At 48.9% G+C, this 141098-nt stretch overlaps 5 protein-coding genes, 3 long non-coding RNA genes and 1 pseudogene across 9 annotated transcripts in view; 2 read left to right on the plus strand and 7 right to left on the minus strand.

Annotated features, from left to right (window-relative positions):
- Positions 1-1083: 1083 nt before the first annotated feature.
- LOC120394878 lies at positions 1084-29076 on the minus strand (annotated as a pseudogene).
- A 10520-nt stretch (positions 29077-39596) lies between these two features.
- On the minus strand, positions 39597-42408 carry LOC120394869. Its single transcript, XR_005592418.1, has 4 exons — positions 42119-42408; positions 41816-41918; positions 40657-40722; positions 39597-39832 (listed from the first exon to the last, which is right to left on the minus strand). It is a non-coding gene; the product is annotated as an uncharacterized LOC120394869 (long non-coding RNA).
- Positions 42409-45319: 2911 nt separating this feature from the next.
- Positions 45320-54463, minus strand: LOC120394870 (gametocyte-specific factor 1-like). The gene is made up of 4 exons (XM_039519041.1): positions 54343-54463; positions 50175-50272; positions 47900-48026; positions 45320-45468 (listed from the first exon to the last, which is right to left on the minus strand). Exons 2-4 carry the CDS (start codon positions 50265-50267, stop codon positions 45458-45460), a joined length of 231 nt encoding a protein of 76 aa, XP_039374975.1. The 5' UTR covers positions 50268-50272; positions 54343-54463; the 3' UTR covers positions 45320-45457.
- An 8360-nt stretch (positions 54464-62823) lies between these two features.
- LOC120394866 (syntaxin-binding protein 2-like) lies at positions 62824-69538 on the plus strand. Its single transcript, XM_039519039.1, has 7 exons — positions 62824-62896; positions 63495-63571; positions 65749-65827; positions 66500-66603; positions 67755-67903; positions 68655-68739; positions 69503-69538. Exons 1-7 carry the CDS (start codon positions 62824-62826, stop codon positions 69536-69538), a joined length of 603 nt encoding a protein of 200 aa, XP_039374973.1.
- Positions 69539-73349: 3811 nt separating this feature from the next.
- On the minus strand, positions 73350-87365 carry LOC120394874 (peroxiredoxin-2-like). The gene is made up of 5 exons (XM_039519050.1): positions 86414-87365; positions 76137-76290; positions 74814-74936; positions 74066-74196; positions 73350-73540 (listed from the first exon to the last, which is right to left on the minus strand). The coding sequence occupies exons 1-5, from the start codon at positions 86481-86483 to the stop codon at positions 73455-73457; spliced, it is 564 nt and encodes a 187-aa protein (XP_039374984.1). The 5' UTR covers positions 86484-87365; the 3' UTR covers positions 73350-73454.
- Positions 87138-100223, plus strand: LOC120394875. 2 transcript variants are annotated; one of them, XR_005592421.1, is made up of 5 exons: positions 87138-87366; positions 87483-87620; positions 87831-87942; positions 90353-90613; positions 99649-100223. It is a non-coding gene; the product is annotated as an uncharacterized LOC120394875 (long non-coding RNA). The 2 variants fall into 2 exon arrangements; XR_005592420.1 differs by lacking the exon at positions 99649-100223 and adding an exon at positions 98322-98473 and having other exon boundaries at positions 87139-87366.
- Positions 100224-117742: 17519 nt separating this feature from the next.
- Positions 117743-119575, minus strand: LOC120394873. The gene is made up of 2 exons (XR_005592419.1): positions 119256-119575; positions 117743-117852 (listed from the first exon to the last, which is right to left on the minus strand). It is a non-coding gene; the product is annotated as an uncharacterized LOC120394873 (long non-coding RNA).
- Positions 119576-129237: 9662 nt separating this feature from the next.
- On the minus strand, positions 129238-139864 carry LOC120394867 (maestro heat-like repeat-containing protein family member 2B). Its single transcript, XM_039519040.1, has 7 exons — positions 139832-139864; positions 135017-135154; positions 134697-134808; positions 132841-132987; positions 131487-131669; positions 130105-130411; positions 129238-129344 (listed from the first exon to the last, which is right to left on the minus strand). Exons 3-7 carry the CDS (start codon positions 134736-134738, stop codon positions 129238-129240), a joined length of 786 nt encoding a protein of 261 aa, XP_039374974.1. The 5' UTR covers positions 134739-134808; positions 135017-135154; positions 139832-139864.
- A 10-nt stretch (positions 139865-139874) lies between these two features.
- Positions 139875-141098, minus strand: part of LOC120394865 (maestro heat-like repeat-containing protein family member 2B) — a 7170-nt gene continuing 5946 nt past the window's right edge. Inside the window, exon 5 of the mRNA XM_039519037.1 lies at positions 139875-140024. Within this exon, the coding sequence (XP_039374971.1) occupies positions 139913-140024 (112 nt within the window). The 3' untranslated portion in view covers positions 139875-139912. The remainder of the gene's footprint in view (positions 140025-141098) is intronic.

Raw genomic sequence — 141098 nt, forward strand, 5'->3', positions numbered from 1 at the left:
GCACACCCACCCCCTGTCCCCAGCTCAGAAGCCCGCACTCAGCACCCAAACTCCCTCCCAGAGCCTGCACCCCTCTTGCACCCTAATCCCAGCCCAGGGCCTGCACCTCGTGACCTCCCCCACCCAAACTCTCTCCCCATAGCCAGGCAGGTGGGGGAAGAGCTTGGGAGGCAGTGGGTTGTGGACACCACCAAAATTTCACAAACCTGCCACTCATGAATGGGGGCATAGCAGATAGTTACCCACCCTGCTGATTGAAAGGAGCCACAGCTGTGGCTGGTTTAATAGGCCTGGCTGGCCTCTTATAAGAGGCTGTAAGCTGGTGAAACCAAGACAGACTCTCTCTATTTGAGAGGGAGGATCTGGCTGTAGAGAGCTGAGAGAAGGTACCCAGACTGGAGCAGCACTGGGAAGGCCAGGAGCTGGGCAGTCTTCAGCCTGAAATCCCAGGCTGTGGTCAGTGGAAGGCTAATTAGGCACTGGGGCTGTAGGGGCAGTGAGTAATCCAACCCCCTGCCTATGATGAGTGGCTTTTGCATCGCAGTCTGTCCCAGTGGGAGTGGGGGGCTGATAAGACTGGCAGTAACCCAGGACTGAAGCAAGGTGGCTAGAGGTTGTGGGTTCCCCAGAAAAGTGCAAATAAAGCGTGGAGACTTGAGATTGTGGGGGTATTGCAAGGAGGCAGCACCCTGGCCTGAAAAGGGCACTGGGGTCTAGGGAGGGACTTGGGCCAAGCAGCAGGTGGGACACCAGCCTGCAGAGGAATTGCCTGGGAGGAGCTGGAAACACTAATTCCCTGAGAGAACTGAGCAGGAGGTGCCACAGGGGGTGAGTTGTGCACCGTGACAGGGGCAGATAAATTCTTAGGGTTAGATTTGAATCTTAAACAGTCATCTGATCTTGTCTCATTTCTGGGGCACCTTATGGCCCAAAATCTCATCAGGTTTCTAAGTCCCAGCAGATCCAGACCTTACCCTGATTCAGCCTCAAAGGCAAACTTTACAATCCAAATTTAATTCTGAACCCTGTCTCTGTGCTCTCCTCATGGAAAAGACTCCAGCAGATCCAAATCACAAGATTTACCATAATCCACTCCAGGTTTGCAGTGCTTCCTCCATTCGTCTGTTCTGGGTGATTGGACCCTCTATCTTCTGCTGCATGAAGCAGCTTTCTATGGGGAAGGAAGATGGGTAGAATCACCAAGGAGACCCTGAAGTTTCAAGCTCTGTTATTAGTGACCCATAGGTGCCCACCTGGCCCCATTTGAGATCTGGAGTGAGCCGCGCTAACTTCAGCTTCCAGTGACAGGCTCACCTCCTCTGACAAGGGAGTGGCCATGAAGCCAACCACCCGTCACATTATAGGACATAGGTGCTGATACCATGGGTGCTCCAGGGCTCCAAGCACCCATGGAAAAATAGGGGTGCTCAGCACCTACCAGCCACAGCTGTTTGGCGGCTGGCAGGAGGCATTTGGCGGAGAGCAGGTGGCGGGGCCTCGGGGAGGGGGCAGATCAGGCTGGGAAGTGGCAGAGCGAGGGTGGGGTCTCAGGGAAGGAGGTGGAGTCCAGGGTGGAGCAGCCACCAGGAAAAATAAAAGTCCCAGCGCCCTATGTTATGGGACACAGTAAAAGAAGAAAACAAGGGATGGAGGGTAGGTTGCAGGATCCAAATGATCCTGAGCAGACAGAACTCAGACAGCTCTGCAAAGGAATCGGTAGATGTTGCCCAGAGGAACTCTGCCTGGGTGTATGAAATAACCAAGGACCATAAGTAGGCCTGGCAATCCCAGCTAACTTCCTCTCTGCACTGATGGATCTCTGCCTGGGTCCAGTGCCAGGAGGAGCCTGGTCACTGGACTTAGTGGAGCTCAGATGGGGAATCAAAAGGTGATGGGAAGGACAGATCCGGAGACTGAAAGCGCCTCTCTGTATGCCCGGCAGACAGCAGGGCTACAGCAAGTTCCCCACTGAACAACGGCCCACCAATGGAGTCTCTACCCTCTTCTAGAGGATCCCTTTCTAAAGAGTCAGCGGGAGTGGAGCCTCCATGGCTCACATTCAATATTTGGCCTCGGGGCGGAACCTGACAGTGGGGGGCTGAGGGGTGCCAGCTGTGGGCATCCTGGACTGAGAGAACCCAGATATTGTAAAGAAGTGCCTGACTTTGTGTCACCATGCCCCCCCCCCCAACTGGACTCCATGGATCAGCTGGCAGTTGGTCCAGCCCCCCAAGGCCCTGGAGTGGCCAGAGAGGAGAAACTGATGTTTCCCTAGGACTCGCCTCTCCTCCTGGTGACCCAGCTGGTTAGAGAAATTCTGCTTCTACGTCCTGCTGCCAGCTCTCCTGTGATTGGTGGGTGGGGTTGCCATTGTTGGAGAAGGAGGAACCCAGGTGAGGGGCAGGTAGTCAGGGAGAGTGGAAACCCTCTGTGACTGCAGGGAGGAGGGACCAGAGAGGAGTGAAGGAAGATATTGAGACCTCTGTGGGGGTGAGGGTGGGTTCTGGGGTTACTACCTCCTCGAGGCCCATTCCAGCCCCTCTAGGTTCCGTTCCTGGCCCAATCCCAGGCCCACCACTGCAGTCCCTTCTGGATCTTCTTTTGCCTCCGCTCCCCCAGGCGTGCATGTGAGTTCATGTGGAGGGTGCATCCCTCTCCCATATTCCCACTGAGGTACCCTCATCCCAACCCTCATTCCCCTATTGCTGTATGTGGTGGTGTGTGCAGGGACACAGCCGCCAAGAGTCAGAGTTCCAGGCTGGGGACAGACCCAGGGACCATCCTGTCTCCAGCTGCCATGAGCCTGTCGCACGTGAAAATCGTCACCCAGACACCACAGGAAAGAAGGCCCTGATTGGTTGCTGGGGGCTGGGACTGCATGTTGCTGGTAACGCTGACAGGAGCCTTCACCCGAGATGTAAGCAGAGACAGGACTCTCCTTACCTTCTGCACACCGGCAGATGCCCCTGTGACAGATCATATTGAAGAGCCCGCTCTGGTTAGGCAGTGGTAGAACTTGGTGCACCGGCCATCTAGAGAAAGATCAGAGACATGGATCATTCCCTCCCGTAGAACAACGGCTACAGTTTACAGCACCTAGGAGACAACCCTGAAGCTCCTTACTCAAGCAGAAGCCCCACCGGGTGACCCTGGGGAAGGGAGCAGCAGTCTGTGGGAACGACTTTCTTAGCTATAGGAAACCATCAGCTTGAAATGACGGGCTGGTGCTTGTTGAGACACTCTCAATCATGCTAGCAGCAAATTCACCTCTGGAGGTAAAACAGGAGGAGAGGGCAAGTAGGATAATTATTGCCTGTAGTCAGAGGTTCCCCCTTATTATTTTGTCTACCTTTGCTTGGGTGTGTTAGGTGATGAGTGTGACCATATATTTCCAGCATGGGTAATGTTGGAACAGGAGGAACTGGGAGGTGGGCAGTAAACCAGACTAGATGATCAGGATGGTCCTGTCTGGCCTTAGTCTGAGTCTAAACCCCTGTGTTCTAATCCAGTAGTTCTCAACCAGGGGACACATACCCTAGGGATACCCAGGGGTATGTTAACTTATGTAGATATTTGCCTAGTTTTACAAAGATTCTAGAGCCCTGCAGTGGGACTGGGATCTTAGGCCCATTGCTATAATAGTGGGATAAAAATTCAACAAACAATGCAGGGCAGGTGGGAGTAGATATTGTGGGTCGGGATGGGAGCAGGATTGAAAAAATAGTCCTCATTCGCCGCCAAAAATATGAACCCCAGCCAGCAACCCCTGCTCTCTGGCCTCCCAGCTCTGAAGGCAGCGCTCCTACCAGCAGCAGGTCATGCCACCTTAACTCCTGCCTGCTGCTGGCGGGGTGCTGCCTTGAGAGCTGGAACCTAGCCAGCAGCTGCCGCTCTCAGCCACTGAATGACACGACTCATGAGTGAAAACAGGCTCATGGCTCACTGAAATATAAGTCCAATATTTATATTCTAATTGATTTATTTTATACTTTACATGTTAAAAATGAGGAAGTCTGGCAATTTGCCAGTACTAGTGTGGCTGGGACACTTTTGTATTTTTATGTCTGATTTTGTAAGCAAGTCGTTTTTAAGTGAGGTAAACTTGGGGGATGCACGACAAATCAGACTCCTGAAAGGGGCACAGTAATCTGGAAAAGTTGAAGGGAGAGTGAGCTTGTGTAGAGCAGAAGACTGGGATTCAGGACACCTGGGTTCTATTTCCAGTGCATCCCCTCTGTTACACGGGGCAATAATACCTAAATACTGCAGCAAAGACTGCAAGAGGTAATGATACCAATGTGACCCAGAGCAGAATTTGAAGCCAGGTGCCTTGAATGGTGAGGAGAGCTGCGATCTGTACCTATGCTGTAATGAGTCGTAGACTGTGATGGATGCCGGCTGAATGAGCCCCACTTCAAAACTGGTGAGCTTTAAACTGCAGGCATTCCTCCTCTCTGTGAGAAACCTGAGTGCGGGGGAAATAATAGGATTGCTTAGGTTGAAGGGTGGCTGGATGGAAGAGAGAATGAAAAAGAATAAAAGAAAGGGAGATGTTGGGGAAAGAAAAGTGAGGCAGGTGGGGGAAAGAAGAACTAGAGAAGTGAAAGGAACAAGGAAAGAAGAAGTGAATGGCACAGAGAAGCAAATTCAACCTTAATATCAGATGTTGCATTTCCCATTAAAGTCAATGGACCTACATCCACATACACCAGTTGAGGATCTGGCCCATTCAGTTACTCTAGTGGAAAGACTGAATCTGACCAGTGAATCAAATTTGGCCGTGGGTTGCAGTTTGTCAACCTGCTGACGTCTGTGGGGATGCCAGGGTATATCTGGAGTGCAGTTTGGCTCAGCAGGAGCCCATGAAATTAACACAAGATCAGAGAAGCCGCTTGTTGAGTCTTTACCTTGTCCACATAGATTATGAGGTTGCTTCTGTCGGATGGGCTTTGTTGATTTCAAACTTGGAAATGTATCTGGTGACCCCTTGGGAAAGCTAAATGTGAATAAGAAAAGCAAGAGGCATTGTGGGTAAGGCAGCGTCTCTGAAAGTCCTGCAGCTCATGCTTGTGATCACGTCTCCCATGCAGATTGTATCATGGAAGTTACTGGCCTGCTGCCTCCACACCTAGGGTTGCCAGGAGATTGTTTTTGAGCAGAACACCTGGTTGAAAAGGGACCCTGACAACTCCAGTCAGCAGCACAGCGCAGCTGAGGCAGGCTCCCTGCCTGTCCTGGCTCTGCACAGGTCCCGAAGCGGCCAGTATGTCCAACTCCTAGGCGCAGGAGTGGCCACAGGGCTCTGCGCACTGATCCCACCCCGAGTGACAGCTCCGCAGCTCCCATTGGCCAGGAACTGCAGCCAATGGGAGCTGCATGTGCCTGCGGGCGTGAGCAGCACACAGAGCCCCTGCTCCCTCTCTCTGCCCTAGGAGCCGGAGGGACATGTCACCACTTCTGAGCCACCTGAGATAAGTGCTGCCTGGCTGGAGCCTGCACCATGACCCTCCTGCATCCCAAGCTCCTGCCCCAGGTCAGAACCCCCTCACACAACCTAACTCCCTAACAGAACCCGCACCCCTTACCTCCTGAATGTCAACCTGTAGCCCCAGCCCAGAACTCCTCCTGCACCCCAAAATCCTCATCCCTGGCCCCACCCTAGAGCCCACATCCCCAGCCAGAGCCCTAGCCTGCTCCTGCACCCCAACCTCATGCCCCAGCCTGGAACCTCCTCCTGCACCCTGCAGGCTTCATTTGTGGTCCCACCCCAGATCTGGCACTCCCAGCCAGAGCCCTTGGCCCCAGTTCTCTTTAAACCCTCTTATAGTCCTAGCGTTCACAACCTTCTCAGGCAAGGAGTTCCACAGGTTGACTCAGCGCTGCATGAAGAAGAACTTCCTTTTATTTGTTTTAAACCTGCTGTCCATTAACTTCATTTGGTGGCCCTTAGTTCTTATATTATGGGAACAAGTAAATAACTTTTTCTTATTCACTTTCTCCACACCACTCATGATTTTCTATACCTCTATCATATCCCCTTAGACTCCCTTTTCCAAGCTGAAAAGGCCTAGCCTCTTTAATCTCTCCTCATAGGGGACCCGTTCCAAACCCCTAATCATTTTAGTTGCCCTTCTCTGAACCTTTTCAATGCCAGTATATCTTCTTTTGAGATGAGAGACCACATCTGTACACAGTATTCAAGATGTGGGCATACCATGGATTTATATAAGGGCAATAAGATATTCTCCATCTTATTCTGGATCTCACTTTTAATGATTCCTAACATCCTGTTTGCTTTTTTGACTGCCGCTGCACAGTGTGGACGTCTTCAGAGAACTATCCATGATGACTGCAAGATCTTTCCTGATTAGTTATAGCTAAATTAGCCCCGATCATATTGTATGTATAGTTGGGGTTATTTTTTCCAATGTGCGTTACTTTACATTTTATCCACATTACATTTCATTTGCCAATTTGTTGCCCAATCACTTAGTTTTGTGAGATCCTTTTAAAGTTCTTCACAGTCTGCTTTGGTCTTAACTATCTTGAGCAGTTTAGTATCATCTGCAAACTTTGCCACTTCACTTTTTACCCCTTTCTCCAGATCATTTATAATACCAGTTGAATAGGATTGGTGTCATGAATAGTTAGTAAAGGGTTAAAGCATAGTACCTGGTGGGCACCTGACTGGAGGACCAATCAGGAAGAGATTTTGAAACTCCTAGGAGGGAACTTTTTCTCTCTGTTTGGGGGTCTTTGTCTTTGGCCGTTTGGAGTTCAAGAGACCAGACGAGTTAACCAAGTCCCTACAAGTTCCACCTTTCTGAACTAATTTCTTCTAGTCAAGATAGTGAGTATTAGAAAGATACTTTGTGTCCTTATCTAATAATCCTATGTTTGCAATTCTGTGTGTTTGTTATTGATTATTCTTAATTCTGCTTGTACTGGTTGTACTGAGAAAGAGAGAGGATTCTCTCCAGAACTTAGCAAGGTTATACCCTATGAGTGCCCAGCTTGGATTCATAGAGATTCTGTATTTTCTTTTTGTTCTCTTAATAAATTCTTTTCTTTTCTTTGGACTTGGTTAATTCCTTCCCTTGGGGAAATTCAGGGGAAGGGGAGGGGGAAGTGGGCTGCTTCCCTGTGTGTAGAGATTCAAGGCGTTTGAATCCAGGTATCCCTCTTCAGAGCAGGCTGGAGAGAGGGAAGAGAGGGGAGGGGGAAGGTTCCTCCTCTGTGAATTGATCTGTGTTCCCAAGGGGGGAAACAGGGGTGTCCCGGCCCACGGAATTGACCGGGTGGTGGCAGCCGAAGGGGAGACCTACCCTAGGATTTTGGGGTGGGGGAAGACATGCTGGTCCTCACTTTGAAACCCCCCAGTTTCAAGTGAGGGTGCAGACCAGGACATGGTGGCAGCGGAGTTTCGAACCCATTGTTACAAGGAGTTTTTTTCAGCTGGGCTACGCTGAAGGGAGCTATTCTCTTTTTCTTTCTTGTTGCTTGGACAGGCAGCTTTGTAGCAGTTTCAGGGTTAGAAGATTTTCAGTTTCTTCCAGGGCTTTCTGTTACAAAGCCCCCCTGTGGAGCGGTGTTTTCGTCCATTGTGAGACGAGATACCACTCAGGATTCCTAAGGTGGGGGGAAGTGCTCGCCAAAGTACATTCCCATCCAGCAGGAAAAACAGGTTTGGGGGGGGGGAGACAGAAACCCTCCAGCCAGGTTTTTTTTTCTCCCTGTGTCTTTTGAAAGGATCAGGAGACAGGAGAACAGATCCCTGAGGAAATAGACCAGATTTTTCTCAGGGGTATTGTTAGCAGCAGCCTTTCAGCTGGGCTGCTGAGTACAGCAACTCAGAGCAGAGGGAGACAGAGGAATTTTTTTTACTCTTTCCCTCTTTCTCAGTACAAAACAGTAACATTACACAAACCACAATTTGCTATACAAAGGATTGATTTCTCTTTCTTTACTCAAGTTATCATAGCCAGGGTTAGGGACTGTCAAACACCAGAGACAGTTCACTGACTGCATAGGGGTGTGGCCAGCACCAGAAGGCACACAATCATGAGTACTGGTGAAACAATTAGCAAACTCGACCTGGCCAGGCTGCAGGCTGAAGAAAAACAAAAGAACATCAAAGACAGATGGAACTAATTATTGCAGAAAGGGCCAGGAAGAAGCTAACCACAAGAGGAGCTGGAGAAACAAGAGGCTGAGCACAAGAGACAAATGGAAATCCTGAGGAGACCCACCAGCAGGCTCTGGAATTAGCAAAGACTAAGCAGCAGGAGCCAACCAATCCAACCCCTCTTCAACCTGCTGATCAACCTTCTGGAGAAAATTTCCGCCTACAGGGCAGGGGATGATGTTGAGGCCTTCTTAGAAAACTTTGAGAGGGCCTGTATTGGATACCATCTTCCTGAAGATCAATACATGCTGGAGCTGAGGTCACAGCTCAGCGGACAATTATCCCTGGTGGCAGCTGAAATGCCTAGAGGCCAGATGGATGACTTTCCACTGTTCCTAACCAAGGCCAGACTCAGAATGGGCATCACCCCTGATCACGCCCGTCAGCGTTTCAGAGTCCAGAAATGGAAACCAGAGATGTCATTTCCAGAGCACGCCGCTTACCTGGAAAAACACTATTTCTCCTGGATATCAGGATCCATGGTTAAGGAGCTAGACGACCTACACCTCCTGATATTGATGGAACAGTTCCTAGATGGTGTTCCTGAGAACATTAGACGCTACATCCAAGATGGTAAACCAAAAACTCTCACTGGAGAGACAGTTATCGCAGGAGAGATTGGAGCCAGATGGATGGCATCGGTAGACAACACGAAAGCTACTGCCAAAGGGAGCGAATCACACAAGGTACCCACCGAGACTAAACCTTACCATCGAGGGCCAATCAAGCCCACACCTACAACCCAAGCACAGTCACACCCTACCTCTTCTTCTACCTCACCAGTTTCCAGTAAACCAACACAACCCTGTGACCCATCAAGTGGGCGATGTTTTGGATGCAATGAACTGGGGCACATCAAAGCCAAATGCCCAAAGAACCTGAACCGGGTCCAACTCCTTGCACCTGCACCAAGGAACCCGGAATTAGATATCTCTCAAATACCCGTCTGCTTTAGGGAAACTTTGAGAGTGGACGGAAAGGAAGTTATTGCATGGAGAGACAGTGCAGCACATGTGTCAGCTATCCACCGAACCTTCGTGGACTCCAAATTCATCAACCAGAAAACCAAAGTGACAGTCCGCCCCTTCATGTCAAAACCTGTAACATTGCCTACAGTGCGTTTACCTGTCCAGTACAAGGGCTGGTCAGGGACGTGGACTTTTGCTGTCTATGACAATTATTCTGTCCCCATGATCCTGGGCAACCACTTGGCCCATCACGTTGAGCCGCCAGAAACAGAGGGAGTGGTTACACGCAGCCAAGCCAGACGAGCTGCTGCACCCATCCCTGTTCCTGAGCCATCCACCAGGACCCCGTCTGTGTTACCAGAGACCCAGACAGAGGTGGTGGAACCGGATCCCAGGCCAACACCGACAGCAGCCATAGTACATCCAGTCCCAGAACCGGAACTGGAAGGGCACCCAGCGCCAGCACCGGCGCCAGCTATTACAACTCCACCGCCAGAGGGCGACAACGGGCCTGAACTGGAAAAACCAGCAGACAACCCTACCCAAGAGGCTCAGCCGGAGCCTGAAATGACGCCTTGTGCACCAGCGGAGAGCGGTTCACAGTCAACGGAAACAACCTCATCACCTACATCGCTCCCAGAGGAACTGGTGTCTCCCGCCTCAAGGAAACAGTTCCAAGCAGAGCAGGAAGCCGATGACAGCCTCAAGAAAGCATGAGCGGCGGCACGCAGCAACCCACCGCCTCTCAGCTCTACTAACCGATCCCGGTTCGTTGTGGAGCAAGGACTGTTATACAAGGAATTTCTTTCTGGTGGACACCAGGAGGGCTGGCATCCTCAAAAACGGTTGCTAGTTCCGACCAAGTACCGGGAAAAGCTCTTAAGCTTAGCCCATGATCACCCTAGTGGCCATTCTGGGGTGAAGCGAAGCAAAGACAGGTTGGGAAGGTCCTTTGACTGGGAGGGGATGGGCAAGGCGGTAGCCACGTACGTCCGGTCTTGTAAGGTATGCCAAACAGTAGGAAAACCCCAAGACCAGGTCAAGGCCCCTCTCCAACCACTTCCCATAGTGGAGGTCCCATTTCAGCGAGTAGCTGTAGATATTATGGGTCCTTTCCCAAAGAAGACCCCCAGAGGAAAGCAGTACATACTGACTTTTGTGGACTTTGCTACCAGATGGCCGGAAGCAGCAGCTCTAGGCAACACCAGGGCTAACACTGTGTGCCAGGCCTTAACTGACATTTTTACCAGGGTGGGTTGGCCCTCTGAAATTCTTACAGATTCGGGAACAAATTTCCTATCAGGGACCATGAAAGACCTGTGGGAAACTCATGGGGTGCATCACTTGGTTGCCACCCCGTACCATCACCAAACTAATGGCCTAGTGGAAAGGTTCAATGGAACTTTGGGGGCCATGATCCGTAAATTCGTACATGAACATTCCAATACTTGGGATCTAGTGTTACAGCAGTTGCTGTTTGCCTACAGGGCTGTTCCACATCCCAGTTTAGGTTTCTCACCATTCGAGCTGGTGTATGGCCATGAGGTTAAGGGGCTATTACAGCTGGTGAAACAGCAATGGGAGGGGTTTACGCCTCCTCCAGGAACTAACATCCTGGACTTTGTAAGCAACCTTCAAAACACCCTCAGAGACTCTTGGGCCCTTGCTCGAGAGTACTTAAAGGATGCTCAAGCGGAGCAAAAGGTCTGGTATGATAGACACACCAGAGAGCGTTCCTTCAAGGTTGGAGACCAGGTCATGGTCTTGAAGGCGCAACAGGCCCATAAGATGGAAGCATCCTGGGAAGGACCATACGTGGTCCAGGAGCGCCTGGGAGCTGTTAACTACCTCATAGCATTCCCGGATTCCTCTTTAAAGCCTAAAGTGTTTCATGTTAACTCTCTAAAGCCCTTTTATCCCAGAGAATTACAGGTCTGTCACTTTACAGTTCAGGAAGGAGATGACACCGAGTGGCCTGCAGGTGTCTACTACGAAGGTAAACGAAATGGTGGTGTGGAAGAGGTGACCCTCTCCACAACCCTGCAATGTCAACAGCGGCAACAGATCAAGGAGCTGTACACTCACTTCGACACCTTGTTCTCCAGCCAACCCAGGACGGACTGAGCAAACCTGCCACTCCATTGACACAGGTAATGCTCACCCAATTAGAACACCACCCTACCGGGTGTCACCTCATGCCAAAGTTGCTATTAAAAAGGAGATTGACAACATGTTGGAGATGGGTATCATCCGCCCTTCTACCAGTGCATGGGCATCTCCAGTGGTTCTGGTTCCCAAGCCAGATGGGGAAATACGCTTTTGTGTGGACTACCGTAAGCTAAATGCTGTAACTCGTCCAGACAACTATCCAATGCCATGCACTGATGAGCTATTGGAAAAGTTGGGACATGCCCAGTTCATTTCTACCATTGATTTAACTAGGGATACTGGCAGGTACCACTAGATGAACCCGCCAAGGAAAAATCTGCCTTCATCACCCATGCAGGGGTGTATGAATTTAATGTGCTTCCATTCGGACTGCGGAATGCACCTGCCACCTTCCAAAGGCTGGTGGATGGTCTACTAGCGGGATTGGGAGACTGTGCAGTTGCATACCTCGATGATGTGGCCATTTTTTCTGATTCATGGCCCGAACACCTAGAACATTTGAAAAGGGTTTTGAGCGCATCAAGCAGGCAGGACTTACTGTTAAGGCCAGAAAGTGTCAAATAGGCCAAACAGAGTGACTTACCTAGGACACCAGGTGGGTCAAGGAACCATCAACCCCCTACAGGCCAAGGTGGAGGCTATCCAACAGTGGCCTGTCCCAAGGTCAAAGAAACAGGTCCAATCCTTCTTAGGGTTGGCCGGATATTACAGGCGATTTGTACCACACTACAGCCAAATCGCTGCTCCACTAACTGATCTGACCAGAAAACCCAGCCAAATGCAGTTAAGTGGACTGATGAGTGTCAGGAAGCCTTTATCCAGCTTAAGGCGATGCTCATGTCGGACCCTGTATTAAGGGCCCCAGACTTTGACAAACCCTTCCTAGTTACCACTGATGCATCTGAACGTGGGGTAGGAGCGGTACTAATGCAGGAAGGACCGGATCACAACTTCCATCCTGTCGTGCTTCTCAGCAAGAAACTGTCTGAGAGGAAAGCCACTGGTCCATCAGTGAAAAGAATGTTACGCCATTGTGTATGCCTTGGAAAAGCTACGCCCATACGTTTGGGGCCGGCAGTTCCAGCTACAAACTGACCATGCTGCGCTACAGTGGCTTCACACCAACAAGGGAAACAACAAGAAACTTCTCCGCTGGAGCTTAGCTCTCCAAGACTTTGACTTTGACATTCAACACATTTCAGGAGCTTCCAACAAAGTTGCTGATGCACTCTCTCGTGAAAGTTTCCCAGAATCAAGTGGCTAAACACTGTTCTTAATATGTTTTCATGCTTAGTAGTCGATGTAATAGTGCATGTGTTTTATCACTCTGGTTGTTTTACAGTTCTAGGAAGAAATCGCCGCCAGTGGATCCCACTGTGACGATTTGGGGGGCGTGTCATGAATAGTTAGTAAAGGGTTAAAGCATAGTACCTGGTGGGCACCTGACCGGAGGACCAATCAGGGAAGAGATTTTGAAACTCCTAGGAGGGAACTTTTTCTCTCTGTTTGGGGGGGTCTTTGTCTTTGGCCGTTTGGAGTTCAAGAGACCAGACGAGTTAAGCAAGTCCCTACAAGTTCCACCTTTCTGAACTAATTTCTTCTAGTCAAGATAGTGAGTATTAGAAAGATACTTTGTGTCCTTATCTAATAATCCTATGTTTGCAATTCTGTGTGTTTGTTATTGATTATTCTTAATTCTGCTTGTACTGGTTGTACTGAGAAAGAGAGAGGATTCTCTCCAGAACTTAGCAAGGTTATACCCTATGAGTGCCCAGCTTGGATTCATAGAGATTCTGTATTTTCTTTTTGTTCTCTTAATAAATTCTTTTCTTTTCTTTGGACTTGGTTAATTCCTTCCCTTGGGGAAATTCAGGGGAAGGGGAGGGGGAAGTGGGCTGCTTCCCTGTGTGTAGAGATTCAAGGCGTTTGAATCCAGGTATCCCTCTTCAGAGCAGGCTGGAGAGAGGGAAGAGAGGGGAGGGGGAAGGTTCCTCCTCTGTGAATTGATCTGTGTTCCCAAGGGGGAAACAGGGTGTCCTGCCCACGGAATGGCCCGGGTGGTGGCAGCCGAAGGGGAGACCTACCCTAGGATTTTGGGGTGGGGGAAGACATGCTGGTCCTCACTTTGAAACCGCCCAGTTTCAAGTGAGGGTGCAGACCAGGACAATTGGTCCTAGGACTGACCCTGGAGGAACACCACCAGTTACTCCTCTCCATTCTGAGAATATACCATTAATTCCTACCCTTTCTTCCCTGTTTTTTTAACCAGTTCTCAATCCATGAAAGGATCTTCCATCTAATCCCATGACAACTTATTTATGTAAGAACCTTTGGCGAGGGACGTTGTCAAAGGCTTTGTGGAAATCTAAGTACACTATGTCCACTGGATCTCCCTTGTCAACATGTTTGTTGACCCTTCAAAGAACTCTAATAGATTAGTAAAACAAGATTTCCCTTTACAGAAACCATGTTGACTTTTGCCCAACAAGAATGGCGACTGTACATCACTCCCTTTCCAAACTCCCTCTCAAAACTCCTCTGTTAGCGGCCCCTGTTCACCAGCACCAATGCTGGAAACATCCCTGGGTTTGTTTGCTAAACTTCACCTTCATTTTATACCCGGGCAGCAATTCACTGCAATGAATCCTTCAGGACCTGGATTTTTTTGTGCAGCCTCTTTTTTTTTTTTTTTTTTTGTATCCACAGTTCTTCAGGCCCAAATAACTGCACTATGTAGGTCAGAGGATCAAAAGGGAAATCATTTTTTTTTAAACTGTGGCCCCACTGTACAAGAGACTGTATCAAATGCATTCTGCTCTGGCATGCACAGTCAAATGACAAGTATCAGAGGAGTAGCCGTGTTAGTCTGGTTCTGTAGAAGCAGCAAAGAATCCTGTGGAATCCTGCTTGCATCCGAAGAAGTGGGTATTCACCCACGAAAGCTCATGCTGCAAAACATCTGTTAGTCAAATGACAGCAGCCTCTCAATTTGCTATCCAATAAAGCAGGATTGAACTGACCTGAACTTGTATGGCCAGATTTTCAAAGTAGCCTGCACAACCTGCAAAATTTGCCCAGGGCCCTGTTTGTTTCTGTGAATTTGGACATTGCGCTCATGGCTTATTCATCCCCTGGAATCTCCTCTATGAATGCCCCAAAACTGCCATCCCCGACCTGGAGACAACTGGTTGTGGTTTCCTAAAGCTGTTACCAATCCTTAGAGCTGTCTGGTCTCCCTCCAGGTTTAACTCTGGAGTCTGACTATTCATCTGCTGCATTGGATTTTCTTATCTGAAAGCCCCAGTCGAGCCACTGCATTGTTTATTACGTTCCCTGTTCTCAGATTACACTGACGTACTCTCTTAAGATCCTCCATGTCTGGTGAGAAGCCAGTGAGCATGGAGACATCGATGATAGACATTGTGGCATCAACCACACCGAGGAACCTAACGAGGAGAAGAGAAAATACCCTTTTGATCAGAATTCATCACTTGAACATTGATTTTTGCGATCGCTCCACCAGCTCCTGTTGCTTAATTATAACTTTTTTGCCCATTCCATAGAAAAAAATCATAGCCCAGGATTCTTCAGCTACCCCCTGCATCGGTCCATCTATTTATCATCTATCATTAAAGGGCATTGTTCTCACCTGATGCAGATTTTAATATATAGACTGAACGCATCGCTCCATCCGGCTTCTTAACTGGAAACATTGCAGAAGACAAAAGAAATTAATATCTCAGTGTAAATTTCATGCCAGATAAACCCTCTTTTGTTTTTAGGTGTACTAATATGGCTTAGTAATCAAACAGGTCCTAGAGTAGATGTGAAAAATCCCTCAATAAACCTCCCCTCCCCTCCAGCAATCCATAAAAAATTCTTCCCATCCCTGGCACGCAAACTAAAAAGCCTCTCCCAGCTGAGTGGCACAAATGAAATACAGTCTAGGGCAGGGGTTAGCAACCTTTCAGAAGTGGTGGGCCAAGTATTCATTTATTGTCTCTAATTTAAGGTTTGGCGTGCCAGTCATACATTTTAACATTTTCAGAAGGTCTCTTTCTGTAACATATAACTAAACTATTGTATGTAAAGTAAATAAGGTTTTTAAAATGTTTAAGATGCTTCAATTAAAATTAAATTAAAATGCAGAGCCCCTGGACCAGTGGCCAGGAGGTGGGTGGTGTGAGTGCCACTGAATATCAGCTCATGTGCTGCCTTCGGTCTAGGGTTAGCAGAAAGAGGAGACTGAAACAATGAGAACTCGTGGGTGTGAATTTGGGCAGCTGGGAAAGTTAAGAACAATTTACAGCTGGCTCCTGTTTCTGTAAAAGCAGTGCCAAAATCCTGGATCCTCTATCATATGACCACGCATTAGACCAGCATATCTCCGCTACTGGCCAGCCCTAGCAATTATAACAATCAGCTACTCCCAGGTAAAGGAAGTTGCTCCTTTAGACCAAGCCACAGAGGCTTGTGTTTTGGGTGCTGAAGATCCTGACCTCTGTCCCATGCTGATTTCACACCCATGCTGTCTGGAAATGTGTGCCCTGGAAGTTTGGGTCTGTAACCAGACTTCCTGGCATGGGCTCATCTCTGCTTTAGAGGGAGACAATACCCAGAGTAGCTGGCCTGTGTTCCCATCCACATCCGATGCTCCAACTATGCTGCTAACAAGTGCCAGGATGAGAGAAGGCAGCATCTGCTCCCGCATCTAGAAGGACCCTGCATTGGTTGCAACTTAGAACATGTAGCAGCTGGAAATATTATTTAGTGCCTGCCCTATGGGTATAATTTTTAGGACTTGGGAACTGGGAGAGTTTGTAGAAGCTTCACAAAAATACTTTCCAAAGTTAAGAATGTGATTGCAGAGATGGTGCTTGGTTGGTGTAAATCCACTGCTGTCCATGATCTGAGGATTGACAGCAAGCTTCAGAAGAGAAAAGACAGGTGGTTACTTACCACCCTGGGCTTCTTCAACCGATACCCTCAGGTCAAACTTCTTACACTGAGATTCATCTTCCTTTCGCTTATGCTATAAATTATCGTTACTGTTACTGTTGCTTGTCCAGTTCCTTCTGCCTTCACAGTGAAGTCTTCATTCCATTTGAGCTGTAAAATTAATCCAGGGTTAATTTTCTTTTGTACTTCATTTTTATTATTATTATTATTATTAATTTAAAAGACAGGGCAAATGAAGCTAATGAAGAAAATGAAGCTGGTGAGATTGACAGTCACTCACCCGGAGGGGCTGGGGGGACTCTGCAGAGACAATAGCATGAAGGAGAAAAAAGGTTACTTCCGAGGCAGTAGCTCTTTGATCTTCAGACGTATTGCTTCTCCAGAGCCAAACCTAAACAGCAACCCAAACCCCTCCTACTTCTGGATTCAGCTCAAAACCACACACTCCAGGCCACTGACCCTGGAACAATTTACCTCAGGATGTGTGAGGCAAACCCCACCCAGCCCAGGGCTGCTCACCCAGCTGCGGTGACTCACTCCTGCAACGGAGCCTGCAGTGACTATCCCTGGTCAGGGCTCAGGCCAGATGACCCCCAGGCACAAGTATTTCACTGTCCCCATCAGAGCTGAGAGTGACTCTGCACAACAGCACTAGACGGCCAGGGACCTTCCTCCGGCCTTGCAGTGTTACAGACTCCCCAGGCTTCTGGCCTGCCCTTGATCCAGTTCCTGTTCCTGCCCCAGCCATGCCCGAGTCTTGTTCCAGCCCACTTCAGCTTTCTCTGTGCCCTGCTCTGACCTTGCTCCAGTCCCGCTCCAGCCTGCATCCGCCTCCTGGCCCCCCAGGCCCTTGGACTGATTCCAACCTGACTTTGACCATTGGCCTGCATCCGAACTCTGACTTCAATCCTGATTTGGCTTGTCTGTGGATTCTGACCCACGGCCTGTCCCCAGACCCTGATTTCAGCATTGCCCTTGGCCCAGTCCTGACGCTCCAGCCAGCTCCAACCACCAGGCCTGACTGCCTAGAACCTAGGGCCTGACAGGATGTGGTGGATTCCCCATCACTTCAAGTCTTTAAGTCAAGACTGGATATCTACCTAAGAGACATCTCACAGGTCAGCTAGAAGTTACGGGCTTGATGCCGAAATTAGTAGGTGAGGTTCTCTGGCCTGTGTCATGCCGAAGGTCAGACGAGATGATCATAATGGTCCCTTCTGGTCTTAAAAATCTGAGTCAAAAGTGTGGATGCATTTGGATCTGGTGCCGGGAATATGAATGCCCCTCCCTTTCCCAAAACGGTTTGGATAGGAGGTTCTAGTCAAATCTTCTTTCTCTATAATCAGTGATCTGTACTAATCACATAGAGAAGCACGATACCTCTGCTGTTCTGGCCACTAGAGCATCCTCATTTGAGATTCTGTACTTTATAGGCCTAGAATGATGTGACAGGAAAATAGAAACAATCAAATTCAGCTCCTTGTGTAGGGGGATGTCTATCTGGTACTGCGCAAGAGCCTGGAACACCATGATGGTCGCCTAGAACACCAGGAAAAAGACAAGAGAGTTACACCTTATTGTCCTATTGCACTGAACATCTGACAGCTTTTAAACTGACTCTTAAGGAAGAGGAACCAAAAATACAATGAAAGAAAACACCAAGGGTCCACTGGGTGTCACGCAGGCAAAGGGTTATATAATAATATTACCTGGTTCCTCTGTAATGTGTTTCATCAGTAGATCTCCAAGCACTTTACAAAGCAGTACAAGATCTTTATTCCCATGTTGCAGATGGGGAAACGGAGGCACAGGGCAGGGAAGTAACTTTCCCAGGGTCACCCAGGAAGCCAGTGGCCAAGCCAGGACTAGAACCCATGGTCAATAAATATATTGTGCATGGTTAATTAGCTTCCCTTCGCGCCTAGCTATTAACAGGGGCCAATTGTCAGCTGGACAGAGCACAGCAAGTGGCTCCTTCTATGTATATGTAACCCACACACCTCCACAGGGTGTGGTGCTCTGTCCTCTAGTGGCACTGAGACCACTTAGAGAGTTTAATGAGTTCGATCCCACCCACCGACAACTGAGGTCTATCGGTATTACAAGTGGGGGCTTGTCTGGGACTCAAATGCAGGACCTCTTGCTAAATGCATGAGCCTCTCCTGCATGAGCTAAAAGCCATGTGGCCCTTAGCTAAGTCTGTAGCAGACACATTAATCTCTCTCTAAGTGGTCTCGGTGCCACTACAGGGAACATAGCACCATACCCAGGAGGTGTGTAGGTTACTTATATAGAGACATCTATGCCACACAAAGAACAATGTTAGGGATAGAACACATGGCCTGTGACTCAGAAATACAGACCACTCCCAACCAAGCTTGTAGCATCATTTTAGGTAGAGAAAAGACAAGACTCAGTAGCAAGGAATGTAAAGGGGCCTCTCTACTGAGGCTGCTGGACACAGACAGACCCTATAGTTCCTGGTGGCCCCCGTATTCCAGGGAAGGGAGGGATATCTGAGGACACTCCATCTTTATTTAGCTGTCACTAGCAGTAGGGCTTTTATCCTCTCCAGTGCTTCGTGTAAGCACAGTTTTAAAAAAAGAATCTAAAATACATAAGCTTACAGTTTTACTTAGAGGTGGATAAAGCCCAATTGATTCAGATTAGTCATGATCTACCATGGCTTTGTCATTTGGACTCAGTCCGTTGGTCCTGCACACCTGGTACCCTCTCTCCAGACCAATGGCCAAAAAACAACAAATGCTAGAATGAGTCCAGATGCATGTGTGTTTCTGCCCATGGGAAGAGAAGGCTCATTCACTCCCCAGGACAACTCATTATCTTAAAGAGAAGCATGTGCTCACACCCATCACCTTGGCGGGATGGAGCCTTTAGTGAGACGATTCAGTCATGCCCCTGTGCTGGTCTCTGCCTTAGGTTAACAATGGCAAAGACCTGATAGGTCACGTTGCCCATCTCCCAGGCAATGCAGGACTGTTCTCTACTGGGCATTCCCCAGGGCTTTCTACAATGACTCAAGTGATCGGATCCCATTCCTTCCGATGGGAGACCTGCCCACAAAACACGGTCTTGGAAGGATACCCGGGACTATAAGGATCATACTCACTTGGGTAGATCCATATTCTCCTCCATAGTAGTTCTGCTCTCTCAGCCATCTGACTATGGGACCAGTCAACTCATACTTCTTCATTTTCAGCAAGGCGTACGAGGTGCCCTCAATGTTGAAGGTGTGGGCGTTTGGCTCTTCCCAGCGATTTCCCTCTAGGCAGCAGCAAAGAAGGTGAGCTAAAGGACTCTCCTCAAGGAGATCCACTCATTCTGAGCAGATCTGACTGGACCATACCATCGCCTGACTCCTTCCCCAACTTTCCGCATGGAGGATCAGTAAGTCGAACTGATTGTTGCCCCTTTTAGGGGTGAGCAGCTACCCAATATTTGGGGTCTTGGGAGGATTGTTTCAATTAGGATGAGGAATTGGTGATAGGCCTCTGGTACGTTCTCTGGTGTAAACCTGATTGCTTATGAAAATGCACAGAAAGCCCCGTTTTCCCTGAGCTTGAGAGAAACCAACAGCAGGCAACTTCATTGCTGAGAAATCCCCAACTCTGCCTCTGAAGTGAGTTCTAGGCCCAACAAGCAATGTCTCTCTGCTTGTTTCATAACACTTCTCCAGGCTTTCAGCTGGTTTCTGCCTCTAACGCACAGGGTGCAAAACCAACATGCTAGCCTCTGTGTTTGCCATCAGGGAAACCCCTCAGCCCACATGCCTGAGCTCTTGACCTGCTGTGTGCCTTGGGCAGTCCCTGCATTGTTTTTAGCTGTGTCTACTACAGAAAGAGTCTTGATTGCTCCTTCCACTGAGTCTGAAAGAGTGCCTGGCACACCCATTAACTTGAACAAGGGCCTGGTCTACACTTAAAACTTAGATTGTGATAGCTGTGATACTCAGGGCATGTGAAACATCTGCACACACACACACTTGCTATAGCTATGTCAAACTAACGCCTAGTGCAGACACAGCTAAGTCAATGGAAAAATGCTTCAGTTGATCTAGCTACCGTTGATCATGGTGGTGCAGTTCCTACAGAGATGGAAAACCCCTTCCATCGGTGCAGTCTGCGTCTACAATAGGGGGTGATACCAGGATAGCTGCAGCACCATAGCTTTGCCGCTCTAGTCCCTGCATTGTAGACATGGCCAAGGTCTGTGACTGTTTGGGGATCAAAGACCCACCTGGCACCTTTCAACACAACATTGTTATATCTAGACAGCAGCTTTGTCCTGCCCTGTTTTAACTATCCCAAACAATGGGGCAAACTCCATTTTCTTTGCGGGTAATATTATTCTATATCCTTTGCTCAGTTTCATCCAGTTACATCCTCTTGAGCCACCGTTTTCTCTCTTTTTCTCTTTGGGGTTTACATCTTTTAGATATACGTACAGAGCTCTCAGATTCCTCCTGAGGTCAAGTAATACCATACATCTCTGCCACATCCAGATCTCAGACACATTGGTGTAAATCTGGAGTAACTCCACTCAACCCAGGAGAGTTACTCTGGATTTATACCCAGTCTGATCAATCTCAAATCTGGCTAAAAGGAGCAAATCTATGCCCATTATTCATTCCTCATAAATTAATCCCTCTTCAACCTCCTTTGCTTCTCTTCCCTGAACCCCATCCTGACTTGGCCACATCTTTCCAGTACTTGATAAGACGCACTCATTTACCTGTCGAAGCTCTCATGAGCGTCTTCTCAGTGTCCAGTGTCCCCACCATGGCTAAGGCATAGGATGCAAGAGCCACAGTGTACGGTCTGGTTAGAGACTGGTACCTTTGGGCCAAGTATTCAGTGGCTTTGCTGATGCTGACTTCCAAACTCTAGGAGGTGACAAAGAAAACGGAAGAAAATCAAACTTGTTGGTTAGGCTGAGGTTTTGAGTAGTGTTAATGCCGAGGAGGGGTGCAGGATTGAACATGGGACCTCTGGAGCTAAATGCATGAGCCTCTACTGCATGAACTAAAAGCCTGAAGACTCTAGAGCAGGCTCATTAAGCTCTCTCTACATGGTCTCAGTGCCACTAGATGGGACAGAACACCACACCAGGAGGTGTGTGGGTTACATTAACACATTACGAATTCAAATGGCTTCCAGCTTTATTTAATTTCACAGTGAATTTTGTGCTGGTGAAAGACAGAGGAGGCTGAAGACATGGAAGTGAGATATTTGAGGGCAGCAAAAGGGGACATTTCTGGACCACATGCAGAATGTCAGCAGGAGTGAGACCAATGTCTGTGGCAGGACCGGCCCTAGCCCAAATGGCGCCCTAGAGCATCTTTGGTGTCCCCCCCTCTATTTGTTAAATTTTTGAATACCTTATTTTTATTGCATTTGTAGCTCATTTCGCGATTTCGCTGCATGATTAGCATGTATGATTTATCCCTGTTGTACAAGATGATAAATTTGCACGCTAGGAGCTGTAAGTCTGTATTTATTCATGCCATATATAAGCAAATAAAAGTTTCTAAGCTTATAGAAACAAAGCTTATACATCCAGAACATTCTAGTAGGTTAGTGAAAAATGAATCCACGTACAGAATACCGGAAACATCAATTGTCCTTTTTGTCTCTAACAACAAAAACAGCACCCTGAGCCCAGCACCACCCCCCAAGTCCAGCACCCGAGGCAGTTTCCTGGATTGCCTGCCCCCAAAATCTGGCCCTGGTCTGTGGTATCAGACAGAAGCTGCAAGAGAGGAGGATGAGGTGACGTGGTGGGCACGTACAAAGAGGGGATGAAGAGAGTCATAGGTGCTGACTCCGTGTGTGCTCTGGGGCTCAAGCACCCATGGAAAAAAATAGGGGGTGCTCAGCACCCACCAGCCACAGTGGTTCTGCCCCAGCTGGCCGCCGATCAAGCCCCCAGGGCTGGCCGCTGATTAGCAAGCAGCTGTTGGGAGGCGCTTGGGGGAGGGGACGGAGATGAGGGAGTGGCAGGCTGGTGGGGGGGACTTTGAGAGAGGGGTGGGAGCGGGGCAGGAAGAGGCGGACCAAAGATGGGGCCTCAGGAGGGGGCAGAGTGGGGACAGGGCCTCAGGGCAGAGCAGGGGTGGAGCACCCATTGGGACAAATAAAACGCAGCACTTGTGAAGGGAATTTTGTTAGGGAGGCGTTTGAGAGTAACGTTTACAGGCAGAAAGCAAGAAGACGACCAAGAAAATAGTGGCAAGACAGTGGCCAGGAGGACAAAGTGCATATGGAGAAAATGTAGGACTGGCAAGCCTGAAGAAGAAAGATGGAGGCAATTCTGGAGGATGTCCTCAGTTTAGCCCCACGAATGGTACAGTGGCTGAGCAAGCCTCCCTGGGATGAGAGAAGGTAGTATCGTCCCCATGTGCCACTCATGCTGGTTTGACCGGGATCCAAGATCTAATAATACCAAACTCTTATATCACACTTTTCCTCAGCGCTTTACAAAGGAGGTCAGTCTTTTAGCCCCAAATTACAGAAAAGGAAACTGAGGCACAGAGTAGGAAAGTTATTTGCCTGAGGTCCTCAGCTGTTGTGGGATGAGAACTAAGTCTCCTGAAACCTAGTCCAGTGCTCTGCCCACTAGGCCCTGCTTCCCTCACCCTACAGATGACTGCCTCTGTCCTCATGCTGTACTGCTACAGCCTCAGTCAGCTGGCTCCTCCTCACTATAAAAGAGAGGGAACAGCCCTGGTGGAGTGAGCCATAATAGTAGATGGAGGAACCTTTGCCAAGTCATAACAAGTGTAAATACACGTCATGAAGGCTGCCCTGGCTCCTGGACGGCGCTGCAGTGGCGTGGCTCCAGCGGGACCGGGGCTCGCAGCCCCGCCCCCTTACCATGCGGTTCTGACTCAGTGGGAGGAGCTCAGGCCCTGCCGGAGCCACACCGCTGCAGCGCTGTCCTGGGCCGCTCCTGATGTGGTGCGCTGAGGCGATGGGGGAAGGCAGATGTGGGGCCAGGGGCCCTGCAGGGCCTTGGGCAAATTGCCCCACTTGCCCCATCATCTGGGTGGCTCCTGGTCAGGAGAGGATGAGGAAGACGCTACCGGCAGGAGTGGTTCCATGGCGGCTTCTGGATTTTCCGGGACTGGTTCATCCCGAGCCCCAGGTGTAACCTCCACTGGGGGTGGGGTTGGATCTGGGTTTTGCAAGGGATCCTGAGGTGGAGCAGTGCCGAGATGGGGTGCGGTGCCACGACATAGAGTGGTACTGCTATGTAGAGCAGTGCTGGTCCGTCGAGCGACGACTGGGGAATGCAGTCTGAGGTCGATGCGAGCGCTGCTGCGAGGTCACAGATTGGGATCTGAAACTTGAGCAGGATCCATGACTTGTTAGCTGATGACCACCTCAAACGGAAACAGCTCCAAGGGTCGGGGCTGAGAAACTGGTGCCGCGAGTCAGACCAGTGCCACGAGTCAGACAGGCACGGGGCATATGTACGGCACCGGGACTCGGAGCGGCGCCGGGACTCGGAGCGATGCAGAGATCCTGGTCGGGGGGTAGATGGCCCAAACATAGTGGGTTTGCCTCTTGAAGGTGCTTGGCTTTGGGGTAATGGAGGCCTCGAGACTGGAGACTTGGGAGCCATCATTTCTATAAGCCCCCTAGCGGCCTCAGAAGTGTCTGGTGGAGGGTGGCATCACCTCCTCCACCTGCAGCTGTGGGGAGTCCAGGAGTGCTGGGCTTCCTGGGGAGATGGGAGCCCATGGGGGTTGAGCCTAACCAGAGGGTCTGTCGGCCGTAGGCCCATGCACTGCAGCGTGCCCTGCCGAGGCTACGGTTCCTGAATCAGGCCATTGTGGAGGCTTGTCCTTGGCCTGCTTCTTGTGGGCAATTGGCGAGTGGGAGCGGTGCAGAGCGGAACACTTCTGGGCCCTGGGAGACCGCCGACCCCTGGGAGTGCTGCTGGCGGCACCGCTGGAGGGGTGCTCCGCAACAAAGCACTCGGGGCCGGGTCCTGCTGCAGACAGAGGGCTGACTCCATGAGGAGTTGTTTTAAATGAGTGTTCCTCTCCTTTCTAGCGTGAGGTTTGAAGGCCTTGCAGATCTTGCACTTATCTGCCTGATGGGCTTCTCCCAGACACCAGAGACAGGAGTCATGGGGGTTGCCCGTAGGCATAGGCTTGGCAGGAGCTATAGGGTTTGAAGCCCTGGGACTGCATGCCCTGGAGCCCCAAGGGGCACTCATTGAAGGGGAACCCCCCCCCCACCAACCACTAAAGACTGCAATTAACAACTAGAAGAGAACAATTAACTAACAATGGGTAACTATATACAAAGATAAGCAGAAGAGCCAGGGATTAGTGGACCACTTGCAAGCAAGAAACCACTGTTCGAACAACCATCACAGGCAGTAAGAGGGAACTGAAGGGAGGTTGGGCCAGCAGGGTCATATATAGAGCGCCATACCGGTGCCACTCCAGGGGGCTCCCCAGCTGGTCTGACGGGTAGCTGCTAGGGAAAAGTTTCTGACAGCCGTGCATGCAGCGCATGCGCACACCTAACTGGAATTGATATCAGCAAGCACTCAAAGAAGAATTCATTGATCCCAATGAAGGAAAATCACTATATAAATGGGGTGCCATGAAACTCTGGGTTCGTTCTCCCAAGACTTCCGCGGAGCTGGCCACTAGATTGATCCAGAGTCTGGACTGATAACTATAACATTGACTGGTGGGATAGTGTGTGTGTGGTGTGTGATTGAATGCGTATGTTAATTGTTGTATCTTTAATAAACGTGGCGTACTGCCTTTTCCCTGAAAAGATCTCATGTGCTTCTTATAAGCATAACACCATGGGGCATGGTTCATAGGGGATGGAAAGATGGGAAAACCTGGGTATGAACGTAGAAGTGACTCTACGGTGCAGAGATACTCACGTTGACTTGATCCTTGCAGATGTCCTTGGCCTCTTCCAATGCAATCAGCACAAAAGCCGTTAAAGAGACATCAGGCTCAGCCCCCTTGTACCCTCCCTAAAGGGGAGCAAAGGACAGATTTGGGATAAGAAAGTCGCCCGAGTACCATGAAAAGGAAGAATTAATCCCAGGACATCAGCATAGGATAGTATAGCAGAACACATGCTTCCTAGAAAGCTACCCAAGAATGGACTCTCAGTCATGGCCAGACCTATAGCTGGGCCAGGTTCTGATCTCAGTTACTGTTACTCCTTTATCAGTGTGGAGGAACTCCATCCAAGTCAATAGAGATGCTTCGTATTAAACCAGTGTGAGAGAATTTAGCACACCAGGCCGGTGCTCAGGTCCTGCCACTAGCTCCCAGGCAGCTTCCCGTGCGTTAATGGATCAAGCCCCAGTGACATCAAAAACCAAACTTTGGCCTGTGAAGCACCAAGACAGCTGCGCTCCTCTGAGGCAATGCAAGTCACTAAGCCCAGGACGAAGCACATGAGAGGTGTGGACAAGGCATTCTCAGTTGAGAGGAGCTGGCTGGGGAACCAATGCCCAGGGGAGATCAGGCCAGGCCAGAGTCTAAGCATCTTTAGTAAATGCTGCAAAACTATCCCCTTTGGAGATGTCTTTCAATCATGAGAACAACAGTCATGGCACTAACCCCACCCCCTTCTATCTAATAAACCCTGATATAGACACCTCCTAAACCCAGACATGGACACTGCCTTCTGCCCTAAACCCTAACACTGAGATCCCTAACACAGAGACCCCTTAAACCCAGACACTGACATCCCTAAACCCCAGGGGTGCTGGAACAATTTTTATAGTGGGGATGCTGAGAGCCATTGAACCAAACTGTAACCCTGTATATAATGGAAACCACTTCAAGCCAGGGGTTGTTGCAGCACCCCAGGCACCCCTAGTTCCAGCACCTCTGCTAAACCCTGACACCCCTTCAATCCCTAAACCCTAACACTGAGATCCCTAAACCCCACCCTGAGACCCCTAAAATCTAACACTGATGCCCCCTAAATCCTGACACCAACACCCCCTTCTACACCTTAAACCCTGACACTGAAACCCCCAAGCCTTGACACTGACAACCCCTTCTACCCTAAACCCTAACACTGAGACCCCTAAATCCTGACACTGACACCCTCTTTTACCTAATAAACCCTAACACTGACATGCTCTAAACCCTGGCACCCCTAATCCCAACCCTGACACCCCTAACTCCAACAATGACCCCCCTTTCAGTCCTAAACCCCGAACAACAACAAAACCAAAAATGATCTACCCCCCAGCAGAATGTTTACCCCCAAAAAGGGAGAAGTGCCAAAGACTCCATGAAGTCCACTAAGGACTAAATAGATACATTCTGGTCCATTGGGCCTGAATCTCCATTCACTGCTGCCCATGTAACTGCACCGGGAGAGAAAGAGGAGATCAGGCTGCGTGAGCACAGACTTTGGGATGTAGCCCAGTAAGACGTCCCTTTGAATTATGAACCAACAAGTTGCTGTGATGATTGAAGTGGGTAGTGACTGGTGTGTAAAAGTCAAAGGAAACACGTACAACCATCTCTCCGCGGATTTCGGGGGCATCTTCTTGGAAGACCCCATCCAGTTTCTGCTTTTCCAGGATCAGGATTTTTCTAGGATTCTATCTCCTGACTGATCGTGCTGGGGGCTCTGCCTGTCTTCAGCACTCAGGACCCTGAGCTACCACCATCATCTGGGAACCCTGACCAGTTCAAGCCTCATGGAGTGGGTGAGATCCATCTCTCTCTGTTTTCTTTCCTACCTCAGGTATTAACCTTTAAAATGTAACTGTTATGTTTGTTTAGCCCTCCTGGTGTGGTTATCACTATGATTCAATCAATAACTGTTATGGTTCAGCTGGTTGCTTTTCTCTCTGAATTTTACTCTTTTTAGCTTCCCCCATTTACTCTGCAGCGACGCTTCTTGTACCTAAGCTAAAGATCCCTGTAGTGCCCCAAAATACTGTGGGGTTTGCTCATCAAGTGGGTTACTACCAGTACAATTGTAATGTGAATGTGTGATAGGGATGTGTTCAACTTGGGGAACATTGGTGGGGGGAGAGCAGCTGAAAGTGCGGCTCAATCCAGCCTATTGAGACCAGGAGCACATAAGGGTACCATCTTGAAAGTGCTGCTTAACCCAGCCCATTGAGTACAGGAACACATGAGGGGATCAGCTGGAGAGTGCTGATTGACCTGGTCCTCTCAGACTTGCTCTGCTAGTGTGTGTGTGCACATGTTCATCTAGTTCTAGGGCTGGAGGAACCTAGGTCCTGCAGGAGAGCTCCATTGGGAGGGGACTTGCAGGAGGAAGGAGCAGAGCTCCATGTGAACACACAAGTGACTTTCACAGCACGTTAATTAAATTACAGAAGCCCCTCCCCCAGAAGAGTAACCCTGATAAATGAGCCTACCCCCAAAGTAACGGGCACATCTGGGAACAGTGTGCAAAAAGCCCTTTTCCTTCCTCAGGAAAGTTGGATCCCAGATATGTTGGTTAATGCTGCTGGGAGATTGCTTTAGGTGAAAAACTGCTGTAATAATTGATTTTAGATTCTAAGGAGCATGTTATGATTTTCATTTTATATGTAACCAGTTCTGTTTCCATGATCTTGACTCAGTACCTCTTAAATCTTAATCTTTGATAATGAATTTAAGATTATTCCACTATACATATGTCTCAGTGCTGTGAGGTTATAAAGATCTGATCCTGAGCTGTACCAATCAAGCTGTTTAGATTCTGTTCCCCGGTAATTTCTGTGAGTGTCCTGTGACAGTAACCTGATGCTTCTGGGGGACACTTTCAGAGGGACTTCGTGGCCGCGGTGCAACAACTGTTACCATGCAAGGCAGAGCAAGGGCTGGCAGAGCCCTGTGGAGATTGGTAGGCTGGCTAACAGACCGGTGGTGTTATGCTTGACTAGATATCAGCTCCCTGAGAAAATCTTCCTCTCGCCGGATGAGTAACAAGGTGACTCAGAGCCTGGGCACCCCAAGAAAGCTGCACACATACCCCTGTAACCTGCTTTCTCTCCTCCAGGGGCCTCTTTATCTTAGCCAACCCTCAAATATGTTCAAACCGTGTTCAAATATGTTAAGGACTGTTATAAAGAGGACCCCGCTCAACTGTTCTCCATGTGCACTGGACGTAGGAGAAGTAGGAATCAGCTTAGTCTGCAGCAAGGGAGATTTAGGTTAGATATTAGGAAAAACTTTCTCACTATAAAGATAGTTCAGTTCTGGAATAGGCTTCAAAGGGAGGTTGTGGAATCCCCATCATTGGAGGTTTTTAAGAACCCATTGGACAAAGAGCTGTCAGGGACGGTCTAAGTATAGTGCTGGCTGGGATGATATTTCTAGGACCCTCCCAGCCCTACATTTCTAGGACTCTCTGAACTGTGGAGTTTAACTGGTGAGCCCCTCAGTGAATGCCCCATCAGCCTTCACCCAGCTCTAGTCCAATGTGAATTATTAACAAAAGGAGCTGGCCCTTAAGAAGCCACAAGACCAGTGAGCACAGCAGGACATACCCTGTCAGAGATACCCAATGACAGTCGTTCCCTTGTAGTGCAGTGGGGGAAGCTAGGGAATCCAATGGTTCCTCTCCGATAAAGTCTTGCAGTTCACAAACAGGGACTTGGCGTAGAAAAGCAGAGATGCCTTCCCTCACACACTATTACAGGCACTGAGCCTAAGGCTGTAAGTAAACAGACGCTGTTCACAGATAGCCTTCTGACCTACAAATAGGCTAGACAGGATGGAGGATAACTCACCAGAACACAGTCCATCCCACTTACAACCCAGAATTCATCAGCAACACTGAACTCCCAGAAAAACAAAGATGAGAATATGATTAAGAACCAAACCCCAGGCCACTAACTACAGGGATTAGAGCTAGCTTTGTGGGGACTGCGGAAGAGTGGTTAGAGACCCCAGAGAGGCGCTGAGCTGAGGTCTTCGTCCAGCTCCACGGAGAAAGGGCAAAGGAGGAAGCCCCCACATCATGGTTACAGAGGACATTGAGGAAGCCCCAATTCTCTGAAAGACGAAATCAGGCCTCTGAGCAATTGAAACAGATACTTCAAACAGTTTAATAGGAAATATGTACACAGTATATACAAAATCCAGAGCTGGGTTATTTACATATGATCTTGTTTGTGAGATACATGGCCAGCACCTGAAAAAGAAATGTGAAGAGTCATCAGTATTTGTCCAGTGCCCCTTAATACACATAAACAGAGTGCAGAATACTAGGGAATAACAAAATGAAAACATGGACTGGGAATAAGCTGCTGGATCCGGTATAGAAAACAATCACCAAAACAGGAAACACTACAAGATTAGGGGAACCCATCTTACTTAATATAGTCACTTTTGAATTAGCAGAATGTGTCAATTCAACAGGGCTCTCTATTGATTTCCTTCCAATATTCAGCTGTTACAGGAACGTTGTCTCCCCATTGAGAACTATAAGCAATAACATCCCAGACTCCCTCTGCCTTTCGCCCTCCTATGCTAACTGCTGCCTGGTGAATCCTCACAAGCCCTGCACCCAAGGGGACAGTAAACTGGGGAATGAGGTGGTGATGGAGACTAGAAACCTGACCATTCAGTGACCTTTTGATATGAGGTGAAGGATCATAGTAGCTAACTTTGGAGGATGAGTTATATCTGCTGAGCGCCTTCTCTGAAGGGCAGAGCATCCTTATCTCCCAATAACATCAGTGGGAGTTTGAGAACACTCAGCAACTCATAGGCTTGGGCAAGACAAATACAAAGGCCTTGGGTGACTAAAGTTAAGCACTAAAATCTGCAGGTAGAAGCCTAAATACCCATTATAGCCACCTGCAGAGGTGCTGATTAGGGCACTTAAATCTCTATCAGCTTTGTGGTGTTTCAAATAGATATTTGAAAAACAAGGGGACTGATGTTTAAAGGCATATTTGGCCTTTGGTTGCCATTAGACAACTTTATGCCAGGGGAGTGGGTTTTCCAAACCCGGATACCTGAACACAGACTCCTAACAACCACGGGTAGGTGCATCAATAGGGTGGGGTTAGTTGTAAAGTCACCCTTTTGCTGCCCTATGTTGCAGTGGAGCAGGGCAAAGTAGCCATAAAGCTGCCCTAAGAGGCAGCTAGGAATTCCCCAGCATGTGCAAATCCCTAACACCCAGAGAACCAGCACAGAGAGTTCACAGCCAGTGTAGCTGGCTGTATGTCACCAACTCCTAGCTTCCTACCCAAGTATATGGTGTGTGAGCTGGGAACAGAAGATGGCACACACAGTGTGCGTTGTGCTACAGCTATCTCCAGTGCAGCAATGGCTGTTACAAGACAGCGTAATTTAGAACAGCCCAGAGTCTAGAGCTCAGGTGTATTTGAGGATCTGGGCCAGTACTTGGCTGTTACTATAGCAATGACCCCTGAGCAAGCAGTATAATGTACATGCTTATCAATGAGCTTGTCCAGAGGCTGCATGTCCATCAGAATGACTAGATGTCCTGATGTGTAATAAAAACGCTTTGAGTAATAAAAATCAACCCAGGCTACTTTACAGGGCCTGATCCTTCTCTCACTTACAGCATCTGAGCAGTAGGACAACGGCGAATACTGCCCAGGATTATAGTTGTCTCTGTCTTCTTCCAATTTTGGGTAGCTGAGCGAGGAGTATAAGGGCCCTACTGTCAATCAAAACTTAACCCCACCTATTGACCCAATAAGCCCTGCCCACTGGTCATCAGAAGCCTCACCACATGGGGGTATTACTTCTGGGCGTCAAAGCGGACACATGACCGGAAGCAAGGTGTGTCATGTGACCCCTCTAAGAACTCCTTCCACTATACCAATCAGGATAGATTTTGCCCCGATAGGAACGCCCCGAGAGAAGATTTAACCAACCAGGGGGAGTTCCGGGGTTTGTGTGACCCCTCTAAGAACTTCTCCCACTGCCCTCTACCAATCAGGAGGGGCTTCAGCCACTAGAGAGCACCCTGAGAGGAGATTAGACCAATTGGGGGGAATTCTGGGGCTGGGTGACCATCCAGAAGTGGTTTGTGTGACCCCTCTAGGAACTCCTCCCACCACCCTCTACCCGTCGCGATGGGTTTCGGCTGCAGAGGACTGCCCTGAAAGGAGATTGGACCAAAACAGGGCAGGTTCTGGGATGGGGTGACCACCCAGAAGAGGGTTGTGTGACCCCTCTAAGAACTCCTCCCAATGCCCTCTGCCAATCAGAGTGCCGCACCATCACCGCACAAGTCCCAGAGCTGGACAGAGGAGGCTCTCTCTTACCAAGTCGACATGTTTCAGAAATTGTGGAAAGGCTGAGAGGAAACGTGGACTCCTTTACCACCCCCCTGAGAACTTCAGACTTTGTTTTAGCCCCGCGAACCTTTGGACTTGTGTGGAGAAAGTGCTACAGCAGCAACAGTTCCGAAGAGGATGAGGGAACAGCCAAGGGGATTCCTTTGGCCCAGCCATTGATGGATATGCCAGAACCTGAACCCAAAGCCCAACCATTCACGAGACACACCAATGAGCATGGTGGCCTCTCGTTGTCCACCATCCTGGAGGAGGAAGGCGATCATTGCTTGGGGGAGTTACCGGCGGACAAGCTGAATGGAAAAGACATCGCTCAGGTAAATGAATGATTAAGAAGCGACAGTTGATGATGAGGTGTAATGAGGTTAGGAACCTGGGGTTGTGTAAATGTAAAAAACAAGCAGTGAGAACTTACACTTGTTTCTTGTCTGAGACAGCTCGATGATGCCTTTCTAGAGGACCCGGAGGCCCTGGACAACGTTGCATCAAGCAGCAAAGATGAACCGGGCCCGTCTTGTTTTTGCTGAACGCCGCTAAAAATTGTTGAAGAGGACTTCGAGGATGAAGGTTATAAGGACTTTAAGAGAAGGTTTGGCATGGAACTCGCTGAGCCAGTGCCACATTGTGAGTGTAAAAATTTATGTGGACTATTGTATGCATTGCTATTTATGCTGTTCTTAATAACTGTCTTAGGGAAAAGCTTTTTGAAGGTTATGAGGGCTATGTCATAGATGCCCCAGCCCAACGGCACCATGACGCTGTGATTTAGACTTCAACTTTATATGTAAATTTGTCAATTTAAATATGTAAATTTAAAAAACATCTATTGAAAAGGGCTTTGTGACTATCTGCATTTCTGTTAGAAGGTCTCTGGCCCTTAAGTGAGCTAAAAGTTTTAATGGAGCCTCTTGGTTTGTTTTCAAGGAGCTGTATGTCTTTTAAATAAAAAAAATGGTTTGTGAGAATCTAACTTTTGTGGTTTTGTGTAAAAAAGACCCTTTTACAGCAAAAGCTGTAAATGTATGTTGTGGGAGGAGAAAAATCCTAAAAATGTGTTTATAGTGTAACCATTCTGCCCATCAGAGTTGGCAGCAACAAGAGCTGCGTTCAGTTGCTAGGAACTCCATTCCAATAACACAATGCAAAACTGGCTCAAGCCCTCAGCCAGTGGGGCACTGAGGCTCCCCTACTACAAGCCAAAATCACCACTTACTGTGTTAAGTAGTAGGGAGGACTCAGTGCTGGTTCACCATTAGCCCAAAGTGAATTCAGCTCTGCAGTCTGTAATCAGACTCTGCATGGAATCAAAATTAGCACTAACATTTCACAGTGGAGACAGGAAGAAGAGATAGAATTAGTGTCTGGGGCTCACCAGGTACAAATACCTCTCCCCAGCCTTTCTCAATTTGCTGAGTTTTGGAACCCACGTCCCCTGCCTAGCGAGTGCTACTTAGTTGATGGCGAGTCCCTCTGCCATAAAAGGCCAAGTACAGGTCCACTGTCCTTGATTCACATAATCAGGATAACAACACTTTATTCTTTCTGCCTCAGTAACAGAGAAACTGGGGTTCCCACAGCAGCCAAAGTGATCATTTGGGCTACTGTGGGCTCATGCTAGGCGGGGTGCGTGTGCCTGTGCAAACGAGATCAACCCCTGACGTTCTTTTCCACAACTCACCACCAAATGTCAGGGTAGATCTCATCCTGACTCTGCTTACAACAGTGAAACAAACAGGGATGGTTCAGACATGTGTTTGAGTACAATAGAGTTGACTAATCCTGTTGACCTGAATGGTTTTAACCACACCCCCACTGAATAGCGAAGCTAACTGTGACTACTTATCGTTGTTGCCATAGGGATAAATTTGATTGGTGTGCACCCATGGTAAGGGAGGTGGGTGGGTGAGTTCTGATTAATATGAAATGAAATAAAACTTCAGGAATTTGCAGATGCTATTGGACAGTTTAAATATGACTCGGGAGTTGGTTGGATGCTATGGGTCAATTCAAAGCCATTAAAAGTTTAAATTAATATATTTACAACAAACAAACCAAAGCCCCACCCCCACAAGGGTCTAAACCAAAACTGAAATGTTTCAAGGGGTCACAAACCTGCACCATGCTTTAGAAGAAGCATTTGCTCTAAAGACAATCAAACATTTAAAAGCTCTGGAGGGCTTATTATGGTTGTGATACAACCATTTTATTTCAACCCCCACCCCAAATAATATGCATGAAAGAAATGTTTTAAAAAACAAGCCCCAAAGAGATGTATTGATATCTGCAAAAGGTCCCCACTTGGGACTGAGGGGGGGACAGTTACATTAAGGATTGGGGATTTACTGTTTAATACTGTACTGTAAGAAGGCCCTGCAGAAAAATGGATTTTAACTAAAAGAAAAAATGTAGCCAAAAGCAGCTGAGTTGTGCAGCCAGCTTAATTCCCCCACCCCAGCTCACAAAAGGGAATGTTAGGAAGGGGCCTAAAGTCCTTAAGTCTCTAGTATTTCAGAGCTGTAGCCATCAAATCAACCTGCTCGCTACTATTTTGAAGTCCTTTTGAAACAAAGGGTTAGGATGGTATGAACGTCTCCAAAATACCTGAGGTTGTTTTTTTCAACAGAATCTCTTGAATGGCTGCTGGGCTGCAAGAGGAGGTATGCTCCCTGTTTTCAACTCTGAAAATATATATTGTATAATATCACTCGTTGGCCGTGCTGTCTTAGTAAATAATGGTGACTATGTTTATTGCAGTGTGATCTGTTTAGCATGGAACTAGTAACTTTAAATTGCATTTCATCACCAGGCCAAGGTAAAAACCATTGTAACTGTAGTTTTGCTTAATAACGTCAGGTACTACACAGGTTGTATAGGGATTTGGGACTAATACTAACTAACAGTTTTTGCTTGTTCTTTAATTCAAAGGCCCAAACACACATTGAGGGGGACAGAACAAGCATGTTCCTGCAACACTTTATCCTGTAGTAGAAGGTAACTTTCTGCAATTGGCTATTAAATGCGTGTGGGATTATTGAAAACTATTTTGTTGCAAACTGTATTTTAAACTCTCTCTCTCTCTCTGTAAAACATAGGTGGGATTTTTTTTAAGTATATGGCTGCAAACTGATGGTAATGGTGTGTTTCAAACTAAGAGGGTGTTGGTTTTTTAGTGTGCAAAATGTGTTTTAACCTGGATTTTAAAAGTTGATTTTAAAAGCCGTTTGGTTTTTATTTTGCAAAATGAGGTGTATTTAAAAAAAAGTTTGTGGGTTTGTTGTTTTAAATGGTAGAAACAAACTCAAAACTCCTGTTCGTTATACAGACTGAAATGGATTATTTTGTTTTAAAGCTATGACTTTTTAAATAAAATATTCATTAGGGTATTTTTCTATTTTTAAGTTTACAAGACAGTTTCATGTGATTTATAATAAATAATAATAATAATAATATCATCTGCTCCACAAACCTACCCAATACCAGCAGTGTGAGAGACCCTGACGAACTCTCTCAGTACCTGTTTTCCCCCAACTATAAGGTTCCATCCTGCAAGTTTATCGACGATGAAACAGCATGAATGTCTTGAAAGGACCCAAAAGACCAGTACTCTGTCTCTGGAAATACCAGTGTTTTCATAGCCTGTTTCACCACTGCTTATGCCCGCATAGAACTATACAAACTGCTAGACAGATTTCAAAAGCAGTGCCTGTACCATGACACTGACTTGGTGATATGTGTGAAAGGGAGGGTGACTGGAATCCTCCTCTGCGGAATTATTTAGGCAAGACACCGCCAGATCAACACATCACCGAGTTTGTGTCAGCAGGACCGAAAACATACAGATAAAAGCTATCGGGAAGAAAGGCCTGCATGAAAGTCAAAAGGTATTACCCTGAACGTAGCAAATTGTGAAAAGATCAACTTGGACAGTTTGAAAGATCTAGTTCTGGACTATTGCATGGGCCTGTGAGAAAACACCTCCAAAAAGACAGAGGTTCAGCAGCCCTCTATCATAAGGAACAAAAATCAGTGGCAAATAAAGACAAAAACCCTTAAGAAAAACACAGAAAATTGTTTCCACCAAGAAGGTCCTAGGAGAAGGGTTTAAAACCCTGCCCTATGGCTTTAAAAATGGATCTGAGGTGGAAACACCCCTTTCTGCAATTCTTGCGGGGCCTAGCAACTATGGGAAAATGTGTTGGATAATGCCAAACAAACATTGTCTGTTATGCCTGAGAGTATTGGATAACATAGCTATAAAAATCATTGCAAGATACACATGTCTGGGCTTGCCGAAACATGTTTTAAGCAAGGCTAGATATGCCCAAGAATTTAAATTTAGTTTTTACAAAATTCATCACCATCCGGTCGTTTAGCACTAAGTCGTTAGAATACAATTTAAGATAAACCCTTGCTACGATGATGTAAGAAAAACATGCAGTGATAGCTGCAGGCGACAGAGTGGGGGTCTTATAATTGTCTATTGTGAAACACATTATCTGTGGCATTTTTGTTTAAAAATTTCATAATGCTTTTAGGAAACAACACGCTATTCGGGGGGGGGGGTGCCCGTATGAGTCAAAAAACTCTCCACGGTTACACTTCACCAGATACAAGGTGAGCCAATGTTCACCGGGTTGGTTATGTGGATGCGTGTTGACCACCAAACCTAAGGGTTTCTGAGACAACTTGCTGCCAGGGAGCCAATCATAAGGGAATTCTTTTTTGTGTAAGGGGTCATTGATGAGACACGTGAGAGCTGCACGGTGTCCATGTTCACATATAGTCAAGCAGAACATTTCTCCTCTGATTTATCACTATGATGTTGTCAAAAACCCCATACACGATCATATTGACGGTGATGGTTAGAGCCATCCCAAAATGTATTTCTGCTCTCAGGTTCCCGGTTTTAAACAGGGAACAGTGATTGGTGCATTCCTGGTTGGGAGACAGGTCAAAGGCAAACAAGGTATAACCTCACGGTTGATTAACAGAGAACGATCTTTCACGTGTTTACCAGCTGTCTGTACCAGATTCATGTATCCTCTCACGCAGTGTTCTGCCTCGAAATCTGGTTGCAGAGGCTTGGTTATGGAATATTCCACCTACGCCAGCCTCGTACATCCAGGAAGGGCATATCCCACCTGGGCTTTGTAATAGTTCCTGTAGATGGTGGGGTCGCTGTAATTTTTTAGGATCGCCAAATGTTTTGCTTTTTAGAAACCTCGCTCTCTCCGGGGACACAGGTGCACCTTGATGATCACCTTGCCAAAGCAATACAAGACGTGTCTGTTCTGATCTGTCTTTATTTCAATGGTAATGGTATCGATGTGGTGTTTTCTGACAGGAACGTAATGAGGTTTATCATAGGTGATGGTGACAAACTCATTGTTCCTTCCTCGGACAGAGAGACAATGTAACAGGGGAACAGAAAAGTCCCCCACAAACTCATGTTCTACAATATCTGTGAACAGACGCAAGAAATTAAAAGCCGTGTGATGTCTGCTGAGAAGGGGAATTTTTGGACTCTATGCTTCGGGCCCAAACCTAGAATGTTAGCTAGCTCCCCGCTGATAGAAAACATACAAGTAAAATTGGCAGATTTAAGACTAACTTTTCTACCCCCCGGGTCGTAGTTCATGACCACCTCAGGCGGTGTGGGATGACGAACCACAGTACTGTTCATATGATCCAATAATTCAGGTATGGACGAGTAATAACCTCGTTGTAGGATAAACTCCATGCCACACCTGCAAAGGTGATTTCAAAAGGGGTGTCTTCATTGATAGTGTTCCGGTTGTGCGGGTATTGTATTTCCACTAACCCACCTCCCAGGCTCTCTGGATATCCCAGGGCTTAATTAGCCATATTGTAAAGTTCAAGCTGGTGTTCTGAGGAAAAACTGCAGAGCTGGCATTGCTGGGCAACGTAATGTAGAACCCGCTGTCGCTCATTTTTCTCTCTCTCTGTCTTTGCAGGAGGAATCTTTTTGTTTGTTTGTTTTGTTCACGTCTAAATGTCACAGAGTTGAGAAGCTTCCACCCAGCTGTTAAACTTATCGCCTCCTCAAACCATTTCACCAGTAGCTGCTTTTTTCTCCCTTTTCCTTTATCCGCTAGAACTTTTTCAATCCTGTAAATCCTGTCTTGTTTGGGGTTTACTTTTTGTAATTCTTCAGGGCAAAAAGATCCAGTAACTGTCTCACCCTCGTAATCTTTTAATCAGTATACAGGTCTCTGGCTCCTGGTTAAGGCTTCATCCACTATAAATAGCTCATCAGTAAACGTCTGTTCATAACCTTTTTCAAAGGCTCCTTTGACTTTAGATAGTCTCACGTGGTCGCCTTTTCTAAAAGGGGCAACAACTGGTTTTATTTTAAAACCATCTCTATAAACTGTTTTCCATATCTTCAGAGAATGTGAAGGATTAACATCAGCAGGACTGGTACGTATAGTTCTGTGAAAGCTCCGGTTGTCACTCTTTATAAAGTCAGATAATACGTCTTAAAGCCTCTGTTGTGTTTGGAGAACCGGTGCACATCTACCAGATCTTCCTGCCATTGCGCGTCCACATCTGAAACAATGGTCTTGTTTCATTTAAAATGTATTTGAGCCAGTTTGTGTAAAGTGTAAGCATCTGATCTGAAAGCTAAGCTGTTACCTGTCTTCTATTTAAAAAGTTTTACTGTGCTTTTTGGCCACTCAAAAAGAGGATTCCCCCACCAAAGCTCCCAGCATCCCTGGGGATGTAATCTATTTTCATTAACAGAGCTGTCTGTGGAGACAGGACTGTTCCTGGTACCGTCTTTTACTAACGCAAGTATGGAGGGGATACAGTCATAGGGACACATTTAAATAAGTTTAATTAATTGCCTGGTTTAACACAACCTTTGACAGCCACCTGTAAAAATGGACGCCATGACCCTTACAACGAAAGACTCTGAGCTGGTTCATTCTTCTATTTTGTCCTTTTCCGGATTTTCCTCTTGAGATCCGCATCTCAGACAGGAGCAAAAACAGCTGATGCACAACAGGGCTACCAATGTGTAAGTTCTCAAAGGCCTCTTGAAAGGCATCGTCGAGCTGTTGAGAGATTTTCAGACAAAAAACAGTGTAAGCAACCCTCTGCTTGTTCTTAGATTTATGCAATGCCAAGTTGATTCCTAACCCCATTATACCCCCATGATCGACCATCGCTTCTTAATCATTCATTTACCTGAGCAACGTCTTTCCCGTTCACCTTGTCCACCAGTGACTCCCCCAAGCCATGATCATCTTCCCACTTTGGGGGGGGAGTCGTCACACTCATCAGGGTTCTTCACGAGGGTTCGGGGTCGGGTCCTGAGGTATCTATCAATGGTCGAGTCAAAGGGCCCTCCTCGGAACTGTAACTGCTATAGCGCTTTATCCATACAAGCCCAAAGGTCCTCGGGGCTAAAACAAAGTCTGAAGTTCTCAGGGGAGTGGTAAAGGAGTCCATGTCTCCTCTCAGCCTTTCCACAATTCATAAAACACGTCTTCTTGGTAAGAGATGGCCTCCTCTGCCCAGCGCTGGGACTTATGAGGTGATGTGCTGCACTCTGATTGGCAGAGGGCATTGGAAGGAGTTCTTAGAGGGGTCACACAACCCTCTTCTGGGAGGTTCACCCCTTCCGAGAACCTACCTTGTTTTGGTCAACTCTCCTCTTGGGGCAGTCCTCTGCAGCTGAAACCCATCGCAACTGGTAAAGGGTGGTGAGAGGAGTTCCTAGAAGGGTCACATGAAGCACTTCCGGATGGGTCACCCCACCCCAGAATTCCCCCCAGTTGGTCAAATCTCCTCTTGGAGTGATCCCCAGTGGCTGAAACCCACCCTGATCGGTAGATGGCAGTGGGAGGAGTTCTTAGAGGGGTCACACAAAGGACAGGTCACCTGCCCCGGAACTCCCCTTGATTGGTCAAGTCTTCCCTCGGGGCATTCCTATTGGGGCGAAACCCACCCTGATCGGTAGATGGCAGTGGGAGGAGTCCTTGGAGGGGTCACATGACACATCTTGCTGCCGGGGTCAAGGGGTGGGATTAACATTTGATTGATGGTAGGGCCCTTATACCACTGGAGCGCCTTGTTCTGTTTGTCTCCGTTCTGCTTCATTCGCCAAGCGCTCAGCCAGGACAGATGTCACTTATGAGCTCAGTTGCCACCAGCTGGACAGTGGGACTTGGGTCTTTCTCTAGGACCCGGAGAGCTGAAATTACAGAGGACATCACGTTAGTGAACAGACTGTCAAATCACAGCTAAGCGTGATCACAGAACCTTGAAGTACCTGAGCAGAATGATCACATGGAAAAATGTGAAACTGGGCTCAGTCCTTCTACTGGGGTGGAAAATACATGAGAGATGAATAGGCCTCACTTTTCATATAGTCACCTGTGCCTGAACTAGCTGGAGACTTATTACTTCTGAATACCACACGACAGCAGCTCTCCAATACAAACAAAGCTTTAGGGTCCCTCATTGGGTCCCTTCCATGCTCCCAACTGTGGGGAGACCCTGACTCTACCAGAAAGTCATCCACTCCGCTGCAAATGGAAGAAGGTCCATTGTTTCAATAGCTTCCACTTTTCAGTTATTTTCCAGCTCTATTCAGGAGCCACTGCCTGAGCTCACTCAACGTGGAATTTAACACAGGCCAGGTCCAAGCTGGTTTGCGCATGATACAGGGCACCTACTGGAAGCAAAATTGCTGGTGGGAAATTTGGGGTAGCAGAAAGTGGCTACTTCTCACTTGGGGAGTCCACAGAAAGCCAATAAAGCCCAAAGTGTGGAGAGCACTGGCTGGGAAGGGGGCATTGCCAGGACAACCAGGAGATGCACTGACTCATATCACACCTTCTGCAGCTTCCTCCTTCAGGGGAAATTAAGGCTGACTTTCTACTGGGCAAGAGTGAATTTGTCCTTTGATGCGTGGCTGATGCACTTTGCACCAGTGGTATCGGTTACTGCTGCTTGTCAGCTAAATTCCTTTATAACTCATTAATGAGCAGGACTTCAGCTGTATTTATCACTTACACATCAGCAGATGTTCCAGGTCCAGCCATTTCATACGCTGAGTGTCTGTGTGTTCCAGGATGATGCCTAAATACACAATGTCAAATAAATAACAACAATAACAATAAAACCTTCCCTTGTTGAGTGCAAAGTGATATTGGCAGCCCCTAGACAGGTCTTTGGGGTCTCCTACTGTGGGCCTAAGGGTGAGCTGTGGGCAAGAGGATGCTAGAGCAGTTTAGAGTCCACACTGAAGAGAATGAGAGAGACATTTTTAAAAAGAATGTTTACATAAAACCCATTTGCTTGAAACAGTCTGTGCTCCTCTTGCCACTGCAGTCAGTTATTGGAGACATACTAAGATAGTGTTTGGTCTAGTGGTCTGAGCAAAGGACTGGGGCCAGGAATAAGTGAGTTCTAAGCAGGGATCTCACAAGGTGACTGATAGGTGAGCCCCAATGCCTGCCTGTCTCACATGGGTGTGCTAGGGAGAAGAGGCCACAGGGCCAAACAGGAGGAACCTAATGCTTCCTTGACAAGGTGCTGTGGCCAGGAAGGTGAAACAGCAGGCGCTATGGGGAGATGGGCTGCTTGCCTCCCAGTGATGAAGTCACAGTGAGGAGCACTGAACAGCACTGGGTAGGTCTGCACTTTGAGCTAGAGGTATCACACCCAGTTCAATGGGACAGGCCCACACTAGCTCTGACAGCGCTAGCATTAGAATGTAGCTAAGGCAGCACAAGCCGTGGGAGGAGCAGCCACTGTGAGAATAGACTTTGGGGTTTGGATGGGATCATACTTGGGGTGGTTAAACCTCCTGCTGCTCCTGCCGCCGCAGCTACTCTCTATTTTTAGCACAAAGGGCTAGTGCGGGTGTGTCTCATCAAGATGGGAATTATACCCCCAGCTCAAAGTGTAACCATGCCCTATGTGACAGTGTCCCAGGCACTACTACGAAATGACTGCACCATGCTTCCCCTGCAACAATCCCGAAGCACTTTATAGCAACTAATAAATTCCTCCGACCACCATCCTGGAGAGGTAGGGACATTAACATCTCCATCTATGGGTGGGAAGCTGAGGCACAGAGAGATTAATGGCAGCTCAGTGCTGCACAGTGGGATTTTTTCTGTCTCCCTCAATGGGAATATCAAAAAGGACACTGGGCATCATCTCTCACCAGCTAAGTTGGCGGCACCTGCCCGGATCCCTTCCCAGCTGCTACTGAAGGACGTGATGGTTGTGCTATACAAGTTCTCCAGCAGTTCTGGATTTTCTTTGGCCTAGAGGAAATCAGGGACACATGAGCTCTCTCTGGCTAGAAGTGCCCTTTGACTGCCAGCACATGCTTTTATGAACCACAGGTAAATAAGAGCAAGAACAGGTGGCTGGGTAGAAGTGGAAAAAATGGGAATCTGGGGCAGATTTACATTTCCCATCACCCTCCAGTCAATAATCTCCTACAGTTCAACAGCTCACTCACAAGGTGTCTGCAAATGTCCACCTGGAGCTCTTCAGGCTTCAGCTCGGCTCTGCCACCAAGGTGCTTATTGATCGCATGTTGGAGTCTCTTCAGTCCCAAAAACGGGAAACAGAGGTGAAATGTAGCTCTGCATTCCTGAAAAAGAGCGTCACACCATTGACTTGTTCCCTACCGAGTGCTATGTTCAATCAAAGGGAACTCATCTGCGTGACTGCTCATCTATTCCAGGACAAAAAAGGATTCATCTGGATGTGACTGGCAGAAACATGCAGGAATGACTAATAGAGGGGAGAGCTTCCACTGAAACCTGGAGGTAGCATTAATGTCTTTTGGGAACAGATATACCGATGAAAGCTGCTTCACCAGGCACATCTGTGGTCTCTCCTCTGTTCTGGGGAGGCAGGGGCCTGGGGTGAAGAGTCAGACAGGAACAGAGACCTGTAGGGGTCAGACCCATGACCTATCCTGGATTCTGGTGAGGCAGCCATGGACCAACCTGGCTGGAAGTGACTCAGCAGGAGGGCAATGAACTGAGGGGAGAATTTGGGCCTCCACAACAAGCAGGAATAGCAGTGCTCCCCTGGCACTGGGAGGAAGATTCCTTTGGCTTAGTAAATAAGTCACTGTTGGTCTTACCATTGAAACCTCGGGGCTTGGGTCTTGCAGGTGCAGCAGAAGTATGACCCAGCTCTTTCGAACCTGCTCAGCGAAATAGGCCTTCCATTTTTTCTTTGTCAACTGAGCCAGGATGCCAAATAGGACAAAGGCCACTGAGCGAAGACCATCATTCTCCTACAGCCAAGAAAGCCCCACAACTTGGTAAGTAAGGGACAATCCCATCACGCACCTCACACAGCCGTCTCTTCTACGCTAAAGTAAAGTGATTGCAACTACAGCTAGTCAGATAAACTTTAATTAACCAATTTTTTATTCGAATTTTCTGATTCATGAAAATATTTTAGAGACAGTTCAATTTTGATGAAATTCCTCCAGAAGCCAGGCAGGGTCCTTAGAAACCTGCCTGGTGTCTTGCCAGTACACCCATCGAGCTCCTTGGCAGCCAATCTAGCAGGCTGACTGGGATCATAGGCTCCCAGCTTTGGGGGGAAGGATAGCTCAGTGGTTTGAGCATTGGCCTGCTAAACCCAGGGTTGTGAGTTCAGTCCCTGGGGGGCCATTTTGGGAACTGGGATAAAAAGCTGAGGATTGGTCCTGCTTTGAGCAGAGGGTTTGACTAGATGACCTCCTGAGGTCCCTTCCAATTCTATGACCCTGGGGGTCCTAGCTCTCAAATTTGCAACTCCCTGGCACCTCTAGCTCCCAGAGTTTCCTGGGTTCCCAGCACCAGGATAGTCTGAGAGCAGACTGCCCCGGGCCAAGGCTTCCAACAGAGCTAGGTTGAGAATAGTAATTCTGTTTCACAAGGAGTTCTGAAGTTTGGGGGAGGGGTTCCCACAAATAGGAACAAAACCAAAATTTGAAATCTCAAAAATTCTCTGCAAAACAGAATTATCATTCCAACCCTCTCACATAAAAACGGTATAGAGCAGGCCCAACACTTTCTATTGCACTCCCCCTTTTCATGGTTATCTAGCTACCTAATCTAGTATTCAGACTTTCTTTGAGGTTCTCAGTGGCAATCACGAACAGAAGGGTGAGACTGTGGGAGCAGGGATGTCATCCCCATCCTCCTAATGTTCTCCTCCTCCGTAAAATACTTCCCTTCCCTGAGGCCTAAAATCTCTGCACTCTGACATGAGCAATGCCCAGGGAGTCCACATCACACATCGTAAATCGAGTATAATCAAGATCGGTTGAACTGGGGTTGGAGAGTTCTGTTCACATACATCGTCAAAGTAGGCCCGGATCTGTTCGGTGAGGTTTTTGAAGGAAGAACCAATGTCCTTCTCTTTCAGCTCCTTCAGGACTTTGGCCAGTGCTTTCATGCTCTCACCAATCACTTCAGAACTGAAAACGTCATGTAAGGCCCCGATCAGTATGTTCAGAAGAAACTTCTTGTACTTTTTCACCTGTACAAACATACGACATTAAAGAAAACTTATCACTGATCACACTTCTAAGAACTTTTCTTTAGCAGTTATGAAGCTGTGGGAATTTCATCAAGCCTCTCTCCCTCCTGAGATCTATAGCTATATTTCAGACCAGGTGCTAGCTACAATGAGCCAAACTCGGTAACATAATACACGTGCATAATCCTATTATTAGATTTCTAGTTACTTAGATTCCAAGGCCAAAAGGGTTCATTGTGATTATCCGGTCTGACCTCCTGCATAACATAGAACTTCTCCGAAATAGTCTCTGAACTAGAGTACATCTTTTAGAAAAACATCCAATCTTGATTTTAAAATTGCTAGTGACCAAAAATCCACCACAACAACTTTTGGTAAATTGTTCCAATGATTAATTAAAATTACTATTAAAAATGTACGCCTTATTACCAGTCTGAATTAATCTAGCCTTTTTCTCCATTGAATCTTGTTATACCATTGTTTGCTAATGTGAAGAACCCATTATCAAAATTTGTTCCCCATGTGAGTAGTTATAGACTGTCCTCAAGTCACTCCTTAACCTTCTCTTTGTAAAGCTAAATAGATTGAGCTCCTTGAGTCTATCACTAAAGGTATATTTTCCAATCCTTTGATAGTTCTTGTGACTCTTCTCTGAATCCCCTCTAATTTATCAGCATCCTTCTTGAATTGTGGACATCTGATCTGGACACAGCATTCCAGCAGCACTCACATGAGTGCCATATTCAGAGGGAAAATAACTTCTTTACTCTTCTTCAAGATTCCTCTGTTTATGCCTCCAAGGATCATTTCAATCCTTTTGGCCACAACTTCGCATTGGGAGCTTATGTTCAACTGATTATCTGCCATGGCTCAAGTTTTTTCTCAGCATCATTGTTCCCTGGGATAGAGTCTCCCGTCCTGTAAGTATGGCCTGCATTTTTTGTTCCTAGATGTATACATTTACATATGGTTACATTAAAGTGCACATTGTTTGCTTATGCCCAGTTTACCAAAGGATCCAGCTTGCTCTGTATTGACTGCAAAAAGGTGACTAGGGTATGGGAGAGAGCAGAATTTGGCCTAGTGCATTGTGTGCAGCCTCTGTAAACTCTGAGCAATTATTTCCCTTGGATTCTCTACTTATGTTGCATCCTATTCAGTATTCTCTCATACCTTCACAGGCGCCCCATTGACTATATTTCCCAGGCCTCTTACAGCCATCTGACGGACAATGCTGTTCCTATCCTGTGACCTTTCTTCCAAGATGCGTAAGACAATCTTAAGCAACTTCTTCTCCCTGAGCATGGGATCAGTCATTAGCTGAAATAAAATCAACATGTCCATTAGCACCAATATGATCCTTAAGATTGGGAATAGAATTTGAGCCGGCATAGAATACACTAAAAACAACAAGGAGTCCTCCTATAGCCACAGTCTTGTGGATACAGACTAATATGGCTACCCTCTGATACGTGGCACATAACACACTAACTTTATCATTCCACACAAATGAGAAATGTCTTAAAACATGCAGCTTTCCTTTTGGGCACTATAATAGGGATCCACTCACCTCTTGAGAGCCCCTTAGTGGCCAGGTCTGGTACCACAGTCCTTTTCTCACCCCTGGTGCACCCTGCCAGCTGACCTTAGTGAGTCTTCTGTGGCTCAGGCCTCTGGCTAAGTCCCAAAGTCCAAATGAACCCCTTCTGGGCTAGTCAAGAACAGTCCCATTGCCCTCACTAGGGTCTCCAGCCCCAACTCTGGGTCCTTGAAATTCTGCTCTTTGTTCAAGCTCTCCGTAAGCATTGTCCCCTTCCTGGGGCTTATGCCACTGTAAGTGGTAGGGGATCCAAGGCCTGCCCATAACTCTGGGTTCCAAACCATGGACCCTGTAAACAGTAGTTAGGCACCGCTTGATTTCAGTTCATTGTTGCTTTTTCCTACCAGCCACTTTTAGCTTCACCCTCACCTCAAGGTTCAAGTTCTTAAGGACTCTCTTCCTGCAAACCCAACTTAAGCAAATGCTGCCAGAATCAAACTCTGGCAATCCCTGGAATTTCTGTGGCCAGAGAGCAGCATCATTTCTTGCCCTCCAGTTCCTGGCAGGAACTGACCTGCTAAGGCCCTGCAGCTCCTTTTAGCTGAGCCTGATGGGCTCCGATTGGCTGCTCTCATGAGGCCTCTCTAGACAGACCCAGATTTGTGGCTCTTTTCCTGGGGCAGGGTGCAGTAGGACCATGGGGCCTCTTGTAAGGAGCCTCAAAGCCCAGGAACAGCCCATCCCAGGCACAGATCGATTGTTTTCCTTAGAACCAGATGAGCCCCTAAGATAGTTACTTAGCATAAGTGGAAATATGATGCAGATGTTAGAGGAGGGCTGTAGAAAGGGAGGATGGTCCAGCAGTTAACACACTTGTCTAGGACTTAGGAGACCCAGGTTCAAATTCCTGCTCCCTCAAAGACTTCCTGGGTGACCTTGGCAAATCACTTAGCCCTTCTGTGCATCAGCTCCCTGCCTGTAAAATAGGAATAATAGTGCTTCCCTACCTCCCAGGAGTGTTGTGGGGATACATACATACATTACAGAGTTTTGAGGTACTCAGATACAATCGTCATGAGAACCTAAGACAGATGTGAATGTATTTGTATGTTGCTTGTTTTATAGTATTAGGACACTAGGTTCATTCCGAAGATCTGCTGAGTGAAACCAAAACCAGGAGCTGTTGGTTAGTATCAGCACTGGGACTTGGCAGAAGAGGTCCAGTACTTCAAACTCTGTCTGTATCTCTCTCAGCCAGCACCTGTGGTTGTGTAGCTAGTATAGGCAATGACAGCAATACAAATATCAGCGAGAGAATGACTCCGAAAGGTAGAATGAAGTTCCTTGTCAGTTATTTCAAGAGTCAAAGAATGGGACTAAGATTTTTCAAGTTGTAGTGTGTGTCAAAGCCCAAAGAGCCCTTTCCCAGGAGGTGTTTATGGAGATCAATGAAGCACAGTGTTTTCTGACAAAAGAAGTTCCCCACTGGCTCTCCTAGCACCTAGTTAGCAATTAGCAGGGCCCAGCACCCTAAGCCTGGTGTTGGGCACTTCAGAAATGCTGGCCCCTAGTGCTCTGCTCTCTGGATGCAGGTTTGCAGGCCAGCCGCATCCCCTCCCCCGGGAGATGTTAGGCGAGTCAGTAGCTCCTGCCCCAGTGAGCAGATGGTAGAGACCAGGACTCTTCAGTGATGCCAGGTGACCTGCCCCCTGCTGTGCCAGGCAGGGAGCATGTCCCCCAGCTAGCCATGAGGATACTTCCTGAGCCAGCTGTTCATCTCCTGCAGGCTATGGGCATTGGGGAGGGAAAGGGATTTCTAGCCAATTCCTGCAGAATCTGTCAATGAAGGAAGAGCAGCAGAAGCCCAGCCTGTTCTATGCTGGGATTTCAGCCACTAGAGCAAACTCTGCATGGTCACGATTTATAGCAGTGCAGCTAAGCCAGCACCTGCTGGTACAGAGGGATGTGCTGGGCAACAGCACTCAGCCTTGCTCAGACCAAGTGGACCTACAGGAGTTGTGATGAGTGCAGGGTATGCACACATGAACTACCCATTGCTCGGGGCTTGCGTTGGTGTCCAGAGCAAAATGCCCGAGAACAGACTCCCTTGCAGTCTCCCTAGGCTGGGGCAGGTCAAGTCAGTCAGCAGGAGCAGGCACATATTAAAGCAGGTGTGCTACCGCCAGCTCCCCCCCACTCCCCTAAGCTTACCACTGAACAGCTCTGGCGCCCTGTTGTCTGTGCAGGTGGAGATGTGCAGCTGGAGCTCTCGCTTTGGGACTCTGTGGCGAGCATTGTAGGGGCACGTGGCCAGCTCTTTGGCTCTTTTCTTGTTATTCTGGAAGAGAAGCCACAAGATACCACTATGCAGAGACAGCAGGGAGGTACCATCGTGAGTTCTGCTCACTGCTTCCACAGCTGCTCGTAGAGGGAGGCAGCTGAGAGGTCCTCTTAGGGATGCATCAGAGCCAGAAAACTGGCAAGCTGGAAACAAATCATTGCCTTGCCGAGTGCTTACTGAGAGAGCACCACTCAGTAGGTCCATATGCTGCAGCTGGGAGCAAGCCTCCAGACTGGACAGAGACTTGAGCTAGTGGTGCTCAAAGTAGCGCGCTAAAAATAGCAGTGTGGACGCTATAGCATGGACTGGAGCTTGGACTCTCAAACCTACAGTGTGAAGCGGGCTTAAGAGCCCAAGCCACAACATTCACATTGTGATTTTTAACTGTATTAGCTCAAGCCCCACTACTGTGAGCCCATCTACCTGGGCTGTGAGACTCTCCCCTAGCTGTGGTGTAGACATATCTGTATGTGCAGGGAACCTGGTACATCTGCAGCAGTGCTGAATTTCTTGGGTTTGATTCTTGGTTGCTCCAGCCCAGTCCAGGAAGAGATGGGGAGTGGAACAGGCTACCTTAGCTCTCCCTAGACTTGGGCTGGGCTGCTCCTGCCCTTGCTGCTGCAAATTAGAGCAACCTTTGGGCTGCTCTGACTTATGGGGCTCTACTTCTCATGGCCCCTGGGCAGCAGAACACAGGTATAGCAGATACTCTAGCTACACCCAATGCAGCCACAACCTGTTCCCTGCATCGGGTGCAGAGCCGGGTTAGCTTGGAGCCTGCATCCAACCCAGGGAGGCCCCTCTGCAGGCTGTTGTTCCAGGAGACCATTTCCACGTGCTTCAGGTCCCTTTGTGCAGCCAGAGTATCCTAAAGAGACATTAGTGTAACCTCACTAAGGCACCGGGGCCCCTCAGTGAGGCAGGGCAGGCCTGGATCCAAGCTGCCCTGAAGTTCAGGAGTTTTTGAAGCCTGGGTGTCTCCAAGGATTAACTCTGCAGTGAAGACATAACTCGGGCGATCAGCATTTGGGCTGGCCTAGCCCAGGTGAACAGCCACACCACAGAGCCCTGCCCAAGTTGCTGGGGCCACATTCACTCATGCAAGACTCTCAGATTTCAGGGGGAAGGGGGCACAGCGGAAGTGGAGGTGGTGTAGCTGCTGGCTCTCAGCTGAGCTGCTCCATCTCTTCCCCCCCGCCCCCAGCAAATTGTGGGACAGCATTAGAGGACTATCAGGTTAAGTCTGGATCTTCAGTGCAGAGAGGGCAGATTACCAAGAGAGGCTATCAGACTCTCTCCTACTCCAGCATGGGCTGGCTCACCCAGGTGTGAAGCAGCACCACACCTGGGCCAGAGGGTTTGTGTGGATGGACAGGAGCCAGGGTAGGGGCAACACCCGAGTTAACTGGGCAGTGAAGATAAGCCCCAATTGTGAGTTTCACAGAAATGTAGGTCTGGAAGAGACCTCAGCAGGTCATCTAGTCCATCTCCTGCACAGAGTCAGGACGAAGTGTCACCTACCCCATCTTAGGCGTTTATCTTAAAAGTCTCCCTAGATAATCCCTGAATCTCCCTTGCTGCAATATAAACCCATTATTTCTTGTTCTGTTGTCAGCGGATAAGGAGAACAATTTATCACTCTGTTCTTTATAGCAACTATTACCTACTTCAAGACCTATTGCCCCCCACTCCAGACTAAACAAACCCAATTTTTCCAATCATTCCTTGCAGGTTATGTTTTTTAGACCTTTAGTCACTTTAGTTGTTCTCCTCTGGACTGTCTCCCATTTGTCTACATCTTTCCTGGAGTGCAAGGCCTAGAACAAGACACAATACTCCAGCTTGGGCGTTATTAGTGTTGAGTACAGGTGAAGAATTACTTCTTTTGTCTTGTTTACAACACTCTTGCCATTACATCCCAGAATAATGTAATACTATTGCAAAAAGAGCAAACATTGTGACCCATATTTAGTTTGTGATCCACTATAAACCCCAGATCTTTTTCTGTAGTGCTCCTTCCTGGGCAGTCATTTCCCATTTGGGGTTTGCACTGGAGGCGGAGGAAAATAGTTACAGGGAACAAAGACACGTGGCCATCTCCTCTGGGCACCTCAGACTCTGTCTCACCAGGTAGCTTGCTCTTACCTCTCCGCATTTGACCAAGTGGTAGGGGAACCTGGAGGCTCGGATCTGGTGGTTTTTATCATAGGGGCATGGGATGAGCCGCTCAGGATCCATCACACCTGCACAACAGAAGGCACATGATGCACAGATAGTATCAGAGGGGTAGCCGTGTTAGTCTGGATCTGTAAAAGCAGCAGAGAGTCCTGTGGCGCCTTATAGACTAACAGACATATTGGAGCATGAGCTTTTGTTGGTGAATACCCACTTAGTCGGATGCACAGATAGTGAGGCCAGGAGGGGTAGACTGCTTGGGGTGATGCCTTCAGCAGCTATCACCCCCATATTGAAGGCTCAGTTTTCCCCTTCCACACACAGCTGATCCCAGCAGAGAGCAAAGGGGAGCCCCAGCACTGTTTATGTGGAGCTCGGGCTGTTTCTGTTCCCAGAGTTAGAAATTTGGCCAGAGGGTACAAGTGATGACCTCGGGCATGGCATGGCCGTGGGTTGGCCAGTAAGCTCTTAGGGTTTCAGTTGGCAGCACATGGAAGCAGGAAACCATTAGCCCTGCAGCTAGAAACAGGCTAGAAATGGGGGTGTTATCAGGGTTAAAGTAGCACCCATTGTGCAGTGTCAGGAAAGTTCCCACTAGGACAGTCTCCGGTGATAGAGGGAAGGACACACACACTTGAGGAAAACTGCAGGGGAAAATGGGGTCTTTCAGATAGACTTTAATGTGGATGGGATCAGGGCTCTGAGGGTAAGTTCAGTGAGATCACACCTGGCAACAGCCTCCTCCAAGTACTCAGAGACCATGAGATTTTAAAGAGTAATAAATGATAGGATCAGAGACTTTACGCATGTTTCCAGATTTTATCTGCAACCACAATGTAAGCAGGGAAATATGGGGAACTTTCCTGGCTGCTGCACTACCCCAGTGGAATTGAACAGCAAATGGATCTGAGTCCTTGCTCCCACTCCCTTTACCCAGATGTCTGCCTGACCTGAAGGCCTCCCTTTCTGCTCTCCTGTGCAACAGAGTCCTTGTAACCCTGACAGGGCTGGGCCCAAGATCCCTGGGAGGCTTCACCTCTAGTCTCGTCATGATCATTTAGGCCAGGGTGTCTCCCCTCCAGGGTGCTCTCTCCACACCAGCCACTTCCCTGGCCCAGCGAGCAGTACATTAAGTTCAAACTGAATAGGATGTATTACACAGCAAGGAACAATAAGAAAAATAATGCAGAAATGGAAAGACGAAGACACAAGGACCCCACCCTGTGGCACAGGGACACCACAGCCAGCCGTCTCTGCGGCCTCAGGAAAGTTCACAGCTTGTTCCTCGCCCATCCCAGGCCTCCTGGCCAGGCCCTGACTGCGCTGCAATGACACTGCGGGTCAGACACTTGCTCTGGCGGTGGCCACACACCCTCATGCTCTGGGGGCAGGACCCTGCTCCTCAGCATTGTCCCCCGCTGGGGTCATGAACAACCCCCCCCCTCTGAGTCCAACTTGTGAGTCCTCGTGCCTGGGGGTGTCCCCCTGCGCTGGGCCTGCTGCCTGACATTGCACCCAGCTCCGGTGTAACTGGTAGCACAGCCTGCGTCTGTGGCTCCTGCAGTGCCCCTGCCTTGCCTCTGGCCCAGCTCCGCCCACTGCTCTCCCCTTAGCTCCGCCCTGTGCAGGCTCAGGCAGCTCCAGCTCACACAGAGGACAAGACCCCAGGTTCCTGACTCCATCATTGGTCCATTTGCCCTGTCAATCAGGCTGACCTAGAGCATTTGCCTCTCCCTATTGGTCTTGGGGACTGTCAGTCTCAGGATCTTGATTTCTCATTGGCCCTTCCCTTTGAATCCTGGGAGAGGGCCAACCCAGGAACTAGGCCTTAGGCAATTGAAGGCCAGTAGCATCCTCCCAGCATCATGTCTCCAGGAGCTGGGGTGTTAGCTAGACACCAGGCTCCATAGATTCAAGGCAAGAGCCACAGGCATTGGTAGCAGAGCCCACCTGCCATGAGGACAGTGCAGGAGCTGGCAAAGAGCCGTCCCAGCCACACCGGCAGGCAGGGGGCATGGTTTTCACCAAGAGATATTGACACTTCAGCTGGCACCTGGCTGGGGATGCAGACAGCTGTTGAAGCAGGAGGGCTTGTCTACACTACAGGGTCTATAGCAGTGGCTCTCAGCCTGCAGCTCAATCAGTACAGAGAGCTGCAGCCCATATGACATCCTCAGGGCCATACAGGTAGTATTGGATGTGGCCCTCAACACATTGTGGGCTGCATATGCAGCTCACAATGGTAAATAGGTTGAGAACCACTGGTCTATAGCAGTGTAGCCATAGTGCTGTAATTATGCTGGCGTAACTTCATAGCTCAGACACAGCCTACGTTGTGAGAAGGGCTCCTCCTGTCACTGCAGGAAAGCCACCTCCTCCAGCACCTTAGCTGCTGTTTTAAGTGTAGGCCATGCCTCAGTCTCCGACAAGAGTGCTAAGTGCTGCTTTCTGCATAGTAAGGACTCCTGAGTGTTCTTCAGAGACACAGGGTGGGGCTCCGCCCTAATGCGTGTGCAAAGCACCAAGAGAACTCTGCTCCATTTGAGCAGTGTTGCTTGGCTACACTGGGAAGCTAACTAGCAGGACTAGTCTAGTGTTATACCATTACAGCTATGCCAGTCAATGCCCATCCTGGGCTAGTGGCATTTCACAGCCACTTCACCTCAATGCCTACCTGCAGTGGCACAAGCGGCCAGGCAAGGCAGATCAAGTCCCCAGTGCCTTACAGCCGTGGTTCTCAACCAGGGGAACAGGCCCTTTGGGGGTCACCAGCAGGTTTCAGGAGGGCCAGCATTAGGCTTGCCAGCACCTAGAAAGCCAAAGCTCCACTGCATGGCACTGAAGATAGGGGCTCCAAGCCCCGCCAGCCAGGGCTAAAGCTGAAGCCTGAGCAATTTAGCTTCATGGGACCCCCCTGTGGCATGGGGCCCTGGGAAGTTGCCTGCTTGTTAAGCCCTAATGCTGGTCCTGGCTTTTATATGCAGAAAAACAGTTGTGGTGGTACAAGTGGGCTGTGGAGTTTAGGAGATAGGATGATGTGGGAGCCTCAGAAAGAAAAGGTTGAGAACTGGTGAGGCCACATCTGGAGTATTGCACCCAGTTGTGCAACCCCAACCCCTTCCCCCCCCCCCCCACAGAAAGGATGTGAACAAATTGGAGAGAGTCCAGAAGAAGGCAACAAAAATGATTAGGGGGCTGGAGCACATGACTTATGAGGAGAGGCTGAGGGAACTGGGATTGTTTAGTCTGCAGAAGAGTGAGGGGAGATTTGATAGCAGCCTTCAACTACCTGAAGGGAGGTTTCCAAAGAGGATAGAGCTAGACTGTTCTCAGTGGTGTCAGATGACAGAACAAGGAGCAATGGTCTCAAGTTGAAGTGGGGGAGGTCTAGGCTGGATATTAGGAAACAGTATTTCACTAGGAGGGTGGTGAAGCACTGGAATGGGTTACCTAGGGAGGTGGTGGAATCTTTAAAGCCTGGCTCGACAAAGCCCTGGCTGATATGATTTAGTTGGGGTTGGTGCTGTTTTGAGCAGGGGGTTGGACTAGATGACCTCTTGAGGTCCCTTCCAACCCTGATATGCTATGAACTCCTGCTTTACAGGGTCAGCACAAGGACCTGGCTCATATTGCTAAGAAGCCCAGCACACATACTGCAGCATTATAGCCATGAAATGGGGACAGCATTGCACTGCTCTGTTGCCAGGCACTCTGAGATACATAGTGCTTTGGCTCAGTAGAAAAGCTCGGTATTGCTGTTATCACAGCTTCAACAGGTTAAGGAGGCTATAAAGCCTCCCACTAAATATTTTGTAAGAGCCTTTGCTAGCTCTCTGCCCCCCTTCCCAGGAGCTCAACTCAAGCTCCAATGCTACTCAGTTCAGAAACTTGGGCTGCCTTTAGTTTTTACCAACTCCCACCTCCAGTTTTCTCAGGAGGAGGTTTCCACAGCAGCTGCTTCCCCTCCCAGCTCCTAACCCTCTGAGCAAAGAGAGGCCAGCATTGGAGCTAGAAACCAGATACCTGACTAAGGAATCCCAGAGACACAGTCTCTTTAAGTCTTTCAGACTAATTTTAAGCACCAAACCCTGATGTTACTCCACCATAACTCTTCCCACAGAATCTTGTCTGTACTCACCACCTCACAGAAGGTCCTTCTCTGGAAGTTGTATCCTGCCTCCCAGACCAGCCCCTCCCACTCTGCTCATTAAGCAGAGTTCAGCTCCTTTTATAGGCCACTTATTTAGCAAATTCCTACCTTATCTCTCAGATAACATCCTCCCTTCAATCTATTCCCAAGTATGAAAACAAGCTCACCCCAGTGGTGGTTATGGCTGGCTTATATGGCTCCTTATATGGCTCAGACTGGGGGTCACTGTGCAGGGATGGGGCCCTGCCGTTCCCATGGAATCAAGGCCAAACAGATGCATGGTTTAAAATTCTGGAACTGGGTGCAGATGTCACTGAGGGCCTGGCCAATGGCAAAGGAGCTTTCAGAATGCTCAGTGACATCATCCTACATGAGCTGACGCAGACAACACAGGGAAGTCTTAATGCCAGCTTGGGCTGGGGCCTGGGTGATCCCCTCATTCAGTAGGGCTGTGCTGGGTCAGTGCCTGGCTGGGAGACTCCTGATGGCACTGAGGACTCCGGAGCTGGTGGTTTCTCTAGAGAGCTCTGGTGGGTGCCATGCTGGGAACCTGACACTTGCAATTGTGATAGATTCCAAGGGAATGCAAGTCAATCCTGGGATCCTGGCTATTGACAGTCTGGCTCCCTAGTGCCTCTTGGGCTCAGCAAGTGAGTCAAGTAGGCAGCGATTCCCAGTGGGGAGAGCACTGGCCTGGGACTCAGGAGTTCTCAGACCTGGCTTCTATTCCCTGGCCTGCTGTGTGACTTAGGCAAGTTCCTCTGTTTCCCCACCCACCCTGTGTCTGTCCTGTCCAGACTGTGAAGCCCCTGGGGCGGGGAGGTCTCTTGCTCTGTGTCTGTGCAGCACCTGGCATGACAGAGCCCTACATGTGATCAACTGGCCAGTGAGCCACTATGTGTGGTGGTCTTGTTGGTGGGAGGTGCCAGAAAGTCGGCGCTGGAGGCTCATTCATCTCCTTATCCCCCAACACGCAAATGGCAATGGAAGATTCTCGCACTGCCCCGCAAACAGCTCTGCTCGATCCTCCCCTCTTTCCTGTCACTGCCAGCCAGGTGGCCAGTTAGGGCCCATGGCGAAGTGGGGACATTCTGTAATATTTTTGTGACTCCTACCTGTACTGCGGTTTCCCTCTGTACTCTGTGTTGCTACCCAGTGGGTACAAAAGAGTTAAGTCACTGCCTGGGGTGGGAGGATGGGTCCTTAAGGAACTGGTGAGAACCCACCCATAACAACAGAGAATCTGAAAAGACAATGGAAGCCCCAAGGACTGAACAATTGACACTACAGTGTGAGAAGCTGGTGGCTCTGCCTGAAGACAAAGGACTAATCTCCACTAAGAGGTGGAGGAAGGGAATCAGAGCTGGCTTTTGGAAGAGGCTGGCTTGCTCTTATGTGGGTTGAACTGAGTGAGACAGAGAGCCAGAATCAGAACTGGCATCCTAAGCACTTGGCTGGTGGATTGTTCTTGCTTGGCCAGATGGACTCTGTCTTTAACTTTATTTCTCTCTGCTGACCTAAGGACTTCCCATGCTGGGTTCCAGTTCACTAAAAGACCCTGCTCTGTTTTGAAAGGCTGCTGGTGGTGCTTCAGATCCTCCTTGAGGGGTGCCCTGAAGCGGACAATGTCAGTACAAGCCTCCGGCAGGGGTCTGGCTTGGGTGGTTTCTTTGTGGGGAGCCAAGGAGACAGACAAGAATTGAGTTCTGGAGTTGTGGAAGCCATAGGCCTGGCCCTGTGGAACTACCAGGGTCACTCCTGAAGGACAGGTTACAGGCTGGCCATAGACCCTGTGGATCTGCAACAGGGCCACTAGGAATTAGACTGATTCCCATGCTCAGGGCAATGACTTTCTGCAGCTGAGGGGCTGCCCACACTATGGGCTTGGCTACACTTGCAAGTTGCAGCGCTGGTAGAGGCTTTCCAGCGCTGCAATTAGTAACCGTCCACACCTGCAAGGCACATCCAGCGCTGCAACTCCCTGGCTGCAGCGCTGGCTGTACACCTGGTCAGGTTGGGGTGTAGCGATTGCAGCGCTGGTGATCCAGCACTGCTCGTCAAGTGTGGACACACACCAGCGCTTTTATTGGCCTCCAGGGAATAAGGAGATATCCCAGAATGCTTTTAACTAAATTACTCTCTTTGTTTTGTTATGCAGCCTCTCTTTCTTTTGTTGTGAACTCCGATCGGAGCTCCGTTGAACTGCTTATCTAAAATATATTTATAGGAAATGTGCCTTTATTTAAAAGTTACACTCCTAATTTTAAAATACTAATAAGCACAGGCCACACCTTGCACAGTGCCTTGGTAATCTTGAGTATGAGTTGGTGAAGAGGATTTCATGTTTGCATTTCAGAATCTAGAAGCAATGTATTGTTGCCAGTGACGACAGCATTCTAGATCAATTTAAAGACTATGTTTGGGTATCTGTCCTCTTCGCTGTCTCCTTCATGCCCCAATTTAAAGATGTCTCTTCTGACACACTACTAAAGGAATGGGAACCAAATCTTAAATTTGTGCCTTCTTGGAAGAAACTCTGAATACGTCTGCCATTTGAACAGACTTTGCCTGCCTTGCCTTACTCCATTAATGCCTTCTGACTAGTTGTGGAAGAACCTGCCACCCTTGTAAACACTACTTGTCATTCACTGCTGTTTTATCAATATGCAGTTAAATTCTATTATTGAAGTTCTAAAAATTGGAGCACTGAACCGTTAGTGCTGCCTTGTGGTATTTCTGATTAAACACATCTCTATAAGGTGTTTACATTTTCTTCAAAAGACAGTCTGTCACTTTTTGGTGTCAGTTTAATCTGAAAGAGTATCTTTAAAAATGTTTAGTGTTTGTAATGTAGACACTTACCAAAGTTGGTTTTGTTTGGGGGTTTTGTCTTTTGCCAAAAAGTAGTTCAGTGAAAACTTTTCTCTGCAAGCCAGCAAGATGTTTCCAGTGTAGAATCAGTGCCAAATGTAGTTTAAAAATGTATATATATTTATATGTAATCAGTTTGCATTACTTCACAAATTGTCTTCCCTCTAAACTAGTCCTCTGAGTGAATGTTCCCTTAGGACTTCGGGAAAGGTTGGTAACAAACGCCGTTGCCTCTTCCCTCTTCTCGACAAACTTTTTCGGTATGGCTGACTGTTCTCCATGAGGAGGGAAAGAAATAACTTGGTGCTTCACCCAGAGTCACCACTATGTGTACCCTCTAGTCTGTCTGTTTCTAATTTCTTTCCAGTCCTTGTTTCTACTTCCTCTGTATAGTTTTTCCTTTCTCTTGTCTCTTTTTTCCTCCCTTACTTTGCTCTGTTGGCTTATAATTAACTATCTGAGGCCTTGCCTGTGTCTTTGAGGATGAAGAGGGAGAGAAAGGCAAGGATTTCTTTGCCTGCTGAAGTAACTTCTGTTCTATCTTCATCACTGCAGTGACTTCTTTGAATGTACAAAGTCTCTTAGAAAAATAACTCGACTGTATAAATGCACCATGGACCAGTAACAAAGCTAACAGTACAAAAATGTAATCTTATTTACTCACAATTAAGAAACTTTTTATTATTATGTTTATGCTGCAGCTTTTAAAGAAATATCAACTCTCTGTACTAGTTCCTACACTGTCAGAGGTTTCTAAGTGTATGTCACCAGGGAGGCGTGTGTCCCTGCACTGTGTTGGCCTTTGTAACTTTTAATAAAGCAGCTGTTGAAACTACCATGTGTTCCTCAGCGTGTGTGTGTGTGGGGGGGCGGCTGTTAGGAAGAAAGGTCTCTGCTGCCTTGCACTGCTGGGGAGGCGGCTGCACCTCCTGGGTGGGCATTGAGGGCAGAGTGGCCCATGGATGGTTGCCGCGCTGGGCCAAGCTGTAGCCCCAGATCCCCACCCTGGGTGATGGGCGGGGGGAGGGCAGGGGGAGCTGGGTGCTGAGGCGGCGGCTCGAGCCCCAGCCAGTAGGTGGTTCCGTCTCTAGATTTAGCCCCTCAGGGGGTTGGGGGTGGCTGCGTGCGTGTGTTCCCTCTGTGTGCTGTCCCAGCTCTGTGCACACAGCTGACACAGCAGATCTCGAGAGAACCCCCAATGACCACAGACTCTAGAAAGAAACGAAGGCACGTCGGCCAGGTTAATTGTCGAAGAAAAACACAGTCTCCAGCTCCCTGGCATAGAATTCCAAGGTGCTGCTGAGGTGTGGCCAGCTAGTACTTATGTGCTCCCTGACAATGGACTCAGCTCAGTCACTGGTGGGACTTTCCACTGCCCCCGAGGCTGGCCAAAGACACTGCCCCAGGGATGCATTCTTATACACCGGTACAAACACGTTACACATCACTCCTGACGTATTGAGGTGCAACCCTTCTACCTAGCAAGGTACAACCCTTCTACGTAGTAAGGTGCCGCCTCTCACCTTGTACATGTTGGTTCGAACAAAACAACTCTCCATCATATTACCCTTTTGGCCCTGTCATTGGGATGGGTCAACCTGTTCCTTGTTATCTGTGAGGAGTATACAAGTATGCAAATGTTCTGATATCTGATGTCTCTTTTCGCAGCATCAGCCCTTTTCTTGCCAGCTTCTGAGAGCAGGGCCTGCCTCTGGCTCACAGCTTAACTTTGCTTTATGTTAGTAAAGTCTTGACCATTACTTTGGTCCAAGCCTTAGTCCTCATACTGGGCCTCTGATAAGGGTTTATCTTTCAGGGCCTCCTCTTACTACAGGGGCTCCCTGACAGCCGCTCTGCCCCACCACACTCGTATTGCCCTATGGGAATGCAGGGGTGGGGGCGGCCCAGGGCCCAATGGGAGGCAGCTGTGTGGTGAGTCGGAGGCCGAGCCTGCTCACTGTGGGGCTGTGTGAGGCTCTCAGGAAGGGGGAGAGAGACCCCGCTAGTGGCTTGACCCTGGAGGGTGATGGGGGAGCCCGAGCTCTAGGGGTTCTACCTAAAGAACCACCGGGCTGAGGGCAAGGTCTGTAATTCTCTGGCCTTCGTGGGGCTCAATAAGCCCTCCTACAAGCTGGAGTGCAGGTGAGGGGTTGCAGGGGCTCTATAACAACCACCCCCGGGCAAAATGAGACATGAACTTATATTCACCCTGTACTGAATTGCAGCCACTTCTGGGGTGAAGGGCAGTAGCTGCATAACAACACACAGCAACACTGCACAGGGATTGCCTGCCCAGCACTGAAATGCAGATATCTCTGGGGTGGAGCGCAGAAGCAGTGTAGTAACAAAGCAACACTATACAGGGATCACTCACCTGGCACTGAAATGCAGACATCTCTGGATGGAGCACAGCTGATGTGCAACAGCACTCAACAACACTACACAGGGATCACTCACCCAGCACTGAAATGATGCCACCTCTGGGGTAGGAATGCAGCAGCTGCTGAACAGCCAAAGAGAGAACACTACTCACAGTTTACAACAGGGTGCAAAGAAGACTCTCACTTCCATTTGAAACTTCTGGGGGAGTTTAACAGCATGTTCTGTTTCTGTAACCTGAGCTGAACAGCAGCCAGGGCACAATAGCTTGGGTCTGCACTGTGGGTAACCAGACAACAGCTCTGGCATGAGGGATTTGCTCTGACTGATGGAGAGAGGAATGAGGTAGGGAGCCAGTCAAGCCTGGGGAAACAAATTCCTTCTCCAGGAGGCTTTGCTCCAGGATCTTGGAGCCCAGGCTCTACAGCCATTAATTACTGCACCACCCAGCCAGAAGGGAAGGGCTGGGGCAGGTCTCTGCACTCCACATGTCACACACAGACAAGGCAGAACGAACCATGTCACAGAATGAATCAATTGCAGAGCCTGGACTAGAACCCAGGAATCCTAACTGCCAGCTCTCTGCTCTGACCATTAGACCCCACTCCGCTTGCAGTCAGGATTGAACCCAGGAGTCCTGACTCCTAGACCCCCCCCCTCCACCATTCCTCTAATCCAGTGGTTCTCAACCAGGGCTACATGGGCCCCTGGGGGTATGCAGAGGTCTTCCAGGGGTACATCAACAGGCTACATAAAAAGCATTAGTGAAGTCAGTGCAAACTAACATTTCCTACAGAGTATGAGAAAACTCAGCCAAAAGTTTGTTGAGTATTCTCAAAGGGGGGAATTGTTGGTGTCATCAGGCATCTATACTAGGCCTGAATGAGCCAAAGTTATTTTATGCTTGTCCAGAGTGCCTCCATATTAAACTTTAGTTGAACTCCCAGGTTAGAATTGAGAATGGAATGTGTGACTGCTCCTTATCAGTGCAACACTGGCACCAGGAGATAGTAAAAAGAGGCCTACTTGTCTCTGGTTTAAGAGGAGGAGGGGGGAGGCAAAGTAATAAATCCAGAAGTAAACCAACCTAACAGCCTTGAAAAGTTACTAACAAGATGAATTGTTTGCTGTCAAGGATGATTTAATTGCTAATTATACAATATGTCTACTATATAGGAGGAGAGTAAACGAGGGAGGAGAATAGTGGGCGGTAACAAAAATGTCTAACTAAAATCATGTATAAGAAGGAAAACACAGCTTGCATCTGTGTGCAGGATTTGAGATTGTAATGTCTCCCTTGCACCTTATTTGGGCTCAAATAAATTTTTTCTGCATTCTCCACCTTGGTGTGTCTATTGGAGCGAGGTACACCGGGCAACGAACCACTGTTTGCTGCCTCAGGCCTTTTGGGCCGGCAACACCGTGAGGCTGAAGAGCAGCAGGTCTGGGGGGCTCTCCAGGTCCTCGGCCACCAGCATGTCGGGGGTGAGGGCAGTGAGCACGAACTGATCCACCTTGGCCACCAGCAGCGCCGCAAAGCCCAGGGAGGAGGCCACGTTCTCCGCGCCACCCCACAGCCGCACCACCACCTAGAAGTACTCCCGCTCCACGCCGCCCAGAAGCTCCACCCGCATGGGGACAGAGTCGCAGCTAGGCCAGGGCTTGGCTGCCGTGTGCTGTTAGCAGATCCCACGTTTGGGGGGGAGCCCAGTGCTGGGATGGCAGGGGGTGTGGGTGGGTGAGTGGAAGAGAGAGCCCAGTGCTGGGGCTGCAGGTAGTGCGGGTGGGGGGGCACTGGTGAGCGGGGGGGAGCTCAGGGCTCTGGGGGGGGGAGCCAAAATTCTTTTGCTTGGGACGGCAAAAAACCTAGAGCCGGCCCTGTCTCTTGCTGCACGGGGTCAGATCCTTAGTTCAGCTGCGCTCGTATCTGGCCTGGCAGAAAGGAAGGGTGATCAGAGCCATGGCCCATCTAGCCTGCCAGCCCACAACAGTCGGTGACTGGGGGCTCTGCTAGGAGCACATCATTAGCTGGCCTGAAAGCAGCCTCTGAGCCACTTCCCCGAGGAGTCTTTCTACTAGCCAGTGGGTCCTGGCTCAGGGCACAGCCATCTTGTCCGAGCCCCACCACTAATCCCCGTCTCTTTCCCTCGCAGAGATCTTCAGCGTTGTCTTTCGCAGCGTGAAGAAGGAAGGAGAATGGAAGGTAAGCCGGCCGGGCCTCCTGCCTCCTGCCCTGGTGTCCCCCTGGGGATATGCTGTATCCATATATTGTGCTCCTCCCCGTCCAGCCTCTTGGGATTAATTAGGAACCTGAGGTTTTCCAGGCTGGATCAGATCCCCGCTCTGTCTAGCCCATCATCCGTTCCCAGCTAGACTTGGGTATGTCTGTCTTCCCACTGTGCTGGATCAGACCCACCTTGTCCAGCTAGCCCCGTATCTTCCCCCCTCCCCCACCGGATCAGACCACTGGGCCCAGTGAGCCAGCCTGGGTGGGAGGAGGAACAGGAGAGCGCCAAGCATGGGGGCAGTATGCACCATTGGGCAGGCAGGTTATTGAGCCCCCGGCATGGACTGGGCTGGGGTGTGTGGAGCAGTGGGCTAGGCCGGTGCGGCAGAGGGAGCACAGGGGACTAGCTTTCCCAGTGTGCTGGGCTGCACAGAGCAATGGGTTCATTCGGGACGGCAGGAAGGCGGTGGAGATGTTGGGCCGATGGCCTACAGGGGAACACGGGGAACACGGAGACTCCTCTCGTTCCATTTCTCCATGCCTGATCCTGGTTCTGTCGGAGGGCTGGGGACCGGGTACGTGGTGGATCAGAGCAGGGCACTGGGAGCTAGGACTCCTGGGTTCTGTCCCTGCCTCTTGCACTCACCCTGTCACCTGGGCGAAGAGGCTGATCTCCTCCAGTCTAGGAGGGTAGAGCCATTCCCAATGGCCGGGTGTCCCAGGTTTGTCTCCGTCTCCTACATCTCGTACCAGCCACTCTGCACGGAGCTGCTCCCCTTGTCGCTCCTCACGCAGTCCTTAGCACGGTCAGCTCAGCCAAGTGCAGGCTTGGTAACGGCCCTGCTGCTCTGCTGTGGAAGGGCTGGGCTGGGAGCCATCGGCTCTGCCGTTAGCAGTCGTTCTGCTCCCTTGGCTGTGCCATGGATGATGATGGTGGGCGGCTGGGCTCAGGGCAGTGACTAGCTCCCCTCTCGCTACCTCAGGTGCTAATCATGGACCACCCGAGCACGCGCATCCTCTCGTCGTGCTGCAAGATGTCCGACATCGTGAACGAAGGCATCACACGTGAGTGGGCCCTCCCTCCCATCTGATCCCCCCGCCAGGGCTCCCCTCCCCCTTGGACACACCTCACAGTTGGGGAGTTGACTTGTCTATATTCACGTTTGCATCTAGTTTCCTCCCTTTGCAGCCCCCTAGATGCCCTCCTTGCTATTGGTACCTTCCCAGCCAGCTCTAGTTCCCTTAGCCCGGCGCTTTCAGGCCCTGGAACCTCTTCAGCGCTTTTCTCAGCTCCCGTTAACTCCTCGCTGCTCCTCCCCCACGCTGCAGGCAGGGTCCTGGCTGGGGAGGGGGAATGCTGGCTCCCTGCTCCAGGGTGGAGGAGCCCTGGGGTTGAGGGGCACAGAGCTGAGCCAGGGCTCTAGCGGGGTGCCCCCAGCACAGTACACAGGGATGTTCCCTCCCTGCTCCGTACTGTGGCAGCATCACAGCCCATGGCCCCACATCAAAGCAGCTGCTGCATTGTAACCTGCAGAACCTCCCAGCCTGCTGCCAGCAAACATCCCTGTTCCCCTTGGCTTTCCCTCCCCCCATCCCGGTGGAGAGCAGCTGGGGTGGGTGGCTAGGACGCACTGACCCACACCCAGTGTCTGCTCTCTCCTAGCTGTGGAAGATATTGACAAGTGCCGGGAGCCAATCCCCAGCCTGGAGGCCATCTACCTGCTCAGCCCTGTGGAGAAGGTAGGAGATCGGGCCTGGGGCAGCTGGATGGGGAGCAGGGGAGACCCCGGGGCAGCTCCTCGTGCTGCCTGGAGGTGGCGCTGTCCGGGGGGATGCGCAGCACGACCTCAGGATGGGAATGGGGCTAGTAGGGGCCCCCCAAGAGGCTGCTTCCCCGGAGCTGGGCTTCGTGTTCTTTGCCACGGGAAGCACAGATTGTCCCACGGACCTCTCCGCAGTGCAGTCCCATGGGGGTTGGATGGGATGATGCAGCAGGTGGAGAGAGGCAACCTCAGCTAAGCTGACCAGATAGCAGGTGTGAAAAATCGGGACAGGTGTTGGAGGGGTAATAGGATCCTATAGAAGAAAAAAACCCAAATATTAGGACTGTCCCTATAAAATCGGGACATCTGGTCACCCTAACCTCAGCTGAGACTCAAAGTGAAGGAGAATCGCTGAGGCAGAGGCTCACGTAGCGGGGGCTGTGGGGGAGGAGGCTCCTGCGTCTGCTGCAGGGAGGCGAGTGGAAGGAGACCAGGGGCAGGGGGCACTGGCGGAGCATGGTGCAGCCCAGAACCCACAGGTGCTGCCCGCGGACAGAGCGCTGTAGTAGAGGCCTGCGAGCTGGGGCCTGGGGCTCGGGACTGGTGTAACGATGCTGGTTCTGGTGGGACCCAACTGAGAGTGCCAATTCAGGACAAATTGCTTAAAACAGGGCAGTTTCAGCCCAAGGCTGGGGGTTTTCCACCTCTAAGGCAAACCAAACCAGCCAGCCAGAGGACTTTGGTCTTACCCCAGTAGCTAAGCACAAGTCACACAAGGAATTCCCTTAGACACTCCCATCTCCCAGTATCACCACAAGTGCCACTCTTTATGGGGACAAATGGCTATGAAAACCAATGCCCTAATAAAAGAAAAAGGGTTCTCCTGATCCCTAAGGACCAAGCCCCAGACCCAGATCAATATATAAATCAGATCTTACCCACAAATCACGCTGTTGCCATTCCTTTAGAATCTAAAATCTAAAGGTTTTTTCATAAAAGGAAAAAGATATAGATGAGAGGTAGAATTGGTCAAATGGAATCAGTTACATACAGTAACGGCAAAGGTCTTAGTTCAGGCTTGTAGCAGTGATAGAATAAACTGCAGGTTCAAATCAAGTCTCTGGAGTACTGTACATCCACAGCTGGGATGAGTCATTCGGTCCTTTGTGTAGAGCTTCCTTGTAACAAAGTCCCTCCAGAAGTATGAAGCAGGACTGAAGACAAGATGGAGATGAGGCATCAGCCTTTTATAGTCTTTTCCAGGTGTAAGAACACCTCTTTGTTCTTACTATGGAAAATTACAGCAAAATGGAGTCTGGAGACACATAGGCAAGTCCCTGCATACTTTGCTGAGTCTCAAAGCATATCTGCCTTCTCTCAATAGGTCAGTTGTTTAGCTGATGATCCTTAGTGAGCCATCAAGCAGGCTAGGCAGAGCTAACACCAACTTGTGTGGGGTGGCACCCAGAAGCATGGCAGAAGTTTGAAATACACACAGTCTAGAGCCAATATTTGTAACTTCAACTACAAAAATGATACACATATACAGCTAGCATAACCATAACCAGCAAACCACAACCTTGTCTTAGACACCCTATTTGACCGCATTTATACAAGATTTTGTTCCTCTACAACCATGTTCTATATGGTCCCTGTTCACATCAATAACGTGACAACCGGGCAGCCAGGTTCTCACCTGTGACAATGCCGGTCACGGAGTCTGAACAGCTTCCGAACACCCTGCCTGGCTAGCTGGTGTGGCAAAGCTGCAGTTGCCCAGTGTGGCACCAGGGGAGGGAGCGGGCCCTGATGGCGGCTGCCTGGGATTGCTGCTCGGCCGGCTGTTCCCTGGGCACTGCTCAGAGCTCACTTAGTTCAGCAGCAAGGCCAATGCCAGGTCCCGTCTGTGGCCGAGCACGGACACTTGTGTGCCAGCGAGAGACGGGGCTGGGCCCTGAGGCTGTCCTGGGCACATGGGCACATGCCCTGTTCCAGGTGGGGAGGGAGCCCAGAGCCAGGGGGGTGAAAACCAGCCCACCTCCTGACAGCATAATGCTGGACCCTGAGTCCCCAGGGGCTGGGCATGGGCTGGGCCCTTCAGGAAGCAGGGAGGGGCCTCGGCTGGTGCTGACAACCCCCTTCCCCCCTTTGCAGTCGGTGCAGGCTCTGATCAGTGACTTTCAGGGCACCCCCACCTTCAACTACAAGGCGGCTCACGTCTTCTTCATCAGCCGTGAGTATCAGGAGGCAGCAGATTCTCCAGCTGGGAGCCTGGCCAGCGGCACAGTGGGGGTGGGGGGTCTCTCTCTGCCAGCAGGCCAGTGCCCCAGCAGACCAGACCGAACGACCCCACCTACCCCTTCCCCCCCTTCTCCCCCACGGGCCTGCCTCCAGCCAACACGGCTCACAGCGTGCGCCCAGAAAGGCCGCCTCTGGCTACCATTCCCAGCATGCATTGCTCCATCAGTCCCAACTGGGGTGGGGGGATGGGACACCACCAGAATACCCAGTGTGTCAGGGTCACATCTGCTTCTCCCCATTACAGCGGCAGGGGGAGCCCAAGTCCCCGTTCCTCCTTGTGCATCATCCTGAGCTGTACACTCCAGTCACTTCCCCCTGTGGAGGGGCTGAGGGAGGGTGTGAGACGGGGCTGCACAGGAGAGATTGTGGCCCCCCCTCGCTGCTGATGCTGCAGAAGGCGAGAACCCGGCATGACTCTGGTTTGGTGGGGCTGGATTCATCATTGACTCCTGTGTGTCCCTGCTGGCTTGCCCAGGTTCCCCACAGGTGTGCAGCACTACTGCCCCTGCTGTGCCCATCCTGGCCTTGTCTGGGGGGGGCGGCCCTGTGCTGGGGGTCCTGAGCCCTGTGCCTGTCACCCCCACCCACTGCCTTTGCCTTGCAGCCTGTCCTGAGCCTCTGGTCAAGGAGCTGAGGAAGTCACGGGTCACCAAGGCCATCAAAACCCTCAAAGAGATCAACGTGGCCTTCCTGCCCTACGAGAGCCAGGTGAGGGGTGGCCGGGCTTTGGAGGAGCCGGGCTGCGGGGCAGACGGTGACGTACGACACCCCACCCTTAGTGTTCAACGTGGCTGGGGGGTGGGGGGGAACCTTTCCCTTCTAGGGCCCTGGGTTTATCGCCAGCACAGGGCAGCAGGGACTAGCCGGCTGCTCACACCCTGTGAGACGGGGAATCGCTGGCTTAGATGTCTGGGGGAGGAGGGCCCTGCCTCCCCGGCTTTACCAGCTCTTACTGATGGTTTATACCAGGCCTGCAAGACAGCCCGATACTCCACACGCCTGCCCTTTGCCCAACAGCCCCATCCCCTCCTTGTGTCGTCAGTGGATTTCCCCCCTCACGCCCCTGAGGGGAGGGCTGTGTTGTCAGCCCCATTGCATTGATGGGGAAACTGAGGCACAGAGCGACATGAGCCTGGTCTACACACACACGCTTTGTTGGTCTGGGTTTGTCACAGAGACGAGAGAAAAAATCCCCCCTGTAACTGATGCAGCTGTGGTGGCAGAGCCCCTGGGTAGATGCCGATATGCTGGCCAAGCAGTCCTTTCGCCACTGTAGCTTATTTCATCTGGGGTACCGGTGCCAGCTGTGCCAAGAGAAGCTCTGGCTGGTATAAGCTGAGTGTCCGTCAGGAGGCTTTGCTGGTTCACCCGTCCCGTTGCGCCAGCAAACCCTTCATGGCCGATACTGTTTTATTGGTGTCCAGGCATGTTTGCCCCAATGGCTCGTTCTGTTCGGCCAGTGAAATAAGCGACAACAGCAGGTGCGCATTGATGCCAGGTTTGCCCGTGGCTACACTGGGGCTTTCACCAGACTAGAAGCGTGGCCAAGCCCCCTCCCCCAACATTGACTTCTCCAGGGCAGAGACACACCCCGAGGGCACCTGGGAGTCTGCAGCTCAGTAAGGACCTGAAGCCGGGGAGTCTTCATCCCAGGCTGGTGCGTGAATCTCTGGGCCGCTGTCCCTCCTCCACAGCAGGAGTGGCTCTGGCAAAGGGCTCTCCCTCACTAGGGGCTCGCTATGGCTCTGCCAGTCTGGTCTGGTCCAACAGCGCATCTTAGGGGCGTGGTATGGGGCACAGCTGGCCTGGCTGTGAGCGGTTGGCACCAGGGCCTGATCTCTGCTCCCCTCGCCCCCCAGGTGTACTCCCTGGACAGGCCACAGACCTTCCACATCTGGTTCAGCCCCTACCGCTCCTTGGAAAAGAAGAAGGAGCAGGAGATGCTGGCAGAGCAGATTGCCACATTGTGCGAAACCCTGGACGAGTCTCCAGCCATCCGCTACCGGAAGTGAGTGTGCCGGGGGAAGGGGTGTGACGAAGTGGGAATGTTCTTAATGTTTTCGCTGAATACTGCGTGGGTGCCTGTGACGCAGCAGGGAGAGGGGAGTATTGACCTGGGCAGGTTGCAGGGGAGTTTTGCTGGGACTGTCTGCATTGGGGATGGGAGACTTTCCTTGAGGCCAGATACCTGAGCATGTAACCTGAGAACCAGGAGCGGGGTTGGAGCCAGGTGACACCTGTACCCAGGAAATGGACAAAGGCTGGAGGAGGAGTCGGGGGGAGGCTGGGTGAGACGGCTGGAGAGAGTTTCAGTTTGGAGCTGGCTGGGAAAATGGAGGGGAGCCTAGCCAGGGCTCTGGCCTCCCTGGCGCCCCCAAGATGGACCTGACTGAGGGGGTCCTGTTGTCTGTACTGAAAGACCTGTCTTGGACTGTGTTGCTGTCATCTAAACAAACCTGTTTTACTGGCTGGCTGAGAGTCATGGTGAGTTGCAGGAAGCCGGGGGTGCAGGGCCTTGTCTCTCCCACACTGTGACAAGGGGTACCCAGCTATCTGCTTCAGGAAGTCAGTGTGCCCGGGGAAAGGGGTACCCAGCTATCCCCTATAGGAAGTGAGTGTGCCGGGGAGGTACCCGGCCATCCGCTACAGGAAGTGAGTGTGCCCAGCGGGAGAAGGGTACCTGGTCATCTCCTACAGGAAGTGTGTGTGCCCCTGCGGGAGAAGAGGTTTCTGACCCATAGGGTTTGTCTTTGCTGCAGGGACCATGAAGAGAACTTCGACCTGGCTCGCGCTGTGCTGGCCAAACTCAAGGCGTTCAAGGAATACGAGCCCAGCATGGGAGAGGTGAGTGAGCTGTGCCGGCCATGCCCTCGCCCTGGGACAGAGCCGCGGGGGGAGCACATGAGAAGTAGAAGGAAGGAGGAGTGATTTCGAACCTGCCTGGAGATCCTGGCGGGGGGAGGGGTGGGGTCTAGACCTCCTTGGAGATCCTAGGGGTTGGCAGAACAATAGCATTCCCTGTGTGGGGACTAATGGCCCCAGCCCTTCTCTAACACTGGCCGTGGGCAGATCTCAAAGTGCTCTACAAAGGCCAGTGTCCTTATCCCCTCTGCACAGATGGGGAAACCGAGGCACCGCCTGGGAAGTGTGTGCCCAGCACAATCTCTCTGTTTATAAACAGGGCAGTTCGGTCACAGAACTAAGCTTTGCACACGGAGCCTCTTCCACACCTGGACACTCCTGTCTGTGTGTGCTCCTACACCCATCCCCATGGTATCGGAACCTCACTAATGAATTCAGCCTCCCAGGGGAGGCGGGGTGGTCTGTGTTACAGATGGGAAACTGAGGCATGCAGGGAGTCTGTCAGAGCAGGATTAGAACCCAGCTCTCCTAAGCCTTAGCCACAAGTCAGCCCTGGCCTGTGGGCTCCCCCCAGCTCCTGCCGTCCCCATCCCACCCCCAGCAGAGGGGAGCTGCAAACCCATCCTGCCCTGGATTCTCGCACAGGAAACCCAGTGCCTCCTATCCCCCTAGGAGAAGCAAAGTGATGTAAAATCCAAGACCTGCCCAGATCTCCCTGTCCTGTTGCCTCTGCTCTTGCTTCCAGTCTTTGCTGAGCTGCTGGGAGACTGTGCACCTGTGACCACCTGGGAATGTTTGTAATATCTTTTATGAATCTGATGCGTGCCTCATTTAAACAGCTGCTGCACCCCCCCCCCCAGAGGTGGCTGCATGTCAGTGGTGGGAAGGAGTTTACTGTGAAAGGCACAGGGCAGTGTTTGGTCAAACAGTGCTGGGAAAACTGTTAGTGCATGAACGACGGGCCAGCTCCTTTGCCCTTGGGCCCTGATCTAACACCCAGCCACTGCTGCAGGGGAGGCGGCCAGGGCAGGGGCTTCAGGGAAAGGATGAAATGAGCCAGTACTAATGGCAAGCCCCAGCCGGGAGTGGAGTTGGGCATCTCCCTGAGCCTGTGCCGAGGAGGAGGCTGCGGGTGGCTCTGGGTCAGTGGGGATCCTGGGCCCGGCTGCCTGCAGAAGCATGTAGAAGCAGCAAAGAATCCTGTGGCACCTTATAGACTAACAGAAGCATGTTTGTCAATTCCAGAACCACCCGAGTGCCGGATTGTGGCTCATTAGGGCCCGACTCTCCCCCTCTCCTCCCACTTGGGGCCTGCTTGGCCTCCCTCCTCCCAAGGAGAGGTGGCTTGGACCCCCACGCTGATGGGCCCTGCCAGCTGCAGCCTCAGCCCGACGAGCTGGGGGGAGCTTGGGGGGATAGTGACTGGGGAGGTTGGCGATGGGTGGGAGGGGACAGGGGGATGAGGGGGCAGAGTGGCAGGCAGTGCCCTGCAGTAGAGGTGGGGGTGGCGGAACCAGGGGACGCTCGCTAGGACCCATTAAGTCAGATCAGTGGTGTGGCACCAATGCCCAGAGGCCCCATGCTCTGTGGATACTCCCAGGAGGGAGACTGCCAAGATCCAGCACTTTGGCTTCAAGATGGAAACAAGTTCTGAGAGAGGGACACTGAACAACACAGGTGCTGGGCAGGGCCAGCGCCTGGGCTCACTCCCCCATCCAGCTATGGGGTGCGCATCAGAGGCAGCAGGCAGTTAACCTGCAGGACTCGCTGCTGCAGGGGATTCCAGAGTCCCCAAAAAGGACTGAGGCATCCCAGGAATGAGGCTATTCCTATTACTGTTTAATCCTTACTGGGTGGCCAGCTGTCACTGAGAGTCTCCTGTTTGGTTGGTGCTTTTCCTAAAGCCTCAGCTCCTGGAGTCATGTGAAGACATGAGACTTGACACTTCCCTTTAAAAAAACATAGCAGCGTCTAGCACTGGTGCCTGCCTGGGAAAAAAGATGGAAAATGTGACCAAGTGCGACAGGCTGGAAACCAGGAGGCAATGACGGAGCCCCGAAGCCATGCTTGTGATTTTGTGGGGTCAGACTCCTCATTAGGAATATTTCGGGCTGGTGGGACTGTCTGTAGATCAGGCATTATTGCCATTTTTAGGGGTGTTATAGGAACACCTAGAGACCCCTAATTGAGTAGGAGTTCACGGACGGGTCGATTGCAACACAGCTCTGCCACGTCCAGCCTCATCTCTTGCTTGCTGTGTGATGGCATAGTGCGTCGTGAACGTGTGTGCAGGAGATCGTCGCTGACGTCCAAAGCCCCTGAGGCCGACCTATGTCCCTGTGAGGGCTGTGGGAACCCCCAGGGATTCCAGAGGTGACAGGGGGCAGGCCAGTGGCCCTGAGGCCACGCTGCTGCAGGAGGTGCCACTGGGAATGTCGGCCCTCTGGCAGGGACTCCTCCTCGCTAATGGAGCCTGAGTAGGAGGGGCCGCATGCTAGGGACCAGGACGGTGCCGAAGCCATCTGTCTACCCTGGTCATGTCACTGGCCCCAAGGCTCCACTGAGGATCTGCAGGAGGGCGATGACTCTCTGTGCCTCGATGCCAGCGACATGAACCTGGCAATTTACACCTAACACTCAGCGAGCAGTGCCGGTCCATTGAGTGGGAGTGAGAGTGAGTAGGCCACCACGCCGGGGAACGTCGGCGTGCCCGCAGTGATCCGTACTGGTGCTCCGGTGACCGGTAACGGGCTCTCTGGACCGGTGGCTCGAACCGCCAAAGCAGTGCCATACACTGGGAGAGTGGGTAGGGTGCTCTGGGCAGCGGGGATGGGTGCTGCACCTCTGCAGGTCTGCACTGTTCCACTGGCAATCGCAGCTTCAAGCTGACCCATGTCCAAGGTGTGGTGAGCAGCCACAGGAGCAGGCTTTTCCAGGCTCCCCCCCCTCTTAAAAACAGAGAGACTCCCCCCTCCCCCACGGGTGAATTTCTGTCAGCTGAGCCAGGAAAGTTCCAGCCACAATCCCACAGCTCAGATCAAAGGCAAAGAAAAGGTTTTCCTGACTCTGGAAGTTGCTGGGGGTGTGGGGGGGAGGTTATTTTTAGGGATGTCAAGGGAACAGCTGGGTGCAAAGGCCAGTGCTGGTGCCCAGGGCCGTGGGCAGAGGTGCGTGCGTGCCAGGGGCGGCTGTGTACACAGCTGGGTGCAGTGACGCTGCACCGCCCTGTCCGGGCACGCAGGCTGCCGGGCCGCTTTCCAGCCCTCTGGCCCTGGGGGCAGCCCAGCCCTCGGCCTCAGGCCAAGCCCAGGCCGGACCGGGGAGCAGCGCGAGCGCAAGGAGCTTGGCTGGTATCGGAGCAGCTGGGGAACACGGTGTCCCTGCCAGGAGAGCACCCCATGCTAGGACCAGCAGTGACCCAGAGACAAGAGCCCCCCCCCCAGCCATCGCTCCTATCAGAGGGGCTGCCTGCACCCCACCCCCCGGCTCTGAGCCAGTGTCTCAGTCTCCCTGGCCCCCTTTGACTGTTCAGCCCCTAGGAAGGCCAGCTCAGGGGGCAGGAAATGGGGCCCAGGGGATGAAATCGCAGGCAGATCCCAGCTTGTCTCCTCCGGGCCCAGCGCTGGCTGGTGTGGGAGCGGGAACGGATGTGCCTGGTTCATCCACCTCTCCTGGCAGGGCCGATGCCAGCTGTGCCTGGGGGGCCCAGACAAGGTCCCCCCCGCACCGGGTCCCAGGGCCAGCTGCAGCCCCTAGCACTGGCTGTCAGAGGGAAGGGGTAGGGGTGGTAGGACTCCTGGGTCCCCCCTGGGGTAGTCAGAGCTCTGTGGGGCAGGGAGCAGCTCTCACCCAGCAGCTGGAGGATGGGGTCTCGGTGGGCAGAGGGCACCCCCTGCTGGCACAGCACCAACCTGGCCAGCCACAGCCTGAATGAGGCCTGGGCAGATAGGGTGCGGAGGCTGGACATGCCTGTAGAGTCTCTCCACTCCACCCCCCCAGCATCAGGGGGCTGGGTTTAAGGGGGGGGTAGATGAGCTGTGCCCAGCTCCTGCTATGAGCTGCGCTTAATTCCCTGCCCCCACCCCATCCAAGCCCAACACTCAATGCCCCACCCAGCTGCCCCCACCATGCTGGATCCCAGCCCCCCCACCCGAGAACCTGGCAACACTGAGCCAGGACCCTCTGGGACCAGCAAGCCCGGCTCCTTCCAGCCTGGGGGCAGCTGTGCTGCGATGGGGGGAGGGAGGGAAGCCAAGAGCCTTCAGGGGGTCTCCCCCGAGCTGAGAATCCCAGACCCTGCAACCGGCTCCCCCCAGAGCAGGCTGACCCCGCCCGTTCTGGGAGACTGGGATTTGCCTCCCCAGAGTTGGCCGCACACCAGGGAGCTAGCGAGATGCAGCCGACAGCACCACCTAGTGGTGTGAGGTGCTATAGCCTGGGGCCCATCAGAGGCTGGATGATCCACAGGGCACAGCACCAGGCTCAGGAGCTGGATGGGGACCACCCCCTGGCAGGGTCACCCAGACTCTGCCCAACCCCCACCAAATTAAGGATCAGACACAAACCGGCTCCTTTTCAAACAAACCCTTTTATTTAGTCACAAGCTTCCCACCAAATATCCCCTTCCAATGGAGGGGAGCACGGGGGGGGGGGGGCACCTTCACAGTAGACCAGGTTCTCCACCAGCTGCCCCGAGCTCAGTGCTGCTTGGCGAAGTACTCCTTGCTGTCCTTCACCGTGGGCTTGGTGGTGTCACTCCCGGGTTCCCAGCCTGCCGGGCACACTGGAGAAAGCAGGGGACGGGGGTTAGGAGACCAGAGGAGGGAGCCTGCTCTGCATTCCCGCACCCACCCCACTTACTTTGCAGATGGGGAAACTGAGGCAGAGCAAGGAAAACCTCGGTTTGATGCCAAGTCCTAGGCTAGTGTTCTAACTGCTAGGCAACACTTCCTCTCCAGCTTGGAGGTCTGCCCAGGGCGGCATGGAGGTGCAAGCACCGTAGGTCCATGCATGGGGCTCTTGCCCACCCCTCCTGCCCAGTGTGGGGTGGGGGGAGGCATCTCTATCCCTTGGAGAGAAACTCCCCAGTATAAGCAGAGTCTGCAGCCAGCTCGAAACAGCTGGCGTGGAGAGCCCCTCACTTCCCCCCGTCCCTGGGGAACAAACTCAGACCTGCTGCCCCACCCCCCCAGCTGTGGGGCACTCACCCCATCTAGACACGCTGCTGCAGCTGGTCCCTGCATTCCCCTAACCCGGCCTCAGCCTTCACCCCAGGGCCCAGAGAGCTCCCCCCAGAGCCCAGCCTCACCTTCCCCATGCGTGTCCGTGTACTGGAACGCCTGCACCAGACGCAGCACCTCCTCCACCGAGCGCCCCACCGGCAGGTCACTGACTGTGATCTGCCGCAGGATGCCCTTGTCGTCAGTGATAAACAGGCCCCTGTGGGGGAAGAGGGATCACACCTCAGTGGAAGCCATGGATGGGGGAGCACAAGCCCCCCCCCAAGATAACATATCAGATCTGTCATGGTGGGGATCCAGTGGGATCTGGGAGCCTGCAGCCTCCCCCAATGGATGTGAGGCACCCCCACCTGACACCTGCATGCTCAGTACTAAGCAACAGCCCCCCACCGAATCTCTGGGTGCACGTCAGCGCCAGAGATGGGAGATCTCCAGCCTCACTCACAGCGAGACCGGCTCCAGGGTGCTGATACCTGAGTGATCCCCTCAGCCTGGCATCCCATGGGGCTCCTTCCATCTCTCCCTGACCCCCCCACATACCCACCCTGGTGTTCACTGTTCTCACACTCCCCTGGCTCCCCGATCAGTATCCTGCTGGCCAGATGCACCCACCCTTCGCCGGCCAGGGGGACGGGGGGGGGGGGTCGTTCGACAGTAGCTGGCGCTGCTGTGAAGTTGGGGAGCAGGACTCCAGTAGGGCCCCAAACCCACCATAGGGAGACCAGAGCGGGGCCTCAGCACAAGTGCTGCCCCCACCCCACCCCGAGCAGCCCCCAGAAGCTCCCCCCACAAGGGCTACCAGTCACCCCCACACACCTGTAGACGAGTCCCTCATCCTCCTTCAGCACCCCATAATCGGCGTCCAGGCCGTGGGTCAGATCCGACAGCAGGGGGATGTTTATGGTGCCCAGCCCCCCCTCCTCCTGCGGGGTGTTGACCCTACCAGGAGACAAGGGGGTTAATCCCACACTGGGGTACACCCCCAATCCCAGCCATGGGGACCCCCAAATCCAGATCTGCCCCCAGCGCTGGCTCCCCACTAGAGGCAGCCACAGGACTGGCACCAGAGTGTCAGACACCATTTCCCACTCGGGGCACATGGGGCAGAGCCCAGGCTGTGGCAGGTCCAGCACCACCCCACCCTGTGCCAGACATCTGCTGGCTCGCAGCATCAGGGGCTGAGGGGCAGCTGGTCCTGCCAGACTCCCCCCCCGCACCGCTCTCCCACCCCAACTACCAGACAACAGACATCCAGGTTAGATACTAAATCAAAGGATCTGAGCCAGTGCTCAGACTGAGGGGGGGCAGGAGCGGCGCCACGGTTTCTGGCAGCCAAGGCAGAATTCGGGGGGCAGCATTTTGTGTGATCCCCACGGGGCGCGCGGGAGCTTCCGGCTACGCTCCCGTCGTGCTGCCGAAGAAGGACCCTTCACCGTTACAGGCCTGTCTCTGGCTGGCCCCAGTGGCTGGGGGTGATAAGGCTGCTCTCCCAGAGGGTGCCCCAGATAAAGCCAGCAGGGGCCCACCCCGCCCCACCCCTCTGGGCCAGCTGGTAACATCTGCTGGATTCTAGTCACAGCCAGGAGGGATGGACCCCACCCTGGCCCCCCATCTGACCAGGGCGCATGGGTCTTTTTGATAGCTCGGGAGGCATCTGCACTGGTCTGGGGGGCGGTTTCAACCCCTGATGCCCAGGGGCTCTGACCCCTCTGGCCCTTCCCCGTCCCTAGGGGCCCGGTACCAGCTCCAGCCGGGTTCAGGGACTGGACAGGCAGTTTCCCCACCCCCACCCCAACCAGTGGGGCCAGGCACCTGTTGTAAAGGGCTGGCAAGATCCTGACCTCACGCCCATCACGGGCCGAGAGGAGAGGGGGTGTCTAGGGGGCATTTCGGTCACCGGCCTGGGACGCTTCGGAAGGCGACAGACCCACAGCACGTGACAGATGGAAACCAGGTTTCCTGATGCATTAGCTGGGGTCGCGATCATAGCCAGCGCCCCCCCCGCCCCCGCCCCATGTCTCATTCCCTGCCCCCCCGAGCCAGCTACTCCCCCCCTTTCCCCTGGGACAGATAAAAGATGGGCCCCCCGACCCTGCCAGTCCCCCAGCCTAGGGGGCAGGGAGACCTCGCCCCACGCACCAGGCCAGGTGGGCGAAGTGCGAGTCCACGGAGGCCCCCAGGACCTCGCAGCGCAGCCTGCGGAAATCCTCGGCGCACTCGCTAAAGGCGATGATCTCGGTGGGGCTGACGAAGGTGAAATCCAGCGGGTAGAAGAAATGCACCACGTACTTGCCTGGGGGGGGCAGGGGGATAACAGGTCAGCAGGGGGCGCGGCACCCCACCCAAGTCCCCGCCCCCCCTTTCCTTCCCTCCCCTCCCTGCAGGGTTTGAATTCTTTGAAGCCAGCGCCAAGGACAACATCAACGTCAAGCAGGTCTTTGAGCGCCCGGTGGACATTATCTGCGAGAAGATGAACGAGAGCCTGGACACCAACACTACCCTCGTTGTGCCCCAGCCGTGCAGTGCTTTGGCCAAGTGTAAAGCGATGGGGTCTGGTTCTACACTCAGCTTCCTTTAAGGGTCCCCTCAAGATGCCCCCATTGCAGGAGGGGTCTCTCTGACCCCCCACCCCAAGGGCTATGCACCAGCCCTGCTCCTGGTGTAAGGTGCCGATGGGGGCATGGCCAGCAGGCCCTATACTGTTCTCTGCTTCTTGGGGGCGGAGCAGCAGTAGAGCAGCCCTGAGGCTGCTCTTGCTGCCACCAGGGGCAGGGTCCAGAATACTGGCAAAGCGAGCGCCATTCATGTGTAGGGGCGGGGAGCACCATTCCTGTGTAGGGGAGGGGATTCCATGTCCCGAAACAGGAGCCATTTCTCCCCTTTCTCCCCTTTCCTTCCCTCCCCTCCCTGCAGGGTTTGAATTCTTCGAAGCCAGCGCCAAGGACAACATCAACGTCAACCAGGTCTTTGAGTGCCTGGTGGACATTATCTGCGAGAAGATGAACGAGAGCCTGGACACCAACGCCACCCTCGTCGTGCCCCAGCCGTGCAGTGTTTTCGCCAAGTGTAAAGCGACGGGGTCTGGTTCTACACTCAGCTTCCTTTAAGGGTCCCCTCAAGATTCCCCCATTGGAGGAGGGGTCTCTCTGACCCCCCCACCCCAAGCACTATGCTCCCGGTGTTAACGTTGCCCGGCTGTCAGTGTCAATGATCAGTGGAAATCGTTTTGCCTCCTTTGTGGGTGTCTGGTACAATCGCCGTTTATCGACCCTTCCCGATGAAAAGCGAACCCATCTAAGCTAACGTGCATGTATTGCTGAATCAATTGGTGGGGGCTTTCGCCTGCTAGCAAGGAATGATCCTGAGTTCAGAGCTGTTCCTAGCTCCATATAATCACGGCCTTTTCTATAAATGGCCTTTTTCTGTTGTTAAGAATTTGTCAAAAGTCCCCCCAAAAAACATCTTAGAATTACATAAAACAATGGCCTGGGTCTTCGGCAGCTTTGTACAGAGGGTCTGGCCCAATTTGCGGCCACAGTCCTGGTGCGATGTTGTGCAAATCACGTGGAAAGAGATTCGCTGCAGCTGGACAAAATGTGTTTGAAATGAGAAGGTTTGTCCTTAATAATTCAGGATGGTGGTGACCGCACAAATAGCGCCCGTGTTCCTTTTCCCAGCTGTCTTCCCCCCTCACCCCAAAAAAGCAGGAAAATGTAGGGAGGCGAAATACAGACCCTCATGCCTTTTAATTCCCCTTTTCCTCTCGCTTGTCAGTTTCACCCAACAAACTGCTTCCGAATCTTCTTTTTGCGGCGTGGGGTCTGGGGGCGATCGGCGGAAAATCTACCAAACCGCCTGCAGTTTTGCGGTGATGTTAATTGGCCCTGGGGAAACGGCTGCGTCTGCCATGTGCCTGGCTAATGAGTTCTTTGCACTTATTGCTAAGGGGCAGGGGTGGGGTTAAACAAACGAGGTGATTTGTCATTAGGGGAAGGCTAATTAAAGATGGGCACCTTGCCAGCGGCCGGCGGCTTTTCGTGCTTCTTGCTAATGGCAAATGGCTGGGGGAAGCAAAGGATGTGGGTGAGGAAAAGCAAAGCCGAACCTTTCCTTTAGCAAGCGTTGGGGCAATGAAGCCCGTCGGGAAGGGTGGGCTCGTGGTGAAAGCCCTGGCCTGAGACCCGCATTCAGTGCCCGCCGCTCTGTGCCTCAGTTTCCACCTATCTTTCTTCTGCCAGCAAGCTCAAACCATCTCTGACCATGGAGGAAAACCGTGATCTCCTTGATCAGTGCTTCAGAAGTTTATTTCCCCTTCCTCCCTTGGAGATGACGAAAGAGGAAGGCGAGACAGCAAAGGATGCTCTGCATATACAAGTACGTGACAACAATTCTCCTCTGGCACCATCCACTGTATTTCTGCCCAGCAAGGGCTATGCACCAGCCCTGCTCCTGGTGTAAGGGGCCGATGGGGCATGGCCAGCAGGCCCTATACTGTTCTCCGCTTCTCGGGGGCGGAGCAGCAGTAGAGCAGCCCTGAGGCTGCTCTTGCTGCCACCAGGGGCAGGGTCCAGAATACTGGCAAAGCGAGCACCATTCACGTGTAGGGGCGGGGAGCACCATTCCTGTGTAGGGGCGGGGATTCCATGTCCCGAAACAGGAGCCATTTCTCCCCTTTCTCCCCTTTCCTTCCCTCCCCTCCCTGCAGGGTTTGAATTCTTCGAAGCCAGCGCCAAGGACAACATCAACGTCAACCAGGTCTTTGAGCGCCCGGTGGACATTATCTGCGAGAAGATGAAGAAGAGCCTGGACACCAACGCCACCATCATCGTTCCCCAGCCGTGCAGTGTTTTGGCCCAGTGTAAAGCGATGGGGTCTGGTTCTACACTCAGCTTCCTTTAAGGGTCCCCTCAAGATTCCCCCATTGGAGGAGGGGTCTCTCTGACCCCCCCACCCCAAGCACTATGCTCCCGGTGTTAACGTTGCCCGGCTGTCAGTGTCAATGATCAGTGGAAATCGTTTTGCCTCCTTTGTGGGTGTCTGGTACAATCGCCGTTTATCGACCCTTCCCGATGAAAAGCGAACCCATCTAAGCTAACGTGCATGTATTGCTGAATCAATTGGTGGGGGCTTTCGCCTGCTAGCAAGGAATGATCCTGAGTTCAGAGCTGTTCCTAGCTCCATATAATCACGGCCTTTTCTATAAATGGCCTTTTTCTGTTGTTAAGAATTTGTCAAAAGTCCCCCCAAAAAACATCTTAGAATTACATAAAACAATGGCCTGGGTCTTCGGCAGCTTTGTACAGAGGATCTGGCCCAATTTGCGGCCACAGTCCTGGTGCGATGTTGTGCAAATCACGTGGAAAGAGATTCGCTGCAGCTGGACAAAATGTGTTTGAAATGAGAAGGTTTGTCCTTAATAATTCAGGATGGTGGTGACCGCACAAATAGCGCCCGTGTTCCTTTTCCCAGCTGTCTTCCCCCCCCACCCCAAAAAAGCAGGAGAATGTAGGGAGGCGAAATACAGACCCTCATGCCTTTTAATTCCCCTTTTCCTCTCGCTTGTCAGTTTCACCCAACAAACTGCTTCCGAATCTTCTTTTTGCGGCGTGGGGTCTGGGGGCGATCGGCGGAAAATCTACCAAACCGCCTGCAGTTTTGCAGTGATGTTAATTGCCCCTGGGGAAACGGCTGCATCTGCCATGTGCCTGGCTAATGAGTTCTTTGCACTTATTGCTAAGGGGCAGGGGTGGGGTTAAACAAACGAGGTGATTTGTCATTAGGGGAAGGCTAATTAAAGATGGGCACCTTGCCAGCGGCCGGCGGCTTTTCGTGCTTCTTGCTAATGGCAAATGGCTGGGGGAAGCAAAGGATGTGGGTGAGGAAAAGCAAAGCCGAACCTTTCCTTTAGCAAGCGTTGGGGCAATGAAGCCCGTTGGGAAGGGTGGGCTCGTGGTGAAAGCCCTGGCCTGAGACCCGCATTCAGTGCCCGCCGCTCTGTGCCTCAGTTTCCACCTATCTTTCTTCTGCCAGCAAGCTCAAACCATCTCTGACCATGGAGGAAAACCGTGATCTCCTTGATCAGTGCTTCAGAAGTTTATTTCCCCTTCCTCCCTTGGAGATGACGAAAGAGGAAGGCGAGACAGCAAAGGATGCTCTGCATATACAAGTACGTGACAACAATTCTCCTCTGGCACCATCCACTGTATTTCTGCCCAGCAAGGGCTATGCACCAGCCCTGCTCCTGGTGTAAGGGGCCGATGGGGGCATGGCCAGCAGGCCCTATACTGTTCTCCGCTTCTGGGGCGGGCAGCAGTAGAGCAGCCCTGAGGCTGCTCTTGCTGCCACCAGGGGCAGGGTCCAGAATACTGGCAAAGCGAGCGCCATTCACGTGTAGGGGCGGGGAGCACCATTCCTGTGTAGGGGCGGGGATTCCATGTCCCAAAACAGGAGCCATTTCTCCCCTTTCTCCCCTTTCCTTCCCTCCCCTCCCTGCAGGGTTTGAATTCTTCGAAGCCAGCGCCAAGGACAACATCAACGTCAACCAGGTCTTTGAGCGCCCGGTGGACATTATCTGCGAGAAGATGAAGAAGAGCCTGGACACCAACACCACCATCATCGTTCCCCAGCCGTGCAGTGTTTTGGCCAAGTGTAAAGCGATGGGGTCTGGTTCTACACTCAGCTTCCTTTAAGGGTCCCCTCAAGATTCCCCCATTGGAGGAGGGGTCTCTCTGACCCCCCCACCCCAAGCACTATGCACCAGCCCTGCTCCCGGTGTAACGTTGCCCGGCTGTCAGTGTCAATGATCAGTGGAAATCGTTTTGCCTCCTTTGTGGGTGTCTGGTACAATCGCCGTTTATCGACCCTTCCCGATGAAAGGCGAACCCATCTAAGCTAACGTGCATGTATTGCTGAATCAATTGGTGGGGGCTTTCGCCTGCTAGCAAGGAATGATCCTGAGTTCAGAGCTGTTCCTAGCTCCATATAATCACGGCCTTTTCTATAAATGGCCTTTTTCTGTTGTTAAGAATTTGTCAAAAGTCCCCCCCAAATACATCTTAGAATTACATAAAACAATGGCCTGGGTCTTCGGCAGCTTTGTACAGAGGGTCTGGCCCAATTTGCGGCCACAGTCCTGGTGCGATGTTGTGCAAATCACGTGGAAAGAGATTCGCTGCAGCTGGACAAAATGTGTTTGAAATGAGAAGGTTTGTCCTTAATAATTCAGGATGGTGGTGACCGCACAAATAGCGCCCGTGTTCCTTTTCCCAGCTGTCTTCCCCCCCCACCCCAAAAAAGCAGGAGAATGTAGGGAGGCGAAATACAGACCCTCATGCCTTTTAATTCCCCTTTTCCTCTCGCTTGTCAGTTTCACCCAACAAACTGCTTCCGAATCTTCTTTTTGCGGCGTGGGGTCTGGGGGCGATCGGCGGAAAATCTACCAAACCGCCTGCAGTTTTGCGGTGATGTTAATTGCCCCTGGGGAAACGGCTGCGTCTGCCATGTGCCTGGCTAATGAGTTCTTTGCACTTATTGCTAAGGGGCAGGGGTGGGGTTAAACAAACGAGGTGATTTGTCATTAGGGGAAGGCTAATTAAAGATGGGCACCTTGCCAGCGGCCGGCGGCTTTTCGTGCTTCTTGCTAATGGCAAATGGCTGGGGGAAGCAAAGGATGTGGGTGAGGAAAAGCAAAGCCGAACCTTTCCTTTAGCAAGCGTTGGGGCAATGAAGCCCGTCGGGAAGGGTGGGCTCGTGGTGAAAGCCCTGGCCTGAGACCCGCATTCAGTGCCCGCCGCTCTGTGCCTCAGTTTCCACCTATCTTTCTTCTGCCAGCAAGCTCAAACCATCTCTGACCATGGAGGAAAACCGTGATCTCCTTGATCAGTGCTTCAGAAGTTTATTTCCCCTTCCTCCCTTGGAGATGACGAAAGAGGAAGGCGAGACAGCAAAGGATGCTCTGCATATACAAGTACGTGACAACAATTCTCCTCTGGCACCATCCACTGTATTTCTGCCCAGCAAGGGCTATGCACCAGCCCTGCTCCTGGTGTAAGGGGCCGATGGGGGCATGGCCAGCAGGCCCTATACTGTTCTCCGCTTCTCGGGGGCGGAGCAGCAGTAGAGCAGCCCTGAGGCTGCTCTTGCTGCCACCAGGGGCAGGGTCCAGAATACTGGCAAAGCGAGCGCCATTCACGTGTAGGGGCGGGGAGCACCATTCCTGTGTAGGGGCGGGGATTCCATGTCCCGAAACAGGAGCCATTTCTCCCCTTTCTCCCCTTTCTCCCCTTTCATCCACTGTATTTCTGCCCAGCAGGCACTGGGTGATGGCAGTCACACATGGCCTCCCTGGCAAGGTTATGGTTAGCTTTCCCCGTCCCCCACACACAAATGCTCTGTGCTGAGCCTCACTCCTTCTCTTCTGGTTTCAGTCACTCTATGTGAGGTCCTTGGAAGCCCTTGGCAAGCTAATGGAGACTTTGCTGGAGGAAGAACCAACCACAGACTGGTTCCAGGAAATGTTTGAAGTGAGTAGACCATTGAACCGTGGTGGAGATTGTTTCTTGTGTTACAGCAGGGAAGAGCCAGAGATTTAGGGGGTCAAGCTTCAGTTGTGGAGGAATTTTCCACAACGGAGTGAATTTTAGGGAGACAGCACCAAATTCTTCCTGGGATAAGCGGGCATGTGCCCCATTGAAATCCACGGAAGCTGTGCCATTTTATGCCAGGGCTGGATTGGGACCAAGTTCCTACAATGTCATTGACACTGCTTGGAGCGGCAAGAAAATCACCACTGCAGTAGCCAAATCCAAGAGAACCAGTTGAAACTGATCAGTTCTTCAAAGAGGAATTAATGAATATTGAGTTAAGCCCTGTGTATGGAAACTCATTCAGAGGAGACTTCCTGTTCCTCAGACATGAACAGAATATCGTGAAGAGCTGAGGCGTGGGGAGTTTGATGCACCTTCAGTATAAAAATGCAGTTATAAAAGGAGCTCGGCTGGGGGGACTTCTCTGCTCTTATTCAAATTAATAAAAAGAAATGTTCCTTTCTGTCATTTTGCCACTCAATGTAGGAGAAGGTGCCCAGGAAACAGACCACAGCAGCAGACATCAAACAGCATGCAATGTGCTAGACATCTCCCATTAGACAGTCTACAGCAGACATCACATACACGGGCCCAGATTCATCTCTCATGTAACAACTTTGGCTTCAATCGAGCTACAGTACACCAGAGGTGAATCTGGTCCCTGGGACTTGTCTAATGGAAGAGCCCCTTAGATATACATGTAATTCCTTTGCTACATGGAGGTCAGATGCTTTGGAGAAGGATTTTAGTGACAATTAAACCTGTTTAAGAGGAACTTTTGGGAGGGATTTTCTGATACTAACTCTGTCCATTCCCCTGCTCTACCAACAGCTCCTAAGGACATGGTTCAGTTCAGGGAAGGAGTGGGAAAGAGAAAGGGCCTTGCAGGCCAGCATCCAGCTGCTGACTGCCTATCAAGTGACAGTTCATAGCACAGTGAGTATAGCCGTACTCTTCCTTGAACTGACTTCCCTGCTTACATCAGATCTGACACTCAACGCAAATGCATGAAAAACTCTTCCAGGACAGCAGCTTGGATCTGAAGGTGACTAACATCCCTCTGCTTCCGTAAGAGAGAGGTTTACAAAACAATGCTGTGACCACGCTGCAGGCAGACTGCAAGAAGTAGAGGGAGACAACCCCCAAACTGATGGCTTATTCTATCATTAGATTCACCAAGTCAACAACAAAAGAGCTTCCACGCTAGTTAACAAGATGCCAAACACGGTCCTCTTTTGGCATTCCAGACCTTGGCTCCCCGGTACGGGCCGTGGTCGAGCTCGCCCTGAAGCTGCGTCCCAGCCGCCTGCTCTGCAGCCGAGTGCTCTGCTCCGTCGGATCGCCCGGTACCGGGAGGCCTTGGCGGTACCGGCGATCTGGTGCCGAGGGAGCGCGCCGTGAAAACTAACTAGCGCTCGGCGCTGAGAGCGGAGGAGCAAAAGCTGCCTCCTGCAGGAGCTGTTTAAAATGAAAGCCCCGCTCCCCTTTGTTCACTGACTGGAATGCATAGGAGCAATCACTCGAAGAAGAACTAAATCTAAGATTTATTGTTAAAAGAAAGAAGAGAGTTACAAATGATTAAAAGATCAATATCCAGACAAGTGATTTTCAATGTTCATAGTTCAGGATCACAACAGTGATGGAATAAACTGCTGGTTTGTAAAAGTCTCTCTGGAATCATCCCAACAGATCAGAATCCAAAGGCAGCTTAGATGTAAAGTCTGTTAGTTTTTCCAGGCATTTTCCAGGTTCTTCCAAATAATCATTTGGAAGATCTCTGTCCTATGGCTTACACTGTCCCTGTTCAACGTTTAAGCAGACTACAGATGGTAGGATCAGGCCCGAGCCTTCTCTTTTATAGCTATTCTACCAGGCTGACAAGCCTACCTCACAGAAATTGTCACAGAAGGCCCTTCCCCTCTTGTACTTTGCTTTGAAGATAATCTTCTGTTTCCTGTGCATACACAGTAAACTAGTTACATTCATTCACATAAGGTAATTAGCCGTTCTTCCATTATAACACAGATAGTTAAGCTGAAGATAATGTAGAAATGATTGGTTTCCTGAAGTGTCTTACATCTTTGATTTTAAGGTTAACTGAACACCTTGCACACATAATTAAGGCAATTAAGCCATGAAAGGGAATTTGCATCTACAAGCTAATTTAGTTACATTGTGAAACTTCTAACCGGGTATAGATAAACACAGAGAAATACACTTAGCATCTATTGTTCATTTTTGAATGAGTTGATGATTGCTAGTCTAATAAATCTCTTAGAAATTCACATGCAAGTAAACTGTCTTGATACAGTAAAAGTGCCTCTTGTTAAGTTATTATGGGTCATCCACAGGCTGAAAGAAAACCATTTTTTCATCTTTCCTGGTGACTAGTCCCTAGACATAGATCATAAGAATGTCATTTTCAATGCATAGACATGACTCTTTACACAGCATCTGTACATTTCACAATGATCTTGGTGACATGGGCTTTTCTTTGAGACTCATATGGCAATCTTTCAGTGAACTAGAATGTACATACCATACCCCTCGGCACCCACTCTGTGACCCTTACCAGTTAACACTGAGTGATTCCTGAGTCATCAGTTGACTTCAGCTCTGGTAGCCCATTAATGTACATTTCCCACCAATCTCACATCCTTATTAGTTTCTATTATTGTTGCGTTTCTTTATTCTGTGCCAACAAGGTGCTCAAATTACAGACTTCATGGTTTTATAATGTCTCTGAGTTTTCCTAGGAAACCAGGATCTAAACTTTGTTCACGGATGGGCAGCAGGTATCAAATAAACATAAGGAAGTACGACTTCACACAACACATGGTCAACCTGTGGAACTCATTGCCAAGGGATGTTGTGAAGGCCAAAAGTATAACTGGGTTAAAAAAAGAATTAGATAAGTTCATGGCGGACAGGTCCATCAATGGCTATTAGGCAAGATGACCAGAGATGCAACCCCACGCTCTGAGTGTCCCTAGGCCTCTGACTGCCAGAAGCTGAGACTGGACAACAGGGATTGGATCACTTCATGGTTGCCCTGTTCTGTTCATTTCTTCTGAAGAAGCAGGCATTGACCACTGTTGGAAGACAGTATACTGGACTAGATGGACCATTGGACTGACCCAGTAAGACTGATCTTAGGTAGTGACCACAGTGAGTCAGGTTTTCAAGCATAGGTGCCTAAGTTTTGTCCACAAAACTCGAATTTGTTCCCATGGATGGGTACCAAGCTATGTGAATTCTGGTGCTGCAGACACAAATGTATATTCTGCTCATGCTGTTGGCCCATGCGCAGGACAGATTTAGGTACCTATATGTGACGGGGTAGTATGCTGTGCCCCAGCCTCTTCCATGAACACAGACTGCTCTGAGTCCCTCCAAAGTGTTCTAGGGATGCCTGCTCCTGAGATCCTGGTGGTAAGGGCTCTGATGACTGTTTGACCCCAATGGATGATCTTAAGTCACCTTTACTCTTAACCTTTGTTTTCTTTCTCCTCCCTCTTGTCTCTCAGGGGACTTCTCCATCCTCACCTTCTCTGTGGCTTGTACTTTCGCGTCTAGGTTCCTCCAGCCCCTTTACATATATTTCCTCTTTACCTGGCCCTGCAGGTTTTATTTCCACCCTCCTGGGCCTCCACACATGCCTTGGTGTCCCTGTTAGAAAGGGATCCCAGTCCATGCCCAGGAGAAGGCAGTGGGGCAATCCATCCACTATCCCTACATGTTTCTGCCTAAACTTCCCCTTGATTTCCAGAGTCACCTCTGCCATTGGGCAGAATTTATTATCCCCATGTACATATTCAGTTTTGATCCTACCTCTGGGAAGTATCCAGTGGGGTTTCACTAACTCCTGCCTGATTAGCAAACAGGATGAAGCTGTGTCCATTAGTCCCTTTGGTGGCTCCTCCCTACCCAGACCAATATGGTAACTACTTTCTTTTTTCTTCCCTGCCTGGGAGTCTTGTCCCAGCCACAAAACTGTGCAAACCCACAGCCCATTTTAGGACAGTCTCTTTTTAGATGTCCTTCACGTCCATGTCGGAAGCACACTGTAGGCCAAGCTCCCACTACAGTTCCTTGAGGCACCTTCCTCTGCTACTTGCTGCCCTTCCCAGCTGGAGGCACTCTGGTCCTTCTCAAATCTAGTCCCTTAAACCACTGACTCACTCTGGGAATGTCCGCCTCTGCAAATACCTCTGTATCTTTAACTATGGGGTCCAGATTAACCAGCTGGCGCCACGTAACCCATACTCAGGTATGCTCAGGGAGACTCTGAAGAAACTTCCAGAATCATGCAGTCCATGATCTCCCCCAGTTTCAGTATCTGGCTTTACCAATGAGTGGCCCAATCTTTTAATTTCTGTCCAAATGCACAGAGGCCTAATCCCTCAATCCATTTTTCAACTCTACATTTCTGGCAGTACTTTTCTGTGGAGAGGCCCCACCTGGTCCAACATGGCTGCCTTAATTATGTCATAATCTCTTGCCCGCTAATCACTAAGAGCCATATATGTGCTTCTCTGGTTAAATAGGGTGTCAGTCAAAGGGCCCACATTATTCTGTCCCTATGAGGTCTCACTGCTACTCCTTTAAGAGTAACCAAAACCAGATCAGGGTTGTTTGCAGGTCCCATTTTACAGAGTCTGATCTCCTGTGCCTGGTTTCCATTTCCTGTCACAGGACTCAGCAAACTTTGGGGGAGTTGTTGCCAGACCTGGGCTTGCTCCCGTATAAATTCCTGAAGACTCTTTTGCTGTTAAACCTATCAGGTAAGCAAAGGCTGTTTTTTCTGCATGCTAGGATTGTTGGAAGGTTTGTAGGGTCTTCTACACCAGCAGTTCTCAACTGTACTAATTGCTGCAGTTCTCTGCCTCTCTTTCCCCAGGCTTTCTATCCAAGCATTAGAGTCTGTGCTTTTCAAGGGTGGGAATGAGAGACTGGTGAGAGCACTCTGGGAGCAGAGAACATGGAGTCTGCTTGAAAACCCCCAGACTCACCATGAGGGAGTGTGTCTGCTGGTGAGGTAAGAGATCTAGGAGGCATCATTTTATCCTTGGGAATCAGTAGCAAATAGAGTGGCTGAGAGGGAAACTCCAGTTTATAGCTTTGTGGGGGGGGTGCCCTGGGTGGAAACACACAGCTCCCACCCATAGATATCAGAGCTGTCTGCTCAGAGCAGCTGAGTTTTTGAAGTGTGCAATCAACCCCATAAGTGGTTTCTTTTGTCTTCCAGTGTTCCGCTAAGATCTGGACTAATAACACCTGAGATCATCCAGAGCCTCCTCCCCTGGGTGAATTCCCCAACAGAAAATAGCCAAGTCACCAGCACAGCTTTCCTTGCCCAGGTGAAACACAGGGCTCTGAAGAGCAGTTTAATCAGTAGACTGTTGTCTGCCTTTCTTTCGGGAGTTGTACAGTTCAGTTAATAAGAGTAATTGTCATTTTAGATAGTAGAATGGATCCTCCTTTATATGGAAACCTGGCCAGGAACTTCATTCTACCTTTCGGAGTCATTCTCTCTCAGATATTTTTATTGCTGCTATTGGCTAAACTAGCTACACAACCACAGGTGCTGGCTGAGAGAGATACAGAGTTTGAATTACTGGATCTCTTCTGTCAAGTCCTAGTGCTGATACTAACCAACAGCTCCTGATTTTGGTTTAGCTCAGCAGATCTTCTGAATGAACCTAGTGTCCTAATACTATAAAACAAGCAACATACAAACACATTCACATCTATTTTAGATTCTCATTACTGTAGTATCTGAGTACCTCAAAACTCTGTAATGTATGTATCCCCACAACACTCCTGGGAGGTAGGGAAGCACTACTATTTCTATTTTACAGGCAGAGAACTGATGCACAGAAGGGCTAAGTGCCTTGCCCAAGGTCACACATGAAGTCCTAGGCTAGTGCGATAACTGCTGGACCATCCTCCCTTTCCACAGCCTTCCTCTAACATCTGCATCATATTTCCCACTTATGATAAGCAACTATCTTCGGGCCTTATCTGGTTCTAAGAAAAACAATCGATCTGTGCCTGGGATGGGCTGTACCTAGGCTTTGAGGCTTTTTACAAGAGGCCCTGTGGTCCTACTACACCCTGCCCCAGGAAAAGAGCCACAAATCTGGGTCTGTCTAGAGAGGCCTCAGGAAAGCAGCCAATCAGAGCCCATCAGGCTCAGCTAAAAGGAGCTGCAGGGCCTTAGCAGGTCAGTTTCTGGCAGGAACTGGAGGAGCAAGAAAGGGTGCTGCTCTCTGGCTACAGAAAGTCAGGGGATAGCTAGAGTTTGATTCTGGAAGCATTTGTTTAAGCTGTGTTTGCAGGAAGAGAGTCCCTAAGAACTTTAACCCTGAGGTGAGAGTGAAGCTAAAAGTGGCTGGTAGGAAGAAGCAACAATGAACTGAAAAAAAGCAGTGCCTAGCTACTGTTTACAGGGTCCATGGTTTGGAAGCCAGAGTTATGGGCAGGCCCAGTTCCCCTACCATCTACAGTGGTATAAGCCCCATGAAGGGGGAAAATGCTTATGGAGAGCTTGGACAAAGGGCAGAATTTCAAGGACCCAGAGTTGGGGCTGGAGAACCTAGTGAGGGCAATGGGACTGTTCTTGACTATCCCAGAGGGGTTCATTTGGACTTTGGGACTTAGCCAGAGGCCTGAGCCACAGAAGACTCACTGAGGTGGGCTGGCAGGGTTCCCCAGGGGTGAGAAAAGGACTGTGGTACCAGACCCAGCCACTAAGAGGCTCTCAAAATGTGAGTGAATCCCTATTATAGTGCCCAAAAGGAAAGCTCCATGGTTTTAAGACATTTCTCATTTGTGTGGAATAATAAAGTTCAGGGTTGGCTCTAGGATCCCACTGCTCATTGCTGTAGCTCAGCTAATACTGCTGCAGAACACTCTGTGTGTCTGTGCCTGTGTGGTGAAAACCTGGCCCCCTGTAAATACACTCAGAGTCAACCTATGATGCAGCTCTTGTAAAATGCAGCCAATTAACACCACAGTGATCATGGGTGTAAAGCTGTGGCCTCTTTTTGAGGGTCTGCTATTGCCCAAGATCTAAGTCAAGCTGAGGCAGTGTTTGGGTGATGATGTGCTAATTTATGAGCTGCTTGATGCCTGCACAGTATTTGTCATGGCTTTGCCACACATAAGGTTGTTCTGTTGTTGATCTTAATTTGTTCTGTGGCATTACATAGTTCGTGGTGTTACTTGTCACATGCACAAACACTCTTCCTATCACTGGTCCATCCGTAGTGGACCTATATGTGGATGCCTTGCCCTGATGTTAACAGCTGCAATGGACAAGCATTATTACAATTACCTGTGCTCCTACACAATGCTGCATTTTTGAAAGGCCCGATTTTATGGAGCCAGGTGTAGACCCTGAGGGGTGCATAACCCCAGCACAGAGACAGGCAAACTCTCTGTGCTGACCAAGCCCTTAGTTTCTTGCAGAGTGGCCTCCTGTTAATGTACTAAAAATTAAGTAGGCCTCAACTGTGTGCTGCTGTATACTTGTGCAATTATACAAGTCCCCAGTTTACACAATGGTATGGAACAGGGGCTTTGTTACATCAGACCCTGAATCAGGGAGAAAGTTCCTTAAATATATAGCCTTATATTAGTTATATGCTGGTACCTGGTCAAAGGGGGCTTTTTTGCTTGCTTTATTATTCTCTTGTCTGTTTGTTGTGCTGTTAATATGTGTTAATTAATGACAGTTAAGGACCATCTTGTTCTGTGTTTGTACAGGTCCTAGCACAATGGGAATCTGGTCTGTGACTGGGACTATGAGGCAGTGCTGGAATACAAATAATCACATGCTGATCTACAGAAATACTTTTGTACCCTGGCCATCCCCACTGGCTTAAGAGATTAGTCACTGAAAATGGAAGTAAGTGACCTTGACATCTGCAGTTTAACTCAGTCCCTTCATCTCCTGCACTGAGTGTTCTTTCCGCTCAGTATATGCTGTCTGAATGCACAGGAGAACCGTGATGGATGGTGACAAAGGTAAGTGGTGTTTCTTCTCCTTCTCTCTTTTCTCTTTACAGATCAGGCTGCAAGTAAGACCTGTGACCCATGACCATCCCTGGCTGCCACTCAGATGGACAGCCCTGAGGCTGTGTCCAGGGCACCTTTTATAGGCTTGCCCAGGAAACCCCTTAGAAAAGACAGCCCCTGCTTGGGGCTTGGGAAACCCCTTAGGAAAACTGGTTCTGACTGGAACTTGTTTACAACTTCCAGGAGAACTGTTCACTGTAAGGGCAGAGGGGCCCAGTGCTATGAACTAATGTCTGCAGCCCTTAGTTAAGCAGAATAAAAGTCAGGAGGAATTTACCTGAATGAGGATTGAAGGGTCTGTCCTGCATTCCATGCACCCCTTGGTATCCTCAAAACTTGCTCTGGCTGCAGTTGGCATTTTGTTGTGTCAGAACACAGCCTGAGCCCAGAGAGAGAGCTGCAGTATGTGGCTTTGTGAAGAAAAAGGAGAGAGTCACAGTAGTAATAAATCTCTGAGGGCTGGTCTTGTGTTGGGGGTGGCATGCACTGGACAATGTCTACTGACGTGATCATGAAATGCCATATTTCATCAGAGACGCTATTAAGTTAAATCCCAAATCTAACCTCACTGGGGCAAGATGTTGACTGATGTTACAGATAGAGATTGGCTGCTGCACATCACAGAAGGGTTAATAACTATTTTGTGGTGCCCAGATGGATGTTTTAGAGTGTTGTTTACAATGAGGGGTCTCAATCTTTTTCTTTTGAAGCCCCCCGCCCTCAACATGCTATAGAAACTCCATGACCCAGCGAGGGAGGGCCCTCCAGGATTCAGATGTGGGGGGTGTTAGCCAAAAGGGCTCGTTTCCCCCTGGAGCTTACCTAATTACACCAAGGAGGCACGGAGACAGGAAGACGAGTACCACACCCTTTATTGATCGGTCAGCTGAGCGGGTGTTCCTCTCGGCTAGTGCCAGAGAAAGAGACACACCTTACATGGCCAGATGGGCCTACCTTTATACCCCGAAACAAACAACTTAGCCTACGTTTGTCTACGTCATTTGGTTGACCTGTAGAACCTGTACATGCATCTGTTAGGGGATAATTGGATATGCAGGATACATATATCATTTTGTGGGGGCTACAAGATACATACAGCTGTTGAGGATACATTTGTCATTCTGAAGGGGACACAAGATACATCCGTTGACCCTTTGTACTAGATACTTTGGATGCATACATGTGAACGCAGCTGCATACACTTGGGGAGCCAAACAAAACTGATAAGCGAAATAGCTGACTTAGGTAGATACACGGCCTTCAGTCTAATAAGTTCTGTAAGCTTTCCAACACGGTTTGGGCAAGCATAGCATAACTTTGGTTCACTCAGGCCTAATACAAAAAGGCTTCATTAGCACTATGATTTTCCAACAACTCCCCCCTTTGAGAATACTCACCAAACCTTTTGGCTGAGTTTTCTCACACTTTGAGGCCAAAAAGCAATGAAGCTCTGCAGAAATATTTACAACTGCTCTTTTAAGCTTAGTCACCCCCAACCCAGGAATGAATGCATGGACAAAAGAGTGGAACCTTGTTCATTGAACAACTAAGGGATCGGGGCACTGACTGTAACTCAGGTAGGCATACTCAATGGTTTAATTTCCCAGATGCCTCGGTGAATAATTTAGTCCCATATGCATCCTCCCCATGGACCCGGCAGGATTCGGTATGTGGGAGCCACACCCACCCTAACCGGTCCATATGCTTGGAAGGAGCACTGTAAATGTACACACTTTCATCCAGAAAGTGTCCGAATATGTTTCCATGACCACAGATCAGATGGTACTTCAGATGTGTCTGTAAGGGCAGTGGGCCAAGTCTGGTACTCAAGATTACTCCAAATGGCCATCAGCTGGTCATTCAGGAAATCCTGAAATTTTAAACATACTAGATCCCACTGCAATGCCTTCCCAGCCTCAGTGATATTCAATACCATCTCTGTCAGTAACTTCTGGGTTATAGAACTAAGGGTGGAAATGACATGTAACTCAACTGCTCCAGCCTGTACTTAAGATAGCTGAGCTTAAAAATAAGGCTAGTGGCCCTTTCTAGTCGGCCCAATTTCTTATTATGTTCTTGGCCTTTAAGAATATTCCAAATGGCTGTTACAGTGTTAGCCCCAGCCCACAGGATCTGCCCAATTTCTTCTTTTTCCAGAGGAAATAACCCAGGCTCTTTGTTGTGCTAATCTAATGGCAGCCCCTTGTGAGCAATCTGGGTATGTAAAAGTGATCTGAAAACTGGATAAAGGCAATGTCATTTAAAATCCAATTAGGAGGGCAATACATACTAAAGGATTTATCCAAAACACAGGGCGCAGCCTGTAGAATAAACCCCAAAATTCAATTAATACCACATTTCCAAACAGGATCCCACAAGTTTCTTCCTGCCAGTGTAGAATTTTTGTTTCTTTACCAGGGTCAGTTCTCAATGTCCTTTTTAGTCAGGAATTCCTGGACTTTGGCAATGTCAGTGGAGTGAGCGTTCCTTCTCCTTTCCCAAAACAATTGTAGTTTAGCATTCTACAGGGGAGAGATTATCAGCACATCACCCTGTAATGGTTTTTGATTCTTCTAGAAAAGTTCAAAGGCACAGTAGGTCTGTCAGCGGACAAGGGAGAGGTTAGCTAGCACGTCACCTTGTCCTTTTTCCCTGCTGTCCAGAAGGCACAGTGGAGCTAGAAGAAGGAATAGGCTAATCATATAGGAGAGTTCTCCTGATGTGGACGGGTCTTTTTGCAGTGAGAATCATGGGTCCAAGCAGTCAGTCTTTGGCACTTCACAGCATTGTCGGTAGTCAGCAGGACTCAATAAGGGCCTTTCCAGCGTGGAGCCAAAGCAGTCTTTTGTTGGTGGACCTGTACATTGATCCGGTCTCCAGGTTCCATGGAGTGGCAGGGCTGCTAGGGTCTTCGGGTAGTGCGTCTTTACCTGTGTAAAAAGGAAACCTAACACATTGCATTAGTGTCTTTGCAGATTGTACAGCCCCCCTTTTCTGGTTGTTAGCCAAGTGTCCTTGAACGAAGTCAGTGTATTTTTTTTTTTTTTTTTTTTTTTTTTGGACTGAGCTTGCTAGTTAAAGTTTTTCTCATTTAACTCGTTCTTTTTCCTTTTCCCCTTTTTGGCTTCCTTTTTTTAACCTACAAAGGAAACTTTTACTTTTTACTTATACACCTTTTGTTAACAATGAACACATACACATTGCTGTTATACAGTACATTAGTCTTATTATTTAATGTATGCCACATATACCCTTCTACTAAAATAACCTTATTAGAGAGCTTTGGAACAACAAGCCAGGACAAGCACACCCACTTTGATGAGTTCATTTAATACAAGCTCTAGTTCAATAGCTTCCCACCATCCCCAGCCCTCTGGCTAGAAATCTGAGGTAGCCAGAAGGATCCCATGTACAATATGGGGAGTGGGTTAACTTTTTATGTCCTTGCTTCCAAAGACTGTTAGTATGCAATTTGGCCAATGCAGTTTTTTTCTTTTACTTAAGAAAATACATAAGACTTTAGTATATTACATTTTTCTGATGTATTCAAACACTTTGTATTTTAAGTTGAACAAAACAAATATCTGCATTTCAATTCAAGCCTTCTGCTTTATTTCAAACCAGACCATCCCATGAAAATATTAAACACATTCTGGCCACTTGAGACAGACCACAAGACAGAACATAGAACACAAAACATAATTTTTACTCTGCCAGTAAATCATGGTATGTTGTATGCTGTTTAGCTGGCATTAGTTTTCTTTGATTATCTGAAAGACAAAAACAGAGGTCTACCCCTTTTGGGCAGTCAATTATTGCTTAAAATATACAAATACCCTTGTTGATTTTAGGCAAAACAGGGGAATTACCCCATATTTTCTTGTATATGTTTTATAGGCAGCCCAGGTTTCAGTGGCTTTTACCTTATCAGTTAGATAATTTGCATTAATACAGATGCTTTCTGGCTTGCTTTTTACTTTTAACTCCTGCTTTTAAACACTGAAAGAAAACATCACCACTTATAGTGCCTTAGAGCCTAATAAATTTTCATTTACACAGCACTGTATACATTCTTTAGCTAATTCAACAAAATTGTTCATAGCCAAATGATTGCAATCTAATAATTTCTTTGCCTGAATTTATTTACAAACATTTAAAAAAAAACACCAAGAACTTTTCTCTTTAGCATTTTTACAAAGTTCAACTACTACTCCCTCCAGCAACTACAGAGTTAACTCTTCACTCTCCTTCAAATCACTTGCTCTTTCCTTATATCACTTGCTTTGTCTTTCAACAGCCACTTACCAATTCAAATCACCATTCCAAATATCCTCCTGAGTATTTGAAATCCCCATGCTTATACTTACTTACTTCTTCCTTCCACGAGACCCTCAAAAGTTTCCAACCTGTTCTCCAAGCTCTGTCTGTTGCCTGCCCGCCTGGGCCCGATCCTTTTTTTTTTTTTTTTTTTTTTTTTTTTTTTGCGCTGAACCGTTTCTTTCATGGGCTTCTGCCCCCACCCTTCTGGTTTTTTTTCCTAAAACATTTTATTCACAAGACGACCCGAGTCCTCCCTCGTGAGGCTTGCCACCTGGGCAAAACGCATGGCCCACTGGCGTTAACTATTTAATTGCCTCTTGTAGCAAACACACTGCTGTTACAGCGTATGCTGAGCACGAATGGTTACATTTTAACAAGTCCCTGAAGGACTGGTACTTGCTTAGCCAGGGCTTCCTTTTCTCCAACTACTCTATTGCCCAGTCCTGCTACGACTGGGGGTAGATCCTTTCACCTGCCACCCTTCCTGGTCAACCAGGGTGGAGAGAGGAATGCTAAACCCTTCTCCAGTTCTCAGACTTACTGCAGCTGAGAATGGGCACATCTTTAATTATGCAATCCTCAACATATAACACCAACAGAACCAAATAAAACAAACATAAAACAACAAGGGTAAAACAAATAGATGGTGTAAATTCTACAGGGTTCCCCCATTCTCTATTGCTCACCAAACTGTGACAAATTTCTGTTACCAATTTATGCCTCGTGTCAGGTGATCAAACTGACACTGCAGGACGTTGCAGGAGGATAGAGAAAATACACCATATAACCAAATTTTAAAGCTTCATTAAAATGATAAAACAACAATGGAGAGTGTTGGGAATGCTCCCACATCACTCAAGAAAGATATAAATGCCCCATACTTACACATATCCAGACTGGCCACGTCTGTATATAACATTCAGAAAAGGGGAATAGGTGGACGGGAGATTATCCTGTATACAGCTTGTTCAGAATTTCCAACATGCTTTCGCTCTTGGGAAGGCTGTTCTTTTACACCCTGGAATCTCCTGCGGTGTCTCTTTCAGAGATTCTAGTCCAGGTCAGCTACCTGTGGCTTCTCCAGTGTCACCAAGCCACACCAACACCGGCATCCGTCACAAAGTCAGACTGTTGGATCTCACCAAACAGTTAAGCTTTGCAAATGTAATCTCAGTTCTGTAACTTGTACTGCCTTTGGTTTGCTTGACCTTGAGCATAAAACAACTTTCTCTTTTTATCTCTGGGCGAAGCTGAGTTTTAAATTAACCCGTTTCTAGACAAATTGCTCACACTGTGTCAGAGGCTTTTCTTTGGTGATTAAAAGCTCCTCTGAGATATATGATCCTATCTAGATTAAAGGTACCTTTTAATGGGCATTGTTTAGATGGATCTTCACGTATAAAGATTCCAATTCTCTAAATACCTGCAGGTTTTAGAACCATAATGTACGTACATATAATATGCTGGGGTACCCTTAGGGGGTGAGGTGGAATGTTTAGACTGTCCCTTACCCACACGGAAAAGAAGGGGGGGGGAGAGAAGATGGGTTCACACGCTCCTAGACCCGGTTACAGTTTTGGCTTCCAGCATACCAATAGAACAAGAAACAAAAGTACCCCTACCAAAAAGAAAAGCCAGCCCTGGGGCTGCTCTAAGTCCCAGTAATTGTTCAGCACGGCCCACGGACTCGTGGAGTTAATGGAATTATTCATTAGCCGTGTCTGAACCTAGGTACCTTAACCAGAAAGCTTTTACCCACACAGCTTCCTATTTGTGGGTTCCTTTACCGTTAGGGGCCCAAGGTCCCAACCCGCACTTCGGGCGTTAATCCTCAAACCCAGGAGGTAACGCACTTACCACGCCCGGAGTGGCCACGTCTGGCAGGTGGACTCCTCTTCTGGTACTGTCTTGCCTCCGTGTCGTTTGGAGTTCTCTATGGAGGGGCGTAGCCGTCCCGGCCGATTGCGGCGACCCGGAGCTCGAGCAAACCAATAGCTCAAGGTGGCCACTCTCCTGAGCCGTCCTCGGCCGCCGGTCAGCGCCCCCAACAGGGAGAGAAGTCCCGGCGGAGTCGCCATTTGTTAGCCAAAAGGGCTCGTTTCCCCCTGGAGCTTACCTAATTACACCAAGGAGGCACGGAGACAGGAAGACGAGTACCACACCCTTTATTGATCGGTCAGCTGAGCGGGTGTTCCTCTCGGCTAGTGCCAGAGAAAGAGACACACCTTACATGGCCAGATGGGCCTACCTTTATACCCCGAAACAAACAACGTAGCCTACGTTTGTCTACGTCATTTGGTTGACCTGTAGAACCTGTACATGCATCTGTTAGGGGATAATTGGATATGCAGGATACATATATCATTTTGTGGGGGCTACAAGATACATACAGCTGTTGAGGATACATTTGTCATTCTGAAGGGGACACAAGATACATCCGTTGACCCTTTGTACTAGATACTTTGGATGCATACATGTGAACGCAGCTGCATACACTTGGGGAGCCAAACAAAACTGATAAGCGAAATAGCTGACTTAGGTAGATACACGGCCTTCAGTCTAATAAGTTCTGTAAGCTTTCCAACACGGTTTGGGCAAGCATAGCATAACTTTGGTTCACTCAGGCCTAATACAAAAAGGCTTCATTAGCACTATGATTTTCCAACAGGGGGGGCCCTCTGGGCTTCAGCTACGGGCAGGATTCTGCCCTGTGGGACTGGGGGGGCTCAGGAGCTCCACGGAATGTGGGGGGCTCAAGACTTGCCCCGCAGAGCAGGGGGATTGGGGTCCAGTGGGCTGTGGGCCCACAGTTGAGACCAGCTGATTTACAACACAGCACTACAATAATGAGAGAGACAGTTTAGTTACACCCATGTTCAAACAGTTGCAATTTACATATAAAACAATGTAGATTACAACAGTGCTCCAGGAGCTACAGTGGCATGGGAGGCACCTATACTGCCATCACCGGCCATATACCTGCGGTGATTCCCTTAGACAGGAGGAATTCTCTAACATCAAGCTGCAGCTGGTTTAAGTTCACTGAGTGCTACTTAGATGGTGCAAAATGAACTTGGTGGGCCAGAGAATACAGCCCTCTGAGCTCACAAGCCACAACTCTGAGTTGCTGTCTATTAACATGTATTAAAGAGACAAGGTGGGTGAGATCATCGCTTTTATTGAACCAACTTAGAAGTGGGAAGTTGGAAGCAACTTGAAAGTTAGTCAAATAAAAAAAATTACCTTACGCACCTTATCGTTCTAATCTCTTGGGACCAACTCGGCTATGACAACACTGCATATTAACATGTATGTCCTACACTTTCCTTGCATGCAGGATGGTGAATTTTACCAACAAACTGAGGCATGAGGAAGTGGACCAAGCAGTAGAGATGACTGTAAATGTCTGAAGTGATATCACACCACTACATTTTGTGACAGTAGACAATGGCAATGCTAATACCATGATTACATTTGCTTCTAAAAGCTGCCTGGTTTCTTTGGTGCTTCCTTAAAGAGTATTTCCAAAAGACATTTCGAAGTGCTAAGGAAAGTAAACAACATGAATTTCAGTGCTGCCTATCGTCTCCTATCAAGTCAGGCTACTCCTCCTATTGATGTGCAGTATCTGGCCCCTATCCTTCCTATCTGGTGACTCTTACAAGCCAGGGTAAGCTGAGCTGCCTTAAGGCTACTCTACTTTATGGCAGCCCAGGGGATGGGGAGAAACTTTTCTCCTTTCCTGTCACCTCCTGCACAGAGTGCAGCTGAGCAGAAAACACAGATTGGAGACTGAGTATAAGGCCTTATTCTGCCCTCAGATACACATGTTAAACTTGCATTGAATGCAATGGGAATACCATGGTTGTAACTGAGGGCAGACTTTAGGCTTTAAAAGGAATTACTACTCAAAAGATTTCAGGATTGGGGCCATAGTGTAAATCTGCCCTGTAAGGAAGATACCAGTCTCTTCATAAAATTGATTACTTTAATAGGAATCATTTAAATTTAAGAAAAATCTGGGAACTCACACAGAAACAGTGTTTAATATTTAGAAATACATGTGTGCAGGACAGATGTGAAAGAAATATTCACAATGTTGAAATTGGATGGCCCAGATCCTTACTTCCTTGTATGTCCCCTTTGAGCCATTGCATTGGCTCAGAGGGCAAAAAGGGAACTGAATGTTGCTTTAAAGTGGCAGCTGAAGATTCCCCTGTAAGTACTAGGAGGTATCCTGGGGCAGTCTAAGGACCAGGAGGGGGGCATGGCAAAGGTATGAGAGGTGGGACTGGAGCATGATGTGTTCTTGCAATCTTGGCCAGCAGCATCTTGGGAGTAGCTACCTGGCACAGAAAGTTAAAACTTGGCCCCAGACAGTTTAAGAGATTGGCTGGGTCAGTAGAAAGGTGACTTGAACCTACCTGTGAGCCTCTGTTTCCCAGAACATGAAGCAGAGCTCTGGAAAATCTGGGGGTTTGGCTCTGAGTTGTTGACCTAACACATGCCTGTGTGGTTTGAAACATTAGCAACAAAGAAAAGTTAAATGAGATGGCAAGTTTGAGGACCATGTTTTTATCTTTGCTCAAATTATGGTTGTTTGAAGTTGAGTTGATTATTTGGTTCCCTCAACTGTCAGCTAAAACCTTTATGTACTTTGCCAGAGCCTGGAGACTTTTTCCCCATTTGATGGGTCTTGTGGTGAGCTGGGTCATGTATATGGACCTGGAGAAGAAAGAGGAGGTGGCATTCATTTGGATGAAGAGAAATTTTGGACAATGGATTATGTCTGGAAAGGCAGGTGTTCTGTTTCCCTGATCAGCTCTCCCCCGAAAGTGCAGTGAAGCAACAAGCATTAGCTTCAGACTCTTGCGGCAACTTTATGTACAGTGAATTTCATTGCATATGTCCCGCTTGCTGATGCCACCATGGCAATAGGTAACACATGAATACAAGCCAAGTTTGATTTAAAAAAAAATTGCCTCAGGTTAGGCGGTTGTGTTCATATCTAGGTCCCCAAATAAATGGCTTGACTTGTACTAGCACTGAGTGCTAAGAAATTCCGAATAGGTACTCATTTTTAAAAACAATATTGGGCAAAGTCCACTGGGAGTATGAAGCAGTTTTGCTATATAGAAAGAGTAGCAAGCTCCAGCAAACAGGCTGCTTTCAATTATCTTTGCACTATACCCATTTTTGGAGAATGACTTTAGTCTAAGTCTAACTTTTCTATGTTGCAGTTGTGTGGGTATTGTATTTCCACTAACCCCATCTCCCAGGCACCTGGGAGATGCAAGGGGCTAATTATCTGTATTGTAAAGTTTGAGCTGAGGTTTTTTGGGGGGGGAACCCACAGCTGGCGTTGTTGGGCAAAGTAATGTAAAACCTGCTGTCGCTCATTTCTCTCTTCCTCTCTCTCTTTGCAGGAGGAATCATTTTTGTTTGCCTCTAAATGTCACAGAGTTGAGAAGCTTTGACCCAGCTGTGAAACTTATTGGCCCACCCCGACCATTTCACCAGTAGCTGCTTTTTTTCTCCCTTTTCCTTTCTCCGTTAGAACTTTTTCAATCCTAAATTCTCTGAGGTGGTGAAGGACTCCATTTTTCCTCTCTGTTTCCATGATTTCTAAAACATGCATTCTTGGAACAAAATGGCCTCTTCCATGTGGTGCTGGGACTTCTGGGGGTGATGCTGCATTTTGATGTGTAGAGGGCGATGGGGGAGCTCTTAGAGGGGTCACATGACCCTCTTCTGCATGGGTCATCTCGCCCAGAGCTCCCTTCCCCCCGATTGGTCAAATCCACTCTTGGGAAAGTCCTTTGTTGCTGAAACCCATCTTGATTGGCAGGGGGCTATGGAGGCGTTCTTAGAGGAGTCATATGACCCTCTTCCTGCCTGATCACTCCACCCCAGGACACCCCAGATTGGTCAAATCTCCTCTCAGGGTGATTGTGTGTTAAAACCCATCCTGATTGGTAGAGGGCGGTCGGAGGAGTTCTTAGAGGGGTCACATGACACCCTTTACTTCTAGTCATGTGTCCGTCTTGACCCTGAACATAGTATCCCTGGGTCAGAGATGTCAAGTGATCTCTCTCCTGCCATCCATCTCCATCCTCTGACAAACAGAGGCTAGGGACACCATTCTTACCCATCGTGGCTAATAGCCATTTATGGACTTAGCCACCATGAATTTATCCAGTCCCCTTTTAAACATTGTTATAGTCCTAGCCTTCACAACCTCCTCAGGTAAGGAGTTCCACAAGTTGACTGTGCGCTGCGTGAAGAAGAACTTCCTTTTATTTGTTTTAAACCTGCTGCCTATTAATTTCATTTGGTGACCCCTAGTTCTTGTATTATGGGAATAAGTAAATAGCTTTTCCTTATCCACTTTCTCAACATCACTCATGATTTTATATACCTCTATCATATCCCCCCTTCGTCTCCTCTTTTCCAAACTGAAGGGTCCTAGCCTCTTTAATCTTTCCTCATATGGGACCCTCTCTAAACCCCTAATCATTTTAGTTGCTCTTTTCTGAACCTTTTCTAGTGCTAGAATATCTTTTTTGAGGTGAGGAGACCACATCTGTACACAGTATTCGAGATGTGGGCATACCATGGATTTATATAAGGGCAATAATATATTCTCAGTCTTATTCTCTATCCCCTTTTTAATGATTCTTAACATCCTGTTTGTTTTTTTGACCGCCTCTGCACACTGCGTGGACATCTTCAGAGAACTATCCACGATAACTCCAAGATCTTTTTCCTGACTCGTTGTAGCTAAATTAGCCCCCATCATGTTGTATGTATAGTTGGGGTTATTTTTTCCAATGTGCATTACTTTACATTTATCCACATTAAATTTCATTTGCCATTTTGTTGCCCAATCACTTAGTTTTGTGAGATCTTTTTGAAGTTCTTTACAATCTGCTTTGGTCTTAACTATCGTTGCAGCTAGCTGGTGGGGGCTTGCAACCAGGGTGGACCAACAGCCCCTCTATCAGCTCCCCACTCCCCTAAGATCCCGGTGCTGCAGCCGCCCAGCAGGCTATCAATCATCATAGCTGTGAACCGTATTAAATTGTTTGTTTAAAATGTATACTGTGTGTATATCTATATAATATATATTTTTGGTCTGGTGAAAAAAAATTCCCTGGAACCTAAACACCCGCCCCCCCAATTTACATTAATTCTTATGGGGAAATTGGATTAGCTTAACGTCAGTTCACTTAAAGTCGCATTTTTCAGGAACACAACTACCACGTTAAGCGAGGAGTTACTGTAGTAGCATGTCAGGTTGGAACTGGCCAACTCACTGGGTAGAATGTGCATCCAGGGCTGCATTTGGTGAAGAGAGCCCCCACTTGCTGCAGTGCAGTGGGAATCCACATGAAGTTTCCTTAGGATCATTTTCCTAGCCAACAAAGGAGGAAGTGTGAGCTGTGTCAGGTCAGCTAGTCAAGTGGGAAGGAGCTGGTACAGTCCAGAAAGTGAATCAGTCTTGTCTGGGAAATCAGACCCATGTTGATAAACAGTGTGATTGGAGGTTTTTCCCTGGGAGAGTGAGTATTCAGTTAATCTCTTTCCTGCTTAGCCAGCATGAACGCAGAGCTATAAATAGAAATGCAAAGGAGTGAAGTGATCTACCTGCGAAATACATGGATTCCAGTGATAGCCCTGGTTGGGGAGAGCAATTTCTGGGGCCAGTGATACCATCCCCTAGAGTCTGTGCTGGCTGGAGGGGATTATGGATAACAAGGACCACTGCCATTGTTCAGACAGGTGCTCAGACACCATGATGATACATGCAGTGTAAACCCCAGACAGGCAGATTAAATGAACAGAAATTGTGGCTCACACGCTGCCAACCACTCATTCTTTGCCCTTGCAGAGCTCAGCCGGGGATGAGCCTGCCAGTGTCCCCCAAGTGCAGGCACAGCCTTGCCAGCTACAGCACACTTTGGCCACAGTAGGATTTGACATGTTAACCACACACCCTCAGACTCCTGCCCACTGGACACCTTGTTTAGAATTTAAAGCTTGTTGCATTATACAGTTTAGTTTAATAAACGAGTCAAGACAAAGCAGTTGTACTTTAGCATGTGTTAAACTGGTCGAGTGAAACGCTAGCCACCACAAACACCAAACCTTTAATCCTATTTAAAGCAAAAGCCCACAGTGGTCTAAATGGAGTTATCTACAGGAAGAGTTGACCAGAGTAGCTATTCTGGGATAGTGCCCCAATGAGGTTGCGGCTATTTCAGAACAAGCATGATTTTATTCCAGGATTTCTTGGAATAAATCATATGAAGCACATGAATTATTCTGGAATTGAAGTCACAGATTCTGAAGTACTCGGGGAAGGATCACTGAACGCCAGTCAGCTTCCATGTGTAGACAAGGTATAGTAGTGACTGGTAACGCTAAAGGTAGCATGGTGTGTGGTTTCACGCTCTAAGGCCTAGTCTACACTAAAACTTACGCCGACCTCGCAATGTCCTTCGGAGTGTGAAATATTCATCCCTCGAGAGATGTAGTTAAGCCAGGACTGAAAATTACCCGCACCAAACAGCGCACAGGCCAGTGTTCACCTCCCCTTCTGAAGGGAAGATTTGCAGGACAAAGGGCAGGGATGAGGCATTTGAAGTACAGCTGGTCAGAAAATGAACATTTTTTTCCTGTAAAAAAATTTCATTTTGGGGGGCAAAGATTTATATATATTTCAATTTTTTTGGCTGAAAATCGAAACATTTCAACTTGGAAATGCTGCTGCAGTGCCTCATGGGAGCTGTAGTTTTGATGTCTCAGGCCCCCATTCTTTAGAGATCAGGCTACCTAGTCAGTCTCCATCTCCCATGATGCACAACGGTCACTCCTCTTGAAGAGAGAAAGTGATGCATCATGGGAGTGCCTGGGGCATTATGGGAAATGTAGGTTGGCCAGCCCTAATGTAAAGGTTTGGAAAACAGGGGGAGGAGTGACATTCTATAGCTACAGACTCTGCTGGCCACAAACACCATCCCCATGAAACCTCCTCACCTCCCCACCTCAACTTCTGCTTGGGATCATGATTGTCTCCTTCACCTGTTTTCCCACATAGAGGTTTTTGTCTAACCACATCACTGAGCCCAGCGTGCACTGGCTGGGCCTCAGCGACTCAGCAAAGGAAGGGGAGTGGCGCTGGCTGGATGGCAGCCCCCTGTCTGTCAGGCAAGTCCCTCTCTGTTCGGCCTCTATAGAGAAAGAACTGTCCGTTACAATCAGCTGTTTCTGCTTTAAAGAGCCAGATGGAGCACTGATACTATTGCAATTATTGCCAGAGGGGTTCCTGGTCCCCTTTATTGGCTAAAGCATGTAAAGAAGGTTGAGTCTGCTACTGCCTCCATGCTAATGTCATCCAGGGTCAGCACAGAGCAGGGGCTGGACCTGGGATGTTCCTGGGGAGCAAAAAGCTGCTTAGCATGACATTCTGAATGTCATGCTAAGGAAAGGTGCTGGGGAGAACAGCAACATGGCCCCATGGGAACAGGGCCATGGAGAAGGAGGCAGCACTCCTGGGTTCTAGTCCCAGCCCCATGAGTGTTCTCTGCTGGCAGACTGTGAGGCACGTCTCTCCCTGCTCTATGCCTCAGTTTCCTCCCCTGTAAAATGCACTGGAAACTGATGTCCTCCAAGCTGAGAACAGCTCTGGCTTGAGCAGTGGCTGGGCCAGCTTCCCCCTATTCAGTGGTTAGCACCAACCTGCCCTGGCCCTGATCTCCAGGCACCACCTCAAGCATTGAGTAGGTAGATCTGTCCATGCCCACCTTGACTCTCTCTGCTAAAACTATCAGACCAGTCACGGCCCATTGGCCTTGGTGACATGGAGACCTGTCCCCTAGGAGCTGGCTCATTTCACTCGACCTGCATGGAGAAGGTTTTCGAACCAGAGACACTGTACACATGTGGACTCTGTTCTGTTGCTATGACTCCAGCCACACTGGGGATTGGATGGGAGATGATTGTCACCAGGGCAGCCTGTGTAAGCCAGGAACAAGTGGAGCATTTGCAGGGGTGCTGGGATACAGGCATCCACCGGTGGGAGTTGCGGTAGGAGCAGAGCCATCTAAATCATGTTTCTGCAGTGCAGGCACAGTCAAGCATCGGTCTCTTTGTGCCCCGACTGCCCTCTCTGCTGTGATGAGCAGCCACCCATTCTCTGCGTTCTTCCATCCATCCAACTTCCTCTTACCCAGCAACTGCACCACCTGGCCTGCCAACCCCTGCTGTTTGGATGGTGACATTTAAAGGCAGCTAGAGCTGTATGAAGCAGCTGGCATCCACCAAGGTCCTTCCATCCAAAGTTTTTGGTACCCCACCTCCCTTGTAGAACTTCCATACCCACCTCTAATTCCATGGGGCTTCGGTTTGCATTTCAGGTTCTGGGGGACCGGGGAACCCAGCAATTTTGGGCAGCAAGGGAGGACTGTGGCAGCCTCCGCTTGACGGGAAGTGGAATGATGCCACCTGCCCGTGACTGAGCACTGGATCTGCGAACAGCAGTGCTAGCTGAGTCCCGAATCCACAACAGGGATGGGAAGGAGTGGGGGGTGTCACGCAGCCTGCCCCACGTGGGACAGCTTAGGAGCTATCATCTCTCTATAGCAGTGATTCTCAGACTACCACTCGTGAAGTGCAAGAAGCTCTTCAATGTGTCTCCTGCAGCTCTGCAGCACATGCTATTGAAACATGGTGATTTAATTATTAGCAGATCTAAGTTATTAACCAATGTGGATGCTTTTACTATGTTATTAACCCATTAAGTTATCAACTTGCACTAAACTACTAACTTATTTGTTGTGAGAATAATAGATATAGATAAAAAATGAAATATTTCCCATCATAATGTTTAAATATGAATAGTACTATAGGAAATGAAACAATCAATTCACCTACTGTGGCTCTTTAGCATAATGGTGATGGCTAATTCAGCTCCTGAGCCGCTGAGGTCCATGTATCACTGCTCTACATGCTGGGCGGCTATTGCAGCGAGCTGAGCTATGGGACAGGATCATGGAAAGCAGAGGTGGAGAAGCTGACTGGCACTGGACCATCTAATCCATGCAGGAGTTTTCTGGTACCATCCTGGCACATCTTTACATCACTTGTGCCCAGAACCTTTTTGGTATGTGTGTTTTTATAGCATCAGCCCACTACATGCCAGATTCTGGGAGCAGGGTCTGCCTCTGGTTCAGAGCTGAACTTTGTTTTATATCAGCAAAGTCTTGGCCATTACCTTAGCTCAGGCCTTAGCCTCAGACCGGGCCTCTGATACAAGGACTTTTGTTTCAGGACCTCATCTTACTACATTCCCCCACTTTTTGTCTTTTTATGGGGAGGATGTTTTCCCATCATCCCAGAAAATCATAATGCGTGGAGTAAAGAGAACCCAGTGGGCTAAACATTATTATGTGGTTACTTTATTTTACCATCCATACACTCATGCCCCATCTGTCCCTTAGTCGGCACATTCCCTCGTACGACTGATAGACAAATTTTATGATCCAATTATTATTAGTCCCTTATGGTGGGCCTGGGAATGTTAGTTTCGGGACCTCGACTGAGTTGTGGGGTCTGTGCTTGTGTGTTGTTAACTTCACTGAATGGTATGAGATGGCCTTTGCCGGTATTTGTTAGTCCACACTTGGGGCTTTGTTAAGAAAAAAAATCTAAATTTTATAAATAAAATAAATATATGGATATATATAAATGAATATATGTTGTGATTACTATGTGGCTGATAAATGATCATATGTGATATATGACGGGGGCTTATATGCTGTATAAGTTAGAAGTATATTCTTTAACACCTTACTCCTTAAAATGATTATTCATTACCACAGCGGTACTGATTCACATTCGCATCCCCTTCTTCACTCAGTACTGTAACTTAGCTTTCTTGGTTTGACATAACATGTAACAGCACATTCCCATGAGAATAACAATTGTTAGGCGTGGACTCCCATTAGGATTACGCTAAGGGTTCGACCACTGGATGTAAAGTCACATCCTCCAGAATTGCCCACCAGAGTCTTTCCACCTCTCTTTGTACATTTTCTATTTCATTCATTTGCTGCTGGATCAATTAAGTTATTTGTATTAGAGGTTCCTTGGTTCTCGCCACCAAATCATGTCTATCCAACTGCAAGTGTTCCACTGGGGGGAACAGCTCAATCAGTAAGTCTTGTAAGTGTTCATGTGGAATGATCATTTCAATGACAGTACTGCCTTTGCTTGTTGGCCAGAGGCCTGGGCTCCTATTTGGTATTCTGCTGGTAACAAGTATGCAGAATCCAGCATCACTTGTAGGGCAAATGTTGCCAGCTATGGAAAAATTATGAAAACCTATAGCACAGATCCCATCCTGAATTTGTACTACCTCATTAACCAGTTTCTTTTGTCCTAGTTCAGCCTAACCTTTACTTGTGTTATTAATATCAATTGTGGCGTAGCACTCACACAGTCACAGGGGGGTAATGCTGGACATATGGCTTGTTTACAAGCGTCCCCACACTATTTGCCTAATATACCTTAACTGGCTCCTGAAGCCGTCTAGGAACTGCCATCATGAGATATACGCTTTTGCCGTCCGCATTGTCCAATCTTGGAACCCTATTAAAATTTAGAAAATTGTAGAAAGACAGGTGTAATATGGTTTATGCCTCATTGCTGTATTTTTTTCAAGATGTTTGTGAGGTTTAATATCCATGGCCAACTCTAAAGTTGCAACTGCAACAAACTTTGCTGTACAATTTTGATTACTCTATTGCCATAGGCTGTGCAAGTAACTGCCAATGAAACATCATTATTTTTTTGTGCTGTTGATGAGGGACAGAATGGTAGCATTCAGGTGGCCAGGGCCGGCTCTAGGTTTTTTGCTGCCCCAAGCAAAAAAAAATTTGGCTGCCCCTCGTCCCAGCCCTGGGCTCCCCCTGCACCCTCCTGCTGCCCCAGCCCTGGGCTTTCCCCCCCACCAGTGCCCCCTCCCCACACACCTCCTGCCACCCCAGCCCTGGGGTCTCTCCCCCACCCCCACCCTCCTTCCGCCACAGCCCTGGGTCACTGGTAACTTGCTCCCAGGGTGGGTCATTCAGCAGGAATTTTGGATGTGCACAGAACACAAACAGGATTGGGTCCCATATGGTTACAGAACTGCAGTAAAGTGGAACAATTTTCACCTTGTGTGATTGGAGGATATCTGGATGCATATTATAAGACTGTCCTACATAAATGAGGAAAAGTTGAGGTGCCTTTATTATTCTTTTGTTCCACTTTGTTTCTATGGGGAATTTGCCAATGCAATATCACTGTCTTCCTATTAAACACACAAACCACAGGCACTGGCTATTGAAAAGAGCAATTCCAGTCCTAATACCCGCTGGGAAGCATTTCTTGCTCAATTTTATCCTAGAGTTTCTACAGCACGTTACCGTGGACCAGTATACTTGATTTTGGAAAAAAGAAGTAGAATATGCCAAAACTAAGCTTGAGCACTCCTGAATTTTGAGGTGTTCAAATCTGGAAGGCAGGTCTGGGGTGGGGGTGGAGGGGGGGCTGTGGGCTCCGTGGGAGAGCACGGCAGCATGTATGCAGCAGCGTGTCTGGCGCTGCGCAGAGCCAGACAAGCTGGTCTGAGTGGCACAGTAAGGGGGCTGGGGGGGTTGGAGAAGGGGTAAGGGGTTTGGGGGGGCAGTCAAGGGACAGGGAGAAGGGGGGGTTAGATGGGTCAGGGGTTCGGGGGGGCGTCAGGGGACAGGCAGCGGTGGGATAGGCATGGGAGTCCCAGGGGTTTGTCAGGGGACAGGTAGGGGGTGAGGTCCTAGGGGAAGTTGGGGAGGGTCTCAGGAGGGGCAGTTGGGGACAAGGAGAAGGGAGGTTTAGGTGGGGGCTGGGGTCCCAAGGGGCAGTTAGGGGCAGGGGTCCTGGGATGGGGCAATCAGGCGACAAGGACCAGCGGTGCTTAGATAGGGGGTGGGGTACTGGGGGGCAGTTAGAGGCAGGGTCCCGGCAGGGGTGATCAGGGACAGGGAGCGGGGTTTGGATGGGTTGGGGTTTCTGTGGGGGCAGTCGGAGGGAGTGGATGGTGGCGGGGAGCTTCCTCCCGTGGAGTGTCGTGTTTTTGAATGTTAAATTCTGGTCTCCCTACTATTCACAGCACTCACAGCACGCTGCCGCATGAGGTCCCCCTCCTTCCTTCCCAGTTGGTAGTGGCCAAGGGAATGCTGGGAAATGTAGTTCTTTCCCTGCTCCAGGGCTGGCTCTATAGGCAGGAGCTAACCAAGGAACTACAGCCCCAGAGCCCCTGTTGGTTCTCAGCTTCCCTGCTGCCCCGGCAAATGGGCTGCTCCAAGCAGGTGCTTGCTTTGCTGGTGCCTAGAGCCGCCCCTGCTTGTTCTTGACAAATCCATGTTGATTCTTACTTATCACCTATTATCCTCTAGCTTTTAATACATTGGTAGATTAATCATTTTTTCCAGTATCTTTCTGGGTATTGAAGTTAGCCTGTCCCATCTTTACTTCCCTGAGAACCGTTTTTTTGAAGTTTGTCCTTGTTATGAACCTCACCCACCCTCCATGAGTTCTGGAAGATTATCGCTAATGGTTCAGAGATTGCTTCAGCTAGTTTCTTAAGTACTCTAGGTGAATTTCATCCGGCCCTGCAGAGTTGCATAGATCTCACTTAGTAAATATTCTGTATCTATTATTTCCTATTCTGGCCAGTGTTCCTTCCTCTCATTAAAATTAACCAGTGTGAAGTATCTGTTCACAACTAACCTTTTAAATCCTGCATTCAGTAAAACTGAAGAGGTGCCCATACTGAATGGCTGGTTGCTAACATAATGGTCAAAGATGTCAGTGTCCTGGGGTTGTTAATGTGTCTTGCTTTAAGCAGTCATCTAAGGTGGTGCAGCTGTAATGCCGAAGTCACATTCTGAGCAGTAGCTCTTCTTAACAGAAACAAACCAAAGAACAGATCTTCATCCAGCTCACAGTGTGGCTCCCTATGCATGAGTTGGTGCTATCCAAGTCTCAGCTGTGATTGTAGCTCTTGTCTGCAGCTGTCGTCTTGGAGACGCAGACAGAACATCAGTCCCGTTCCAGGTGGTGCCGTAGTAACAGGGTTAACACAGGAAGAAGATGGAAGAGGCGGCTAATGACTATCCGTGCTTGACGGTGTCAGAGAGCGGGATGTGGGTGGTCAGGTCTAGTGGTCAGAGCAGGACCTGCAGCCAAGAACCAGAGCTGTGGGTCAGAGCCAGGAGCCAAATGCCAGCGCCAAGGGTCAGAGCCAGGGGCAGGAGCCAGAAGTTGGAACCCAGGGTCAGAATCGGGGTCGGAGCCGAAGCTGGAGATGAGGAATCAGAGCTGAGGGTCAAAACCAGGTTACCTGGGGAGGGACAAGGCAGGAGCTGGGCTGACCAAGGCTGGAGCTACCATAGCGGTGGGCAAAAGCTTTGAGCAGCTACTGAACTGCCACTGCTGGGCTTAAGAGCCTCTCTACTGACCCTTCCCACCAATCAGGCAGCTTGGTACAGGCTACCTGAGCTCGTTAGGTTGCCTGGAGACTGGCTCTGCTGCAGGCCCTGATTCCCGACAGATGGTCCTTGTTGATGGTCCCATATGGCAGGTGCTTCAAGAGAGGGACTCTCAGGACTTGGGGCTCTCCAGTCCTCCCATCCTGGTGTCCATGAGCTCAAGGTGAAGAGAGACAAAGAAATACATGCAAGCTCCTCTTCCTAGGATCACTCACATGTGTGGGTCTTACCAGGTCCCCTTTTCTTGTGGCCCTCCTAGAGGAACAGCTCTGGTCCAATCAGTGTCACATATGTGCTTCTTCCAAATAGATCAACCTTCCACTGAGGAAAACACTGCACACACAAGTGGGTTTTGCCCATATAAAGTCAATTTCTGCTCAGTGACTTCCTCTTTCTCAGGTGTTTCCTGGTGGATACCCCTGTCCTGTCTGGATTGTGGTGAGCAGTGTGGTGCCTTATTTCCTCCTCTGTCTGCTTTAGAACAACACATTCCCTGTGACTAAAGAATTTTTTTCCTCTCCTCTTTGCCATTGCCCAGTGGAGTCTATCATAGAATCATAGAATCCCCTGCAAGAACATAGGAAGAATGGGAGAGAGATCCTGGAGGCCAAATTTAGGCTCCATGGTAACATTTTTTGAAACACTTCCAGTTCCACACATATGGCCAGTTAGACAGGCAGAAATGCAGGGTCTCAATGCATGGATGAGCCGATGGCTTAGGGACAAGGGGGTAAGATTTATTTGGAACTGCGGAACCTTTTGGGAAAGGGGGAGTCTATTCAGGCAGGATGGGCTCCACCTAAACCAAAATGGAACCACATTGCTGGCACTTAAAATTAAAGAAGTCATAAAGCAGTTTTTAAACTAAGGGCTGAGGGAAAGCCAACATGGACCTAGGGGTTACGGTGGATGAAAAGCTGAATATGAGTCAACAGTGTGCCCTTGTTGTCAAGAAGGCTAATGACATTTTGGGTTGTATAAGTAGGGGCATTTCCAGCAGATCGAAGGACGTGATCATTCCCCTTTATTCAGCACTGGTGAGGCCTCGTTTGGAGTACTGTGTCCAGTTTGGGGCCCCACACTACAAGAAGGATATGAATAAATTGGAGAGAGTCCAGCGGAGGGCAACAAAAATGATTAGGGGGCTGGAGCACATGACTTATGAGGAGAGGCTGAGGGAACTGAGATTGTTTAGCCTACAGAAGAGAAGAATGAGGGGGGATTTGATAGCTGCTTTCAACTACCTGAAAGGGGGTTCCAAAGAGGATGGATCTAGACTGTTCTCAGTGGTAGAAGATGACAGAACAAGGAGTAATGGTCTCAAGTTGCAGAGGGGGAGGTTTGGGTTGGACATTAGGAAAAACTTTTTCACTAGTAGGGTGGTGAAGAAATGGAATGGGCTACCTAGGGAGGTGGTGGAATCTCGTTCCTTAGAGGTTTTTAAGGTCAGGCTTGACAAAGCCCTGGCTGGGATGATTTAGTTGGGTTTAGTCCTGCTTTGAGCAGGGGGTTGGACTAGATACCTCCTGAGGTCCCTTCCAACTCTGAGATTCTATGATTCTATTCTATGTGTGGAGGAGCATGTGGTTTGGACAGAGACATCCCTTAGGGGCGGATCTATTAATGGAGATTCTCTATGTCCTAGTAAGGAGGTGGCTAAGGAGAGGATGGAAGATGATAAAATACAGGTAGGCTCTGATGAGAAACAGTCAAATAAAAAAGAGTCCCATTCAATTACATCATGTAATGGCAGAGAGCTAAAAAGTGACAAGTTTTTAAAGTGCTCATATACCAATGCTAGAAGTCTAAACAATAAGATAGGTGAACTAGAGTATGTTGTATTACATGAGGGTATGGATATAATAGGCATCACAGTAACTTGGTGGAATGAGCATAATCAACGCGACACAGTAATACCAAGTTACAAAATATATCGGAAGGACAGAACAGGAAATGCTGGTGAGGGTGTGGCAATAGAAAGCGTTAAGTCAAATGAAGTAAAAATCTTAAATGAACCAAACTGTCTGATGGAATCTCTATGGATAGTAATTCCATGAGCAAATAATAATATAGCAGTAGGGATATACAACCGACCACCTGACCAGGATGGTGATAGTGACTGTGAAATGCTCAGGAGATTAGAGCGCCTATAACAATCAAAAAGTCAGTAATAATGGGGGATTTCAACTAGCCCCATATTGACTGGGCACATGTCACCTCAGGACGGGATGCAGAGATAAAGTTTCTTGACACCTTAAATGACTGTTTCTTGGAGCACCTAGTCCTGGAACCCACAAGAGAAGAGGCAATTCTTGATTTAGTCCTAAGTGGAGCACAGGATCTGGTCCAAGAGGTGAATATAGCTGAACCCCTGGTAACAGCGACCATAGTATAATTAAATTTAACATCTCCGGGTGGGGGGAACGCCACAGCAGCCCACCACAGGAGCATTTAATTTCAGCTAGGGACCTACACAAAAATGAGGAAGTTAGTTAAAGAGAAATTAAAAGGTACAGTGCTGAAACTGGAATCACTACAAGCTGCATGGAAACTTTTTAAAGACACTTGAATAGAGGCTCAATTTAAATGCACACCTCAAATTAAAAAATATACTAAGAGAACCAAAAAATTACCACCATGGCTAACAAGAAAGTGAAAGAACCAGTGAGAGGCAAAAGGGCTCCTATAAAAGGTGGAAGTTTTGGCGAGCGGGTGCAGGGGAGGGAAAGGGCAAAGGCAGGTTAAAGGAGCATTTGTTGGACTTTCACACCACAAGGGGAGAAACTGAGGCAAAGGACACTGCCCAGTATACTCTGGGGTAGGAGTTTTCTCATGGTTAAGGCTATAATTATGTCATGGAGGTCACGGACATGAAGCCTTTCCTCCAATTAGCTCTGTCCCCAATAATCCCCACCCCACAACTGACCAGGGGCAAGGAGATCCCTAGCCTGATGGGGAGGAAGGCCATGGAGCGCCCCACATGTGCACTGGGCCCTACCTGGAGAGGCTCCGATGCCCAGGCCTGCGGGGCTTGGCCATGATGCTGATCTTCTTGATGCCGTGGAAGGGGGCAGCATGGGGCACAGTGGTGTGGACAGGAAGGCCGTCTCCACCACCATGCATCTCTGGCTCCCTATCTTCAAAGCCCAGAGGCTGGTGTAGGACTCCTTGGTCTCCAGGCTCTATGCCGCTAGGGGCCCATGGGCCACATTCATGGCTGTGCTGGCAGCAATCTCCGGCTTCTGCTGCACCTGGATCACCATGACCAGGAGTGGGGTGGGTCAGAGATGGAGGTGACTGTTCTACTCTACTCAGCGCAGGAGAACCGTGTCCAGGTTTGGGTGCTGCACTTCAAGAAGTGGTGGTGGGAGAGGCTGGCCGCCCTGAGTGTGCACCTGTGGATTGGTTGGGATTGTAGTCGGGCAGGAGCCTCCTGTTACTTGCCCAAGCGCAGCCACGCTCAATTTTTGCAGAGCAAGCCTGAGTATGTCTCCTTGAGCTAGAAGTTTCCCCTAGGCATACACTACATTGGTGTAACGTGCAATTTCCTCTGCTCCCTCCAGTGCTCACGTTGCACCAACTGAGCCTCAATCCAGATTCTCTGAAACACCCTGAGATTTACTGAGCCAGATTCCTGAGGCTGGCTGAAATGGGCTCATCTGAGATGGGCTCAGTATGAGACTAGAGCGTGGAGGGGTCCCAGATGGCTTTTCACCACTTTCACAGCTACTGAATCCTAGGGAATAACTATGGATCAGTCTGGTTAAATCTATTTCTGAGGTGTTCACCCATATATGCTGAGCTAATATATTACATGATCAATAGGTATGATTCAAATCACCTATATTAATATGGATAGTATGTGCTTAACACGTTAGGATATAGATATTCAAGCCTGTCTGCAAAGGCCTATACTTTAAGAATTTAGGTGTATTCATCTCACTTAGCTACTTACAGAGGTAAAAAAGAAAGACAATGATTTTGATTCTATCTGTGTAAGGGCCTTCTCTCACTGGGACAGTCTGAGGCCCTGTTTAGTCATATGGAAATAAGGCAATCGGGGGCTGTTAGGAAGGTGATCCGATCCATCACCTCCAGAGAAAGGGAAGAGCCTAGAAGATATGAAAGAAAATTTAATTTGATAGTTTTCTGCCTGGAAAGAACTTGTTTCTTAATAGACACAGCTGGGAAACCCTTCCGTCTGTATAGATGTAGTTGTGAAATCCTCACTTCTGTATTGTTTTGTATGTTTATTTGCATGGTCTCTGGTTCTGTGATTGTTTCTGTCTGCTGTATAATTAATTTGGCTGGGTGTAAACTAATTAAAGTGGTGGGATATAATTGGTTAGCTAATCATGTTACAGTATGTTAGGATTGGTTAGGTAAATTTTAGTAGAATGATTGGTTAAGGTATAGCTGTGAATATGGGCAAACAGGAAGTAAGTTGGGATTCAAAAATAAGGAAAAGGAACTTGAATTTAAGCTTGCTGGAAGTTCACCCCGATAAACGTTGAATTGTTTGCACCTTTGGACTTTGGGTATTGTTGCTCTCTGTTCATGCGAGAAGGACCAGGGAAGTGGTAGAGTGAAGGAATAAACCCTCTAACAACACATATAACATTCCATTGTCTATACACCTCTAGCAGTTACATGGCCTGGAATGGTGGCCTGTATCTTCCTATAGTTGTATTCACCTATGCTAAGTATCCCATAACACCTTGCATTAGCCAGGACAACTGTCGGGATCAGCACATGGGAGTGTTCTACTGTAGTAACAGGCGGGGAGTTACTCTCATTGGAATGTCCGAAAGATAAGGACAATATATACGGGACAAGCCTAGGAGGTGCATCTTGGTACCTGGAATTCCTGAGTCCAGAACAAAGAACTAAGGGGTACCATGTGGTACCAGGAAAAACAAGGTCAGATTAGCCTCAGAGGGTGCATACAGTACCTCTTTCCTTGTAAACAGGTTGGGTATAAAAGGACAGCTTTAGGGATCTGACTCTGACACCAGCTTCTTTGTAAGGTGAATTCAGCACTACTGCAGGAGATATTCCCGGAGATTAGAGTTGTTTTGAACCTTTGTTCCTGTAATATGCTGTTACTAAGTATTAGCAATAAACCAGACCGTTATTGGTTATTTGGTGTCTTGGGCATATTGCATAACGAACCAAAGTGTGGTCAAGCAATTGACCATACAGTTTACCAACAGAAAGGAAATCCAGAATCTTCAGAACTGGAAAGGTTTCAGAGTGGTAGCCATGTTAGTTTGTATCAGCAAAAAATAACTAGGAGTCCTTGTGGCAGCTTAGAGACTAACAAATTGATTTGGGCATAAGCTGTGGGCTAGAACCCACTTCACCAAATGCATGGAGTGGAAAATACAGTAGCAGGTATAAATACACAACATATGAAAAGATGGGAGTTGCCTTACCAAGTGGGAGGCCAGTCAATTCAATTAACAATAGGACACCAAGGAGGAAAATCACTTTGTAGTGGTAATAAGAGTGGCCCATTTCAAACAGTTGACAAGAAGGTGTGAGTAACAGTAGGGGCAAATTAGTATGAGGGAAATTAGGTTTTGTAATGACCCAACCACTCCCAGTCTTTATTCAGGCCTAATTTGATGGTGTCCAGTTTGCAAATTAATTCTAGTTTTGCAGTTTCACGTTGGAGTCTGTTTTTGAAGTTTTTTGTTGTTGTTGAAGAATTGCCACTTTTAGGGCTGTTATTGAGTGACCAGGGAGATTGAAGTGTTCTCCTATTGGTTTTTGAATGTTATAATTCCTGATGTCAGATTTGTGTCCATTTAGTCTTTTGCATAGAGACTGTCCAGTTGGGCCAATGTATATGGCCTGAATAAAGACTGGGAAGCAGATATTAACGAGTGTCTGGGGCTCAGTGGAGTAAACTGCAGACCCAAAACCACCTGCACCAGTGTGACTGGGAATTACTCCTGCAGCTGCATTGATGGATGTGAGTCCAGGACTGGGAAAGCCAGGTCTCAGTGAGTGAGAACAGCTGCCAGGGTGAGCTCTCCCCTTGCTGCCACTACTCCCTGCTCAATCCCCCACACCCCTGGGCTCATTCCAGGCCTGGTGCTGCACCAGAGGCTGCTGCCGGCTGCAGCAAAGGCACCCGATCCGCTCACCGGGGCTGTGATCAGCCGTGACCCTCAATTGCTGCCCCAGCGCGTGGGGGCCAGGATCTCCCCTGGCTCGGTGTTTGGATTGGGAATAAACCCCTAGGTTTGCAGAGAAGCACCAGGGAGATGGGTGGGGCCCTCGCTGTCCCCAGCACACGGCATCCGGGCTGCTAGGGCCCCCTGGAGCCTGGGAAGGAGCCTCATATATGGTCCATAGACACAGCACAGGCAGAGAAGTTACTACAGCACAGTGCGCCTGCCCCATGGACAAAGAGCTGTCAGGGACGGTCGAAGTATAGTGCTGGATGGGATGATAGTTCTAGGACCCTTCCAGCCCTACATTTCTAGGCCTCTCTGCATTGTGGAGTTGAACTGGTGAGCCCCTCAGTGAACTGCCCCATCAGCCTTCACCCAGCTCTAGTCCAATGTGAATTATTAACAAAATGAGCTGGTCCCCAATATGGAGACACCACAAGACCAGTGAGCACAGCAGGACATACCCTGTCAGAGATACCCAATGACAGTCGTTCCCTTGTAGTGCAGTGGGGAAGCTAGGGAATCCAATGGTTCCTCTCCGCTAAAGTCTTGCAGTACACAAACAGGGACTTGGCTTAGAAAAGCAGAGATGCCTTCCTCACACACTATCTCAGGCACCGAGCCTAAGGCTGTAAGTAAACAGACGCTGTTCACAGATAGCCTTCTGACCCAGAAACAGGCTAGACAGGAGGGAGGATAACTCGCCAGAACACAGTCCATCGCACTTACTACCCAGAATTCATCAGCAACACTGAATGCCCAGAGAAACAAAGATGAGAATATAATTAAGAACCAGACCCCAGGTCACTAACTACAGGGATTAGATTTAGCTTTGTGGGGACTGCGGAAGAGTGGTAAGAGACCCTAGAGAGGTGCTGAGCTGGAGGTCTTCGTCCAGCTCCATGGAGAAAGGGTAAGGGAGGAAGCCCCCGCATCGTGGTTACAGTGGACATTGAGGAAGCCCCAATTTCTCTGAAAGACAAAATCAGGCCTCTGAGCAATTGAAACAGATACTTCAAACAGTTTAGTAGGAAATATGTACACAGTATATACAAAATCTGCAGCTGGGTTATTTACAGACGACCTTGTTTGTGAGATACATGGCCAGCACCTGAAAAAGAAATGTGAAGAGTCATCAGTATTTGTCCAGTGTCCCTTAATACACATAAACAGAGTGCAGAATACTAGGGAATAACTATACGAGAACATGGACTGGGAATAAGCTGCTGGATATGGTATAGAAAACAATCACCAAAACAGGAAACACTACAAGATTAGGGGAACCCATATTACTTAATAGAGTCACTTTTGAATTAGCAGAATGTGTCAATTCAACAGGGGTCTCTATTGGTTTCCTTCCAATATTCAACTGTTACAGGAACATTGTCTCCCCATTGAGAACTATAAGCAATAACACCCCAGACTCCCTCTGCCTTTCGCCCTCCTCTGCAAACTGCTGCCTGGTGAATCCTCACAAGCCCTGCACCCAAGGGGACAGTAAACTGGAGAATGAGGTGGTGATGGAGACTAGAAACCTGACCATTCAGTGACCTTTTGATAGGAGGTGAAGGATCATAGTAGCTAACTTTGGAGGATGAGTTATATCTGCTGAGCCCCTTCTCTGAAGGGCAGAGCATCCTTATCTCCCAATAACATCAGTGGGAGTTTGAGAACACTCAGCAACTCATAGGCTTGGGCAAGACAAATACAAAGGCCTTGGGTGACTAAAGTTAAGCACTAAAATCTGCAGGTAGAAGCCTAAATACTCATTATAGCCACCTGCAGAGGTGCTGATTAGGCACTTAAATCTCTATCAGCTTTATGGTGTTTCAAATAGATATTTGAAAACAAGGGGACTGATGTTTAAAGGCATACTTGGCCTTTTGTTGCCATCAGACAACTTTATGCCAGGTGAGTGGGTTTTCCAAACCCGGATACCTGAACTCAGACTCCTAACAACCACGGGTAGGTGCATCAATAGGGGTGGGGTTAGTTGTAAAGTCACCCTTTTGCTGCCCTACGTTGCAGTGGAGCAGGGCAAAGTAGCCATAAAGCTGCCCTAAGAAGCAGCTAGGAATTCCCCAGCATGTGCAAATCCCTAACACCCAGAGAACCAGCATAGAGAGTGTACAGTCAGTGTAGCTGGCTGTATGTCACCAACTCCTAGCTTCCCACCCAAGTATATGGGGGGTGAGCTGGGAACAGAAGCTGGCACACACAGTGTGCGTTGTGCTACAGCTATCTCCAGTGCAGCAATGGCTGTTACAAGACAGCATAATTTAGAACAACCCAGAGCCTAGAGCTCAGCTGTATTTGTGGATCTGGGCCAGTACTTGGCTGTTACTATAGTAATGACCCCTGAGCAAGCAGTATAATGTACATGCTTCTCACCGAGCTTGTCCAGAGGCTGCATGTCCATCAGAATGACTAGATGTCCTGATGTGTAATAAAAACGCTTGAGTAATAAAAATCAACCCAGGCTACTTTACAGGGCCTGATCCTTCTCTCACTTACAGCATCTGAGCAGTAGGACAACGGCGAATACTGCCCAGTAGTATAGTTGCCTCTGTCGTGTTCCAATTTTGGGTAGCGGGAGCGAGGAGTATAAGGGCCCTATTGTCAATCAAAACTTAACCCCATCCCTTGACCCAATAAGCCCTGCCCACCGGTCATCAGAAGCCCTACCCCATGGGGGTATTACTTCTGGGGGCGAGGCAGACACATGACCGGAAGCAAGGTGTGTCATGTGACCCCTCTAAGAACTCCTTCCACTATACCAATCAGGATAGGTTTTGCCCCGATAGGAACGCCCTGAGAGAAGATTTAACCAGCCAGGGGGAGTTCCGGGTTTGTGTGACCCTCTAAGAACTCCTCTCACTGCCTTCTACCAATCGGGAGGGGCTTCAGCCACTAGAGACCACCCTGAGAGGAGATTAGACCAATTGAGGGGAATTCTGGGGCTGGGTGACCATCCAGAAGTGGTTCGTGTGACCCCTCTAGGAACTCCTCCCACCACCCTCTACCAGTCGCGATAGGTTTTGGCTGCAGAGGACTGCCCCGAAAGGAGATTTGACCAAAACAGAGCAGGTTCTGGGATGGGGTGACCACCCAGAAGAGGGCTGTGTGACCCTCTAAGAACTCCTCCCAATGCCCTCTGCTAATCAGAGTGCAGCACCATCACCCCACAAGTCCCAAAGCTGGACAGAGGAGGCAATCTCTACCAAGAAGACATGTTTCAGAAATTGTGGAAAGGCTGAGAGGAAACATGGACTCCTTTACCACCCCGCTGAGAACTTCAGACTTTGTTTTAGCCCTGTGGACCTTTGGACTTGTGTGGAGAAAGTGCTACAGCAGCAACAGTTCTGAAGAGGATGAGGGAACAGCCGAGGGGATTCCTTTGGCCCAGCCATTGATGGATACACCAGAACCTGAACCCAAAGCCCAACCATTCATGAGACACACCAATGAGCATGGTGGCCTCTCGTTGTCCACCACCCTGGAGGAGGAAGACGATCATTGCTTGGGGGAGTTACTGGTAGACAAGCTGAACGGAAAAGACGTCGCTCAGGTAAATGAATGATTAAGAAGTGACAGTTGATGATGAGGTGTAATGAGGTTAGGAACCTGGGGTTGTGTAAATCTAAAAAACAAGCAGTGAGAACTTACACTTGTTTCTTGTCTGAGACAGCTCGATGATGTCTTTGTAGAGGACCTGGAGGCCCTGGACAACATTGCATCAAGCAGCAAAGATGAACTGGCCCGCCTTGTTTTTGCTGAATGCCGCTAAAAATTGTTGAAGAGGACTTCAAGGATGAAGGTTATAAGGAGTTTAGGAGAAGGTTTGGCATGGAACTCGCTGAGTCAGTGCCACATTGTGAGCGTAAAAATTTATGTGGACTATTGTATGCATTGCTATATATGCTGTACTTATTAACTGTCTTAGGGTACGTCCATACTACCCGCCGGATTCAGCGAGTAGCAATCGACTTCTCGGAGTTCGATATATCACGTCTCATCTAGATGCAATATATCGAACTCCGAACGCGCTCCCGTCGACTCCGGAACTCCACCACCGCGAACGGCGGTGGCGGAGTCGACGGGGGAGCCGCGGACTTCGATCCTGCGCCGTCAGGACGGGTAAGTAGTTCGAACTAAGATAGTTCGACTTCAGCTGAAGTTGCGTACCTTAGTTCGACCCCTCCCCCCCAGTGTAGACCAGGCCTTAGGGAAAAGCTTTTTGAAGATTGTGAGGGCTATGTCATAGATGCCCTAACCCAATGGCACCATGACTGTGTGATTTGGACTTCAACTTTATATGTAAATTTGTACATTTAAATATATAAATTAAAAAACATCTATTGAAAAGGGCTTTGTGACTATATGCATTTCTGTTAGGTCTCTGGCCCTTAAGTGAGCTAAAAGTTTTAATGGAGCCTCTTGGTTTGTTTTCAAGAAGCTGTATGTCTTTTAAATTTAAAAAAATGGTTTGTGAGAATCTAACTTTTGTGTTTTTGTGTAAAAAAGACCCATTTACAGGAAAAAGCTGAAATGTATGTTGTGGGAGGAGAAAAATCCTAAAAATGTGTTTACAGTGTAACCATTCTGCCATCAGAGTTGGCAGCAACAAGAGCTGCTCACTTGCTAGGAACTCCATTCCAATAACACAATGCAAAACTGGCTCAAGCCCTCAGCCAGTGGGGCACTGAGGCTCCCTACTACAAGCTAAAATCACCACTTACTGTGTTTAGTAGGGAGGACTCAGTGATGGTTCACCATTAGCCCAAAGTGAATTCAGCTTTGCAGTCTGTAATCAGACTTCATGGAATCAAAATTAGCACTAACATTTCACAGTGGAGACAGGAAGAAGAGCTAGAATTAGTGTCTAGGGCCCATCAGGTACAAATATCTGTCCCCAGCCTCTCTCAATTTGCTGAGTTTTGGAACCCATGTCCCTTGCCTAGCGAGTGCTACTTAGTTGATGGCGAGTCCTCCGTCATAAAGGCCAAGTACAGTTCCACTGTCCTTGAGTCACATAATCAGGATAACAACACTTTATTCTTCCTGCCTCAATAACAGAGAAATTGGGATCCCACAGCAGCCAAAGTGACCATTTGGGCTACTGTGGGCTCATGCTAGGCGGGGTGGGTGTGCCTGTGCAAATGAGATCAATCCCTGATGTTCTTTTCCACAACTCACCACCAAATGTCAGGGTAGATCTCATCCTTGACTCTGCTTACAACAGTAAAACAAACAGGGATGGTTCAGACATGTGTTTGAGTACAATAGAATTGACTCATCCTGTTGAACTGAATGGTTTTAACCACACCCCCACTGAATAGTGAAGGTAACTGTGATTACTTATCCTTGTTGCCATAGGGATAAATTTGATTGGTGTGCACCGACAGTAAGGGAAGTGGGTGGGTGAGTTCTGATTAATATGAAATGAAATAAAACCTCAGGAATTCGCAGATGCTATTGGACAGTTTAAATATAACCCTGGAGTTGATAGAGTGCTATTGACATTATAAAGGATCCAGGAGTTGGCAGAACTCTATTGGACAGTTTAAATATGACCCGGGAGTTGTTTGAATGCTATGGGTCACTCTTTCTAGAAATTCAAAGCCATTAAAAGTTTAAATTAATATATTTACAACAAACAACCCCCCCCCACACACACACACAAGGGTCTAAACCAAAACTGAAACATTTCAACGGGTCACAAACCTGCACCATGCTTTAGAACAAGCATTTGCTCTAAAGACAATCAAACATTTAAAAGCTCTGGGGGGCTTATTATGGCTGTGATACAACCATTTTATTTCAACCCCCACCCCAAACTTTATGCATGAAAGAAACATGTTTACAAAAACAAGCCCCAAAGAGATGTACTGATATCTGCCAAAAGTCCCCACTTGGGAATGGGACAGTTACATTAAGGATTGGGGATCTACTGTTTAATACTGTAAGAAGGCCCTACAGTAAAATGGATTTTAACTAAAAGAAAAAATGGAGCCAAAAGCAGCTCAGTTGTGCAGCCAGCTTAATTCCCCCACCCCAGCTCACAAAAGGGAATGTTAGCAAGGGGCCTAAAGTCCTTAAGTCTCTAGTATTTCAGAGCTGTAACGATCAAACAATCAGATTTCATCCTGCAAGATTATCGACGGTGAAACAGCATGAGTGTCTTGGAAAGACCCAAAAGACCAGTACTCTTTCTCTGGAAATACCAGTGTTTTCATAGCCTGTTTCACCACTGCTTATGCCCACATAGAACTAAACAACCTGCTAGACAGGTTGCAAGAGCGGTGCCTGTACCATGACACTGACTTGGTGAAATTTGTGAAAAGGGAGGGTGACTGGAATCCTCCTCTGCGGGATTATTTAGGCAAGATCCCGCCAGATCAACACATCACCGAGTTTGTGTCGGCAGGCCCGAAAACATACGGGTATAAGCTGCCGGAAAGAAAGGCCTGCATGAAAGTCAAAAGGTATTACCCTGAACGTAGCAAATTGTGAAAAGATCAACTTGGACAGTTTGAAAGATCTAGTTCTGGACTATTGCACGGGCCTGTGAGAAAACACGTCCAAAAAGATAGAGGTGCAGCAGCCCTCTATCATAAGGAACAAAAATCAGTGGCAAATAAAGACAAAAACCCTTAAGAGAAGTCATTTCCACCAAGAAGGATTTAAACCCTGCCCTATGGCTTTAAAAATGGATCTGAGGTGGAAACACCCCTTTTCTGCAATTCTTGCGGGGCCTAGCAACTGTGGGAAAAGTTACTTTATAAAAAATGTGTTGGAGAATGCCAAACGAACATTGTCTGTTATGCCTGAGAGTATTGGATAACATGGCTATAAAAATCATTGCAAGATACACATGTCTGGGCTTGTTGAAACTTGTTTTAAGCAAGCCTAGATATGCCCAAAAATTTAAATTTAGTTTTTACAAAATTCATCACCATCCGGTCGTTTTGCACTAAGTCAAAAGATTAAACCCTTGCTACGATGATGTAAGAAAAACACGCAGTGATAGCTGCAGGCGACAGACTGGAGGTCTTGTAATTGTCTATTGTGGAACACATTGTGTGTGGCATTTTTGTTTAAAAATTTCATAATGCTTTTAGGAAACAAGACGCTATTCGGGGGGGTGCCCGTATGAGTAAAAAAACTCTCCACGGTTACACTTCGCCAGATACAAGGTGAGCCAGTGTTCACCAGGTTGGTTATGTGGATGCACATTGACCACCAAACCTAAGGGTGTCTGAGACAGCTTGCTGCCAGGGAGCCAATCATAAGGGAATTCTTTTTTGTGTAAGGGGTCGTTGATGAGACACGTGAGAGCTGCACGGTGTCCATGTTCACATATAGTCAAGCAGAACATTTCTCCTCTGATTTATCTCTATGACGTTGTCAAAAACCCCATACACAATCATATTGATGGTGACGGTTAGAGCCGTCCCAAAATGTATTTCTGCTCTCAGGTTCCCGGTTTTAAACAGGGAACAGTGATTGGCGCATTCCTGGTCGGGAGACAGGTCAAAGGCAAACAAGGTGTAACCCCATGCAAACTCCTCACGGTTGATTAACAGAGAACGATCTTTCACGTGTTTACCAGCTGTCTGTACCAAATTCATGTATTTTCTCATGCAGTGTTCTGCCTCGAAGTCTGGTTGCAGAGGCTTGGTTACGGAATATTCCACCCACGCCAGCCCCGTACATCCAGGAAGGGCATATCCCACTTGGGCTTTGTAATAGTTCCTGTAGATGGTGGGGTCGCTGTAGTTTTTTAGGATTGCCATAATGTTTTGCTTTTTAGAAACCTTGCTCTTTCCAAGGAAACAGGTGCACCTTGATGATCACCTCGCCAACGCAAAATAAGACGTGTCTGTTCTGATCTGTCTTTATTTCAATGGTAATGGTATCGATGTGGTGTTTTCTGACAGGAACGAATGAGGTTTATCGTAGGTGATGGTGACAAACTTGTTGTTCCTTCCTTGGACAGGGACACAGCGTAACAGGGGAACAGAAAAGTCCCCCACAAATTCGTGTTCTACAATATCTGTGAACAGACACAAGAAATTAAAAGCCCTGTGATGTCTGCTGAGAAGGGGAATTTTTGGATGCTGTGCTACAGGCCCAAACCTAGAATGTTAGCTAGCTCCCCGCTGATAGAAATCATACAAGTAAAATCGGCGGATTTAAGACTAACTTTTCTACCCCTAGGGTCGTAGTTCATGACCACCTCAGGTGGTGTGGGATGACGAGCCACAGTACTGTTCATATGATCCAATAATTCGGGTATGGACGAGTAATAACCTTGTCGTAGGATAAAACTCCATGCCATATCTCCAAAGGTGATTTCAAAAGGGGTGTCTTCTTTGATAGTGTTCTGGCTGTGCGGGTATTGTATTTCCACAAACCTACCTCCCAGGCACTCCGGAGATCCTAGGGCTTAATTAGCAGTATTGTAAAGTTCAAGCTGGTGTTCTGAGGAAAAACTGCAGCGCTGGCATTCTGGGCAAAGTAATGTAAAACCTGCTGTCGCTCATTTTTCTCTCTCTCTGTTTTTGCAGGAGCAATCTTTTTGTTTGTTTGTTTTGTTCATGTCTAAATGTCACAGAGTTGAGAAGCTTCCACCCAGCTGTTAAACTTATCGCTCCCCCGAACCATTTCACCAGTAGCTGCTTTTTTCTCCCTTTTCCTTTATCCGCTAGAACTTTTTCAATCCTGTAAATCCTGTCTTGTTTGGGGTTTACTTTTTGTAATTCTTCAGGGTAAAAAGATCCAGTAACTGTCTCACCCTCGTAATCTTTTAATCAGTATACAGGTCTCTGGCTCCTGGTTAAGGCTTCATCCACTATAAATAGCTCATCAGTAAACGTCTGTTCATAACCTTTTTCAAAGGCTCCTGTTTCTTTTAAAACGTATTTGAACCAGTTTGTGTAAAGTGAAAGCATCCGATCTGAAAGCCAAGCTGTTACCTGTCTTCTATTTCAAGTTTTATTATGCTTTTGGCCACTGAAAAGAGGATTCCCCACCAAAGCTCCCAACTTCCTGGGGATGTAATATATTTTCATTAACAGAGCTGTCTGTGGAGACAGGACTGTTCTTGGTACCGCTTTTACTAACACAAATATGGAGGGGATACAGTCATAGGGACACATTTAAATAAGTTTAATTAATTGCCTGGTTTAACACAACCTTCGACAGCCACCTGTAAAATGGACGCCATGACCCCTACAACGAAGGACTCTGAGCTGGTTCATTCTTCTATTTTGTTCTTTTCTGGATTTTCCTCTTGAGAGCTGCATCTCAGACAGGAGCAAAACAGCTGATGCACGACAGGGCTACCGATGTGTAAGTTCTCAAAGGCCTCTTGAAAGGCATCACAAGCTGTTGAGAGATTTTCAGACAAAAACAGTGTAAGCAACCCCTGCTTGTTCTTAGATTTATGAAATACCAAGTCGATTCCTAACCCCATTATACCCCCATGATTGACCATCGCTTCTTAATCATTCATTTACCTGAGCAACGCTCTTTCCCGCTCACCTTGTCCACCAGTGACTCCCAAGCCATGATCATCTTCCAACTTTGGGGGTCATCACACTCATCGGGTTCTTCACAAGGGTTTGGGGTTGGGTCCCGAGGTATCTATTAATGGTCGAGTCAAAGGGCCCTCCTCGGAACTGTAACTGCTATAGCGCTTTATCCATACAAGCCCAAAGGTCCTCGGGGCTAAAACAAAGTCTGAAGTTCTCCGGGGGGTGGTAAAGGAGTCCATGTCTCCTCTCAGCCTTTCCACAATTCATAAAACACATCTTCTTGGTAAGAGATGGCCTCCTCTGCCCAGCGCTGGGACTTATGAGGTGATGTGCTGCACTCTGACTGGCAGAGGGCATTGGAAGGAGTTCTTGGAGGGGTCACACGACCCTCTTCTGGGAGGTTCACCCCTTCCGAGAACCTACCCTGTTTTGGTCAACTCTCCTCTTGGGGCAGTCCTCTGCAGCTGAAACCCATCGCAATTGGTAAAGGGTGGTGAGAAGAGTTCCTAGAAGGGTCACATGAAGCACTTCCGGATGGGTCACCCCACCCCAGAATTCCCCCCAGTTGGTCAAATCTCCTCTTGGAGTGATCCCCAGTGGCTGAAACCCACCCTGATCGGTAGATGGCGGCAGGAGGAGTTCTTAGAGGGGTCACACAAAAGACAGGTCACCTGCCCCGGAACTCCCCCTGATTGGTCAAGTCTTCTCTCGGGGCATTCCTATTGGGGCGAAACCCATCCTGATTGGTAGAGGAAAGTGGGAGGAGTTCTTAGAGGGGTCACATGACACATCTTGCTGCTGGGGTCAAGGGGTGGGGTTAACATTTGATTGATGGTAGGGCCCTTATACCACTGGAGCGCCTTGTTCTGTTTGTCTTCGTTCTGCTTCATTCACAAGCACTCCACTAGAATAGATGTCACTTAGGATTTCAGTTGCCACCAGCTGGACAGTGGGACTTGGGTCTTTCTCTAGGACCTGGAGAGCTGAAATTACAGAGGGCATCACGTTAGTGAACAGACTGTCAAATCACAGCTAAGCATGATCACAGAACCTTGAAGTACCTGAGCAGAATGATCCCATGGAAAAATGTGAAACTGGGCTCAGTCCTTCTATTGGGGTGGAAAATACATGAGAGATGAATAGGCCTCACTTTTCATATAGTCACCTGTGCCTGAACTAGCTCGAGACTTATTACTTCTGAATACCACACTACAGCAGCTCTCCAATACAAACAAAGCTTTAGGGTCCCCCATTGGGTCCCTTCCATGCTCCCAACTGTGGGGAGACCCTGACTCTACCAGAAAGTCATCCACTCTGCTGCAAATGGAAGAAGGTCCATTGTTTCAATAGCTTCCACTTTTCAGTTATTTTCCAGCTCTATTCAGGAGCCACTGCCTGAGCTCAACTAAACCTGGAATTTAACACAGGCCAGGTCCAAGCTGGTTTGCACATGATAGAGGGCACCTACTGGAAGGAAAATTGCTGGTGGGAAATTTGGGGTAGCAGAAAGTGGCTACTTCTCACTTGGGGAGTCCACAGAGAGCCAATAAAGCCCAAAGTGTGGATAGCACTGGCTGGGAGGGGGCATTGCCAGGACAACCAGGAGATGCACTGACTCATATCACACCTTCTGCAGCTTCCTCCTTCAGGGGAAATTAAGGTTGACTTTCTACGGGGCAAGAGTGAATTTGTCCTTTGATGTGTGGCTGATGCACTTTGCACCAGTGGTATCGGTTACTGCTGCTTGTGAGCTAAATTCCTTTTTAACAACTCACTAATGAGCAGGACTTGAGCTGTATTTATCACTTACACATCAGCAGATGTTTCAGGTCCAGCCATTTCATACGCCGAGTGTCTGTTTGTTCCAGGATGATGCCTAAATACACAATGTCAAATAAACAACAACACCACCACCACCACCTTCCCTTGTTGAGTGCAAAGTGATATTAGCAGCCCCTAGACAGGTCTTTGGGGTCTCCTACTGTGGGCCTAAGGGTGAGCTGTGGGCAAGAGGATGCTAGAGCAGTTTAGAGTCCACACTGAAGAGAATGAGAGAGACATTTTTTAAAAAGAATGTTTACATAAAACCCATTTGCTTGAAACAGTCTGTGCTCCTCTTGCCACTGCAGTCAGTTATTGGAGACATACTAAGATAGTGTCTTGGTCTAGTGGTCTGAGCAAAGGACTGAGGCCAGGAATAAGTGAGTTCTAAGCAGGATCTCACAAGGTGACTGATAGGTGAGCCACAATGCCTGCCTGTCTCACATGGGTGTGCTAGGGAGAAGAGGGCACTGGGTCAAAGAGGAGGACCCTAATGCTTCCTTGACAAGGTGCTGTGGCCAGGAAGGTGAAACAGCAGGCGCTATGGGGAGGTGGGCTGCTTGCCTCCCAGTGATGAAGTCACAGTGAGGAGCACTGAACAGCACTGGGTAGGTCTGCACTTTGAGCTAGGGGTATCACTCCCAGTTCAATGGGACGGGCCCACACTAGCTCCGACAGTGCTGGCATTAGAATGTAGCTAAGGCAGCACAAGCAGTGGGAGGAGCAGACACTGTGAGAATGGACTTTGGGGGTTGGATGGGATCATACTTGGGGTGGTTAAACCTCCTGCTGCTCCTGCCATCGCAGCTACTCTCTATTTTTAGCACAAAGGGCTAGTGCGGTGTGTCTCATCAAGCTGGAAATTATACCCCAGCTCAAAGTGTCACCATGCCCTACGTGAGGGTGTCCCAGCCGCTGCTGCGAAATGACTGCACCGTGCTTCCCTGCAACAATCCCGAAGCCCTTTATAGCAACTAATGAATTCCTCCGACCACCATCCTGGAGAGGTAGGGACATTAACATCTCCATCTATGGCTGGGAAGCTGAGGCACAGAGAGATTAATGGCAGCTCAGTGCTGCACAGTGGGAATTTTTTCTGACTCCCTCAATGGGAATATCAAAAGGGACACTGGGCATCATCTCTCACCAGCTAAGTTGGCGGCAACTGCCCGGATCTCCTCCCAGCTGTTACTGAAGTATGTGATGGTGGTTCTGTACAAGTTCTCCAGCAGCTCTGCATTCTCTTTGGCCTAGAGGAAATCAGGGACACATGAGCTCTCTCTGGCTAGAAGTGCCCTTTGACTGCCAGCACATGCTTTTATGAACCACAGGTAAATAAGGGAAAGAACAGGTGGCTGGGTAGAAGTGGGAAAAATGGGAATCTGGGGCAGATTTACATTTCCCATCACTCTCCCTCATATATCCCACCCTTACAGTTATTTACATTATCCATCAAACGTCCCCCCTCTACACCACCACAAGCCACTCCAGTCAATAATCTCATACGGTTCAACAGCTCACTCACAAGGTGTCTGCAAATGTCCACCTGGAGCTCTTCAGGCTTCAGCTCATCTGTGCCACCAAGGTGCTTATTGATCACATGTTGGAGTCTCTTCAGTCCCAAAAATGGGAAACAGAGGTGAAATGTAGCTCTGCATTCCTGAAAAAGAGCGTCACACCATTGAATTGTTCCCTACCGAGTGCTATGTTCAATCAAAGGGAAATCATCTGTGTGACTGCTCATCTATTCCAGGACAAAAAGGGATTCATCTGGATGTAATTGGCAGAAACATGCAGGAATAGAGGGGAGAGGTTCCACTGAAACCTGGAGGTAGCATCAATGTCTTTTGGGAACAGATATACCGATGAAAGCTGCTTCACCAGGCACAGCTGTGGTCTCTCCTCTGTTCTGGGGAGGCAGGGGCCTGGGGTGCAGAGACAGACAGGAACAGAGACCTGTAGTGGTCAGACCCATGACCTATCCTGGATTCTGGTGAAGCAGCCATGGACCAACCTGGCTGGAACTGACTCAGCAGGAGGGCAATGAACTGAGGGGAGAATTTGGGCCTCCATAACAGGCAGGAATAGCAGAGCTCCCCTGGCATTGGGAGGAAGATTCCTTTGGCTTAGTAAATAAGTTACTGTTGGTCTTACCATTGAAACCTTGGGGCTTGGGTCTTGCAGATGCAGCAGAAGTGTGACCCAGCTCTTTCGAACCTGCTCAGCAAAATAGGCCTTCCATTTTTTCTTTGTTAACTGAGCCAAGATGCCAAATAGGACAAAGGCCATTGAGCGAAGAGCATCGTCCTCCTACAGCCAAGAAAGCCCCACAAGTTGGTAAGTAAGGAACAATCCCATCACGCACCTCATACAGCCGTCTCTTCTACGCTAAAGTAGAGTGATTCCAACTACAGCTAGTCGGAAAAACTTTAATTAACCAATTCTTTGTTCGAATTTGCTGATTCATGAAAATATTTTAGAGACAGTTCAATTTTGATGAAATTCTCCGGAAGCCAGGCAGGGGTCCTTAGAAACCTGCCTGGTGTCTTGCCAGTGCACCCATCCAGCTCCTTGGCAGCCAATCTAGCAGGCTGACTGGGATCATAGGCTTCCACGCCCCCAGCTTCGGGGGGAGGGATAGCTCAGTGGCTTGAGCATTGGCCTGCTAAACTCAGGGTTGTGAGTTCAATCCCTGAGGGGGCCATTTGGGGAACTGGGGTAAAAATCTGGGGGTTGGTCCTGCTTTGAGCAGGGGGTTGAACTAGATGACCTTCTAAGGTCCCTTCCAACCCTATGATTCTATGACCCTGGGAGTCCAGGCTTTCAAATTTGCAACTCCCTGGCACCTCTAGCTCCCAGAGTTTCCTGGGTTCCCAGGATAGTCTGAGTGCAGACTGCCCTGGGCTAAGGCTTCCAACAGAGCTAGGTTGAGAATAGTAATTCTGTTTCACAAGGAGTTTTGAAGTTTGGGGAGAGGGGTTCCCACAAATAGGAACAAACCCAAAATTTGAAATCTCAAAATTCTCTGCACTACAGAATTATCATTCCAACCCTCTCGCATAAAAATGGTATAGAGCAGGCACAACACTCTCTATTGCACTCTGTAACCCCCTTTTCATGGTTATCTAGCTACCTAATCTATTATTCAGACTTCCTTTGAGGTTCCCAGTGGCAATCAAGAAGAACAGAAGGGTGAGACTGTTGGAGCAGGGATGTCATCCCCATCCTCCTAATGTTCTCCTCCTCCGTAAAACACCTCCCTTCCCTGGGGCCTAAAATCTCTGCACTCTGACATGAGCAATGCCCAGGGAGTCCACATCACACATCGTAAATCGAGTCTAATCAAGATCGGTTGAACTGGATTTGGAGAGTTCTGTTCACATACATTGTCAAAGTAGGTCTGGATCTGTTGGGTGAGGTCTTTGAAGGAAGAACCAATGTCCTTCTCTTTCAGCTCCTTCAGGACTTTGGCCAGTGCTTTCATGCTCTCGCCAATCACTTCAGAACTGGAAGTGTCATTTAAGGCCTTGATCAGTATGTCCAGAAGAAACTTCTTGTGCTTTTTCACCTGTACAAATATATTACATTAAAGAACACTTATCGCTGATCACACTCATAATAAAAGTTTTCTTTAGCAGTTATGAAGCTGTGGGAATTTCATCAACCCTCTCTTCCCCCAGAGACCTATAGCTATATTTCAGACCAGGTGCTAGCTACAATGAGCCAAACTCGGTGCCATAATACACCTGTGTAATCCTATTATTAGATTTCTAGTTACTTAGATTCCGAGGCCAAAAGGGACCATTGTGATTATCCGGTCTGACCTCCTGCATAACATAGAACTTCTCCGAAATAGTCTCTGAACTAGAGTATCTCTTTTAGAAAAACATCCAATCTTGATTTTAAAATTGCTAGTGACCAAAAATCCACCACAACCTTTGGTAAATTGTTCCAATGGTTAATTAAAATTACCATTAAAAATGTCTTATTCCCAGTCTGAATTAATCTAGCTTCCTTTTTCCCCATTGAATCTTGTTATACCATTGTTTGCTAATGTGAAAAACCCATTATCAAAATTTATTCCCCATGTGAGTAGTTATAGACTGCCCTCAAGTCACTCCTTAACCTTCTCTTCGTAAAGCTAAATAGATTGAGCTCCTTGAGTCTATCACTAAAGGTATATTTTCCAATCCTTTGATAATTCTTGTGACTCTTCTCTGAATCCTCTCTAATTTATCAGCATCCTTCTTGAATTGTGGACACCTGATCTGGACACAGTATTCCAGCAGCGCTCACATGCGTGCCATATTCAGAGGGAAAATAACTTCTTTACTTTTCTTCAAGATTCCTCTGTTTATGCCTTCAGTGATCATTTCAGCCCATTTGGCCACAACTTCGCATTGGGAGCTTACGTTCAACCGATTATCTGCCATGACTCAAGTGTTTTTTCAGCATCATTGCTTCCTGGTATAAAGTTTCCCATCCTGTAAGTATGGCCTGCATTTTTTGTTCCTAGATGTATACATTTACATATGGTCATATTAAAGTGCACATTGTTTGCTTATGCCCAGTTTACCAAAGGATCCAGCTTGCTCTGTATTGACTGCAAAGAGGTTACTAGGGTATGGGAGAGAGCAGAATTTGGCCTAGTGCATTGTGTGCAGCCTCTGTAAACTCTGAACAATTATTTCCCCTGGTTTCTCTACTTATGTTGCATCCTATTCAGTAATCTCTCATACCTTCACAGGCGCCCCATCGACTATATTTCCCAGGCCTCTTACAGCCATCTGATGGACAATGCTGTTTCTATCCTGTGACCTTTCTTCCAAGATGCTTAAGACAATCTTAAGCAACTTCTTCTCCCTCAGCATGGGATCACTCATTAGCTGAAATAAAATCAACATGTCCATTAGACCCAATATGATCATTAAGATTGGGAATAGAATTTGAGCAGACATGGAATACACGAAAAACAAGGAGTCCTCCTACAGCCACAATCTTGTAGATACAGATTAATATGGCTACCCCTCTGATACTTGGCACATAACAGGTAATTTTATTATTCCACACAAATGAGAAATGTCTTAAAAACATGGAGCCTTCCTTTTGGGCACTATAATAGGGATCCACTCACCTTTGAGAGCCTCTTAGTGGCTAGGTCTGGTACCACAGTCCTTTTCTCACCCCTGGTACACCCTGCTAGCCGACCTCAGTGAGTCTTCTGTGGCTCAGGCCTCTGGCTAAGTCCCAAAGGCTAAATAAACCGCTTCTGGGCTAGTCAAGAACAGTCCCATTGCCCTCACTAGGGTCTCCAGCCCCAACTCTGGGTCCTTGAAATTCTGCCCTTTGTTCAACTCTCCGTAAGCATTGTCCCCTTCCTGGGGCTTATGCCACTGTAAGTGGTAGGGGAACCAGGGCCTGCCCATAACTCTGGCTTCCAAACCATGGACCCTGTAAACAGTAGCTAGGTACCGCTTGATTTCAGTTCATTGTTGCTTCTTCCTACCGGCCACTTTTAGCTTCACCCTCACCTCAAGGTTCAAGTTCTTAAGGACTCTCTTCCTGCAAACCCAACTTAAGCAAATGCTGCCAGAATCAAACTCTGGCAATCCCCTGAATTTCTGCAGCCAGAGAGCAGCACCCTTTCTTGCCCCTCCAGTTCCTGGCAGGAACTGACCTGCTAAGGCCCTGCAGCATCTTTTAGCTGAGCTTGATGGGCTCTGATTGGCTGCTTTCATGAGGCCTCTATAGACAGCCCCAGATTTGTGGCTCTTTTCCTGGGGCAGGGGGCAGTAGGACCATGAGGCCTCTTGTAAGGAGCCTCAAAGCCCAGGAACAGCCCATCCCAGGCACAGATCGATTGTTTTTCTTAGAACCAGATGAGCCCCTAAGATAGTTACTTAGTGTCAGTGGGAAATATGATGCACATGTTAGAGGAGGGCTTTAGAAAGGGAGGATGGTCCAGCAGTTATCACACTAGCCTAGGACTTGGGAGACCCAGCTTCAATTTCCTGCTCCCTCAAAGACTTCCTGGGTGACCTTGGGCAAATCACTTAGCCCTTCTGCGCATCAGCTCCCTGCCTGTAAAATAGGAATAAAAGTGCTTCCCTACCTCCCAGGAGTGTTGTGGGGACACATACATACATTAATGAGTTTTGAGGTACTCAGATACTACAGTCATGAGAACCTACGATAGTTGTGAATGTATTTGTATGTTGCTTGTTTTATAGTATTAGGACACTAGGTTCATTCCGAAGATCTGCTGAGTGAAACCAAAATCAGGAGCTGTTGGTTAGTATCAGCACTAGGACTTGGCAGAAGAGGTCCAGTACTTCAAACTCTGTCTGTATCTCTCTCATCCAGCGCCTGTGGTTGTGTAGCTAGTATAGACAATGGCAGCAATACAAATATCAGAGAGAGAATGACTCCGAAAGGTAGAATGAAGCTCCTTGTCAGGTTTCCATATAAAGGGGGACCCAGTCTACTATCTAAAATGACAGTTACTCCTATGAACTGAACTGTACAACTCCCTAAAAGAAAGGCAAACAGACAATTGTCTAATGGTGAAACTGCTCTTCGGAGCCCTGTGTCTTACCTGGGCAAGGAAAGCTGTGCTGGTGAGTCGGAAGTTTTCCATTGGGGAATTCACCCAGGGGAGGAGGCGCTGTATGATCTCAGGTGTTACTAGTCCAGATCTTAGCAGAACACTGGAAGGCAAAAGAAACCGCGTATGGGGTCGATTGCACACTTCAAAAACTCAGCTGCTCTGAGCAGACAGCTCTGATATCTATGGGTGAGAGATGTGTGTTTCCACCCAGGGCGCCCCACACAAAGTTATAAACTGGAGGTTCCCTCTCAGCCACTCTATTTGCTACTGATTCCCAAGGATAAAATCATGCCTCCTAGATCTCTTACCTCACCAGCAGACACACTCCCTCATGGTGAGTCTGGGGGTTTTCAAGCAGAATCCATGCTTTCTGCTTCCCAAGCACTCTCACCAGTCTCTCATTCCCAACTTTGAAAAGCAGAGATTCTAACGCTTGGACAGAAAACCTGGGGAAAGAGAGGCACAGAACTGCAGCAATCAGTAGAAAGGTGCAGCCTGAACAGAGTCAGGAAGCCCAGGTTACTTGTCAGGTCTGCTGTTCATCGACAGTTCATCCATTGGCAATATCCTGGACACCAGTGTCCCTGGAAGGACTTGATGCCAGGAAGTAAGTTTCTGTCTCATACATCTCATATAACTAGTTTTGCTAGGGACAAAATTTTGCAGTCATTTTTCACTTTCTGCAAGGAGTAAGGGCACTAGCAGAGTACAAGGATATAAAAAAGATACATGATCAAGACCCAAAAACTGGGGGCATAGAATGTGGTGATCACTAGTGGATATTTTGGGGTCCTATAACCAGATATGATGTGACAGAGTGCTGAGGGTTTGCACTTGAGTCAGCACTCTGGTCACTATTAATATTAATTGAGTTCCTTACAGAAAGCCTAATTGAACAGAGGTGTAGCTGATTACGAGGTTAGATTGGGGCTAGTGAGTCACGGAACCAATCATTCCATTAACAGGGAAACTGTATAAAAGGACATGGGCAGGAGCCCTTTGAGGGGAACAGACAGAGAAAGAAACTTGGGTGACCAGATAGCCCGATATTTGGGGCTTTATCTTATACAGGTGCCTATGACTCCCAACCCCATGTCCTGATTTTTCACCCTTGCTGTTTGGTCACCCAAAGAGAAACAGAAAGACAAAAAGCTGGGAGAGCCTGACAAAGTGAGCTCTCTGAGTGGAAACAGCTTACCCCCCATTTTGGAGAAGAGTTTAGAAAGTTGAGATACAAGATAAAGGTGCTATGTGTTGATAGGGGGATTAAATAGACTTCACGTTGGTGTTTACAAGCAAGGAAGTCTCAACGTGGTCTGTGTTTGTAGAAAATGTGCAACACCCCTCTCTGTCACAGCTGGGGGCTCATCAGGGATTTCCCTGTTATCTATGCAAATAGAGAGCCTGCTGGAGAAGCCGGGTAGAGATTTGGCTGTGTGGGTGATGGAGGGAACACACTGAAATGGGTGGTGAAACAGCAAAGAGATGTCTAGAACAGGGTTCACAACCTTTCTGCTTCTGAGCCTCTCACCTCAACAAGCTATAAATACTCCATGGCCCACTCCCAGGCCTCTGCCCTGCTAGGAATCAGAGTTTGGGGCTCCTGGCTCTAGATTTTAACTCCACAGGGTGCAGGGGCTCGGGGCTTTAGTGCAGGTGCTGGGCCTCAGGGCTCCAGCCTGGCTGGGCTCAGAGCTTCAGCTTCTGCCTTAAGCCCCAGCTAGTCTACTGCCAGCCCTGCTTGGCAGACCCCCTAAAACCGGCCCGGTTGAGAACTGCTGGTGTAGAAGACCCCACAGACCTTCCAACAATCCCACTAGGCAGAAAAACAGCCTTTGCTTGCCTGGTAGGTTTAACAGCAAAAGAGCCTTCAGGAATTTATACGGGAACAAGCCCAGGTCTGGCAACAACTCCTCCAAAGTCTGGCGAGTCCTGTGACAGGAAATGGAAACCAGGCACAGGAGATCAGACTCTGTAAAATGGGACCTGCGAACAACCCTGATCTGGTTTTGGTTACTCTTAAAGGAGCAGCGGTGAGACCTCACAAAGACAGAACAATGTGGGCCTTTCAACGGACACCCCATTTAACCGGGGAAGCACATATATGGCTCTTAGTGATTAGCGGGCAAGAGATTAGGACATGATTAAGGCAGCCATGCTGGACAAGGTGGGGCCTGTCCACGGAAAAGTACTGCCAGAAATGGAGAGTTGAAAGATGGATTGAGGGATTAGACCTCTGTGTATTTGCATAGAAATTGTAAGACTGGGCCACTCATTGGTAAGGCCAGATACTCAAACTGTGGGGGAGATCATGGACTGCATGATTCTGGAAGTTTCTTCAGAGTCACCCTGAGCATACTGTAGTATGGGTTACATGGCACCAGCCAGTTAATCTGGACCCCGCAGTTAAAGATACAGAGGAATTTGCAGAGGCTGACATTCCCAGAGTGAGTCAGTGGTTTAAGGGGCTAGATTTGAGAAGGAGCAGAGTGCCTTCAGCTGGGAAGGGCAGCAAGAAGAAGAGGAAAGAGCCTCAAGGAACTGTAGTGGGAGCTTGACCTACAGTGTGCTTCCGACATGGACGTGAAGGACAGCTAAAAAGAGACTGTCCTAAAATGGGCTGTGGGTTTGCACAGTTTTGTGGCTGGGACAAGACTCCCAGGCAGGGAAGAAAAAGGAAAGTACCTACCATATCGGTATGGGTAGGGAGGAGCCACCAAAGGGAATAATGGACACAGCTTCATCCTGTTTGCTGATCAGGCAGGAGTTAGTGAAACCCCACTGGATACTTCCCAGAGGTAGGATCAAAACTGAATATGTACATGGGGATAATAAATTCTGCCCAATGGCAGAGGTGACTCTGGAAATCAAGGGGAAGTTTAGGCAGAAACATGTAGGGGTAGTGGATGGATTGCCCCACTGCCTTCTCCTGGGCATGGACTGGGATCCCTTTCTAACAGGGACACCAAGGCATGTGTGGAGGCCCAGGAGGGTGGAAGTAAAACCTACAGGGCCAGGTAAAGAGGAAATATATGTAAAGGGGCTGGAGGAACCTAGACGCGAAAGTACAAGCCACAGAGAAGGTGAGGACGGAGAAGTCCCCTGAGAGACAAGAGGGAGGAGAAAGAAAACAAAAGTCAAGAGTAAAGGTGACTTAAGATCATCCATTGGGGTCAAACAGTCATCAGAGCCCTTACCAGCAGGATCTCAGGAGCAGGCATCCCTAGAACACTTTGGAGGGACTCAGAGCAGTCTGTGTTCATGGAAGAGGCTGGGGCACAGCATACCACCCCGTCACATAGAGGTACCTAAAACTGGCCTGTGCATGGGCCAACAGCATGAGCAGAATAGACACTTGTGTCTGCAGTGCCAGCAATCACATAGCTAGGTACCCATCCATGGGAACAAATTCAAGTTTTGTGGACAAACCTTAGGCACCCATGCTTGAAAACCTGACTCACTGTGGCCACTGTATAAGATCAGCCTTACTGGGTCAGTCAAATGGTCCATCTAGTCCAGTATACTGTCTTCCAAGAGTGGTCAATGCCAGCTTCTTCAGAAGAAATGCACAGAACAGGGCAATCCTGAAGTGATCCAATCTCTGTTGTCCAATCTCAGCTTCTGGTGGTCAGAGGCCTAGGGACACCCAGAGCTTGGGGTTGCATCCCTGACCATCTTGCCTAATAGCCACTGACGGACCTGTCCTCCATGAACTTATCTAATTTTTTTTTTAACCCAGTTATACTTCTGGCCTTCACACCATCCCTTGGCAATGAGTTCCACAGGTTGACCATGTGTTGTGTGAAGTTGTACTTCCTTATGTTTATTTTATACCTGCTGCCCATCCGTGAACAGAGTTTAGATCCTGGTTTCCTAGGAAAAGTCAGAGACATTATAAAACCAGGAAGTCTGTAATCTGAGCGCCTTGTTGGCACGGAATAAAGAAACACAACAATAATAGAAACTGTTGTGAAATTGGTGGGAAATGTACATTAATGGGCTACCAGAGCTGAAGTCCACTGATGACGCAGGAATCTCTTACTGTTAACTGGTGAGGGGCACAGAGTGGGTGCTGAGGGGTCTGGTATGTACATTCTAGTTCACTAAAAGATTGCCATATGAGTCTCAAATAAAAGCTCATGTCACCAATATCATTGTGGAACACATCTACAGATGCTGTGTAAAGAGCCATGTCTGTACATTGAAAATTACATTCTTATGATCTGTGTCTAGGGACTAGTCACCAGGAAAGGTGAAAATGGTTTTCTTTCAGGCAAGAAATGTTTCTCCATCTGTTTGTTTACATGTAAATTAAGCATGTAGGGTTCACATTCAGTTCAGAAGGACTGTGAGAACTTCAAAGAAAGAAAAGTAACAGGAAGTAGATAGGGGGTGGGGACCCAATTTTGGGGTACACCTCAAAGGTTTGCTCTAGTATATTTGGGGGGCAAAGACGACACCCTGGCATCTTTCACTTAGGAAGTAGATGGACAGCGAGACGGACAGCGGGGTCGCTATCAGGCTTGGTTGAGAATGTTGGGTGAGAAACATCTTTAGACAGGAGGTTAACCTGGTGGTTAAGTTTAGTCTCTAAGAGCATGTTATGATTTCATTATACATGTAACCATTTTTGGCTTGCATTCTTACTCACTGTCACTGGAATCTCTGTTCTTTGATCATCTCTGCTCTTGTTTGCACTATAAATACAGCTAAGTGCTGTGTGTTTTGCACTATAGAGTATAAGTAATAAAGTATAGAGTCTAAAGTAGAAGTAATAAACTGGTGTGTACTGTTCCATTGGGAACAGCAGGCCTGGTAATTCTGTGAGTGTTCAGTGGATAAAGGTCTGGACACTATACGGAATGGTCAGAAGACTCGGGGGTTGGTGTGTCCCTATCACTAACCTGTACAAAGAGACGGGGGTCTGAGGAGGCCTGGATGGCAGTGCTTGTTTTGCCAGAGCCTGGTCATTTTAGTGAACTAACCCACAGCAGACACAGACAAGATTTCTTCACTCTAAGGGCACTCTATGAGGTAAAGTGCCTCATAACCTTGGGAACTCCTGGGGAGTGTCACACAACTCTATTGGAATTCTCTTTGTTTCTCTCCTTCCTTCTAATTACCGGCAAGGGTTGTCCTCAGTATGTTGTTGGTCTTTTCGAATAGCCTCTGGCTGCTTCTCACTGGCAAAGGCATCTTTTGTCCTAAGGTTCGGCTGACCTGCTGCAGGAGAATAGGAAACAGCTCTGGGAGCAGCTCCCGCACAGCTTCGCTTGACTGCAGTGCTGACACCACCTCAGAGATGGCACATGTTGCCTGAAAGGAGAGCATGGTAAAAAATGAGATCTCCTCCCAGCACCATCACACCCTCTCCCCTTCTGATATCTGCTGTACTGAATTTTCACTTCTGCCAGTAACTTGAATGACTGCAAGCAACTCCCTTAACTCGTGGCTCAGTTTCCCACATCTATAAAAATGTGTTTGACCTACCAAGGCATATTGTGAGTCCTAAGGAATATTTGCAAAGCACTGTGAGAAACCTGGTTCAAAGACTTTCTAATTGCCAGATGTTAAGTAAATCAGCCATGTACTCTAAAACTGCTGTATTTGTTCCGCAGACAGCAGAGCTGGACTCAGGGAAACTGTACATCAGAGGAGAAGTGCCCACACAGCAATATTCTTCCACACTTCTAGCTTCCTATCAGCAGGATTGTCACAGGACAGAGGAAAGCCTGAAAGGCGTGTCTGTCATCTAACTTACTGAGAGAGGTTCAGCAGCTGCCAAATGCCTGTCAGTATCAGTCTCTGAGGTGACGCTTCCTTCTTGGCTTGTTGAAGTCTTTATTTTGTCCATTAGGACCTGTAGGACTCGAGTGGCAAGCAAGGGGTCTCCCCCCAGAGATCTCCACAGCTCAGTGGTGTCACTGCAATTTAATAGAAGTTACATGTGACCCCTGGACACTTTTGTGGCTCAGACTGAATGCGTCCTATTTAAGTAAAGACCAAATTTTCTCCTTGCCTATGATGAGAAAGTTAGGAGCACTGTCCTCCTCTAACGCGCTCTTGTTTAAATATTGAGTTTCCAGTTACAGAACTAGGTTAAGTGACCTAGTCTTACTGCAGCCTAACCATTAATACTAGACTTCAAGCACAGGACACAGAGCGCCAACCTCAGTTCCTGTTTTCCTACTTCCCAGGAAACATGGACTCATGAGCATGTGGCTCCCAAAGATCCAGGGTTTGGAAGGCAAGTTGATGAAAGAAAAGCCACATTCCTACTAACTGGACATACAATTACGAACGAATATTCATGGCCATCCTAGGTCCCCTTCACAAAGGGTGTTCCTACCCTCTGTTTGCCAGAAGCTGGGACTGGGCAAGAAGGGATGG

The sequence above is a fragment of the Mauremys reevesii genome, unplaced genomic scaffold, assembly GCF_016161935.1.
Source record: "Mauremys reevesii isolate NIE-2019 unplaced genomic scaffold, ASM1616193v1 Contig81, whole genome shotgun sequence".
Lineage (NCBI taxonomy): Eukaryota > Metazoa > Chordata > Testudines > Geoemydidae > Mauremys > Mauremys reevesii.

What these genes read in the sequence shown, in the direction of transcription:
- LOC120394866 (XM_039519039.1), top strand. Translation starts at nt 62,824, where the DNA reads ATGGACCACCCGAGCACGCGCATCCTCTCGTCGTGCTGCAAGATGTCC. An exon ending in CCAGCCATCCGCTACCGGAA is followed by an intron (nt 67,904 to 68,654) that starts GTGAGTGTGCCG and finishes TCTTTGCTGCAG; the next exon opens with GGACCATGAAGAGAACTTCG. An exon ending in ACGAGCCCAGCATGGGAGAG is followed by an intron (nt 68,740 to 69,502) that starts GTGAGTGAGCTG and finishes TCTTGCTTCCAG; the next exon opens with TCTTTGCTGAGCTGCTGGGA.
- LOC120394870 (XM_039519041.1), bottom strand. Translation starts at nt 50,267, where the DNA reads ATGGATCCTGAGCGGCTCATCCCATGCCCCTATGATAAAAACCACCAG. An exon ending in ACTTGGTCAAATGCGGAGAG is followed by an intron (nt 48,027 to 50,174) that starts GTAAGAGCAAGC and finishes CTTCTCTTCCAG; the next exon opens with AATAACAAGAAAAGAGCCAA.
- LOC120394867 (XM_039519040.1), bottom strand. Translation starts at nt 134,738, where the DNA reads ATGGAAAACTTCCGACTCACCAGCACAGCTTTCCTTGCCCAG. An exon ending in TCGATGGGGCGCCTGTGAAG is followed by an intron (nt 131,670 to 132,840) that starts GTATGAGAGATT and finishes ATATTTGTACAG; the next exon opens with GTGAAAAAGCACAAGAAGTT. An exon ending in TCCAGACCTACTTTGACAAT is followed by an intron (nt 130,412 to 131,486) that starts GTATGTGAACAG and finishes TCTTGGCTGTAG; the next exon opens with GAGGACGATGCTCTTCGCTC.
- LOC120394874 (XM_039519050.1), bottom strand. Translation starts at nt 86,483, where the DNA reads ATGGACACAGCTTCATCCTGTTTGCTAATCAGGCAGGAGTTAGTGAAA. An exon ending in GATGAGGGACTCGTCTACAG is followed by an intron (nt 74,197 to 74,813) that starts GTGTGTGGGGGT and finishes CTTCCCCCACAG; the next exon opens with GGGCCTGTTTATCACTGACG. An exon ending in CACGGACACGCATGGGGAAG is followed by an intron (nt 73,541 to 74,065) that starts GTGAGGCTGGGC and finishes TGCTTTCTCCAG; the next exon opens with TGTGCCCGGCAGGCTGGGAA.